At 39.0% G+C, this 144,179-nt stretch overlaps 1 protein-coding gene across 4 annotated transcripts; it reads left to right on the top strand.

The window, feature by feature from the left end:
* Positions 1 to 51,252: 51,252 nt before the first annotated feature.
* Positions 51,253 to 139,347, top strand: Tgfbr2 (transforming growth factor beta receptor 2). Of its 4 annotated transcripts, XM_004857816.3 has the most exons (9): positions 51,253 to 51,583; positions 56,902 to 56,958; positions 67,122 to 67,196; positions 89,189 to 89,357; positions 95,211 to 95,401; positions 114,159 to 114,958; positions 116,559 to 116,700; positions 133,565 to 133,692; positions 136,780 to 139,347. In XM_004857816.3, exons 1-9 carry the CDS (start codon positions 51,490 to 51,492, stop codon positions 136,957 to 136,959), a joined length of 1,836 nt encoding a protein of 611 aa, XP_004857873.1. In that variant the 5' UTR covers positions 51,253 to 51,489; the 3' UTR covers positions 136,960 to 139,347. The 4 variants fall into 4 exon arrangements, with proteins under 4 accessions (XP_004857873.1, XP_004857874.1, XP_004857876.1 ...); XM_004857817.4 differs by lacking the exon at positions 56,902 to 56,958; XM_004857818.4 differs by lacking the exon at positions 67,122 to 67,196 and having other exon boundaries at positions 51,273 to 51,583.
* Positions 139,348 to 144,179: the final 4,832 nt, after the last annotated feature.

The following is a 144,179-nucleotide window of genomic DNA, read 5'->3' as shown; positions in this document are numbered from 1 at the left end:
GCTATGAACATGGGCACACATATATCACTGTGGTATGATTCTTTTAATTCTTTGGGGAAGATCCCCAGCAGTGGAATAGCGGGGTCAAATGGGACTTCCAGTCCTAGTTGTTTGAGGTATCTCCATACTGATTTCCACAGTGCTTGCACCAGTCTACACTCCCACCAGCGGTGGAGCAGGGTTCCTCTTTCCCCACAGCCACGCCAGCATTTGTTATTGGTGATGGGATGTTGGCTACATCATGGGTGTAACCTTGTGAGAGAGGGAGAGGCCTGCAGAGATAACTGATGAAAAGCCATCTGAAAAAAATACTCCAGGAAACTGGCTGTAGAAGTGCTAAAGTCCTGATGTGGGATTCTAGAGAATACTTCATAGCATCTACTACACTAGGCTGCAATTTTAGGAAATGTGCACAACATCCAAAAGAGAAAATTAATAATCTTAATGAATTGTTTTAAATTCTTTCTTAAACATGGCTGGGTATAAATAATCAACTGTATTCCAGTTATTAACAAGTAGCAGGCATTTGACAAATTGGGCATTATCAGTGAACAGCAGACAAGTAGCCCCTGTGCACTTTTTTCCAGAGCTCTGTGTGAAGTAATTCAGTAATTGCAAGCAACAAGTTGGACAAAATCCTAATTGGGTAGAATTTCAACTTTTAACACCAAGAACTGGTCTAACAACAGTTTGTGATTTGGTATATCAGTAGACATAAAAGAAAATAATAAGCTCTGTGTATTTCCAAAGAATTATGGGGGAAGGAATTCAGAAAATGCCCCTCAATTTTATCTTTTCTCTGCCCTTAATCATGCTTGCTTATGCATACTCAGGCATGAGAATAATATAAAGGTTACAGAACGCCAAGGTTTGATTTAAATCTTTCTGGCCCTTTGGACATTTACACAGAGCAAATTCCTTCTTTTTACCCAGTTGAAATTTATGTGGTAGACTTTGCAATGGGATAAGGAAATTCCTAATAAATGTTGTTATAATTATTTCACTTTGAGAAGGTAAAGGTCAAACTGAAAATATTTAGAAGCTTGAAGTTATTACATTATAGATGATTTTGCATTTCTTAGTAGGTACTAACTATAAAAGTATATTAGAATTAGTGCTAGAATATTTCCTAGAACTATATACAGTATCTGAGTGAGCCAGGAATGAGCTCATACTCCTAATAGCTTAGGAGTGAATGAGTAAATCATACCCCTTCCACCTCCCTACTCTGTTTTCTGAAATAATCCTAGGAAAGATGGAAATGGCACAGGCTCTATTTCTGATAACAGACATGGAAAGAAATATAGAGCCTGGAGAAATCTTTGGGGCTGTTAGAATTAGCTATCTAAGCAACAGGAGAGGAAAGTAACACAGAAGTCAAGTGGGTATGGCAGGAAGTTAGGATGGGGAAGGCCACTGTGACCATAATTTCTACTAGCTGCATCCAACAGGGAAGATGTTGTTACATGAAAGTCAGGGGTAGAATGACCAGGACTTGTATGCTTTGCTAAGGAGTTGGGACTTTATCCTCAGAACAGTCACTGGCTCTTTGAGTTGTTCTGTGGATAGAAATTTGTTGAGTGGAAGAAAAAAAACACAAAACAAGAATATCATAAACAAGATAGAACTGTGTACATGTGTCCTGTATTGTTTTTTGATTTTTAAGAGATCAGGTGGAGGCCACCTAAATAAAAACCATTTGTACTCAGTCTCAGTCTGTTAAGGCAAAATTTAAGATTCACCTATGAATCCTTCCTTGCTGTGTCTTCATTCCATAAATGTAGTCTTTACTTCAAGATCCAGGATGGATATTCAAAATCCAGGCATCATGTCTCCATCCCAGGCATTAGGACAGGAGAGAGAAAAGAAAGCTGTGCATACTTCAAGAACATTTCCTTACAATAGCTCAGTCACATGACTGCCTTGGATGCCTGTAAGTCTAGAAAGGGTGCTATTTATTTCAAGTGGGCATGTAATTAAAAGATAGTTTTAGCAGTCTTTCAACCAGCTATTGGAGATGATAAAAAGCTAAATCTAATTTTAAACAAGTAAGGGTTGGGTACATGAGGATGTGGCTCAGTTTAAAGGGCCTAGGTGCAATCCTTAGTACCACAAAACAACACCAAGAACAACAACAACAAAAACAACAAAAAGTATATCTTACAGGAATGGATCAACAAGTTCTTACAATAGAAAGAATCAAGAAATATCCTGGGTTTCTGGTCTTCATAAAAGAATATGGGGGCTTCAGGGACTAACATAAGGAAACTGGTTTGTAGGAAAGACAGGGAATTCATCTTTAAGACAATTAAGCTAAGATATTTGTGGAACAACCAAATGGAAAATATATTTTTTCTTGTTTAATGTATTTGTCTGAATTACTTCTCTTGTTGCTGAGGTAAAATACCCAACACCCAAAGTTAAAGGAGGAAAGGTTGATTGTAGCTCACAATTTGTAGAGGTTTCAGTTCACAGTTGACTGGCTATGAGGTCGGGTGGCACGGCCGAGCAGCTTTGCAAAGCAGGCAGGCAAAAGGTAGCAAGCAACAAGGGACAAGCAATGAACCTTTTTCTGTCCCTTATATCTTATCCAGGCTACCCATCCTTAGGGAAGGCAGCACTCACACCCTTAATCCTGCCATTGTAGCCTTGATTCATTCCAGCATCACATACCTTGGATCCAGCTATTTCCAAAAACCTCCACCTATGATTACATGAGATTTGGGGGGGACTTCTAGGTACAAGCCATAACATTATTCTGTATTATTTAGTTACAAATTGATACTCCATGGATGGAACATCATATAACCACAAGCTAAGCAGAGTTATTGCAACATGAAGAGCTCATCTTTATATATTTTCATTTTTAAAATTTTAATTTATTAATACATTTGTATAGTACATGATGTTTACATTCATTGTGGGGAGTTGATACATGTGTATCACAAATCTTTATTCATTTTTTATCCCCTTTCCCTTCTTCTCTCCACCCCTCCACTCATCTTTTGATCCCCTTCATTTTTTTCACATGCTTGCAGTACATAATGTTTGCATTCGAAATGAAAAAGATATTTAAACAGCTGTATTTAAATTTGAGGACCCTAGGAGATAAATTCCATTGTGATCCAGATTTGAGTTGTCTGTTAGTAGTCCATGAGATAACTTCAGCCCTACTTTTTCCTTACCTTTTTTATTTTTTTTTTGGCTCTCTTTTCTTATTATACCCTAAATGAGACTTGGGGTATGTCTGGTGATGAAAATATCCCAGAAGTTCTGGCTATATCAGACTCTATGTAGGCAGGTGTAACTCCACTTCACCCAACTGGGGAAGAACTGGGATGGAAACAAGGAACATAGTAAATCTAGAACAAGTGGGATAAGAATTCCACTATGGAGAGCCTGCACTGAGAATGTTCTACAAGTCACAACACAAGGAGAAATTATGTGAGAGAAGAGCTGACCAGACAGGCCCACATTATTATGGACATGAATGAACATATGGGTGCCAGATGCAATTCAGGCATGCCGCACCAGTATTCTTGCTATCCTGACATGTAGGCAATGGATGAAATACTGTCTTGTCCATTCCCTTACCCAGAGCCTCAGCAGCTACTAACTTTTTTTAAAAAAGAGAGCTTCCTCAAATTGCATTCTTAACTGAGGTATGGCTTTTTAAGAAGGTAGTCAGTGTCCTAAATCCAAGTAGTAGCACAGTCCTGATTTCTCCACAACCGGTGTTCCTACATGCAGCATTGAGGCTATGCTCAGATCTCCAAGTAGAATAAGACAAGGAGCACTTTCAAGCTCCTAAAGATGTGGTGCTAGGGACTTGTGCAACAGTAGATCCTTATTGTCAAGATGGTTGGAAAAGGGGTTTTTAATTTTCTCTACTTTACTAGCAGCAACCCTCAATAGTGGAAGCATGTCTGTATACAGCCATCAGTTATGTCTGAGGATTAATTTAGATCAAACTTGGCAGCCTGAAGTCCAAACAGCCAAATCAAACATTGACTAGCTTCTGTAAACAAAGTTTCCTTGAAACACAGCCACAAGTATTCACTTAATATTATCTCTGGCTGCTTCAATGCTGAAACAGCAGAGCTGAGTAACTGTGACAAAGACTGCATAAACTAGCTGAGCATGGTGGCACATAATTTCATTACACTGAGAGGCTGAATCAGGAGGATTGCAAGTTGAAGTGCAGTTTGGACAACATAGTGACTAAGTGAGATATTACCTTAAAATTATCCCAAAAACTTTTTTTTTTAAAGCAGCTTTATTTTGGGGGAAGGTGAACCAGGGATCAAACTCAAGACCTTGTGCTTGCGAGGCAGGCACCAGAACCACTGAGCTAAATCCCTGGCCCTTATCTTAGAATTAAATAAAAAATAAAAATAATTTTTGAAGGGCTGAGGATATAGTTCAGTGGGAAGACCCCTGTATTCAATCTTCAGTATACTCCCCCCACACATGCATTTAAAGAAAAGACTGCATGCCTGAAAAATCTAAAATATTTACTATTTGATTAGTTAGGGAAAGTTTGCCAACTCTTAATTTAAGTAGTATTTATAAAACACTTAACGGTACCTAGAAGGTGGTAAGTAATAATAAGTTATACATGTTTTTATTTTTATTTTTGGAGTCAAATCTTAATTGCTAATATCCTTGTTATTGACAATTAGTTTTATAGATTTTAGACACTTTGGGAGAACAATCCATCCTTGCTAATTTACATGTTAGCAATAGTTAAAATTTTCACATCTCTCCTTTTTACTTAAAGGCGTAGATTTTTTATGTGTGGAGATCACATTTAATTCAACCATATGGAAATTATTTTAACTTAAAAGCTTTAAAAGGCAACAGATGATTTCATTTCTTATATATGCATTATTATGAGAGCAAAAAATGTCTTGGTTTAGGATGACAGAACAAGTGAATTTAAAAGGTTTTAAAAAATCACTAATACTGGGCATAAAAGGGGAAGTAAAAGTGAGATTCAATTAAGGTATAATATTAATAGTTGTCACATATGAAAATTAAGAATGTGCTAAAATCACACACAGACTCATGGATCATAGGACCCATTACCCATTCACTTTAAGCACATGATAAAAGATTTCAACATTAAATCCTGTGATATGGTAATACACTAAATGTTAACACAAATGATGGTCAGAGTTAAGTGGATAGAAATTTCTCCTAGAGTAAATAGAAAATGTCAATTTAATGCATTTAATCAAATAAATGGGAATCTAATACTGCATATGATTTAAGAATAGTTGGACTGAGTTGATGTCTCAGAAAGAAATATCAAAAAGTGACTTGTTAAATAAAAGACAGGAATAGCACAACACTATTTCCAAGAGACTTCAGTGTTGAGCTCAGGTACTGATGGGAAAGGAAACAACTAATTTGGTGAAGTACAATTGCATTGTACTTGATCCTTAGCCTCTTCAGGTACTAGAAATGTTCTTGTCCTAGAAAGACTTAGACTTCTACCAAGATAAAATTGAAGCAGTCCTAGATTGTTCTCAATGTTAACCAGCTCCTCTTTTGGACATATTTACCTTCTCATAAAATCCTTCTCTTTCCCTACCATGCCAATGTTGTAATTAGGAAAACATTCTATGTCTGCAACTATCCTATGTGCAGTCCCTTGCTTCATATGGCTACATAGAACACAAAATATGACTGATAGAAATATTTAGTTTTCTTTCATTTTGATTAATTTAAATTGAAATTCCCATAAATAGTTAGTATCTACCATAGTGTGGCAGGAGATTAGGGCATGGCAAACTGGCTTAGCAAGTGGGCATGACCTGTCAATCCAAGAAACCTTCAATTCTTCTTAGGAGAACTCAAGCAAGTTTTTGATAGAATGGCCAAGATCTGACATTAGCCTGAGGAGTAAAGGATTCAAAAGTCAGCTGCCATTAAGCTCTTGAGCACTGTAAATTTCTTCAGGGCTTCATTCTCACTCTGTAGTATATATATCTTTTCCTACCTCTAATTGACCTGCATTCCCTCTGCATTATATATTTCTTTTCCTACGCTGAATAAATGTATAACCATCATACCTTTTTCATTTGTCTTGACCAATTCTTTGTTCAGGACATCAAGAACCCAGAAAGCATCTCTCGAAGATGTCCATAGCACCCCAGAACTCCGATAACAATAGATTCTAAATTGTACAGGTTTTATATATATATTATCTTTAGAGCTACAAAAAATGCTATTTTTTCTGTAAATGATATTGACTATTGTTTGAAAATGGTCCCTGACTATATAGACAATCATGTTTTACACTGTACAGTCTGTACCTTTCACTAGTCTCACATAATTCAAAGTATACTTATCCTTTGTCCCATTTCTGAAACTCTTTTCTTCAAGTCACTCATCACTTAAATTAACTGTGTAAAAGGTGAGCAATAAGAGCAGAAAGTGCCAAGAGACTCCACCTACACATCCCCAACTTTTTTGCTCACTAACTCAGAGATAAACATAGCATGTTTATAATAAAAATAAATCTATGCATGTAGTAAAAAGGGAAGTATATAGGAAATTTCTGTATCTTCCTCTAAATTTTGTTTCTAACCTAAACTTGATCTTTAGAAAGAAAATTGTCTTGTAAAAATCAATCAATAAATAAAAACTAAACAAATAAATCAGATTAAGATTGAAAAAGTTCATTTAGAAATTCTCATATTTATAAGAATAAATATATCCCACGTAATCCCAATTTTATTCATGCATGTGTACAATCTCTAGGTAGCCAAATTTTTTCATGCAATGAATGTTAAATTTTATAAAAGTACAGAGTATCAGGACAAAACTGACTTCCTAACCAAAAATCTTTCTAAAAAGCCTTGTGGTAATACAATAAAAAGTTGTGTCGTCTCCATCTGTGACTAAAGTAAGAATATTGCTCAAAACTGAGTTCCAAAAAAACATCTTTTTATTAAGCTTAATGACTTATAAATGAGAAAATTACTTTCTTTTTCTCTGACTTTCAGTTCTCCTGAGCCACTGTGACTTAGAACTGAGCAGGGACATGCTGCAGCTATCACCACGCAATTGTAAGTAGGAAATGATTTTGTCTTTAAAAGACTTAAATAATAGAACATGGCATTGATCTTCATGTAGTCATCATGTTTATGCTTTAGAGGGATTGACACATGTAAACAAGTAATTGTTGATATTTAGACCATATTCTCCTACTTATTAGTTGCATCACTATTTTGCTTCAAAGTTGCTCTGACATGAAACCGACTCAATTTGATAGTAGAAAGAGACTTCTGCAGCCACTAAATCTAATCCTTTGTTGCTAGTTTTTTGCTGTCCTGTTTAATTTACATTGTCTATATTCTAATTCCTTTCAACTGTGTATACTTAAAATGTTTAAATAAAATTCTTAAGGTAATGGAATTTGATACGTACTTATGAAAGTGACATTTTAAATCCTGTTTAGTATTCCGGGGTCACCAAAAGTGATAATAAAGGTAAGTTTTGATAAACAAAATTAACATAGAAATAAGCTTTGATAAAAGTTAATCTTAACAAGAGCTCACTCTCACAAACTATTTGGGGTGACATAATAAAAGATGAAAATACAGTTAATCTTCCTTTTTAATTGACAACAAAAGAAAGATGGAAAAGTTACACAGAAAGAGAGAACTAGAAAACAATTATGTCAAAAAAGTAAGGGGCACATAATTTTACAAAATGTACCAACTTTCTTTATTTGTAATACCAGAATTGCCTAGTCTCACTGGTAGTTGCCACAGATACTGTCCATGGCACTCTCTTCCTCATTCTGAGAAACTCATTCTGAAATCCATTTTAGAGCCATGAACTCAAGAAAAAGAGGAACCTGTGCCTTCCACATAGACCTGGGCACTAAAGTACTTTTCTCTCATATGAGTTGGGCCATCAGCAGTACAGGTGAGATTTATAAGTCAGATACACTTTTATGATGTATATATGCAGTCATGAGCCAAAAAGGGAGTTTCTAATAGTGAGACAGGAAAAAGACTTGAATGTGGACCAAACTGTACACCATCAAAATTTATTTGTGGAGGCCTTAGCCTGCAGTATTTCAGAATGAGACTCTGTGTGGAGATAAGGCATTGAAAGAGTAATTAAAGTAAGATGAGGTCATCTGGATGGACCCTAGTCTAACATGCCTGCTGTTCTTATAAAAAGAAACGGCAATGACATGGACACGCAGAATGCAAAGACCATATGAAGATGCCAAAGGACAGCCCTCTAAACCAAAAGGAGAGGCATTATAGGCAATAACCCTATCAACACTCTGATCTCAGACTTCAGTATGCAGAGTAGTGAGAAAATAAATTTCACCTCCTTCAGCCACTCAGTGTATGACATTTTTGGTTATGGCAGCCCTGATAAACTTATATGGCCACTTTCCCAAAATCTTTAAATCTAATTGTTTCTTAGATCGAATTATATATAAAAGAGTGATTAAAATGTGCCCTTGTGATTATAAAAAGAAGAACTATCAACCCACGAGATGACCTCTGTAAGACTTTTTTGGCAAGACTTTCTTACTACGGTTTTAAACACAAGATCTTCCCCAAGTTAGATCTGAGGCTGCCTGCTCACTTTTGTAATTACAAAATGCTTAGTGCATGGAACTGCTAAGTAATTAATAACATATGGTGAGCAGCAGAAAAAGAATGAACTAAAAGCTATCTTCCCATGCTATTGTTCTCACACCCCCTTACCAGCTGGTTTCTAGCAGAAGAACCATTCTGAAAAGTAGAGACCAAGGAGCTCTTTAAAATGTGAGCTCTCTGAAACAATCACCCTCTCTTCCCAGCACTTGGGTCTTTGTCCAGTGACAGGAACACCACAAGGGCCCTGAAGGAACAGAACAATGACCTATTTATTCTGATATCCTGTCTCCTACTGAGGCTTACACCAGGTTCTTTTGAGAAAGGGCTAAACATTACAAAAGGACCCTATTGTTTGCCACTTGTTGGCCTATGGAGTTGGGGGACTCTGGAGTGGTGGGAAGGGTGGTTTTCTTCCTGAAACATATGGGATGTGTAAACAATATTCAACCATTTGTCCTTTTAATTTGGATGTCTGGTAACCTTTGTTAGCAGGAGTTCGCAACTGCAGAAAGTGCGCTGGGAATAGTGACAGCACCCACACCACTGTGCATTTTATTGTCTCAGTTGCCCTTGATTTTTCTGAACTTTGCCCTCGCTCGTCAAGGTGGTCATGTTGTCACATTTTCTGAGCTCTTCATTTCAATCTTGGTTGAAACTTACATTCAATCTCCTACTCCTGTATATGGAATACTAATATTTTCTAGAAACCATGCTGATTGCATCCACAAAGGATTTATGCTAACTTTAGCTGGAATATCAGCATACTTATTATTATTCTTTTGTCTCTCCTTGAAATCATTTTTCACATAATAATAAAGAACACCACAAATAACAACAACAAAAAAACCTAACAAAAATTATTATTTCCATTCTGGAATGCTGTGGAAATGTCAAGTGCATCCTTCCATGTCCTACTAATTGTATTATTTTGTTAGATATCAAATGATTATCCAATGAATTATTAGCTTGTCAGATATAGTATTTTATATCTATTCATGGGGCTTCAAAATGCTCTAACAATTTTAATTTCATAACTAAGCAGCTATTGGGGGGGCTCCAGATATATCACCCCAAAATATGACCACAGAAGACCAGAACATAACACCTTCAAATATTCCCATTTGGCATTAGAATTATTTTGAGTTGGTTATTTTAAATAACTGCAGACACAGAAGTAGATCTAAAAATTAATCCCTTTCTAAGAAAAAAAATCACATCTATGGAGGAAATCTCCATTTTTAAGGGCATTTCTCTGCACAGGAGAAGGGCAACTAAATCTTTAGAGATCCTTAAACAATGGATATTGATCTAAATGAACATTAAAAACCTTAACTTTGTTGCAAGTGAATTTTCTGCCCATGTCATCTTTCCCCATACCCTTCTTTCTTTGTTTCAGAAAATGATGGCCTGAAGTTTATCTTTGAGATCTAGAGATTTACTTATTTCTCTAGGTTTTCTCTCATGTATACATGAGGTACGTGTGATATGAGGTGCATGTTAATGTTAATCTGTCTGTTGTTATAGATATTCCAAGTTAAAAATTATGAAAGTTAGAAAAAATTCTCCCCTCTATAAAATGTCATGGATGTGTAGAAAGTTTTTGTTATGTCAGCAAATGATGCCTCTTTAAAAGTTTCTAGAACATGGCTTTGACTTACATAACACTGTAAAATCTTTATGACACAGTCTCACATATCTGGGTCCCTGGCTCTATCTGTGGTTTGGAGCACAGTGATATGATGCCTTCAAACTGTACAACTTGAAAGCTTTTATATAGTAACAGTTCTAAGATGGCTAGAAACTCATACCTTTCCAAAGCTGTTTTCACAGAAAAGAATGTCCTGACTGAAGTAACCATGAGACTCAGACTGGGAGCGCTCCGTTAGAAGTCCTACAAGCCTGGAGCACATTGAAAATCTTCTTGAGTAACCCAAGGAGAAGAAACTAGAAAAACCTATCTAGGGTGAAGTCCCCAGAGACCATCCCATTACTTTTGAGCATTCACTTATTATGGCCGATCTTCTGTTGTCTAGTTCTGTAAATTTGTTTTAAAAACATATTTTATATTATTTTCATTTTATAAGAATACTTTTATTAAAATTTCTACATGCATTGATGAAAACATAAAATACAAAATCTCTCCTTAAAACCTGAGTCTTATAGTAACCACATAGGGAAAAAGATAATTGTATCACATGGATAAACAAGAAAAGGCACCAGAAAATGAATCCTATTTAATTCACCCATGCTGTAATTAATGTATAATCCTGGTACCAAGGAGGCTTTGTAGAACTGTAGAGCAGATTTTCCACTTAGTGATATACTATTGTAAAATAACGAATATTCATGATATACTACTTTCTGTTCTCTTTCTTTATTGGAAAATGAGAATATGTCATCTCAGGACAACCAATATAGAACTTAAGAACATAATCTGCTACAAAGGTTTTTATTACAAGTTGTTATGTCCTGTGTCTAGATGTGCCCCCAAAGCCTCATCGGTTCATAGGTGGAGCTTTTTGGAGGTGGCTGGATCTAGGGTATGTGATGCTAGGATTAGGATTTGATGGTAGAATTAAGGGTCAATGTTAGGGTTAAGGGTGCCCCACCCTAGGTGTGAGTGGTATGCGCCCTAAGGGCAGGTACCCTGGATGGAATATAAGGAATGGAAAGAGAGCTAATGCTATAGCTTCCTGTTGCTCCCTCTGTTACTGTGGCTAGACCTCAGCTGTCTCCTGCTTGCTCTGTGATCCCCCTGTGCCATGCCATCCTGCCTTGGAGCCAGCTAATTATGGACTGAAACCTCTACTGTGAGCCAAATAAACCTTTCCTCGTTTAATTTTAGGAGCTGAGTAAGTATTTTGTCTCAGCAATGAGAAAAGTAACTAAGACACATGCATTGGAAAAACTTTCCTTGAAAGAGGCAGATAGTAATCAGGGTCAGAACTAGAGTAAGCCAAGCAAAGCCTTCTGAGAATTTAAGGAAGCTGTTACTGTTAGAGTTATGCAAGAGCTCTGGAGAAAGGACCTTCTTAAATTTTGCATGCTAAGCATTTTTTTTTTTCCCTAAGCATCTTAGTCACCTCATCCTAATCTAACCATGAGTGAATACTTTAGGTTTTACAAACCATACAGTCTCTTATAACCCCTCACCTCTGCCATTTCAGCACCAAAGCAGCCAGAGACAATACAGATGAATGGGTATGTAAACCCATGTGCCAACAAAAGTTTTTTTTATAGAAACAGGCAGATTCAGCACAAAGGCTATAATTTCCTGACCTAATATTTTGGAATATTTAAAATGAACATAGATATTTCAGTATTTGATTCCTACACAGCATTTCATTAGTAGTTTTGTTATGCCAGCAAATGATGTCTTTTTTAAAAGTTTCTACACTAGCTGGGAGTGATGGCACATTCCTGTAACCCCAGCATTTGAGAGGCTGAGGCAGGAGGATACTGGTGAGTTTGAGGACAGCCTGAGCTAAATAGTGAGTTCAAGGCCAGTCCAGGTTACGTATCCTGTCTCAAAAAAAAAAAAAAGTTTCTAGAACACTACTTGGACTTAAATAACACTGAAAACACAGTTCCAGAATTGGGATTTTAAATATTACTGATTCCTTACATAAATTATCCATATATTTTCACACCTTTAATTTTTTTTTACTCATCCACTTCCTTATCTGCTTGTCAAAAATCCCATTCTTTAAAAGCTAAATTTAAAAATCTCTTCCTCTATGAAATTATCTCTTCTTGTCTCATCTCCTCAAGTGTATGGACCCTCTGATCATATAGTCTTTGGTTTGAAATTGCGTACCTAAGTGCCTCAAACTGTCTTAGGTTATAATTAATGAAACATGTGCCTATATACTTACTCACTAGCCTATCCAGACAAGGCCATCTTGAACTCACCTATTTTTCTCAATAATAAAGTATACTGCATTCTTGATGGTCTTTAAATATGTATTACAATAAAATAAGTTGATATTTTTGGCACTGATTTGTTCTTCACGTTTTACAAGGTGTCACTTAAAAAAAAAAATCTCACTCACACCATGGCATGCCAAAAAGCAGTGCCCTGAAGCCATATGGGAAGTATGTGCGGCAGACTCTTGGCTTGAGACCATGGTCACAGCCCACACTTTGTATTTTAACAAGCTGATATACCACCCACTGGTTAATAATTATACTCTAATTTTCTGATGCTATAGAACTCATAATAAGAAATTCTAAGTGTTCAGGCCTGCTACTATCTTTTATTAGAAAAAGATTAATCTTAGACTGTTCCTCAAAGTTATTTAACCACATGCTATGAGGTCTGGAATTTTCTTCATAGAAATCTACTGAGCAGGGTCAGTGGGATCACTCATGAAGCTAGAGCAGTCATGAGCAACGATGATTTTACTTCAGTGCTAAGTACATAATTCCCTCTAGTTTTGTGTGTGTTTGAAATTTTCCAATAAAAAGTTAATTATAGCGGTTCACCTATTTTGAATTCTGCCTTTGCACTTAATAAATATATTTTTTGGAGGCCAACCCATAAGGTGATCTATAGATAGACAGACAGATGGGTGATAGATAGATAGACAGATGAAACTCATCTCACAAGACTCATTTTTCTGACTTTCATTTATCTTGCATCCACTGATCAGAGGTTATGCTCCTTTTTCTCATTGTCCAAGAAAAGCCAAAAATAGATAGTAAGGACTAAAGGGAGTGAAAAAAGGTGTATCAGTTTAACACCAATTACAGTTTATTGATTGTGTTGTATAGACCACATCTCTGACGTGCTATTTATTAATATATTTAGTACGCTTTGTATATCAGCCAATTAAATAGATTCTATTTATTACACTATTTTGGAGAAGAGTTGATGTAACTTGACCAAGGACACACGATTTACAAATGGGAAAGCTGGAATTAGAACCCATGTGTCCGATTATTGTAGAGCCCCTCCTCGTCAGCACTGTGCCATGTAACATAAAAGAAAGCATTTGGCAGAATTTAACAACTTTACCAAAATAAATCCGAGTCCCTATCCTCCACTGCCTGATGGTACTTCCCAGCTTCTGATCACTCCGTAGACTATGGCTTTTACACTTCTGCAACTTCCTCAGTGGACCGCTTCTTATCAATGGGTTTGATCCCTTCGTTGTTTTTGTTTTTGTTTTTTTTGGTTCTGGGGATCAAACTCAGGATCTTGCGCTCGCTAGGAGGCAGGCAGCGGAACCACTGAGCTAAATCCTTGGCCCGGCCCTGATCCCTTCTGTACTAGTCAGTTCTGCTGCAATAACAAAAACTCTAAAATCTTATTGGCTTACAACAACAGAGGTTTGATTCCTTGCTTGTGTTATGTTTCAGCTGTGGATTCACTGAGCCAGGTTGTAAATCTGCTCCGCATATTTTCTCATTCATCCGCTAGAGTGGTGGGGAAGCTGCACGGCCCAAGAGAAGAGCAAGAGCTCTCCCGGAAACTTGCACGCTTCTTAAAGTTTCTGTAAGAAACTTAATTTCAAAACTTATCACATGGTTAAGGGTTGATGAGGCAGTCAGTGAGGTGTTTGCTTTGCTCCCAGGAAGTGCAATAAGATACATGGGAAAAATCAGGAAATCATTCTCCTATGATTAAAAAGTAGAGTATTCATGAAAAGTGATTTAATCTACAGCTTTCTTTTCTTTCTTTCCAATATCCATCTAGTCCTGTCAGTATTTGTTCCACTAATATTCTTAGGTCACTAGGTAGTGACTTAACATATAGCTAGATTCTGTCCTAATCCATCCACTCCCTGGTTTAAAGTTTTCCTTGAATGAACCAAAGAAGAGCTTTCACAAGTTTTAAGTCAGACTTTCTTATCTTAGAGTAAATGCAGCTTCTTTTTCTTTAATTAAGTTTGTTGGTACATTTTAGATATAGATAATGATCACATTCATCATAGGCAATTTGTACCTGTACATGATATATCTTGATTCTTTTTCTTTTCCCATTCCCCTCCCTTCCCTTCAACCCCCTTCCCCTCCTTATTTACAAAAGCTTTGTTTGCATTTTTTTCTTCTTTTCTCATTTTTTTCTTTTCCTTTCCTTTCCTCCCCACTTCTCCTCACTAGTTCATGTTCCCATTTGAACATTTTCTTCCTGTTTCACAATGGCTATATACATTTTTTTCCTTATTTACACTTTCAGTTTCTCATACCAGAGAAGCAATGAGATATTTAAACGTGTGTGCGTGATTTAACTTCTTATTAACTTATTTAACTTCTTGTCCATTCTTGCAACAAGATCAAGGTTTCCTAGGGTGTCATGCAGGGCATGGTAATCAGGATGGTAAAATGAAAGCCTGCTGGTACCCAGACCTCTGGTAACCAAGGTTACATTTAGAACAAAGGAGAAGGATTATTCAGGATTTCATGGAAAATAAGATTATTAGCCCTGCTACAAGACCCTAAACATATCTCCTTATATCTCTGATAAAATAGCTTAATGAGAACCACCACTTATGGGTATAATGAAATAGAGTGTTGGGTGCTTTGTCTCAGCAACAAGAGAAAAGTAACTAAGGCACCAGCATACTAGGGCATCTTCATTTCCAAAAAGTCTGAGGTCAATATCTTTACTATTTTTTAAGTTTTATTGATAAATCATTACAGAGTTATAAGAAGTTGCAAAAATTATACCAGAAATGTCCTGTGTAGCTTTTATGCTGTGTCCTTCAAATGTAACATTTTACATAACTATAGTACATAAACAAAATTAAGACATGTGCATTGACAGATTGCAATTAGCTAGACTAAACCACATACTCTATTAAGATCTCACCAGAGTTTTATGCACTAAATTTTCAGATTTTTCACCTATGTGTATAGGTCAGTGACATTTCAGCACCTCCATAGAGTCATATAACTATAGCTGCAGTCAAGACATAGAACAATTCCATTGCCACAAAGAAACTCCAGGAGACGGGTCTTTTAAACTACATACATTGCCTCCCTGAACAAAATCAAGGATCCTGCTAGGAAGGAAGAAGGGGAAATGGATTTGGGGTAGGCAACAAATAGTACCTGCCACAAAGAGCAGCTATTTTTAGGAGATGGAGTTTTCCATGATCTTAGAGCCCTGAATAGGTTCTGTCTACCCCCATCCTTCCTACTGACATATATACTCCTTTTTTTCCTTTAGAAATCTCTCAAACAAATGCCATACAATTTGATTTATCTCATGCTGCAAGGTTGTAATGATCCTATTGAGACATGGAACGTGTGATTTTAAGAAACAGCAAATACATGTCTGAGTTCAATACCACTAAACCAAGAGACCAATGAAAGAACAAAGAGTTTTTGTTGTTTTTGTTCTACTGAGAATAATTCCTTGACACAGGACCAAAAGGCAACAAGTAGAGGGAAATGGAAAATCCAGAGGGTCGCTAATTTTATCATATTTGGACAGTTTGGGGGGCAAGAATGACCTCTTAACCAGAGAGAGGTACAACCATTATTTGCAGTTCAACTCCAGAATAGCCTAAGTAATATCCAGCAGTTTACTTACTATGGGACCTAAGGAACATTCCATCTTGCTGTCTAACAAATTTCTTAAGGTGTCTGTAAAGAGGAAAAATGGAGATGAAAGTACATATAGAGAGTATTCATAGTGGAAAAAGTCTATCTTCCAGAAAGTACAAATATATTTTTAAAATAGGATTATTTATTAAGTGTGTTTTGTTTAAATGTGTTTGCTCTTCAAAACAAGGGTAAGTTTGATCTGATTTGATTTGTACTCCTAATGAGGTAGGATACAAGAAATAAAGATAGGTAGAAAGGGGATAAGGAAAATTGTGATTTTTAAAATTGTACTTTTCAGGAAAACTTCCAAACAAAAAAGCTACTTGGGCCTTTTTTTTTCTTCCCTGAAATCCACTCAAAAATATTTCTAGGGATCTTAAGTACACAATAATCTTGGGACTGTGCTTTTTACCAGTATTTTATGCTTCATTCCACAGAAAGAAGGCATAGTAACTCAGCTTCAAACACATGTAGCTGGTTTGCATTCTAACGTAGCGCACTAGATGAGTCACCTAACAGAAAGTAGGAACACATATCCTTCACCTTTTAATTTTGGCCTAACGAACTTCTCTGTATCTCTTACTGACACCCTTGAAAATTCCTTTTCAGTGACAGAAGTCAGTGAAACTACAACTTATTCCCTAGGTAGGGTGAGCTGTGGTTTCCCCATCTCTGCTTTGAGAAATCTGCTTAGACTCTTTCTGATGAAACCTACAACTGTTAAATATTGTTGAATCTACTGCAAGCACTGCTGAGATAATCAGCAACATGGTGTTCAGACTCTGGGGAAATAACCCTAGCCCAAGTAATAGAACAACCCAAGGGAAACCAGTTTATTCTCTCTGATCACATCCTTTTAAAATGGTGCCTATTCTATAGTTTTTGAGGTAGTCTTCAACATGGTGGGGGTGAAGATGGACAGTATAGGACAACAGCATAAGCACTGTAGAAATAAAGGTTAACCCACCCAATACTAGATTGACCTGTCAGTGGTCAAACTACAAGATAGTAAGTAAAAGTAACCAACATGCAGAGGATACAATGGTTATGAACCAGCTCCCCACCCAGCGATGGAAACATCCTTCTACTCTTTCCCCAACTCCTGTAGCACCTACCCTTCATAGCTAAGGGTGACGCACTTTTTAAATATTCATTTGCCTTCATATTAGAGGCCAGTTTCTAACCCCAAAAGATGCTACAGACCAGAGAAGGCTGTGAGGTTAAGACTTCAAGTTTCAGGTGCTAGACAATTAAAATACATAAGCAAAGCAGATCAATGTAGATAAGGAGTAGGGATTTTGGATGAGTATTCTGGATGCCCTATGCAAACATATTCAATTCATAATAAAACAAAACAAACCACAATAACATGCTTTCTGGGTAGCCAGAAGAGCAAATTTAACCTGAGATTTCCCACTATAAGAATATCAGCAGACAAAAGACCAATAGACACCGGTTACATTTTTCTAAATCTCTCCACTTTTCCTTCATTAGCTGAAATCTAATTTTCCACTTACAGGTATTTTTGTAATGGGCTCAATCTTAATATCCTATTATTGACTTTTTAACACAAGTTATTCTCTGTTCAGTTGAACTATGTGACCTGAATGTCAGCACATTGATTAGTCTTGCAATTTAGATTCTGAGCTGAGACCACTGGCATCATCAGTTTACATAGATAATAGATGCCTAATCCAAAAATTGTCAAGTTCTAAGATTTTAAATTTTCTTTATTTCTAATTCACAGAAGAGAAAGTAGAGGTAGCTGATTGTTAAAAAAAAAGAAATCCTGCATCTGTTTCATAGTACAAAATAGGTTTTATTGATACAAATAAAGTATGAAATGATTAATAGCTCAATATATTCCATTCTCAAAAGTTCCTAAATATAATATTTTCTAAAAGTTATTTACTTATTTGTTTTGGTACTGGGGATCAAACTCAGGACCTTGCGGCAGGTACCGGAATCACTAAGCTAAATCCCCTGCCCTAAAAGTTATCTTTGAATGAAGTGTGTACTTACACGGAATAATTTCATCCAACAGTACTATGTGGCTGGAGAAGGAATATGTTCATGTATAATGATGTAGTGGCTCCTGTCATAGGCTAGGCCAGGAGAGTATGTGAGATGCGATGCATTAAAAATCATCGCCAATTCTTCTTTCTCTTCCCACTGGAAGGTGGAGTCCAATTCCATTCATCTTGAATCTATACTGACATCTGTGTTTTGCTTGAATAATACACTGCAGCTAAAGGTATATGCTGGAATTTCTAAGGCTGAGTAGGTGTCAAAATCCTTGCAGCTTCTGCCCAATTATGTTGAAAACACTCTCTAGGAAACTGGAGCCACTATGCAAGGAGGCTGAGTGTACCAATGCTGCCTGGATGCACAGGTTACATGCAGGCACTTCACTGTTCAGCCCCAACTGAGCCCAGATCTCCAGGGGACAAGTATGCAATATAGCTTTCTTGGAACCTCCACACCAGACCAGCCACTTGCTGAGTACCACAGAGTGGCCATAGTCAATGCTTTAAGCCCCAGGAACTGTCCATAGGAAAGCTTCCTAAATCCTTGTCCTATATAATAGTCAAACATAATAAAATGCCAGTATGTTTGGAGCTCATTTTTATGAAGACTTGATCACTAGAAATCTGAATGATTTATACTATGGTTTAGTTCTAAGCTCATGGTAGAACTAGTTCTAAACAGGAGAACAGCAAGCACATATCACACACTGTGTGCTGTACCCAGCACTGTTCTAGAGGACACATGTGTTTCACACAAAGTCCTTATCGGCTAGGTACACTATTGCTACTATCCCTTTGAGGAAACTGGCATGGCAAGGTTACGTATCGTGTCCATGGTCACTCAGATAAGAGGCAGCAATGCTAGAATTCAAAGCCAAGCAACCTGTCTTCAGAGTCTGGGTTCTTAAGACTTAATATCATATCATTTTAGAAAGTTAGAGTCCACTTATTCAAGCTAAGGAAAGATTATCCTGGCATACTCAATTTTTTAGGTGCCATGTTCAGGCTATTTGCTTTCCTCTGCTTCACTCTGGAGTGTGTCAAAAAACTTCACGAAGACCAGACACCCTGTGTGAGGCCGCAGACAGATGTGCAGGGTGCCACACTGCATACAAAGCCTGGCTACATTATTGAATACATTATTTCTAAGGATCCTGGGGAGGAGGAAATCTTTATTGACATTTGAATTGAGAAAAGTTATAATTGTTCTGAACAATTGGTTTACTTGGAATAATTACTACTACTTGGCTTAAAAACAAATGTATGGCCATACTTCTCAGCATTTCAACATATGCATTTTTCTGTTTTCCTTTACCCACCTTCTCTTGCTTTTTCATTTGATTTTTTTCCCAAATACCTTTTGTGTAGTATGTCTTTAATTTATGAATAGTGGTAAATTTTTCTAAACATATTTTGGAGTCAAGTAATGTATTATGACAAGTAGCATAATAAAATGGTATCCAGCAGGATAGTTCTGAGTACTTGTGCAGATTTCAGAATTTACCTTTGGATATTCTCATCTTGAATCTGAAGCAGAAATGTATGTGCATGCATGCGCATGCATGTGTGTGTGTGTGTGTGTGTGTGTGTGTATACTAACTACATTATAAGTCACCCCATTAAAAATGAGTTCAGTATTTACACATGTGTGTCCTATTTATTTCACTTAAGAGTATGGCCTCAATATGCATCCATTTAGCTATAAATGTCCCTAGTTTCTCATTCTTTATGGCTAAGTAGTACTCCATTTTATAAAAAAAAAAACCACATCTTCAATTAAAATGAATAATTGATAACTTGAAATAGGAAGAAAAGGTCCAAAGGGGTAGGGGAAGTGAGAAGGGAAGGAGAAAGGAAAGAAGGAAAAGAAAAAATTATGAGGAAAGAAAAAAATGGAAACAAAGTCTATGTAAATAGGGAAGGGTGGGGGGGTGAAGGGCGCAGAGGTAATGGGGAAAAAATACGAACCAAGATACATCATGTACAGGTACAAGCACCCAATGATAAATGTAAACATATTTTATACCTAAAATATACCAATAAAAGAATATAAGCAAAAAAAAAGTGAGTTCAGGTCTAGAATACTACTTTTTTAAATTCCTGGGAAATATTCCACTAAGAGAGGATGACCCAATGAACTCAGTGAAGAAAGGAAAAAATTAATCAATCGAATTAGGTACTCAATTAGAATCCGTTTTCAGGTTCTAGAGATGTAGCTCAGTGATAGAGCACTTGCCAGGCATGTGTGAGTTCCTGGGTTCAATCCCCATGCTACAAATAAATAAAAAAACAATAAAAAGACTGCTTTCAGGTAAAATAAACAAAAATATTAACCTACGGAGACGTAAGATTCAAGGACATTAATTTCTGTGTAACAGGATGACAGGAAACGCAGAGGCTGAAGCTTCAGTACTGCATCAGGACAGGGTGCTGAGTGCCGCCTCTGCTGTGCTTTTGGTCTTGGCCCAAGGATGGAAAAGTAGTTTCTGCCATTTCTGATATTACTTCCTCAGATGACTGCTCCAAAGGCAAAAAGCAGTCGCAGCTAATATGGCAAGAAAACTCTCTCGTACTGCCTTTCTGCTTTTATCACAGAGAAAAATTTCTGCTTAGGCAGATTCTAGAAGGCTGCCTCGTATATGTCTTTGTTCAAAACTGGGTAGCAAGTCCATGGTTGGCTGCAAAGGAAGCAAAGAAAGTCAGCATTGGCTTTTTCATCCTTTATAGGTGAAACCAAGAAAGCAGAAATGGGAATGGAAGGGTTCATAGGCAGACAAATACTGCTTCCCACCAAAAGAATTCAATATAAAATCAAGAAAAGTGTTTAATAGTGTGTGTGGCCTGGACAATAACCTAGCAGGACAGCAGAAGACTTGGACAGCTGGTTAGACTGCCCTAGGGCAGACCTGTTAAATATTAGTGACAAGAAATCATGTTTCAGGCCAGGGATTTAGCTCAGTGGTGCTTCCGCCTGCCTTGCAAGCGCAAGGTCCTGAGTTTAACCCCCATACCCTCCGTCCCAGGAGAAAAAAAAAGAAATCAAGTCTCTCAAAATATTACTGGGATTCTCTTAAGAATGTTCATATTAGATTTCTAATTCCTCCTAAGAAGACACATAAGTCTGATTATCTGGGTTTAAAGGAGAGAAGTATATTGTGGTCAGCAGTCCTGAGGATGCTTCCTAGGTTCTCTCCTGAAGTTCAAGACAGGGGATCTTTAGAGTGATCACTTGCCTGTCAGAGCAGCTCTGTTTTTATTCTCATTCTATGCTGAGTTGAAGAAGCATTTAACTGCCAGCAAAATGTCTTATAAACAAGCCTTTTTTAGCTCTGCAATGCAGGGTTTCCTAAAGTGTGATCTCCTAAGATCCCCTGAAACCCAGTTTCCTAGATCCTATTCTAGATCCAGAAATTAGATATTCTGATTTTCAGATTTGCAGAAAGTCTTAAATTTCTGCATTTTAAAGCAAGTTCTAAAGTTAAAAGATTCCTAATAAACTATTCTGCCCTAAAAAGATACCAATTTCAAAAATTAGGGGTTTGAGCAAATCAAGATCTAAGAAATGCTTAGCCCCGGTCATCTTAATGATAATTTTATTTCTTCTTCTTCCCTAAATCCTTATGTCTAATATTTGCCCCTAATATTCTCACACAGATTCTGAAATTGCATTCTTGGTTTTGCTTGGCACTTGTCTATGTATGCAAAGAAAAAGGTGAACTATTCCTTGAAAGTGTTATATATAAATCACTTTTTGGTCTCTGCCAAGAAAGTTTTATTCCTTTCATCAATGAGGCAATATTTTACAATAATTGTTTTAAGTGCCTGACACACATCCCACAATCAGGAACTAACTAAAAACTGGCAAGCACGGAAGAATTCAAGTACTTTGCAAATGGTTGAAATTCAGGTATTCGTTTATTAGATCACAGCACTCCGAGACAGATTGAATTTCAAGCATGGAGACCTTGGCCATTGTTCTTGTGATTACAAAGCACCCAGAGTCATTCTTCTGCACTAACAATTACCCTCTCCATTAATGCAATTGTTCCTAGAAATTAAACAGAAGAATCCTATGTAAACCTTTATCACATTACTAGAGAATAAACTGTAGATTAATTAAATGCTCTTGCATTAGTTTCTATATGGTATTGATTTTCAATTCAGACTTAATGCGTATCCTCTCACACACAGTAAAAAGCCTGTGTATAATATCGGTTTTAATCCTCTTCAGAAAGGCTTCATTTATAATTCAGTGTGTTGCGCTTCTACTTTAATTGTTCTTAGCAAACAATGCAAATGCATATGTTTTGCTTTAAAAATTCCCTTAATGACATGAAGTATTGGGAATGAGATAATTCTCACATTCTGACTTTCAATATGTTTATATAATTTCTCTAGAAATGGCATTATATATGAACAAGTCCCCTGTCCTGTTGCAATGGGAAGGTGGAACAATAGAATGAGAGCATGGATTTCTGTCCCAGAGGAAAGTCCACCAGGACCCAATGCAATAATGAAGAGTGGAGGTTTTAATTAATGACTAAAATGAGTAATGATTGTGTTCCAGAGCCCTAGACTTTACCTAATGCTAGTTCCTTGCTTCCCTTTCCTCCCTCTTAATTCCAATCACTCTTCATCTCTTGTTAAGATTTAAAAGTCCTTCCTAGGGTGCCCTTAAAGTAGTACTTTGTGTATTTTAGAAAAATAAGTAAGGGAAGAAGAACTACAATGGGCAGGGAGTTTCATCACATTGTGACAACAAAAACAGGTTAACTGATTGTCTTAGTTACTCTCCTCTTCATTGGGACAAAATACCCTTCTCCATGATTTAAAGGAGAGGAGTTTTATTTTGGCTCCCTAATTCCTTGCACAGTCAAGAAATGTGGCATGGTGGAAAGACCTGGGCAGAGGAGGAAATCTGCTCACATCGTGGCAGCCAGGAAGTTGAGAAAGGCAAGAAGAACCAGGAAACTGGGAGGGAGATCCATCCTTCCAGGTCATACCCAGGGTGACTACTGTTCCCACTATGCCCCACCTCCTCACATCACATTCAGCTATAGTACCCCATGATTCAATCACTCTTCAAAAACCCTACCTGTGAGTACATGACGCGTTGGAGGAACAGCTAGATATAAACCATAATGCTGATCGAGCCAAATGAACTAGAAGCATTAATGCACCAAAAAAAGTATATAAAAGGCATACAGTAATTTTAATCTTACCTAAACTAGAAAATAAAAAGAAGGCTCATTATTCTGTATTTCTATCTGTTCAGTTTGGAATTTGTATTTCTTTCATTGCCATTTCTATTTGTATTTATATTATCACAGCAAAAGCCATTTAATTCCAAATAGATCTCAAAGTCATGATGTAGAATGGAGTCTATTGATAAAAGATAATCCTCCTTTTCTCCTAGCCTGGTGTATGAGAACTGAGTGGATAAAGAAGATTTTGACCAAACTAACAAAAGTTTATGAAAGGCCAATCTGTGAGCTTGGCATCAGAAAAGAAACTATTTTTGGATGCCCCTTCTAAGGAAGAGTTGAGCTTCCTCTTTCCTAGTGGGAGAGAATTACTAAAGAAACCCAAAGATAAGAAAGTTAATGATATTTGGAAACTATAAATTGGCCTATAGATACATGTCGTTTGGCACATTTAACTCTGAAATTCATTCCCATTATATTCAAAACCACAAAATCTAACATAAAAGAACCCAAGAAAGTTGATCTTTCTGGAGAAATTAAAGTATCTAACATTACTAAGCCAGCACATGACACTGACTGGTAGGAGCAGAGCAAATCCTATCTGTTTTGATGCTCTGGTTTTCAGTCTCTGGTTTTCCTTTACCCTCTTCACACATAGTTAATACCTGCCTGGCATTTGTAGGCAACTGAGATAGTAATTAAGTTTTTGGTCTCCTCACATTAATATTTTTGTTTCTTTCATCTGAAAGCATATTTATTTACTTACTTACCTTACTTACTTACTTACTTGCAATACTGGAATTGAATTCAGGCCCTCACACATGTCAGGCAAAAGCTCTACCACTGAGCTATATCTCTAGTTGCACACTTACACTTCCAGATAAGGAGAGTGGATATAAAAAATAAAGACGTTGACTGAAGTTTCCATTTCAGACCCGGAGGGAGCTGATTGCTTAGAGAGAAATGAACAGAAGATGGTGAGTCAAACCCCTGTTGCTAAGGTCAGTGATATTCCAGCCACAAGTGAATGAAAATCTCAGAGGGCAGGATGTGTGGACAGACTTCCCTACGCAAATATACTGACAGTTTTTCCCAATAAATGTAGAGTCTTCTAGCAGGAATTTAAGGTTTACTATAACAATGATCATCAACATGATTAACCTTCACAGAAGGGCAAGACCAAATTCCCAGTGTCTGATTAGGCATTATTTAGCTCTACCATTTAACTCAAATTTTCCAAGAATAGTAGCATATTAGGGATGGGCTCCTATGTGGATGGGGTGCAAGTGGAGTCAATAAGGCAGAGATAATGCCTGTAGAAATTTTTAATATAGGTTCAATTCCCAATGCTACAAAAGCAAACAAACAAAAAAGAAATTTTTTTGCCGGGGGGAGGTACACGGGATTGAACTCGGGACCTTGCGCTTGCGAGGCAACGGAACCGCTGAGCTAAAGCCCTGGCCCTAAAATCAGTCTACTTTTATTAACACTGTGGGCTAGCAAATCTAAATAACATAATTCAGAGATAGTTTTCTCTAAAAGCAAAAATATACTATCAGTTTAAGTTCTAAACAATACACGTGCGTCAGTCCGTTTTGTGCTGCTGTAACTGAAGAGTATAGGATGAACAATGTATATCGAACAGAAATTTGACTCAAATTCCTCACAGCTAGGACATTCATGATTGAGTGGCTGGGATCTGGACCGGGCCTTCTTGCTGACCTCCCATGATAGAGGGGCAGAGAGAGAAAGAGAAAGTCGAAAGAGGCTGACATCCTTCTTTTACAGCTAATCCACTTCCATGACAATGAACCACAGTTGCAGTCATGGCATTAACCTGTTCACTCCATTGTCCTGCTTCACCCCCTCTCATGGGACCCTACCTCCCGTCCCTGTGGCAATGGAAATAAAGGTTCCAAAGGGTGCTTTCTGGAGGGGCACATTCAAGCCATACCAATATATAAGCAACAAATTAGAAAATTTTATTATTTCTATTTGATTATGTTATCTCTATGAAATTTGAGAAGATTCTCAGTTATATGAGTTGACCCAAAACTCCTAGGCTCAGCTCTTAAATTCTCTCTGAGAAGAAGTCTGTAACAGTCTGAAATCCTCTGAGCTTGTTTCAAGATGAATTCCTGTTCCCGACCCCTGCTGTACTACATATACCTGTGATTAAACAGTAGCTTCAAAGTAAACAATAACCCAATGACGGCACAGTGGTTGAAAAGACAAGAAGCAGAACTGGCATGACCTGAATTCTGTATTCCACAGTATTTTAATTTCTGTTTACAATTCTTCAACTCCAGAGACATTCAAAGCCTCTAGAATCAGTCACCCTATCTTGAAGAAACAAAGATACAGGCAGTTGTATTTTCTTAGGATTATCACAAAATGGAATTTTTATGATCTTTGCCAAATGACCCTTATGTTTAAGACTTTTCATGATTCAATCTGTATGTGTTGCTTTGTGTGAAAGTAATTTTTTGGAATTAAAAGTAATACAGTATATTCTTTGATCAAGTGAATGAAATACTTATCTAGAAATGTGAGAAAATTAATTTTTATGAATTCATCAATAAATTGACACAAATTAGGCCTCAAAAACAAACTACTGTTTTTATCCATTGCTATGATTTGATTGATCAGTATAACAGTATATACATTCCTTTTTGTTAAAATAATACTGTGACATAATTTAAAAGGATTAACCCAATACTGTATTCTATTTTTCTTTTCTAGTCATTTGGATTATTATTCTTTTTACTTCAAGCTTATTACTAAAAATAATTTTATTTTATTAAGAAGAGTGGTGTTAAGGTAAGATCAGCTCTGAGTGTCAATTACAATAGATCATTCACATTATAAAATACTACCTTCACCCCCCATTACTTTCCTATGACTTATCAGATACAAGAAGTGAGGCTTTGCTTTTGTTTTTGTTTTCAATTTTGTAGTGCTGGAAACTGAATCCAGGGCCTAGTACATGTTAGCCAAGCTCTCTACCACCAAGCTATAATCCCAGCCTGAGGCAGCAGATTTTCAACTGCTTTGCACCTGGACTGAACCTTTGCCAGCTTATTATATACACTAGTATTCTCTGCCTTATGAAGTTTTCCCAGAGGCTGCACTCCTGAAGAGTTAGGAAGCAAGTCTCTCCTGAGTTGATCCTACAGCATTTTCTCCAGGAACAACTATCTCATAAATAAATATTTAGATGAATCTCTCCCCCAAGAGGCATAAGCTCCTAAAATATGGAGAATATGTATTAACTAATTAATTTCTACTACATTTTCAGTACTCAATAAATTCCACTGAGTGGGTGGATGAATGCAAATGAAGATGGTTTTGTCATTCTATGAACAATACTTCATGAACATGTGAAGATTACTTTCTACTAAATTACATAGGTACATTTGAAAGGGATTTTTTTTTTCTTTAAAACTGGATCCCACCTTGTAATAGCTAGTTGGGTATTTGGCCCCCATAGTCCAGTCACATGCCCCAATCACATTCCAAAATCTCCACCTATGAGCCCATGAGGGTCTTGTGGGACATTAGATGAAAATTATAACAGGATACCACTTCAATTTAAATTTGTGTGATTATTTAGCTAACTTTTTTCTAACTCTATCCACTTTGAAAAAACTTAAATATATTCTTTACCTCTGTTGTAAGAAATATTACTCATGAATGTTTGGGTTTTATATACTTGTTACATTAGTTTTCTAATGCACACTAAATAACCACATAAATATTGAATCATCACCTGCCCATTCAAGTATGTCTAAAATCACCTGTTTAAACCACGGGAAACATCAGCACAGTAGAACAAACAGACTTTGGAGTAAGATGGATTGGTGTTGAGACCAGAACTTTGCTGTCCAAAAGGTAATTTACCCTCTTAAATGTCAATGTTTCAGCTGGTGCACAACTCAGTACTTGGGAGCCTGAGTCAGGAGGATCACAATTTTCAGTTCCACTTGGGCAATTTAGTAAGACTCTGTCTCAAAATAAAAAGTAAACAGGGCTGGAGGTGTATCTCAATGCAAATGCCCTGGGTTCAATCCCCTGTACTGAAAAATATAAGTCAATATATCATATAAATATGGAGATAAGAAGACTGATCTGAGATAATTTTTGTGAACATTAAATGGAAAACATATCTAAATCACCTGCATTATTTAGATGTTCAAAAAATTATAGCTACTAAAATGAAATCGACGTTTCACCAGTCAGTTCCTACCTCCATTTCTCAATCTAAAAACCTGTTGGCCACTCACAGAAACAACATGGCCCCATTTTATCCAAAAGAAACATTGCTCGTAGTAATTGCAGGAATGAAAGTAAATATGGACAATACAGGGTGGGAATGGGAGGCAAATGGAGACCTCTCTAGGCACTGCCTTGCTCAGTTATCTTCCACCCAGGAAACCATAAATGAGCTCTCTGGGCCTCAGGCTATGGATTTGATAAACTGAGGGAGTACATTATTTTTCCATTCAAAGTACACTATCCCTTCGCTTTGGTGTTTTCTCTCTCTTTTCTTTTTCTTGTTTTTTTTAATAAGTGTATATGTAGAGAAAAGTTCTCTGTAAAAGTGAAAAGAGCTTTCTACTGGGATTTCAGGAAAGGGTTTTTCAAGTTCAAACAGATTTTAACTTAAGGTCTCTTAACCCTTCTATTGAACCATTAACCCATCCCCTTATGAGGATGTGCTAATCTTCCTGCCTTCTTTCACCCAGGTGGCTCTGACTTGCATTTATTTATTCTTCTCTTGTTGGGAGATTTACACTTCCAGAGAGAAAGTAGGTTAAAAACAAGAACAGAAATCAATACCTGAATGTGAGCAGTCAACATGAATTTTATTTTACACTTTTTTCAGAGAGAAAAGTACATAGAGTTTTGATTATATAGTGGAAGCTTCCTAAGCATTTAATTAAGATGTCTGAGGCAGATAATAACAAATGTGAGGAGCTCTTCAGATGATCATCGGAAGACACCCTTGAGACAAACTTGTACCATAGCACCAACATGTTTCTCCTTCTGCCTCTTCATCCTATAGATTCAGCAGACTGACTATGCTTGTGTCTCAGAGGTCTGCCCCACTGTGGTTGGAAGAACATATCTTCTGCTTCAAGACAGACCTGAGTTCAAATTGTGGGTGTATTATGTCTGTAGTAGAACTAAAAATTATTTAAATTCACTGATTCTCAGTTTTCCTCTGTAAAAATTGAGACTGCAGGATTTTATGGAAATGGTCTGAGAAACTCATCTATTTATTATTACATAACAAACCATTCCAGAACTAGATGTAACCAAGTCTGTGTTACTAAGATTGTGGATTTTCTGTACCAGGAGTTCAGGCAACACAGCCAGTATGGCTCAGCTGTACCTCATCACACCTGGAACCTCACTGAGGAAGACTTAAATGGTCAGTGCTGACTTGAATGGCCGGAATTGTCTGGAGATCTCTTCACTTTCATGGCTAGAACCTGAGCTGGAATGACTCAATCGATTGGAGGATCACTGAAATTGCTCCTAATTTAGTCGAATAGTCTCTTTATATGATTTTTCTTCCCAGTCTCTCCATTATGGTGACCCCAACGTGGTCAGACTTCTTATACAGCAACTCACTATTCCCACAGTGGATGATGTTGCAACCAAGGCAGGGTTGAATGGCCTTTTCTATCCCAGCTGTAGAAATCACTTGGTATCATTTTCACAGTGCATTTCACTACAGGTCAGTGAATGCTCCAATGCTCTCAGGCTCCTGGAATAATTCTAAACTTTAGAAAAATTACAGATCAGAGTGGCCCAAATCAGTTCCCTGCTGTAAAATACTGTAATAAATTAATTTTTAAAATATATGAATATATCCTTCCTGAGACACTCAGCTACCACTAACTCATGTCACAATACCCTCCTTTAAACAGGAGAAATCTTTCTCCTTATTTTGGAAATAAAGAAAGTGAAATTAAGGGAAGTTAAATCTATTTCCCAAGTTCATCATAGAGGTGGTGCCGCTGGAAGCAAAATCCAGGGTTTCCAATTGATAATTCAATCTGCTTCACACTGGAGGGTGACTGAGGAAACTGTATATAAGTACACGGTTTCTTATATTAGGGAGATAAGGTAACCATTCACTCCAGCACATCATGGTGGAAGCACATAGCATAGCAATATTGTTCGCCTCTTGACCAGAAACCAAAAAGGTGAAGGAAGAGCCTTCTAGAAGGTCCAGCAATCCCCTACAAAAACACACTGCCAATGACCTAAAATGTCCCACTGGCCTTACCTCATAACGTTTCCACTATCTCCTAATAGTGCTGCCCTGAGGACCAAGTCTGTAACACTTGGCCATTTGGGGGCATTTAAGAAACAGGCATCCTAAAGCTTTTTTTCCCAGTACCAGGGATTAAACTCAGGACCTTGCACTTGCAAGGCAGCCATGACACCACTGAGCTAAATCCCTGGCTCCTAAAGCTTTTTTTTTTTTTTTGGTACCAGGTATCGAACTCGGGTCCTTGCGCTTGCACAACAGGTGGCGAAACCACTGAACTAAATCCCCAGCCCTCCTAAAGCTTTTTTAATAAAGTAAAATTTCTTGGCCACCACTGTAGTGTCATTTCCTATCACTCCCCTTCTTTCCTTTTGGTCCACCATTCCTTTTGAAGACTTACTAAACCATTAATTCTTTATCCAAGATCAAAGCCAAGTGGAAGAATCAGAGAGATAAAAGCAGACAAAAGTAGATAGGCAGCTATAAAGTCATTAAGCTACAGCCTGTGAGAAAAACCAAGTAGCCATATTGTTGCTTGATGGTTAAGTTTTGATTATGAAAGATTATAAAACTCTCTGAAGAGTGGAACCAAGTCTTTAAAAGGACAAATAAAAGAGGCCATCTGTGTGACAGTATTGTGATACTATTTTCAGGAGTAGTCCTATGGATATTGAACTCACTTTTGACAAAAAAGTCAAAGAATGATTTTTTTTCACTTTCATAGTCATTATTCCTCCTAGAATTTCATATATCACATATGAAGTCCAGCTTTTCAACCAGAATATTTCAGTTACATCTCCACTTCTTTATATCCAATAAAAACCTAAATTCCCCCAGACTGAATTTAAGGCTTCTTGAACTTTTTATAAAACTTTAAGAAAAAAATCTCTCAGAGGTTCATTTATCTATTTCTTAAACAAATACAATACCAAGACCTTAAAAATTTAAACTTCTGCCTTCAGAAAGAAAATAGAAACCTCATAATGTCACACATATATGTATGTGTACAAATAAATCACTTCACAAAATATTTTGATTCTATGTTAAGAAATTTAAGCTCCAGTGGTTATGTTTCCACAATACATAAAAGGGTCATGATCTCAGATTCCCAACTTCAGCTGCAAAGAAACACTGGTATCTTTGCTCTTTAATATGAAGAGTTTATATTTATGCTCACTCATGATTTCAGTGATACCAAAAGTAGAAATTACTGTACATAGTCAAAATGACTATATTCTTTTAATGTATATTGGAGTCTATGTTTACCATGTTGGTACTGTGATCCTTTATTTGGAATAGACTTTAGTTTAAAAGGCAATTAAGATTATGTCAGGAGGACACTCTTTTAAGCAGCAGAAATCCCAGACTGGTTGATAAAATAAGGGAATATGTTAACACACACCATGGAAACCCCAGTACCAAGATGGCCTTTAAGTTAGATCCAAAAGTCCAAAATGTCAGAAGGTCTCATTTTCCTGTAATTTTTTCAATTTTTTCCTTTTTTGTGCTTTTCTTCACCCGTAGGTGGGGTTCTCTCATATAAGGAAGATAGGAAGATGGTACCAAGATTTACAGGGCTCTGTACACTCTTTTTCACTTCTAGGTAGAGGAAATTACTTTTACCCCAACTGTCAATGAAAAATCAAAAGTTTCACATTAATTATATTAGCTTTTGTCATATTATCACCTGGTGATGTTTGCTCTCAGTATCACCTCCTCATGGCTGCTAGAGGGCTTCTGGGGCCCCAGCCATCTCTTCACATGGCCAGCTCCATAAACTCAAAAAGAAAAAGTATGCATCTCTTATTAAGAGTACCAAGATTCTGTCCTAAGCCATACCCACCACCATCACCACCAGCCAACTTCCTCTTGTTGGGCTAGAATTGAATCATAGGCCAATGCCTTAATCTGTAGCTGACAAAACTAGTGAAATGGAATGATGAGCCCAGACTGACGAACATTTATCCTCCTGCAAGGAAGCTGCCTCCACCCCACCAGAACATGTGGATATACAAAGAAAAAACACTTAAACAAAACCTAGAAGAAAATGTAGAAGGAAAAAGTTATGTGGGGCTAGAGGTAGAGGCAATCATGAATCAGACAGATTTGGGAAGGCCACCCAAATGCCTACTAATCCATCCTAACAGTTAGTGTATGAAAGTGACTTAGCACAGTATATAGTAAATGCAAGAGCTCAATAATGGTTATTAATATTATCTTAAAAATAACTGGTATAATAAGGAAAGTTTTCCACAAAAATAAGTCACTTTGAGGATTGAAGACAGAGGTAATATGAAATTATTTAGGCAAGAAAGGACAAAGGAAGGAAAGAAGCCAGCAATTGTGAGGATGAGGATGGTGGAAAATAAAGGAGATGCTAAGTACTTGATTTCCAGTGGAGTAGGGGTATAGAAAAGAAGTCTAGAAAAACTTTGAGCTTCCTGACATAATCTGAGTCATATCTATTAATGTTGATGTTTGTTAATACAGGAATGCAAGAGGAGTGTCATGTTGGGTTACAGACACAGAGGTTCAGGGATGGGCAGGATGACTCCGAGGTATCTGCAGAAGATCCTAGTGCAGATTTAGCTGTAGTACAAACTGCTCCCAAGTATTTAGCATTATGCCATTCATTTAGTCGACAAAGATTTATTATACTCTTATGGTATGAAACTTAATCACTTCTGAGCATTCTCATATAATCTTCTCAACTCTGCTTTGGGATAGTAACTCAGTGACTTCCAGCCATGGCTTTTGAGACCTATTTTGAAATCTGCTCACTGGTGAATCACTAATAGTTAATTACATCATTGGCAGCAACATTCTCAAACACAAAAGCCACATTGTGTGTGTTAACTCAGGAGTATTTGTATCTATCTCTCATTATAATTAGGATCAGCCCTGCATACTCATTAACTGTTTCTCTTTCCCTGTACACTCAAAACCTAATAATCAAGACTGATGAAATACTAGCTTCAAATATATGTAAATATATATATACATATGCACTCATATATATGCATTTACACAGGTGTAATTTAATATTTATCAGCTAGAAAGCATTTTCACAGGCATAGCACAATGATAGATATGCTTTTTTGGGTTTTTTTTTTTTTCTTTTTTTTTTCTTTGGTGCTGGGGATTGAACTCGGGTCCTTGCGCTTTTGAAGCAGGAATCCCTGGCCGTAGATATGATTTTTTAATTAAACTTTTACTTTGAGACACTTTAAATTCATATATAGTTATAAGAAACAAGGCAGAAAGATTCCATGTAGCCCAAACCTAGTTCTCTCTCAATGGTTCCTGCAAAACTGTAGGGCAGTATTATCACAAAGATAATGACATTGAGACAGTCAAGATCAAGATATAAACATTTTTTTTTTTACCATATCCCCTCAGGTTGCCTCTTTATGGGAAAACTCACTCCTTACTGCCTCAGCTCCTCTTTAAGCTCTGGCAACCACTAATATGTTCTTTTTGTATTTTTGCCATTTTAAGAGCATTGTATAAATAGAAGCAAAAAGCAGGTAACTTTCTACAGTCACCTTTTTTGTTCATTTTTTTGAACTATGTACAACTATTATTTTATTTATTTATGGTACTGCTGATTGAACTCAGGACCTTGTGCTTGCGAGGCAGGTGGCAGCACCACTGAGCTAAATCCCCAGCCCTACAGTCAGCTTTTTTGCTTGGCATATTTCTCTGAATATTTATCTTAGTTGTTGCATACATCAGTAGTTCATTCCTTTGTATTGCTGAATATTATCCCAATGGCATACACATGTGTTCACAGATTGCTTAACTACTCACTATCTTGAAAGACATATATGTTATTTCCAGTTTGGAGCTATTACAGATAAATTTACCATGAAATTTGTCTTTTTTTCAGGAATATATATCTTCACTTTTTCTAGATACATGCCCAGGAATAACATTATTGAGCTGTATCTTATTTTTAGGTTCAGTTATTTAAGAAACTGTCAAACTGTTTTCCAGGACTCTGATGGCTTGAACATTAGATATATTGTTTTTCTCACAGGTCCTTGAGACTGTGCTTACTTATAATGTTCATATGGCTTTATTAGTGGCTTCACACACTCATTATAGTCTACTGATGCTATTATTTTATTAGTTTGAGTAACATATAGAAATATCACCTCTCCTTTTATCTTTTACCCTCTTCCATGTACAATTGTCTTAAATATTTCTTCTCTATATAGTTGAAGTGGCACCAGTGTTATAAAATGAAACATGATTTAGAAAGCTCAAAAAAAAAGAAATGTATTTTTTACTTACAGTTTTACTTTTTCCCTTATATTTTGTCCCTTCCTGAAGTCTACACTAGCTTCTTGTTTTATTCCCCTTATGTTTAAAGAATATCTTTTTCAATTAAAAAAATTTTATTAGGGTTAAGTCTACAGACACCATATTCTCTTAATTTTATCTGATCTGAAAATTCTTCATTCCTCTTTCTTTCCTGAAAGACGATTTTATTAAATTCAATATTATGATCACAGTTTTTCCTTTCAGTACTTGAAAATATTGTGCCACTTTCTTCTGAACTCCATGGTTTCTTCTTTTTTTGTATATCTTTTTACTGGTACATTTTAGGTGTACAATATAATGACATTCATCATTGGAGATATGCACCTTTACATACTCTCTTGGTTCTTATTTCTTCCCCTTCCCCTGCCCTCCCTTCAACCCTTCCATCCCTCCCCATTTACAAAGACTTTGTTTCCATTTTTTCATTTTCTCATATTAATTCCATTCCCTTCTTTCCTTTCCCCTACCCCTCCCACTTCCCCCTCCCCTTTGCCCCTTTTCTTCCTATTTCACATTATCTATTATACCTTTTAGTCCTTATTTACACTTTCAGTTTCTCACACCAGAGAAACTATTCGGTATTTGCATGTGTGTCCTGTTTATTTCACTTAAGAGTATCACCTCAATGTGCATCCATTTAGCAATAAATGTCTCTAATTTCTTGTTTTCGATGGCTGAGTAATACTCCATTTTATATTAAAAAAAAAAACACATTTTCTTGATCCAGTCTCCAGTTGATGGGCATTTGGGCTGTTTCCAAGTTTTAGCTACTACAAACTGTGCTGCTATGAACATAAGTGCACATATATCACTGTGGTATGATTCTTTTAATTCTTTGGGGAGGGAAGATAGCCAGCAGGGGAATAGCTGGGTCAAATGGGACTTCCAGTCTTAGTTCTTTGAGGTATCTCCATACTGATTTCCACAGTGGTTACACCAGTCTACACTCCACCAGCAGTGGATCAGTGTTCCTCTTTCCCTACAGTCCTACCAGCATTTGTTGTTGGTTTATTTCATGATGTCAGCCATTCTTTCTGGAGCGAGGTGGAATCTCAGCTTTGTTTTCATTTGCATCTCTTGAATGACTAGTGATGTTGAACATTTTTTCATATGTGTATTTGCCATGTCTACTTCTTTGTGTGAGAAATATCTGTTCATTTCAGATGCCCATTTTTGGATTGGGTCTTTAAATTTGGGAGGTCTGATTTGTATAAGTTCTTTATACATTCAAGATAGTAGACCTTTGCCTGAGGGACTGCTGGTGAAAATTTTTTCCCACATTGTGGGGTGTCTCTTCACACTGCTGGTGGTTTTTCTTGTTGTGCAGAAGCTTTTAAGTAAAAAGAGATCCCACTTGTAGATTGTTTGTGCTAGTTCACGGGCAATGAGGTTTTGTTCATAAAGTCTTTTCCTACCCCAATGTCTTGAAGAGTTCTACCTAACCTCTATTCCAGCTGGTTCAGCGTTTCTGTTTTTATATTTAGATCTTTAATCCATTTTGTTTATAGTTTAGTGCATGGTGAGAGATATAAGTCTAATTTTAGTCTTTGGCAAGTTGAAACCCAATTTTTTCCAGCACAATTTATTAAAGAGGCTATCTTTCCTCCAGCAAGGATATTTGGCTCCTTTGTCAAAGATGAGGTGGCTGAGTGTGTCTGGAGTTGTGTTGGCATCTTCTAATCTGTTCCCCTGTTCTTCATATCTGTTTCTTTGCCAGTACCATGCTGTTTTTTTATCACAGTAGCTTTGTAGTATAGTTTCAATTTGGGGGTTGTAATACCTCTTGCCATGTCTCTGTTACCTAGAATTGCTTTTCTTATTCTGGGTCTCTTCTTCTTCCAAATGAATTTTTGGATTATTTTCTCAAGGTCTACGAAGTATGCTGCTGGGATTTCAATTGAGATTGCATTGAATCTATACAGCAATTTTGGAAGTATGGCCATTTTCACTATGTTGATCTTTGCTACCTAGGAGCACAGGATGTTTTTCCATTTTTTGATATCCCCTTCAATATCTTTTTTGAAAGGGCTATAGTTTTCAGAGAAGAGGACTTTGATTTCTTTTGTTAGGTTGATTTCTAGGTATTTCAGTTTTTTACATGCTATTGTGAAAGGAATTGTTTGCTCTATTTCTCTCTTAGTGACTCTGTTGTTCGTGTAAAGGAAAGGTATTGATTTTTATAATGAACTTGTATCCAACTAGTTTACTGAATTTGGTTATTAAGTCTAGAAGACTTTTGGTGGAGTTCTTGGGGTCTTCTACATAGAGTATCATGTCATCTGCAAATAATGACAATTGGACTTCATTTCCTATCTTTATTCCTTTTATTTCTTTCTTTTGTCTAATTGCTGTGGCTAATGTTTCCAGAACTATATTGAACAGGAGTGGTGATAGTGGACATCCTTTTCTTGTTCCTGATTTTAGTGTGAAGGATGTCAGGTTTGGACCATTTAGTATGATATTGGCTGTTGGTTTTTCATAGATGGCTTTTATCAGATTGAGGTAGAGACTGTCTATTCCGATTTTTTGTAGGATTTTTTATCATAAATGCATGTTGGATTTTGTCAAATGCTTTTTCTGCATCCATTGAGATGATCATATGGTTTTTGTCCCTGGCTCTATTGATATGGTGTATTACATTGATTGATTTGAGTATATTGAACCATCCCTGCATCCTTGGGATGAATCCCACTTGGTTAGGGCATATGATCTTCTTGATGATCTTCTGCATTCTGTTTGCCATTATCTTATTAAGGATTTTTGCATCTATGTTCATTAGTGAGATTGGCCTATAGTTCTCTTTTTTGGTTGGGTCTTTCTCTGCTTTGGGGATCAAGGTGATTTTTGTTTCCAGGAATGATTTTGGGAATATTGCTTCCCTTTCAATTTAGTGGAAGAGTTTAATACCGTAGTGGCAGTAGTTCCTCTCTAAATGTCTTATAGAATTTAGCGGTGAAGCCATCAGGACCTGGGCTTTTCTTGGTTGGTAAGTTTTTAATTACATTTTCAATTTCTTTATTGATATTGGGTTGTTTAGAATTTTTAGGTCTTCTTCATTCAACTTTCGTAATTCATATATATCTAGGGATCTGTCCACTTCTTCTGTGTTTTCCATCTTATTGGGGTATAAGTTCTGGAAGTAGGTATTAATGATTCTCTGAATTTTTGCTGGGGCTGTTGTAATTTCACCTTTTTCATTCTTAATTGCATGGATTTGGGCCTTTTCTTTCCTTTTTCTGATAAGTTTGGCTAAGGGTTTGTCAATTTTGTCGATTCTTTCGAAGAACCAACTCTTGGCTTCATTGGTTTTTTGTATTGTTTTCTTAGTCTCCATTACATTGATTTCTGCCCTGATCTTTAAAATTTCCTCCCTTGTATGAGCTTTGGATTTGTCCTGCTCTTCTCTTTCTAGAAGATTGAGGTTCAGCATCAGGTTGTTTAATTGGGCATGTTCTATTTTCCTAATATGATTATTCACTGCTATGAATTTCCCTTGTAAGACTGCTTTCATTGTGTCCCATAGATTCCGATATGTTGTATTGTCATTGTCATTTAATTGAAGGAACTGTGTGATTTCTTCTTTAATTTCCTCTGTGACCCATTGGTTATTCAGAAGTGTGTTGTTCAATTTCCATGTGTTTATGATGTTTTTGAGGTTTCTTTTGCTGTTGATCTCCAATTTCATCACACTGTGGTCTGATAATATACAGGAGATAACTTTAATTTCTTTGCACTTACCTAAATATGTTCTGTGAGTGAGTATGTGGTCTATTTTGGCAAATGACCCATGTGGAGCCAAAAAGTGTGTGTATTCTGATTTTGTGGGGTGAAACACTCTGTAAACATCTGTTAGGTTCATATCTTCAATAGTTTGATTGAGCTCTAGTATTTCATTGCTTGTTTTTTGTCTAGTTGATCTAACTATTTGTGACAATGGGTTTTTGAGGTCCCCCACTACTATTGTATTAGTGCTTATATGGTTTTTTATGTCCATTAGTATTTGTTTTATATAGTTGGGTGCACTTGTGTTTGGTGCATAGATATTGTTATCTCTTCCTCTTGGATTGTTCCCTTTACAAGGATATAGTGTCCTTCTTTGTCTCTCTTAATCAGTGTGAGTTTGAAATCCACTTGGTCTACAAAGAGGATAGCTACTCATGCTTTTTTTCAGGTTCCCGTCACATGGAGTATTGTTTTCCACCCTTTAACTTTCAGTCTATGAGTTTCTTTTTGAATTAAGTGTGTTTCTTTTATGCAACATATTGTTGGATCTTGCTTCTTGACCCATTCTTCCAGTCTATTTCTTTTGATTGGTGAGTTGAGACAATTAACATTGATGGTTTTAACTGATATGTATTGAGTTATCATTGCCATGACTTTTTCTTTTTGTTTGATAATCCCTCTTTGCTTTTCATTTCTTGTCCTGCCCAGCAGATTCATTCTGCTGGGTTTCCTGGGGTTGTGATCCTCGTTGTCTTTTCCTAGGATTTTGTCTAAAATTTTTTGGAGTGGTGGTTTGGTATTCATGAAGTTCCTAAGGTGCTCTTTGTCATGAAAGTATCTTATTTCACCATCAATTTTGAAAGATAGTTTTGCAGGGTACATCAATCTGGGTTGGAGGCTGTTTTCCTTTAGGGCTTGAAACACATCACTCCAAGCTCTTCTTGCCTTGAGCATTTGCACTGAGAAGTCTGCTGTGATTCTGATGGGCTTCCCTTTGTATGTGATTTGTTTCTCTAAACTCCATAGTTTCCAAAGAAAATCTGTTGTTTTTCTTTTTCCTTCTATAGCTAAGGTGTTTCAATTATTTTCTTTATTTTTTATTGTCAGAATTTTACTTATATTGTGCCTTGACCTTAGTGTCTTTCATTTTATCCTCCTTAGGCTATTTTTAGCTTCTTGAACTTATAAATTTATGTCTTTTTTTTTTTCTGGTGCTGGGGATCGAACTTAGGACCTTGTGCTTGCAAGGCATGTGCAGTGCCACTGAGCTAAATCCGTGACCCAAATTTATGACTTTTAGCAAATACGGGGGCAGAGTTTAGCCTTTCTTTCTTTCTTTCTTTCTTTCTTTCTTTCTTTCTTTCTTATCAGTACAGATTTATAGTACATAATGACTATATTCATAGTAGGGAGTTGGTACATGTAAACATTGACATAACTCACTTCCATTCCTTTTTCCTGCCTTTTCTCCCCCCACCCTCTACCCCACACCCAACCTCATCCCCACCGTCTCTTGGTCCCCTTCTCTTTTGCAAAAAGCCATTGGTTTCTCAAACAAATTTTTTATGCCTTTCTATTCTTCCAGGATTCTGATGACCAGGATGTTAGATATATCGTAGTCTGTAAAATTAAGCCCTAAGGCTTTAATTTTTTCTATTTTCTTTCTGCCACCCATTAACTAATTTCTCTTTTTCTATCTTTTATTTCACCAATTCTGTCTCTGTTCTTTCCAGTATGATGTTGATTCTACCCATCAAACTTTTCATTATAGTTATGTTTACTTTACTTTATTTGTCTTACCTATTGGTGTTCATAAGTTGCGGCTTCTATCGTTTCATGTCTGGAATATGTGAAGTGAAAAAGAAACTAAAGACATCACCATCAAGTGATGAGTCTGGGCCTGGAGGTCTCAACCTGGCCTGGAGGTCTCAAGCTGGCCTGTCTTTATCTTTCTACCTTCCACAGTCATCTTATGTTTTTTCTTATATATGATAGCTGGGAATTTTAGTCAGACTTATCATAAGGAATAAAGAAAAGTGTATCTTTGCCATCTTCCTGTGAATAGAATGGCATGATCATAATTTTAATTTTAAACTTAAATTATGCTAAAAAGTAGTTGGATTAATTGCTCATGGTCACTGAGATGGAAGGTAGAAGTCAGCAATGGGGTTAGGAAAAAGTATCTCAGCATGACACAGCCTATGTTTGGTTCCCAGGCCTGACACTCACTCTAAATATTTTTAACTTCTTTTTTTGACCACAGACCACTTTGAAAATCTGATAAAAGTTGCAATTCTCTCTTTTGAAAACTTACATGTATAAATTCATAAACATTTTTCACATCTGAATAATTACATAAATTATAGGTTAAGATTTCCTGTTTTAGAAACAACATACTCTGGTCTTTGTGTAAGGAAGAGAGAAGCCACATTTATAAGCATAGAGCAGAAAATCACATTCAGAAAGGCCATTTGCTGATTCAAGAGAGGATCTCAGCATCAAGGGGCTGTGAGGCCATGCACGAGCAGAGAACAATCATAAGAGAATCTTGGGAGTGTCTAAGCAGTGGTTAGAATACTATTATCCCTATCATCCCACAGTACTTAACTACTGACCTTCAACTCACACAGAGATGGCTCTCCTTGAGAGACAGCTCCACTAACCTATTTGTGTGAAGCCACTCCTTGCTAATTGATAATCACCACACTGGATGTGCTATGGCACACTCACAGTATCCCCAGAGTATCCCTGGGATACTCTGTCTACAGAGTACTTCTGGGCCAGGAGTGAATGACAGTGTTTGGTCTTTCAGAATGGACTCCAGTATGGCACTGTACCCTGAGGGAGCAATAGAGGTGAAAGCTTCCTTAGAGTTAGAAACATGTAAGGCAGCAGAAAGAGAGATTCAGAGGCCATGATGAAGAGAGGAAAGAATAGTCAAGTAACTGAATTATATTTTGGTTTTACTATCTTTGTAGCCTTGGGAAAGCCACCAACGTCTTGAGTATCAATTTCCCCTATAAGGTAATGATCTCTATCTCAATAATGACACTTACATAACTAATCTTTTCTATTATGTAGTTTTTAAAAAGAATAAATCAAGGCATGTATGTGGAGACTCCATGAAACACTACATCAATATTATTTTTTAGGTCTAACTAGAGATTGTACACTTCATCCAGAAGTAGAATTTGTGTACAGAATTATTATTTTTGTAATATTTTGTGATATTTATGTAAAGGATCCAATATGAAAATATAGTAAAACCATGATCTAGTTTTCTCTTTTCTTTTATGTTCCCCATAAATGAAATAAATGTTTTATTGGAGCAGATGGCTGAAATGAAAAGAAATACAGTATAATAAAAGATATCTATAAAATCAGTCAAATAAAACATTAAGTATAGAGCCAAAATGCCCTAATGTTTTCATTGTCTTTCAGGACATTGTTTTATACACAGAGGCAAAAATGACAAGAACAAATTCAAAGGAAGCCTCTGAAAAATTTCTTCTGGAATCCTAAAGAATTGGTAGCATTGTTAGAGTTTAGGTGAGGAATGACTAAGTGAGGTACAGATGGTTTAATTTTATTATGACTTGAAGATAAGTATTTACCATGGCAATTCTAAACAAGAACCTGTGAGTTTATTGTCAGCTGCAAGAGGGAGGCAACTTTTTGAAATGCTGGAAGGCTCAAGTGACACATGCTTTTTCAATGATTCATCAGGTTAATAATTAGTATCCTCCTGAGAATTGTGCAAATAATTTTGCAACAGCACATATCATGCTGTGCATTCTTCACCCCTGATAAACTACAACACAAGTATTTCGTTACAAATACTTTTCACAATCGTTCTTAGCAATTAACCTAAAGTTTCTGCCTTTAGAGCACTGCTGTGAACTGACCAAAGTTCATTTGCCATTGATAAATATTTGGTTAAGTTTGGTAGGTGGGAGAAATAAAAATGGATGAGAATTCAAAGTCAGATCACAGCCTTGCAACCAACTAGAAAAGTGAAAGTTGCAGATTAAATTCTTTCACAATGTTTGTTAGCAAACCAGCAGCAACTCCTTCTATAAATAAAGACTTTGCTTTTGGTCATTTCACATACCCTGAGTGTATTTTACGGAAATGGTCACTCTAAGAAAACGTGAAAACCTTCTAGCAATAGATACAGCCTGATATCCATGTCAGAATATTTCCAGAAATGGCTGGACTCAGACCAGGTACTTAGGTCTAGGACTACACTCCAAAGGATATGGGATCTTGGACCCCATTCATGCCACCAGGGCAGCCATGCTTGTGTAATCCTTTAAGCCAAGTTATGGGTCTTGAGCTCCAATCATTTCACAATGAAAATTCATTTCTGATCTCCATTATGCTAATGAACAAACCATCTGACATAGACTGAGGATAAAAATGACTGAAGCATGGCAGGAGCTGCCTAAGGTGGTAGCCTTTAGATAAGCGTTTTTCAAAGCTACAACTCTTCAAGTATTTATCTTTGACTAGGGTACAAAAAGTTTACCTGAAAAATCTTAAGTATTCATTGTATCAAATTAGTACACATACAATTTATATGTTCTAAGATGTGCAATACCATGGATTTGAATTATACATTAAATGTGGCTCTAAATGAAAATTAGTATACTACATTACATCCAAATATAAATAAACAAATAACTCTTAAAATGGTTACTAACATCATTTATCTGACATCAACTAAATAAGTCTACCTTAAGATATATTAAGTCAAAGAACATGTATTGCTAACTGGCTGTGTACAGTTATGAAATGAACAATTAAAACAATTTGTTATAATTAAAGTAATAACATGTTTAATTAGATATCTATCTTTCAGGGTTTCTGATATAGTTTGGCTAATAACTACTATTAAACTCAATGATTATAACACTTGGAAAGCAATGGTCAAAGAATAATGAAGTCCAGCATGTCCAAAGAAGTGAATATGAAATTAGATAAAAAAAGATTTAAAACTGTTTTGTTGTAATTTTGCTTTTAAAAAGAGTCAAGAATTAGCAATGAAAGTTTTGACAGGATGAAGTTGACTAACATAACTTTTTTTTTGGTACTGGGGATTGAACTTGGACCTTGTGCTTGTGAGGCAGAGGGCAGAATCACTGAGCTAAATCCCTGGCCCTGACTAATGTAATGTTTAAGGATATAAATTCTCTCTCTGAAAGTAAAATGTACAGTCATTTGTTTGTAATATTCTTACTTCTAGGAAGCTTGTCAATATTTTAAGAGCAAATTTGAGTTGGTTGTGGTAGGGCATGCCTATAATTCCAGTACTCTGAGAGGCTAAGGCAAGAGTGTGAAAAACTGTGGAGGAATGAGACCACAGGAACAGGCTAGTGAAAGGCACAGACTTTATTCACCTGGATGCAGGCTGAGAGCAACAAAGCCATCAGTACTGAACTAAAAAAGGCAAGGCGCTTTCTTTACAGGGGATTGAGAAGGGGTCTGTGTCTGCCACCTCTTTGTGGTCCAGTTTCCCCAGCTATAAAATGTGTATGCTAATGCTACCTACCTCAGAAGGTTGTTGTTGAGACTAAAGATATTTATTGATAAAATACTACTAACACTGTGCTGCACATAGTAGTAAATATGGAGAATCCATGTTGGTTTCTGTTGCTTCCACTATTTTCTATTGGAAAAAGCAAGCTAGCCTAGATTTGAGAAGAGAGAACATTTTTCAAAAAACAGGCTCCATCCCACTTCTCTGCATAAAGGCCAACATGTGAGTGCAGAGAAGAAAGGGAGAGATGATGACAATTTTTAAAAAGAATCCACCACACTTAAAGAGTGACCACATTATATTGATTCAGTGCCTCTCTCTGTAACACTTTTGACCTTCTTCGATTTCTTGAAAAGTTATTGGAGGACAATCAATCTTCCACTACCTAGAAAGGGGGGTGGCAAGGGCAAAAGAGAAAAAAGAAAAGAGAGACTTGCATAATTTCAGAGTACAGGGAAGGCCAGGAGGTCAGTGCCTCAGAGTGGGCGAAGACAAAGACTCTCTGAGCTAGCTATCATTTATTGGGTTCTCACAATAACTGAAGGGAGCATCAGGTGACTAAGGGAGTGGCTGTAATCCTAGGACAATGCGGAGCTGAGGAAGATCTTAAGGTTCTTCTGTTGAGGAGGACCCTATGGAGAGTATCAGTGGTGGGTGGGATGAGTTAAATTTGACAAGGAATTGGTCCCTCCTCAGGTGAAACCTTTTTCTTTCTGTATTACTACTCTGGTCCCATAGAACCAGGATGTCTTCAACTGATGCCATCTTTCCTTGACCAGAAGTAAAACAGAGTTATGTTTCTGCATGCCTTAGCCAGTTCTTGGGCAAGGTGACTTTGAGGCTTAATTGTACTTTAGTTATGAAATGATTTTCCCCAAAATTTATGTAGAATTGCTCTCGACAAAGAGTGACTTCAGTTTTCCAACTGTTTTATCCCCCTCCAACTATGTTTAAAGGTAGGTGACAGAAGGAAAAGTGATTCTTTTCAAGGACTTCTTATTGGATAGGAAAAAAGCTTTTCCCACAAGCCCTATCAGACTTCTCCTTGCATTTCTCTTTGGCCAGAACTGAATCAAAAATTTGCTAGACAAGATGAGATTTTGCTTACAATGCAGCTGTATCCAAGCCAGGCCTGGTAGCAAATACCTATAGTTCCAGTTACTTGGGAGGCTGAGGCAGCAGAATCCCTTGAGGCCAGTGGGAGCAACAGAGAAAGAACTCATACCTGCATCCTCCAAAAGAAAAGAATGATAAAAGAAGAAAAGAGAAAGAAAGGCAGAAATTAAAGGAGGAAGGAAAGATGTATGCATGTGTATCCCAAGTCCTAAATACCTAAGTGAAATTGGATTTCTAAAAGCAAGGTAGGAGAATAATAAATTTTAGGTGAAGAAGGAATGGTTCCTGGCCATATTCTGCAATATTTTTATATAACTAAATTTACAGGTGACACAAAAAGTTTAGAGGCTGCCACCTTTTTATATCCAGCCCCTAAGATAAATCCTATGATAGTTTTGCCTATGAAGACCTTCATGATCTTCCTGCCACCACACTTGGTTAGCATCACTTCTGCACAACTCCTCACTCTTCATACCCTTTGTGTCTCTTAACTATTACCTGTACAATTCTGGATGACAAGCCACCTGAGAAGGGCGTGATTTGAACTTCTCTAATTTGTTCTTATACATGTATGGATTGGCAGATTCTCACTATGTTGTGTAGGCTTGAGAGTGGTTTATGGAGGCCAGGCTTTGATTCTGCGGGAGGTTGGGTTCGTATCTGTTCCGTGTGTCTCTCATCCTCCTTGGACTAGAGGGCTAACAAAGCCCATTCTACTCAGTGTCCTGGTAGACCTACAGAGGCAAGCCCATCCAGGCAGACATAGGATAAACCTTCACTAGCTTCATCCACATTAAACCTTGTTGGCCACAGTGACAAGGCCAGAGCTAAGGTTAGAAGACAAAGGTGTACCCTTTGCCTTTGCCTCTGCTTCTAGTGGAAGGAACTACATAGGGACAAAAGCATGGATTCAGGGAGTCAATAATTCAATCTAAAAATCCCTTCAGATCTATACTCAGGGGACTGAAATTTTTGCATTTCCTTAACCTCTTCAGGCTCGCAACTCTTCTTGCTTGCATATGGCTGACCTCTTTATCTATACCATCGTCCACACACCTTCCCATACGCATCCTTCAGGCCTCAGCTCAAAAGATGCTTTTTCTTTAGGACTTCTCATGCTCTTAGGCTTTGATAGTGGTTTCATATCTGCTCTGTGTTACCCTGAGCATATCATAGCATATGACGGCATTAGTAACAGCATATTTGTTAATATTATTCATTTATTTATCTATGTCTCATGTTAGGTTATAGGGCAGCCTAATCCCCTTCAAGTCCAGTTAGGGTTACATCTTCTGATTCTTTATTTCTTCAGCATTTAACACAGTCTTTCGGTCATGGCAGAAAATCAGATATTGCATGATTGAATAAGTGGATGAAAAGCAGCTTGAAATTCTATCCTAATTCTATCCTGAATTTAACAGGAAGCCAATGAAGAATTTTAAATGTGATTGTTATGTTTGTATTTTATATGGGAAACATTGAGATAGCAGTAAAGGATGTAGGAGAAAAGATGAGACTAGGGTCAGGAAGATGAAGAAATTGAAGTAATCCTATATTAGATAATAAGAGATAGAACTAAGACATCAGGGATGGGGATGAGAACAGAATAGATGCAAGAGATACTTAGAAAGTAAATAGAAACTAATGTGTGATGGAGTCTTGAGAACAAGTACCTACTCTTAGCTCATGTTTATGTTTCTGGCTTGAGTTATGAGTTGGAGATAGAAATCCCTCCTTCCTTCCTTTCTTCCTTCCTTCTTAATCCTCCTCCTCCTATCATCTTCCTCATTTCCTTTCTCTTCCCCTTCTCCTCCTCCTCCTTCTTCTTTTCTCTCTCTCTCTCTCTCTCTCTCTCTCTCTCTCTCTCTCTCTCTCTCTCTCTCTCTCTCTCTCTCTCTCTCTCCCCCCTCTGTGGTACTGGGGATCGAACCCATACACTAAGCTATGTCCCCTTCCCTTTTTAAATTTTTAAATTTTGAGAAAGACTGTAGCTAATTTAACCAAGCTGGGCTAGAATTTGTGATCCTCCTGCCTTAGTCTCCCAGAGTGCTGGGGTTGCAGGCATATACCACCACACCTAAGCTACAAATTATTTTTTGATATGGAGAAAGAATAAAGGTGATGTACATTTTGGGGTATTTTAGAATAATGGCCATGTGATGCTGGAATAATATCTGTGAAGACAGTGAAGTAGGCCACTGAATTAATTGCAGCTTTGGTGAGAAATCAAAAATTGATATTTAGATTTGCAAATTAGCATATATCTTAACTGAAACCATAAAGATAAGTATTTTCCCCAGGAAGAGTTAGAGGAGGGTCAGAGGAGAAAATCAGTGTATATCAGCATTTGATCAATAAGTGGAGGAAAATAGAGCTGTGATGGGATTGTGAAGGAGCAGTTGGACAGCACTTGGGTCTATTTATCTGCTAGGACTGCTAAATTCCTAGCCATGTGCCCTGTGCCCATGTCTCCACATGGCCATGTCTCTGTGTGTGCATCCCTGATGCCTCTGCATTCTGTAAGTTCACCAGTCATGTGGATCAAGGGTTTCATTTAACCTTAATTACATTTATAAAACCCAATCTCCAAATATAGTCATCTTGGGGATTAGGGCTTTGACATAGGAATTTTGGGAGAATGCAATACAATCCTTAACATGGGGATACAGTAGCAACATGAAGTCAAAGAGGAGGGAATGATGAAGGGGAGAGATGAGCAAACCAGTATTTAAAGCAGCGGAGAAGTCAGGTAAGCTCTGGACTGGAAAGTGCCCACAGGCTGTGCCAGGTGAAGACAGGGTATGAACCAAGCAAAAGAAATTTCCAAACAGAGAGGTGCCTGCAGCTGGCTGATGAATGCATAAGAGATGAGGAACTACCAACAGCAACAGGCAGCTTTGCTCACTCCAGAATCACCCAAAACACTATAATTACAAGAGAAGTTTAGAGGGGGAAGACATTCCCTCTACCCTCTGAGAATTTAATAACTGAGTCTATAAAATGAACTGACAAAGGGGAGATTAATGGGAAAAAATGTAAACAAATTTACTATGTACATCACAGAAAAATGAATCTCAAAGACCCAGTGATCAGTGATTTAGGAGTTCAAATACACTTTCTATGGGAACAGGAGGAGGAGGATGTAGATCATCCAGAGGAGGTAAATGATTTTGGGACAGATAAGCAGACAAAGTGTGTCTCGCTGTGGTTTCTACTTCTAGTCTGTTCTCCTGTGATGAGTTGACGTTGATGAAACTCTCAAGGAGGCCCCTGGTGATAAGTGGGATGGTTTAGGTGGATTAGGGCAGTTCAGAAAAAGCCCCTCCTTTCATTTGCTGTTCTCCAAGGACCTTCAAGTCAAAGTAATCAGTATAACAAGCTGCATATTTTAGAGTGGCATTTCTCCAGTGCCTCTATGGGTCAGATCAACCATTTGATCAGTTTTTTCCAGAGAGCAGGCTCTGGAGTCAGGTAGGGCTAAATTCAGACCTGGGCTCTGCCTTACTCTGTGACCTTTGCCAAATAATCTTCCTAATCTTTAAATTCTTGCTGTATAAGGGAAGGTTAGAATATTACCTATAAGGACATGCTCCAAAATGCTAACAAAAATCATCTTTGGGTAATGGATTAAGAATTACTTTTGTAATTAAAAAATATGCTTTTTCTCAAAAAGAATTTATTGTTTTCTGACAACACGTGGCATAATGACAGATTCTATCAATATCTGTGAAGAAACAAAAACAAAGGAATAGAGTAAGAGAATGGACGCTCAGTTTCACCTCTATTCGAGATAACCCTGGTTGAGTACTTCTTATCTGTAGGGCAAAGAGTGGTAATCAAAGGTGAACAAAGGGTATTGTGTGATTTCAAGGACTTTACAATTTGTGATATAAAATTTAAAACATAAATAAATCACTAAAACATAGCGCATGTTAGATTGGAACAAATATTTAAAAATCGGTTAAACACTCTCATTGGGTCCTCTGGTTACATGTGGCTGGAGAAATCACAAATGTTTCCAGGAGAAGCTAGCACCTTGGGTGACCCATAAAGGTGGGCATCACTCGGGAATTAACCTTTGTCTCAGTGCTTACTGATTTGCTTCACAACAGAGGGAAAATTAACCCAGAGATAAGAGCAGAGAAGGCAGAATGATTGACGCAGGAGGAGTGGAATCTCCCTGTCAACTGCTTTAGCTGCCACTAACCTCAACAGCTGCATGTCAAAAGGGCAGGACAGTACGATGATTTTCTTCCTTCAGCACAACTGAGAAACATAGGTTTAAATCATCCACACTTTACTTCACTTCAGTTGTGTACCTGTGTGCCGAGTTTCTAAAGCCAGAAAGAGAAGACTCAAGTTGTTTAACTTTGGTTCACGTTTATTTTTATTGTTTTTCAATTTGGTAAGGGCTTAGAAATTGCCTTTCTCATCTTAAAACTCTGAGTGAGGCTTTTATTTTGTTTCCATTTACAAATTGCATATTCAGATTTCTGCATATATTTAACTGCCTATAAGAAAACACAGAAAATCATAGCAAGCCAAATATAAATGAGGTGTAAAAACAATGTCTTCATTACGAGTTTCAGACTTCTCTTCAATAAAAAACCCAAAAGGATGACTATATTGACAAAATCCTCAGAGTGTTAAACTGCAAAATATAGTAAATGAGTTCACATCTCTAATTTCATTTTTTACAAAACTGGGGATTAAACACTGGGCCTTTGCCCTGAGCTGTATCCTCATCCCTTTAAAATAGTTTTCTTTTGGGCCTGGGATTTAACTCAGGGCCAGGGATTTACCTCAGTGGCGTAGTGCCTTCTTTGAAAGTGCAAGGTTCTGAGTTTGATCTCTGGTACTGGGGGGGGGGGGAAGGTTTCTTTTTAAATGTTTGAGATAGAGTCTCACAAAGGCACTAAATTAGTTGTCTAGGTTGGTCTCTTGGACTTGCAATCCTCCTGCCTGACATTCCCAGAGTGCTGGGATTACAGGTGTGGACGACGATGCCAAGCTCATTACAATGATTTCTGAAAGACTAGCTCGCACTTGGCAATGCTCAATTCAGACTCTCCTCAACTTCACAGACAACTGAGGACGAAATCAGAAATGTTAAAAGTAAACAAAATTAAAATCATATTAGTAGTATGTAATGTAAAACCACCAAGTAAACATTTGCCATGGTATCAAGTAGTTCAAATCCAGCTTCTAATAATACAAAGCATGTCTTTTCAATAGCTGTAATCTTTGGAATTGATTGGGAACATACTTCAGTGCTTTTTGAGGAGCAAGAAATTTTTTTTACGCTCTACAGAGGAACTTGAACAAACTTAGTGGGGAAAAAGAAGAAACCCACATACTTCTCCATTCTTAGGAAAAGGAAGTAGTGGTGACATCACCCTCCCCTGAAATCTAACATGTTTATATCTTGAATCTTAAGTACCATAATGCCTTCTGCAGAGTTATGAAGTAACTATGACAGATGAACACATTTTTGTCTTAATATTTATTACCTCATCTGTTCACTTAGTCAACAAATGTTTATTAAGCACTGATGAGATGTCTGGTACTGAGAATATAATAGTAAGTAGAGGAAACTATATAGTGCCTACTTTCAAGAACTCTGGAGTTGAGTGGGGGATAGGAATAGAAATTAAAGAATGATCCAAATAATTATAAAATTGCTGCTGTAATAAGTGATACAAAATTCCACATGGAGCCATGGGAATTATAATGAAAGATCTACTCAAGGAGCTCAGGGAAAGCTTCCTCCCTCCCTCCCTCCCTCCCTCCCTTCCTTCCTTCTTTGCCTGCATACTGGGGATAGAGCTAAGGACCTTCACACAGAGCTTCATCCCCAGTCTTTTTTGTATTTTTTATTTTGAGACAGGGTCTCACTAAGTTGTCCAACCTGGGTTTGAACTTAAAATCCTTGTGCCTCCCTCTCTCTTAGTGCTGGGATTACGGGTATGTCCACTATGCCCAGTGCAAGAATTTGATTGCTATCTTTGCTTCATCTCACAAGCAGTGGGATGCCATCAAATTATTGATGATGTTGGAATTGCCAGATTTGCAATTGAATTTAGCTCAGCTTTAGTTTGAGGAACTGAATGAAAGAGTCTAGAAAGGCCTTGAGGGTGCCTGGTTGGGAGATTTTGCTGGGGTGTGGTGGGGCACGCCTGCAATCCCAGCTCTGGGGAGACTAAGGCAGAATTTTAACAAGATTCCCACCTGATCAATATGCACATTAAAGTCAGAGGAAAGCCTCTGAGCTTTGACCTACACTAAGAACATTTTACAATGTGCCCGTGTATGCATATGCACGTAACGGAAACTAAAGTTCAGTGAAGCAATGCATGCAGTTAGTGTATTAGAAAAAAATCTTGTTTACCACTCACTAAGTAGATCTCAGGGTCCACTCCTGGGTCTCGACTGGTGGTTTGAAAACCCAATTCTAAAGCACCCAGAAACAGTCCAAAGAGGGCTGGGGGTGTGGTGGAGCAGATTCTCCTTGAGGTGCAATGGAAAGTGTAGAAAGTTTCTACTCTGTTACTTTGGGAAACGCGCGCACTTAGTCACTCCTGACTAAATACTTGGAGCAAGAAACTCCAGAGTGGTGTGGGAGGGCGGTGAGGGGCAGCTGAAAGTTTGCCAAGGCGCTCTGAAGGGTTGGTCTGGGGACGTGATTGGCAGCTAGGAGAGGGGGGAGGACTGGAAGCCCAAGAGAGGGAGAAGGCTCTGCGGCGGCGGGAGGTCCTGCCCAGCTGTTGGCGAGGAGTTTCCTGCCCCCCCCCCCCCGGCACCCGGGTAAAGTTGAGTGAGTCACTCGCGCGCCCCAGCCGACGACACTCCCGCGCGCACACGCCTGGGGCAGGAGCCGGCCTCCTGCGCAGCTCCCCTCGGCCGCTGGGGGCCTCCGCCGGCCTCCAGGTCCCCTCCTCGCCGGCCCGCGCGTCACATCTGGCCGCACATCTGCCCGCCCCTCCCAGCGCGGGGTCCCGAGTGGGCGCGGCGCGGAGGCTCAGCCAGGGGTCTGGGAAGGCGCTGCCTCGGGCTCGGTCTATGAGGAGCACCGGGGTCTGCCATGGGTCGGCGGCTGCTCCGGGGCCTGTGGCCGCTGCACATCGTCCTGTGGACGCGCATCGCCAGCACGATCCCACCGCAAGTTCAGAAGTCGGGTGAGTGGCTCCCGGCAGGGCTCGGTCAGGCGCCGGGGTGTCCCGGGCTCCCCACCCCTTGGCCGCCTTGACAGTCCGTCCGGGACCCGGCGCTCGGGCGGAAGCGGGACGGTTCTCCCTCGGGCCCCGGCAGCCTGACTCCTGTGGCCGCGGGCATGTGAGTTTTTCTTGAAAAACCGAAGGGAAGTTCAGCTGCAAAGGGGCGCGGGGCACGTTCGTCCCCTTTGTGCGAGCAGGAAAGGCGTTGTGTTGGCCGAGATCGAGGCGAGCCCTCACCCCCGGAAAGGGAAGTTTGAGAAGTTGGTTATCCGAAAGAGGCCGTGGAGAGGCAGCCCCGGGCGGCAGCGTTCACCTGGGGCCGCTGCGGCCCGGGCGACGTCTGAGCCCACCGGCCCTTCCCGGGTCACCCTCTCCAGTGACCCAGTCCTTAGCTCCTAAAATGACCCTTCCTTCCCCAGGCCGGCTTCTTGGCCCGAAGTTATTGCACACAAGTTTCAAGAAAAGAAGCGATTTCCAAAGGAAAGTGGTCAGGGTTGGCCTACGGGCTGGGCAGGAGTGCGGGTGGTCATTGGCCAGGTAGAAGACCGAGGCTCCTTTACCTAGCGCCAGGTAGGTACTAGGCCCAGGAGATGCTGCCAGCTGCCACACAGTCCTGCCCTCAGGGAGTTGATGTTTTGCCCCAGTTACCTCTGATGAGGACTGGATGGTAACAGTGTACATCACCTACCTCCTGATCCCTGTCACAGATTTTAGTGGGGGAATAAGTAGAAATTGGATTCTTAACGACTTATATAGGAAGGGCAGAATCCCTGAGACCTGGCAGGTTGGAAAATTCGCAGCTGTGAGCCACACAACTGAATATCTGCAGCTATGGCCTGGGGCTGGGCACTTGGTCAAGTTGTGTGGCTTGTCTGGGGCCAAGTTTCCTCATCTGTAAAACAGCATGGTTCGAATTGGACAGTATTACATCACCTAAATATTTCATATCTCACACCCCACTTGTGGGGGTGAGGGATTTGGCTATGCCCTGTGTAGATTTTGAATGAAGTGTAGAGGATTTGACATTCCACATCACACCGAGGCACACAAGGGGTTCAGGTGGGTTTACCTTTGGGTTTATCTAGAAGAAATATGCATGCGGGCTAAGTGGTAAATTTCAGGTTATTTGAAGGAGACTGAAAACTTTTTAAAACTTTGGATTATACTGAAAGTGACATGGAGATGAAATTTTTTAATGGAATGAGGAAGAGGCACTACTGCAAGCAAAAAATCCTCGCACAAATTTGAGTTTCCAGTTTAATAAAATCTCAGTGTTTTCTTCTTAGCTGTTTTCTTACATTGCAGTACTAGAATGTTCAACTGTCTCTAATTATACTCCAGACTCTTTAAAACTGACTTATATCTTGCTAATAAATATTACACTTGGCACCCTTAATTTTCTGTGTACATAAAACTTTTGTTTCAGATCATTAAAGGAAGAAATTAGCAGGTCTTTATTTGGTTAAATTTTGTTTACAAGGATAAGATTTATGATTTGCAAATTCCAGACTCAATAGTTCATGAGTCAGTTTCATTTCATCTATATACACACTTTTAAACAATTAGTTTAAAAGCCTGGTGGTCTTTATTTGGGTTTTAGAAAATTAACAGATTTCATATTTTTATGGGGAATTGAAGTTTTAAAATGGTTGAACTAAGGATCATTTTGAATTTGCATTTATTAGTTTAGAATTAAGTTTTCAAAGATGTTAAAGGTAAAATAACTATAATGAAGATGAAAACCCTAATTCTGCTGTATTTAAATTTTCCATATAAATAAATAGTTTCAGGCTTTTCCTAACATAATTGGTAAACTGAAAATATTTTTCAAAATACCTTAATGTAAGATAATATACCAGGAAATGAGATTGTTTACAATTTCCTATTTGGTTATTTAAAAAAAACCAAAAAACCTTCAGGTTGGTAGCTTTACAGACAAATGAAGGATTTCAGTTTAAGAACACATTTCAATAAGAAATATATTTTAAACTTATTTATTTATTTATTTATTTATTTATTTGGTATAGTCACTCATCCTAAATTATCAAAAATAAGAAATGACTCTTTGTGAGAAGCTTGGTCTGAATAGTTCAGATGTGAAAAATACTATTTTTTACTTTTCAGATACCTAAAAAGAGATCCTTGTTGATAATAGGGTTGCAGGGATTAAACCTTTCCTAAAATCACCTTAACAGCGTGCTTACCTTGCCAGGGTCAAATACTAGAAATCATTAGACCCAGAATCTGATCTTTGGTCTACTTGTTTCCCCCATCCTCATCCCCAAAAGCATATTTTCAGCTCTAGGTCACTTCCTTTAATATCTTATTTTTAAAAAGTTATGGTTTATACAAAGTACTGACCACATTTTGAATTAATTATGTTCTCTTTTGACTTAAGCTTCTATGGTGATGACTCATTATTGTCTGGTATATTCAACAAAATTGTTACATATGTATTATTTCAGTTTACCATTCTTCAGTTATCAGTAGGACTTTTCATATTTTTCTTTTAGTTTTTAACTCTATTTTTCTAATCAATAATGGCACCTTTTGATGCCTTTGTAAAAAGTGGTCATTTTGTATTCTAATTTCTCAATAATACCTATTAAGTATCTCCTTCTTACAGGCAGGATTCTGAGACCTGGAGATACTATTCCCAGGGAATAAGACAGACCTGGTCTGTGCCCCATTGGCACATGGAAGTGTGTTATATGCAAGGGAAAAAAAGATATATATTTTAAATCTGTATACTTGGAAAAATTATTGAATTTTTTTTTATGTTTAGACTTCTGAATGTATTTTTTACCCTGATTTGTTCTTACTTTTCTGCCTGCCTTGTTACAGACCAACAATAGGGCCACCTTCATTCTACAGCCATCATGACCCACCTATTGTTTTCTTTGGGAATTAGTTGAAGGCAGAATGTAAGAAATACACTTTGAAATCGGGCCTTCATGGGTTCCAAACCCACCTATCATTTACTGGCTATGTAGCCTGTTGCAGTTACTCTACTTTTTATTCTTCAGTGCTCACATCTGTAAAATGGGGAGTATGGAGCCATGATGAAGGTTTAATATTGCTTTCAGATGCTTAACATAGTGTGTGCAACCTAGTGAGTGCTTGATAAATACCAGCTTCGATTATTAAGAATCTCTTAATCAGGCCTAACAAGGGCTGCAAAGAGCTGGTTCCCATCTGACTCTTCAGTCTATACTCCAAGGTCTACACTTCCTCAGTCCACTCACAGGACCATGCATAAGGACACTGTGAGCAGTTTAAGCAGCTGTGTCTTTGTTCAAATTGTTACCTCTGTCATGAACTCTTGCTACCTGACTCATTCTCCCTCATCTTTTAAGACTTATGTTATCTTTTAAAGAAACCTGCTTTGAATGCCCAAAGTTGAGCTAAGTGTCCCCTCCTGTGTACAGTTCTCTCTCTTAGCTTAGGACAATAGCAAGCTGAAATTGTATCTTTGTGGGGCTCCTTTCCCCCTGAGACTTTTTAGTCTCTCAAAGGCCAAAAGGGATCTAACTCAGTGCTCTATCTCCAGCAACTCTCCTGTGCTAGTGCTAGCAAACACAGAGTTGAGCCTCTACTACTGGATAGTGCAATGTAGGTGGAGCATTTCACAGCCAGGAAGTCACTGTTTATTGGGTGTTTGGTCTAAGTGGCAAAATCTTTGCTTTCAGTTGGGTTAGTTTTAGCTCTGTTCAATTTGAACAACAATTTGGCTGTTTTTATACTACATAATTTGTGCTAGCATTCTGATAAAATAATAGAGAAAGATATTTGAACTTCTGACAAACATGATGAAAACCTGCTAGAAGTTTTTATCTAACCCTTTTAGCTATAAATTTTAAACTACTTTAAGATGTTCAAAGCCATTATAAAACCTTTGCAAAGATTTCATCAACAAAATTATCCAGTAAATACTGAATTCTCTTGTTTTCTAGAAGATTGTCAAAAGGAGACTTTCATTAAAAATGTAGCTCTGAACCTAAATTATGTTTTTTTATGAGACTTTTGTATTTTGGTTTATAAGCAGTGAGGCAGAGTTGGTCTAAAGGAAATGTGGTCTTGTAGCAGCCTCTACCTGCTGTAGAGCAGCTTGGATATTATTTAGGTCCGATGCAAACCACCAAAACACTGTAAAATAAGATACAAAGAACATACTTCCTAGCTACAACACAGAATTATTCAGTCAAGTTACACATAAAAGCATAGCTCTACCACCTTGTTAGCTTCTGCCCTCCACGTCCTTATGTGCAGTTTCAGCAGATTTAAATTATGATTTTCAGAAAAATGTCTAAGCAGACATGTGTTAACAGCAAAAATTCTTACCTCTTATTTTACGCTCCCCCCTTTCCTTGTAATACTTTGCTCTCCAGGTACTTGTTGCTTCTGACTAAACCAAGATAATGATGATTATATCTCTTTGTGTGGTGTGTCAGAGGGTTTGGAGTGCTACACCAGCAAAAGGGCTCATCTCAAGAAGTTAGGGGGAATGGAGAACTAACGTTTGAGAACTTGGTTTCAGTCAGCCATTTGACATTACCTATTTAATGTAATCTAAAAACAAAGCCTAGACTAAAAGATAAGTTTTATTATCTTTATTTTATAAATAGAAAGAATGAGCCTATTCAAGGTCACCTGGGAGTTGCCTGTGTGTGGTGTGTTGTGTGTGTGTGTGTGTGTGTGTGTGTGTGTGTAGTGAAACCAGGGAGGGGTAAAGAGATACCATATTTGAAAAAAGGGAAGCCTACAATCTAATATCAGTTTAGCACTCCTGATTAAAGGATTTGCTCTGCTTGTGTGATCTGCCTCTTCCTGACTGACTTTATACCACAGAACATCAAGATAAGGTAGAGTTGCTTAGCCAAGAAGGCATCCTGGTGGTGGGAACCATTGTGACCTCAGCTTTGACCACTGATAGAGGTAGGACAGGCATCATTTTCAGAGATGTGTGTTATAAACTTCAAGCATATGGACCATCAGTTGTGCACAGTGCTCAACAACTGCTGAGAGGGCAGGAAGGACAGATTTTATCCAGCATAATGAAGAGGGAGATAATTTGACTTTCGAGATTCTACAAATTTGAAGACTTGTAGATAGTAAAGCTTTTCCTCCTCTCCTAGGATTGCTTCTGCCTTTTACTGGCTGCCATCAGCTTTGTATATTTTCACACACAACATGGGGCAGCTTTCCCTTTGGGGATAGTCACCTTGTGACCTCCTGCTTAGGCTTTTAAAGGTTCCTTAGCATTTTTGTTTTGTTTCTAGGGTCAGAGCGACAAATCATCAGAAGGGATTTAGCTGCAGAGCAAGTGCCTATGACTGGTAAGATTAAGACTGGGAAAGCTCAAGACATGCAGCTTTTTCCTTTTTGCTTTTTCTCGTTGTTTTCTGATGGCATTTTCTTCTCCACATATTTTTGGCCTACAGTTGAGTATAAAAGGGTTTGGGCAGAAGAAGGCTCTGTCCTGTGCTTTAGAGGGTACTCTGCTCTTCTTTTTCTGTGCTGAGGCCCATGGCCATGAGGTGGGGACAGTTCTGGGCCCCTTCTAGTTCCTGTCTTTCCCTTTTTATAGATCCTGTTTTGGGTACCCCAGACTCCCTACTGAAGCCTCCTTTTGCAGTCTACAAGGACTTTTGAGTCTATTTTCCTCTAAGCCTTAGTGGCCACTAGTTGTAGACTTTCCTCCTGAGGGGTGTGTGTGTGTGTGTGTGTGCACATTTGAGAGAAAGTGAAAAGGGGCAAGGGAGAGAGAGAAAGACAGACACAGAGGAAGAGAATGGTGTTGGTTGTCCAGATGTGTTCATCTCACAGTGCCCCTCTTGGTTCAGAATGGAGTAGCCATGGAGAGGGGAAGGTGAAGAATCTGCCAGGTCCCTGTCCCCACTCCGTTTCTGAGGAGGGAACATTGTGTGTCATGTGTATCATATCGGAACAGTTGGGGGCTTCAGCTTGATCTTTCAAAAGGTTGGGAAGACACATTCTTCAGATAGGGTAAAAAAGTAAAACCTATTTTATTGAGCAGTTGTGTTTGTTAGCTTATTTGTAACTTTAAATATTTTGACATGTGGTATGTGGTCCGTATTCGTACTCTTTGTCTTTCATTGTTAGGGTGGATTTAGCATCAACAACTTACCTTTGCAAAAGTGTTGGGTAAAATTAGTTTTCGTTACTTGTAGCATGTTTTCCCTGGAGTAGAGAACATGCTTGTTAATGGAAAAGCTAAGAGTTTGTTCATAATCCCAGTACTGTATTTTCTTTGAAAAGTTCAGGTTTTCATAGTTTGTGTTTTCTTGAAGGGAACTGTAGCACTATCCATTTCACTTGTTTTCTTGAAGTTTCACTTGTACATATTTTAGACTTTTCAGTGCTTTAGTTTCATTTCTGCTGTATCGTGAGGCCACTAGAGCAAGGCGAAGCTTACTTAATGTTTTTGCTACTTGTAAATATTTTACTTGGGCAATCCAAGGCATTCTTATACCTCTCACTAAAGGAAACAGGAATATTAGGACAGTTTAGATCAGTAAAAAGCCTTCTCAAGCTATAAAAGTTATAGGATGTTCAAAGCTATGCATTTAAAGAATTATGGATTTGGCTGAACAAAACAGATGAATTTGGAGGAAAGGAAGGAGTTGGGTACATATTTTCAGCATTTACCACAGCAGCTTTTTATCTATTAAAGTTGTAAATTACAAAGGATTGATCAACTTGGGGAGGTAACTCACTGCTGCCTTGTGGATGACTGTGCCTCTTCCAAAATTCAGCAGACCCCTTCTACATAGAGAAAGGAAATTGCCCTTATGTCCCTTGTAGTTTTTCACTCAAGAGCCTTCATGGAAAAATATCCCAGTAATAGTAGTAGTTATTGCTTACAGAGCTCTTACAATTGCCTGGATCTTGCTGAACATTTTAACTTTCAAAAAAACTTTACAAGGTAGATTTTGTACAGGTCTGTATAAGTCCTGCAGAGATTAAGATATTTGCCTAAGGCTGTCCAGTTGGTGAATGATTTTGCTGGGATTGAAACCACAATGGTTTAGTTTAGGGATCTAAACCTTGAATTGTTATTCCATACTGAGACCAGGCTGCTTGAGTTGACATAAACCCCTTGTCCATTATAGTAGGTTATTGGAAGACTCTAGGGGTTAAGACAAATAATGGTAATAGTCAACCTTTTTCTAGTACTTTAGCATTTTAATATATTATCTTATTTAATTTTCTTAGTGAAATAAAATAATGTTTGGTTCATATACCAGGTAGTGAAACATGCCTGACGTGACCTCAAGGGAAAAATAAAGAATGTGCATCAAGTGATGCAACAGTGATGTTATCAGGGAGTTCCAGTATCCAGTGTCAAGTAAAACAGGCACTTTATTTGGAGAGGTGGGGGAAGTTCTATAAGGTAGAACCTATAAGTCCTATAGTCCTATAAGATAGGACAGGCCCAGGTAGACTTAATATGAAGTGTTTGGGACTTAACCATTGAGATTCCTCTGTGGTAGAGGCCAGACTGGAGGTCCTGGGAGAGACCTGGCATTGTGATGGACAGTTGTCACAAGTCTGTCAATATTTAAGAAACTATGCAATGCCCTGAATCGTATAACTTATGTATATATAAACAAACTTGATAGAAGTTTCCCAAATTTGAAGGTACAGTAATCCAAAAGATTTGTAAGACATTATCTATAGTGAGTTAAGAGCTAGAAAGAAAAATTTGCAAAATAGTCAAGAATAAATTCCAAATTCTGATCAGTAGTTCTAGAGAAAAACTGAATTATTCTTTTATTCTCTCAATAGATAATATTGCCAAAGCATTGAGCAGATCAAAAAGTATGTGTATAAAAATGAAGGAAAATATTTCAGAGGTGTTTCAAGTAGCTAATTGATAAAAATACTTGTTTTCTGTTAAACTTTTTGTGGTATGTGTAGCTTTTGTAGTTTGTATGAGGCTGGATCCATTGTAAATAAATACTCACTTTCATACCCACATTGCTATTTTAATTTTTTTTTTCAAAGACTGCTCCTGAGATTTGTAAGCTTCACCTTCCACAAGATGTAAACCTGTATGTAAAGGGTGTGTTTGTGTGTTGCCCTAGAAAATAAATTTTACAGTACCTCCTCTTCCTTCCCCCACTGAGGGGACTGAAATTGGCATTGTTATGTTACCAAACCAAAACTTTATTTTCCCTGGGTTAGGTAAACCCTTCATCATTTTCCTAATTTAGACCCCAGTGCCAAGTAGAAAAGTAGTTGCAGATATGTAATTATCACAAAACCTTGATCTTGAAAGAGGTAACCCGGAGCTGACCCTTAGTTTAAGATCACAAAGGGTCTGCCTAGGAGACAGGCACCCTGTTTCCCTTGACATAAGAACTAATGTGAAAATAATCAGCCTTGGAAACGAGAGATCAGAAATGTCAGCCCCAGTCAGCTTAACCTTGCTTTACCTGCCTTACTTAGTAGCCACCAAACAAGAGAATAGTGAGGGCATTTTTGATCTCTAGTTTTCAAGGCTGATTATTTTTGGATTAGGTCTTATTTTTGTGAAATGTGGCAGTAGGGAGTGAAACACGTGGCTCCAGGAATCAAGTTGTAAACTGAACCAGGTTAAGTTATAGTCCCCCAGGGGGACCTCATCTTCCTTCTATGCACACAAGGGTTGGACGAGATGCAAACATCCAGTTCTTTAGTTACTAGAGGAATTGTTAAAGTGGACTTAGAAAGCATTTACATATTCTTAGCTAATCAAAATAGAAAACTATAAATGTTGTAAGCGGTCGAAATTGCCAAATGCCACAAACATGTACTTAAGAGGTTTTTGGAGGTAACTATTACAAAAATAAAAGTAAAAAAGGAAAGAAACTATACTTATTTCAAAAATGTCCAACTGCAGGTGTCTCAGTATACATCCTGACTAAATAGCATGTTTACTTCGGGTGGAATTCGCTCCTACTGGCTAAAGAAAAGTCTTGCTTGGTTTGGGTGATAATATCATTTTTCTTTGGTTAATTATGGTATTTTCATTCTCCTCTTCCTCTGTATCAGTAAAAATGTCTGTACAGGTTTTTCTTAAGAAAGAAAATTTTGAAATTCCCTGCCATGTCCAGAAGTGAAACCCAAAGGAGCTTGCATGTTTTTTGAGAAAAGAAAGGAAACTTGTCTGGATATAATTAGTGTTCTGCTGCCTTTCAAAGATATCTCCATCACTTTTCTGAAAATATTCTCAGCAAAGACAGAATTTGCTACAGACTGCCAATCTTCAGGGTGCTGTTTTAGGAATGGGAGGAGTTGCTGAGGCCCATAATTGCATTTCCGTAGTTGACAAATACTTGTTAGCACAAAATAGGAATTTTTTAACTGTTGTTTTGTGTGACACTTTTGTTACTGCATATGACATCTATGTTTTAGTCTCATCTATCATACTGGGGTTGTGTGGGAGGACCATATGGTGTAATTTGTCCTCCGAAAGTGTGAAAGGGGTAAAATAATTGATTCTGATGTATTTTGAATTCAATATGTTGGTATTATTATTTTTAAAATAATACTGAAGATTGAATCCAGAGCCTTTACACTGAGTTCCATCTCCAGTCTTTTAATTTATCTTTTGTATTTTGGGACAGGGTCTCATTAAGTCCTTAACTTTCCAAGGTTGGGCTTGAACTTTATGCTCCTGCCTCATTCTCCCAGAGGGCTGGAATTATAGGCTTGTTCCATCATGTCTGGCTCTGAATCTCTTAAGCTACATTGTTCTAAAATAATTTTTAGCAATCTTGACCCAACGTGGGTACTCTGACTTTTATTTCTGTAATTTTATCATTAGAATAAATGTCTATTATCATAATTTGTGTCACCTTTCTTATTACATGGAGTTTTAATCTAATGAAAGAAGTCAGCAGTCTTTTCCTTTGCTGTTGTCTTGGGTTTTCCAGTTATGTGACCTGATTTGTTCTACTTTCTTACTCCTTCAATAGTGTCATTCTGGCATTGAGGCCCAAATCTTACTGTCTAACCCTGAAGGCAGTGGTTTTCTGTCACCTCCTGATAGCACCAAATGAAGGCATCCTAATAACTTGCTGTTCTTTTTTTTTTTTTTTGTACCAGGGATCGAATTAGGGACCTTGCGCTTGAGAGGCAGGCGCTGGAACCCCTGAGCTAAATCCCCAGACCAAACTTGCTGTTCTTAATGATCCATTAGCATCAATGTCACTGAGAATTTTGTGGAAATGCAATCTTGAGTCCTTCCCAGGGCCACTGCCTTGGAATCTGCGTTATATCAAAATCCCAGGTGATTCTGCACCATTTATAGTTTGAGAAGCCCTGCTCTAACATTGCTTGAGCACTTTCCAAAGAGGAGGCAGATTATCTGCCATGATTTTAGTGAAACTCATCAGATATGGTTTCTGTCAGTGAGGAAGAGGAGGATTCAAGGGTGAGTTGCATGTAGTTTTATGCGAGTCTTTTGACTTCTCCTATGGGAGGTGACAAGGCCTCTTATAACTGTTGTGCCCAAGGCATTAAGGGTAGCAGAAGACAGGGTGGACTGGTAGCTTGTCAGTTAACTGAGTTGGTTTAAATCAGTTTATTTTCCAAATCTTCCTTCATGGCTCTTTCACCCACTTCATATTTGCCCCTTGAACATGACTGGTAGACCCCAAGGATCTGTTTCTCTGCTGAACTTAAGTATTAATCATGTTTACCTCATTAGGTTTTTAATCACAGACTGCCTTGACACATGTAGGCCTTAATTCATTCTGGAGCTATTGTACTGTGACAGAGCATTCTGCTCTATATGAACTATGTGCCCGGTAAAGGAATTAATGACAGGTTTTCCAGGAAGTGGTTCTACTCTTCCACATTTTTGTAAGTTCTCTTTTGTCTTGAGAAACTTATTTGACTGAAATTCAGGAAAGACTCACTAAATTTTTTTTGTTTCTCAACATTTATTTACAATTTCTCTGAGAGGGGCAGTATAGGCATTTCCATCGGTTGGCTTCTTATTTTACTCAACAGAGAGCAGTTTTTGTGCCTTGACTGCTTTTTGTTTTGTTTGTATTTTTTAGATAGGTTCTCTGTATACATTCCAGGCTGGCCTTGAACGTGCTCTGTAGCACAGGCTGGTCTCAAACTTCTGCCTTACAGAGGTGTGCCACCTTACCCTGGTTTGTGCCTTGATTAGTTTTATGTTCTGGAAATATGTGTCCTTATCAATTACTAATGCCCTTAAGTAACATGGTGGCCACTACTCTGACAACTTGTTTCTGATTTTTCTGGGTAATTTAGTTTCTGAATTTTTTAAAAAACTTTGATAACTGAACTGTACTTTGTAAGGAAAAAAGGTGAGAAAGAACAACCAGAAAAATTTCCATTGCAATCCATATCTGTTGCTTCCTCTTGTATAAAGTCCCAACTTATTCACCAGAATAACTTTTACATCTTAATTCTAAGAATCAGATTTTATTTATGATAGAAACCTAGTTACATGAAATGCATAACCATTTGTTTTCAGTTTTGCTCTTGAATTATGTTTCTGCAGTGTCAGCCTGAAATCTTATTTTCTGTCACCTCTAAGGATTTCTTGATTAGTTTCTGGCCATGGACATCTCTCACCAGTGTGTATGCGTTGCCAGCCGTTAAATCTCCTCCCAAGCCCAGACATCATTTTGAACAGGTGGCCCTGCTAGCATGACTTTCTTGGAGCCTCTCCACGAATCCTAGGTGATCACATGGGCCTCTTCCTCACTGAGGACAGAGGCTGCCTCAGTGTCCCTGGCTCTTAAGATAGTACAGTGCCTTGCACATTGGACACAGGACTAGCTTGGTTATTTGCATAGATGAGGTCAAGTCTCTTCCTGTTTCCCATTCTGCCCTATTTGCAGGCTTCATGCCCTTGTTCCACTTAAGCAAAGCTTTCTCACACATCCATTTTCCTTTCCAATTTCCTAGCTTGTGACTGTTCTTCATCCACTCCCCCGAATTTTCTCATTCTAGACCTGCCCTATGTAATAGCTCCATCCTTTGAAATAATGCCTAGCCTGAATGTTACTTCTACTGATCTGCCTTTGTTAGCCTTTATCATCTCACTTTGATTCCCTTTCTTTCCCCTGCCCATAGCCTCCCTAACAGGCTCACTCATATGCTTCTGTGGCCTTGCTCACCAACCTACCTATTGGTGGTTATATATATGCATTTTGCCTTGTTTCTTAGAATGACAACTCTTTGAGGGAGAAACTTTTGTCTCATTCTGTCCTGGTATTTAGCACACATCCCCAGTAAATGTATTTGTTTATGTGCTGTGTTTGTTGTTGTTTGGAATTTGTTGCTTTTAAAGGCAAGGAAAACTGCTTGCAGATCTATGTCTGGGGATAGAGTTTTTCATAGATATTGTTTTATTTTTGTCGTTTTGTAGACTTCTTACCTTATCCCTGCTAAGGGCGAGTGTCAGTTGCTTTGTTGCTTATAGCTTCATGCAATAGTGGCAGAACCATAGGTTTTGGGGACATCTTTGTGTAAATTGCTCTTTACAGTGCAGGTTTGCTATCTGCAGTCTTTAGTTTCCGTGCCTTTGGGAGCGCCTCAGTATGTGGGTGTTAAGAGGTGTTGTTTTTCCACACACCACAGGTTGCTTTTGATTCATTTCTTCTCTTATGTGTGAATCTTTTGCAAAGGGCCCAAGTTATCTGAGCAACAGAGGCCAGAAAACGTCGTAAAATCGTCATAAAATAAATCATACCATCTGACTCAGCACAGTTATTTGCCACTGCCTCTGACGAGCCTCAGGTTCTCTACCATCATTGGGATCCTCACTGGCATTGCTGCAGAAGCCTGGCTGCAGCTGTCTGGAGGCTGCGGAGTGGGCCTGATGGAGGGGAGTTCAGTGTCCCATACTGCAAAGGTGGCCATGGCTCTGCTTTTTGGAAAGTGCTATTAAAGTGACACATGCTAAGGGAGTAAATATGGAGCCTTCTCTAGAAGGACATTTAATAGGAGCAAGTCTCCAAGAAAGGCCTTGAAGGCCTTCAGCCTTCTCCACCATGGTCTTCACGGGTTTCCCCACAAAGCCACCCCAGTTGAGGCATCAGGATGGTGTGCTCCTGCCAGCCCAGCCTGCACACAGGTCCCCACCTCTCTTGCAGCTGGATCATTCCCCTGGGAAGCGCCTACTCCATGGGAATGCTGGAGCTGCCACTGACTTCTAACATTATTCCAGTGTGCACTAGCAGTGCCCCAGGTGTCTTCCAAAGGGGGAAGAGAAGAAATACAAATTTTAATATTCTTCGATCTTAACAGTCTGTGGCACTTCTTGGAAATGGTTGAAACAAAATACTTCTAATTTGACATGGTATTGAGTGCTTTTTAAAACTGCCGAAAACATTTATCTTCCAGTTTCAATGATGTTGTTCCTGAGGACATTTGTGCCAGTCATTTATTAAGCACTTTACAAAGCATTTCCACAAACTGAGTGTTGCCTGTTACCAGTTTATTAATGAAATGACTGGAGCGTCTTTGGAGTATCAGGAAGGAGTCCAGTTCAGCGTTAACTTCCTGAATAACTGTGGTCCCTAAGATTAACTTTAACCCTTTATTATCCAAGCTTATTGGCTTTGCCACTTCTAAGGTGTAATATCTTTTATATAAAAACAACTTTTTAAGCATTGTAATCATCTCCATTCATATAAGGCAGTTTTGCTGAAAGTATGGAGTACATGTCTTTAATCTGTTGAGAAGGTTCTGTTCTACTTCTAGTCTCCTGATAGCTTTTACCATGAACAGCTGTGGAATTTAGTTCGATACTTTTTCTCCAACTACTGACAGGATCATATGGCTTTTTCCTTTCCTCTGTTAAAATGATGACTTTTGGGGATGGATCTTCCAATGCTGAACCAACACTGCCATCCCTATAATAAAACCACTTTCTACATGCTGCCAGATCTGACTTCTAATAGTTTGTTTTGTTAAACAAATTTCTATCTATGTTCATACTTTTTTCTTCTATTGCCTTTATCTGGTTTTAGGATTAGCACAATGTTGATTTCCTAAAATGAGGGGAGAAGTGTTCCTTTTTTTTCCTGCTTTAAATTTTTGATATAATTTATCAGTTAAAATGTAGATGAGCCTGTTGTTGTCATATAGGTAGGTTTTCAAGCTAGGAATATACTTTCTTTAATAGGTGCTATTCAAATTTTATATTTCCTCCAGAGTTAGTTTTATTAATTTGTCTTACAAGATATTTTTAGAAGTTGTCAAATTTATTTCAAAACAGATTTTTGTGATATGCTTCCTATATCCTTTTAAATTCTGTAAAATCTGTGGAAATGTCTCCTAGATCTTGATATTGTAATTTAAAAATGTATAATTGATATTGTGTAATAGGAAGTAAGGTTCTAAAGGAGCAGGGGAAGTGGGAAGGGTAGGAGAAAGGAAAGAAGGGAAAAGAAAAACCATGAGAAAAGGAAAAAAATGGAAACAAAGCCGTTGCAAATAGGGAAGGGTGGAGTGGGTGAAGGGAGGGCAGGGGAAGGGAAAAAATATAAGAAATGGTACAAGATCCCAATGATGTATGTAACTGTATTTCATACCTAAAATGTACCAATAAACTTAATGAGGAAAAAACAAAGCAAAACTTTCTAGATAGATGTCTATGTAAGTCATGTTGTGCAGTCATGGCAATTGAAACAATTTTGTTCTTCTCTGTATCTTTTTCATCTTTAAGAAGTTCTGGGAAAGGAAATGAAAAACAATACTGGACCTCTGATACAATGTACTGTTTGATTATGATCAGTACTTTAATAGAATTTATCTTTGAGTCTTTATCTTAAAGAGACCTGAAAAGCTTGGGAAAGTTTAATTGATCCAGGGTCACCTTTCTTAAATTCTCTTTCCATGTTACCCAGTGTAACCATGGGGCTGTGGTTGGCTTTTATGTTTTCTGAATGGAAGCATCTTGAAGTTATAAGAGAAGAAGGGATCACAGTGGGCAGATGATGATTTCATGGGTTGAAAGTAGCTGTCTAAACCTATTTCCTGAAGTTGTGTGCACTGTATCAGAGGTGACCAGGATACAGTAGAAGATCTTTCGTTTTAGTGAATCTTTGTGCTCTAGGCCTTCTTTAGTACATACATCCTGGAAACATATAAAACATCTTTCATTGTTAAAGTAGCTCTAAAATGAATATTAAAGCAAAAGATCACGAAAATAGTTATTTGCCTACGTATTCGGGCAGATAAAAACTAATGCCAAAAAAACGGAAAAGAGAAGTGATTTGAGTAATTTTACTATCATTGAGACTGTGTAAGAGCATCAGGTGGGAGGAGAATGTGTATTCTGACAACTTCGAAGAAAACATTGACTATATCTAGTTATAATAATCTTTTACGAATCTATTACATGGATAGAGTGCTTTATTATTTGCAAAACAGTTTCATTTGTATATCGTATTTAATCTTGGAAACAACCTTCTGAGACGGATATAATTATGCCATTTTACAGATATGGAAGTGGAGGCCCGGAAAGATGAAACCATCTTCTTAAGCTGTAATAGGACCATTCATTCACTGAACCTGTGTAATGTATCTTGAATTATTTTTTTAATCACTTTACTATTTGTGATCATTTATTCCCTTGTTGCTTAATTTATAAGTAAATCTAGGACAAAAATTAACAGTTCCACTGTTTTTTCATATTTTTGTAGTAAATTGTAGAAGAGACGATGGAAGGGCTGATATCAGATGCCTTGAAAATTGGAAACCATATTAAGACGAGACGATTTCCACATTCAAGTCCTGCTTCTTTGAGAGTTTTGAACACCAGTCTTACTGGAGTTCAAATTATGTAATGAGTCATTTTTATCTTCCTCTTTTCTTGTGGGGATAGCTTCTCTCTTTTTTTAAAACCATGCGGTCTGCCTTCATGGCCATTGTCAGTAGACAAATGTTGCCATTTATAAAAGCTATGCTGGTTGCTAGATCTCATGGTTTTGCCCTTCCTCAAGGTCAAAGTACCCAACATAGTCAGGAGTGTGGGCATCTGTACATAGGAAGAGCACTGCTTCACCACGTAGATACAGAGATCATGAATTATCTTTGGATTCCTTTCCCACAACTTTGAGACTGTCTGAATAGAGATGCAGAGAACAACAACATTGTTTTTGTAGCACAAGTAACATAGGCATCTAATATTCAGTCCGATTACTTTTGCATTAAAGAATACCTTGAGGAATAGAGCCTACCTTGATGATTGACATTTTCAGTTTTGTTTTTTTTTTGACTGACATTTTCAAAGGACATGATACAAAGAATGACTTTGATTGGCAGAAACTGTATTCATTGTGCCTGCAGAACAAAATAAGTTTTACTCTTGCTTTCTTACAGCTTATTCTATATAAATGTTATTTTTTCCATACTATCAAAAGAGAACTTCATCATATCTGATGTAAGTTTATTAAAGTATGGTTAAGGGATGCATTGAATCATTAGCACCCACACTATGATATGGACTGTTTCTTTTCTTTTCTACCCTTATTCATCAGGGTGATTTTTCTATAGATTTTGTTAGGCTTGAGAATCATTGTGATTTTTTCTCAGTGGAGAAGATGAGCTTTATTAAGTAATGACTGAATTAATGAATTTACATTATAATTAGAAATTTTTTTCTCAAATTTCATAGATGTCAGTGTAACTTCTTTGAAGGGGTGTGACAAGTCTTTTGGAATAAAACCTTTTATATATTTTTTCAAAACCAGTAATTTTTTCCATAGTGATTTCTATTAAGGCGGATATCATTGTATCAAGAAAATCCTCAAATTTTAAAATTTTCAGAATGTTTTTGATCCTCATTTCAGATCTAGGATATAGATAGTGTTCAATATGTACTTGTTTCATGGAATAAAAATACCACAGAGTAAGAAAAGAAATTAAATTGCAGGGTTACAATGACTTAAAATTTGACTTGTTTGTATTGCCTACGTAGTGTTGTGATATTTTCAAGGGAAAACTGATCCGTAACTCTTACCCCAGACTTAAAGAACTATTTGTTTTCTTCACTTCTTTGCTGCATTATTAAAAGGGAGATATGCTTTCTCACCTTGGTCACCTTAACTCACCTTTCACACTGCTTTATGGGTCAAAATACTTTAGAAATTCAGCTTTTTTAAGGTACCTGGTGCTCAGATCTTTCAAACAGGTCTTCTTTTAAACCTCTTGTCTCCTGGGCAATTGGTGAAGGATTTCCACTCTTTAAAAAATAGGAACTTGTAAAACTCATACTTAAGAATTAGTCCAAAAATTACCTTCCAGGAAGAATTTATACAGTGATAATTAAGTGCCTGGGACCAGTAATGTTTATGATTCCTGTCTCATCCCCAGAATGTTATGAGAATTTGAATCACTGAAGAAAATTCTTTAGGTTGGACATGACTATACTCACACACATTTCTAAGAAGGTTAGAGTACAAGGCAGTTTGTATTGTGCTAGCAGCCAGCTCAAGGCAAAGCTGAAAAGCCTCACCTGTAGGCAGGCAGTCTGTCTCTGCCCTTCTCTAACTGCTATGCTTTTTTCACAATGAATTTTCCACTCCATGTTGAGTGTGTTCTTTCCTGAATTGTACTTATTTTTCAACCCTCACTGCCCATTAAAATCATCTGAGAAGTTTTGAAACAATCCCAATGTCTAAGCCAAACCTCTAGAAGCTCTGACTCATTGCCCTGGGAAAGGCCGCAGCATCATAATTGTCTTAAAAGATCCTCTGATGGTTCCGATGTAGAAGCCAGGTTGAGAAACACTCATCTAGCTTAACCTAAGTAGGTTACAAATAAAGAATTTGACCAGGAGGTCAAGGCATTGTCTTGATATTCCACAGCAGAGAAAAATCATTTACTGGATTTGAAACCTCCCATCTACTGACATAAAATCCAGAGTAGCAAAATTGAACGAAATGTTAGAATAGAGCTATGAGAAAATCAAAATTCTTTTACTTTTTGAAACTTATCTTCAAAATGAGATAAATACAGGTAAATCAAAAAGATACCTTGGTTAAAAACCAACATCAAAGAAAAAAAGGCAGAGCAGTGTGGACTGGGTTGAAAGTGAGTACTGAGGATGATTTTCTAAAGGAGAAAACAGTTGACCTGGGTCTGAAAAGACTGGATATAATTTCAGGGCAGTATCACTGTCACTTCTTGGCTCCAGGGTCATTTTTTACTTGTTTCAAGGAAAAATAGGGGAAGGGAAGCAGGGAAGTGCATGCTTAGGGATATATGACCCCAGCCACACAAGGGCAGACTTCTAGCTGCACAGGCCATGGCCTAGTGGGCACTGAGTATGCAAGCTACTTTGGATCACTCTTCTTGGGCACTGGATATTCTCAGAATCTTCCCCTATCACTTAGACCTCACAGCTGGTATCAAGGGCAAACATCTTCTTGGGGCAGGGCAGGCCACCTTGGGGATGTATCTCCTTGGTGTTATAGGCCACTTGGGAGATGTAGTGAGGATGTGGGAATGCTAGGGGTGGGTATGGCTTCTGATAAGAGGAATATGGATCTTACATGCCTGGCCATACTGATAAAGTTTAATCTTGAGTCACTGGCAAATTTTAAGTAGAGGAATAATGGAATAAAATTATTGTAAGTCCAGGAGTTTGTAACATGAAGATAGAGAATCCTGCTGTAGTCAGGGGAGTAGATTTAATAGAGAACACATAATTTACAGGATTATTTTATAATATTCACCCAAAAAGTCAAATGCAGAGGAGTGCAAGAGATCCGTCCATACACTAGAGACCTGTCCATACACTGAGGGCCTGATCCCACGGCAGTGTCCTCCATGAGTCCAGCCAAAGGCCTAGAGCCCACGGCAATGTCTCATACAAGTCCATTTGGAGGATCTGCACCTGGAAGGCCCAAAGTCCAGTGGTGGGAGCTAGAAAGTTTGTACTGGTAGGGTGAAGGACCTGTGCCACCAGCCTGAAAAGTCTACACTGGAACCAGGAAGCAATGCTCAAGGTGAAGACAAGAGCTCCCCTGACGAGAACAGCAGCCATCCCTGGCAATAGCAAGGACCGGAGCACCTTTGAGGAACTAATATCAGGAACTCATGCCAAGCATCTGCAAGAAAATCAACAGCATACAATCTTCCCCTCCACTTCTCTTTTTATGCTTTTGGCAACCATTCTCAGGTGGGTCTTCCATGCCCAGAATCAGGCTGACTCAGCTCAGCTGGGTGTTCCACATTGACCATCAGTTAATCCACCACAAATCCCTTCTTTACCCACTATGTCTCTGCAGTTAGCAGAACCCAAGGAATCCTGTCACAGTCCCCACATTCATGAAGTTTCCCCCTGGACTCCCTTATTTCTGATTCCATACTGGGGCTAGCATTTTTCATCAGCATTTCATGATGTTCTTAAAATACTAGTTCTTTCATTGCACTTGAGAAGATCTATGGACAAACTCTTAAAAGCCCCAGAACTTTCAATATCTCTCAAAGTATCCTTAGGTTCATTCCAGAACCCACTCCACCCATAATACCCTGTAGACGCCTCTGGACCGAGGTGAAGAAAAAAACAAATCCAGGAAACAAAGTCATCATTTCTAGAGAATGCCTAACTGGGCCTCCGCATAGACACTTTCCTGGCGTGTCCCACTTCAGATATCACAAAGATAGGCAGATAGACAACTTATTTGGCATGCTGAAGAATCTCAAGTTTCCACTGGGTGGCCTTGAGTGAATACACTTTATTACCTCTAGTGTCATTTTGATGGGCTTGAGACATGTGAGTATAGGGGTAATTGGAAAACATGTAAACCACAGCAAGGAGTTCACCAGAGAAGCTTGCCAACAGAGCAAAAACGTTTTCCTTCATAACCCCAATGATAAAGTTAGGATAAAAGATGTAGTCATCGAAGAGTGCAGTGCTGTTCATGGAAACTTTCTTCAATAATGAACATATCTTGTATCTGTACTGTCCAGTGTGGTAACCATTAGTCCCATGTAGCTTGAAATGTGACATGTGTAACTAAGGAACTGAATTTTATATGGTATCTTGGTTAGCTTAAATACCCACTTATGGCTCCTGGCTACCAAAGTGGACAGGACAGTTATTGAGTATCTTTAAAATTCTCATTATTCTCAAGTCCTGAAGAAGCACAGGCAGGTCATTTTTCAGCTTTTATAGTCAAAGAACAGATTAAATTGTGTGTATCTCCCCATGACTGTACTCTGGAATTACAGACTGTTTCAGTCCTTGAAGCCTGGTAGTCTAATGTTAATGGAATTACGTTTTTAGCGATACACTCTAATTATAATACTCGACTATAGGAGGATCCAGCCCGAACTCTTCTGTCACTTGGTGTTTGCCTTTCACCTTAAATGGGTAGTAAAAATCCACCTTGTCAGAGGAAAGGAATGCTTCAGGTCTGCATGGAAGGTGTGGTGGGGATTTTAAACAGTTCCACCTCCTCCTCATGGGAACCCTGGGGAAAGGGCAGTTAGAGTGACAGGTAGGTGCAGTGAGCAGCCTTGCTCTGGAGGAATGGATGCTTTTAACTGGGCTTGGCTTTCATCAGCATAGCCCAGCAGAAGGGCTTTCCCTGAGGGCATCGGATTTTCCCCTGTAAATAAGTTCTCTCCATCATTGGTCACCTCTCTGCTATGTTCTCCTAGAAACTCACATTTCCTTATTTGGCATGCTGCTGCTTAAACCCTGGAGAAGTCTTGGGGAGAAAAAGCCAGTGTTTTTTCAAAAATATTAATTTCCTTGCTTTACGCTTCTGTCAGCTTTGACTGGAAACTTAATCTGTTGCCTCAGCTCTGCATTATATTTTAGTCATTGAAATGGGGCTTAATACGAATTACTTGATACCTCAGGAGTCAGGCAAGCCTTTTTTTTTTTTTTAAATGGCCTTTTATCTTAGGCCCAGGGATTTGCATTCTGAGAGGCTATGCCAGCTGACTGGGGCCCTTGCAGGTTTCAACTTGTTGCAAACCTAGTTTGGTCCGTTTCTTCCACTTCTGAGACCTTCTGCTGCTGCCAGTCAGGGTAACAGGTCTGCTGTGGAACTCTAGTCCTTGTCCTTAATTGTCTTCTGTTCCTCCCTCAGCAGTGTTGCTACATCCAGCCAACCATTTAGTGCAAGACACTTTCTCTTAAGGATTTGGGGTTAGACTTTAATGACAAATAAATGGATCCAGGCTAATAGCACAACACTTCTTGGTAGGAGCTCTCCCCCCCTTTCCCCCCCCCCTTTTTTTTGCGGTACCAGGGATTGAACTCAGGACCTTGGGCTTGGCAGGCAGGTACAGTGCCACTGAACTACATTCCTGGCCCCCTCCTCGCTCTTTTTTATTCATTTTTGATGATTGAATCCAGAGCCTTTGCACTAAGTTACATCTCCAGCACTTTTGAAAAACATTTTTTAATTATTTTGAAACAAGTTCTTGCTAAATAACTGAGTTGTCCAGGTTGATCTCAAAGTTGTGATCTTCCTGCCTCAGCTTCCCAGAGTTCTGGGATTATAGGTGTATGCCACCGTGGTGGGCTAGGATGACTTTCCTAGCTCTGCCCTCCCATGTTCCTTGAGGTCTTTATTTTCATATAGCTCTGCAAGCTGAGGATTCAAGGCCTGTTAGATTTCTTTAGATCGGTATTCTTATACAATTTTCTATGATGATGAAAATATTCTCTATATTCTTGACCACATGTGACAGTAAAATGGCTAGTGCAACTTGGAAGAAAATATGTGATATTAACAATTTAAATTGAAATGTGAAAGGCCATGTGCGTTCATGATGGTTAGGTGGCCCTGGACTACGCCCTTGATTTCAAGACAGTGTGTCTCAGAAGAGTCATTTCTCTTGGGGCTCTGTGGCCCCCCATCTTCATGAACCAGCTCCTCCCAGGAAAGAAACTCTCTTTGACTTCTAAACTGTTTCTTTTTATTGCTAATTTTGTGATTAATCCTTAAGCTTTTTATCTTTTTAAAACTATTTACATCCTGATACTGGGGTTCAATATGTTTTTCCCCTGTTGTTCTGTTTTCTCTGTGAGCACATCATTATTCCTTGCCCAGCAACTGCAAATATGTATTAATTTTTTGTAAATAAAAATTTGTCCAAAGAGTAGAAAGTGTTTCCTGGACCCAAGGATAAGATATGGAACTTGATTTCATAGAACTTAGGGAGATAGAAAGGTATCAAATATTTACTGAGTGCCAGGCAAGGTACCATGCCATCCAGGGTTCAAATTAGGAGAGTACAGCAGTGAACTAAACTGTTTGTCTACTGAAGCGCACACACAGGATTTAACTAGTATGTCTGAGGATAAGTACAGGCTGAGGAGCAGAGAGTGTTCGTACCTATGTGTTTGTAATTTATTAGAGGGCAGTCAATCCTCTGACTGCCTAGAGAGGGGAACGGCAAGGGCTAAAGAAAGAAAGACAGTAGAGACTTCCGTACTTTCATAGTACGTGGGGAACCGAGAGGTCAGTGCCTCAGAATGTGCAAAGACACAGACACTCCGAGCTCGCCAGTATTTATTGGGTAAACACAACAATTGGAGGGAGTATCGGGTGACCTAGGGGGTGGTGGTAATCCTATGTTGAGGAGGATCTTAGGTTGATGAGGATAGTGAAATGAACAAACCATCCTTATGATTGTAGGTGAAACGAGATAGCAGGCCTTCCCCCAGGGGAAACCTTTCTCTTTTTGTATTACTACTCAGTTCTCAAAGAACCTGGATGTCTTCAGGTGATATACTTTTGCTCTTGAGTGTCATAGTATCACTTCACGGGACCATTGAGGCCTCAACTTGTGACTGGAGGCAAAACTGAGCTACGTTTCCACATGCCAAAGCCGGCTGGTGGGCAAGGTGACATTGGGCCTTAGACAGCTATAGTCCGACATTAATTATGAAATGATTTTTCCCAAAATTATGTAGAATGGCTCCCAACAGTAATTGTAGGAAGGGTTTTCAAGAAATATTCTTTGATAATTTATTCTGAAGCAGCGATTAAAGTCAAGTCGGAGGAGGAGGAAGGCAGATTTCTGGGGTGAGAACATTGTGGTTGGAGGAAACAGGAAGTGCAATGCCCTAGCAAGAGCATGTGCTTGCCCTCTCTTCCCTTTCTCTTGCCCACTCACCCATGATTCTCATCTTTGCTTCTTTTTGTTAGTTATATTTATAGGTGCACATTTTTACATTGAACTTCTCAAGAACTGGGATCAGTCTCTTGTCTCACTGGTGTTGGTGAAAAGATTAAAGACTCTAAAATACCTTCTCAGTCACTGCTAGTCAGGCTGCATTTTACACGTTTAGGTTCTCCAGTGTGAGGTAGGTAATAAGAACATTTGAGTGGGAGATAAACTGAAGATGCCAAAGTTAGGTCCATACTAGAGCTTATATTAAAAATTCTTAAGTAGAGAACAGTGTAGTCAAAGACACCTCAATGTTGAATTTATTTATTCTTCCCTTAACCATGGCACAAATGTTATTTCAGTATACAAATGTGGCTGTCCCGCGTAGATGGAAGTAGTCAACATTGTGTTCTAATCCTATGTTAGGCAAATGCACCCCAAAGATGTACATGGTTCTCATTTTCCATCTTAAAGCCACTGCAATGTATTTTGACTCTTCCTCAGCCCAGTGACAAACATCATTTTGTAAATTCAGTTCTTTCTTCTCAGCGGCTGTAATGGTTTGAATGTGTCTCACCACATTCACATTGAAACTTAATCTCCATTGTGGGAGTACAAGGGGGGGAGCTTTTGGGAACTAAGACATGAGGAGATCAGTCCCTTGTAATCAGGATTGAAGTTAACTAACTTAGGCTCTTTTATTCTACTTTCCTCCATGTGAGGACACAGTGTTTGCCCCCTCAGAGAACACAGAAACAAGGTGCCAACTTGAAAGCCAAGGACATGTCTCTCACCAGACACTGAAGCTGTCAGTACCTTGATCTTGAACTTTTCAGCCTCCAGAATTATTAGAAATAAAACTCTGTTCTTTATACATTGCCCAGCTTCAGTCCTTTTACTATAGGAGCACACACGGACTAGACACCAACTTTAGTGGGGTTGTTTGGACTGAAGGGAGTTGAGTTTCCACTCGTTAGAGGGCAACGTCATAACAACTCGCACTTCTTAACTCATGAGAGACCTTCATGCAGTTTACAGCAAATAACATTAAGGTCATAAGAGCAATGAATAATGCCCTAGAAAGGCAAAAATCAGCCTCACACTTTCTCACCCAACAGCAGTTTCAGAAAACAAGTAAAATTGCACAGTTTAAGGGCAGACTCTCAGATTTCATTTCGCATTTCCTGCCCTTTGTTCTCCTTTCATGAAGCCTTAACAATGCGTGAAACTTGTTTCTTTTTTATTTCATTTCCTCTGCTTGAAAAACATGAAGGGACAGAAGGCGGAGGTTTAAGTGTGGATCTGCACGTGCCTGTGCCTTTTCTCTCTCTTGTGCAAATTAGTCTTTGTAGTTTGGCTGTTACTTATCAAGGAAAAGTGTCCCCAAGTTTCTTTAGATTGCTATCTTAATAATACACCAAAATTACACTAGGAGTAGTTTCCACTTTCAGTTCCTTAAAACCGACTGTATTTCTTTTCCTTAATTTGCATTTGGGGGAAATCAACTTTGAATAGGTGGCACAGTGGAAAAAGCTTCACTTTAAATTTTGACTTTTAATTCAACCAATATTTACCATTGCTGTGTATCAGCCTCTGGGCTGAAGGTGCCCATTATGGAACAAGTTATAGGATACTCCCTGCCTCATGTGGCCTATTTAAAGCCTGTTGTTTGTGAACTTCAGCAAGTTACTTGAACACTTTTTTCTTCTGTGAAATGGTAATCAGACTCAGCTTCATAAACATCAAATGGAGTCAGGATATTGATCATGCAATAGAATATTTTTATACAATCATTCCTGTTTTTATTTTTACTTATTAATCACCCAAGCTGAGCCTAGAGAGCACATTCAAAGTAAATATTAATAGACACTTCTAATGCTGAGGATTATTGTTTTAAATTCTTACAGTAAATGTCTTTGCTATAAATCAGTTTCCTGCACATCCTCCATAAAATTAGAGGAAATGCCTACAATGTCCATATGGAAAGTGGTCTTTTGTCACTTGACATAATTTTCCTTCCTTCTGACCTCGTGATAGGCAAATGACACTATAAGTTTATTCTTGCAATTTTGTTCAGCTGCAGTGGCCAGTTCTAAGTTTGTATATGAGAATTGGGCATGGGTGGAGTACTTAAACAGCATTAAGAAGGTACAAAGGGTAGTTTCTCAATTAGCAGGGAAAACAAAGAACAAAATACAAATCACATGATCTTGAAAACATTCTTCTTATAAGTTGAAATATAGCAAGTCATTCAGTTTAACCAGGGCTTACATCTAAGCTGGACATATTTGAACTATGTAGCTTTCTTGGCTTCCTAAGGTTGCTTCATGAATATTTTTCAAAATACAAAAAAACCTTAAAGATCATCATGTTCAGCCCATCTATATGTAAGGTCAAAATATAGTCACACAGAGTGGTTGATGGAATAATCGCTCAAGAACACGAAGCCAACTCGTGGTTAGTCCAGCAGTTCTCTACAACAGCCTGCTGATTCCAGCATAGGAAATTCTCCAGGGGAAATTGTATAGCAATATTATGGAATTTATTTTCGCATGAAGAAGTGATCTCAAGGAGAAGAGATTAAGGAATATTGTTTTCCAGATAGCTGGATGGCATAGAACACTTCTTAACTAGATACTTAAATATTTAATAAAAGTGTTGCTGATACTGTATTCTTTTCCAATTCTCACATGGGCTATGAATCAAAGCACACTGATTTTATTTCCTTAAGAAAGCCAACTATAATTTTACTTCAATATTTTAGAATTCCCCAACTTTAAGGCGCCTCCTCGCCTTCCCATCTCTGCATGCTAAACTTGCTGCTTTTATTAGGATGTTGCCAAATGACACAGTAAGTGTCTCAAAGCCAAAGCAGATCAGCTCTTGCCTGATAAATATGCAAGAATCAGCAAAGGATTTGAAAATTGAATATGATTCTTAAGTTACTGCCTGTTTGCCAGACCTAAAGTGATTATGAACAATATTTTTAAAAAAAGATTATTTGATTCTAGAAGGGTTACTTAACAATCCTAAGCACTCTTGGGAACTTTATTGTAATAATGATTGATTCCATTTTGTCTTTTTGAAAGCTTTGGAGCACAGCAGTAACAGAAAATTATTATACTTCAACTTGTCTATTTCCTCAAATTTCCTGAAAGGTTTTTTTGAAGTCATCAAGCTGCTACATTCTATTGATGAGTAAGAATAGACTTGCCATGTTCTTAATTATCTTGTCATTCCTTTCCTGTAATTTTCTTTGGTGGGAGAGAGCATTATGTGGAACACTTTTTGAACAAGAGTGCTGAGTGGTGCTCTGAGGATTTCCACATGTTCTTCCAGTGTGTTTGCTTTTCATCTTGACCCTACAAGGCACCATTTCATAGATCACAAAATAGAGGTTCCAAGAAGCTGTAGATTTCCCATGGTCGACAGCAAATACATGGCAGATTCTGAATTTCCACACACATCTGTGACCTCAAAATGCCTGCTGTCCTTATTATATATGTCTCCTAAAAGTACTTTCAAAAGATCAAATCTTTCCCCAAAAACCATTCCCTGTGCTCCCTACACTCCCTTTTCAGGTCCTCCTTGCCAAGACCCAATGCCATTGCCTTTACTGGAATGAGTATAAAGCTACCCTCTTGAGATGGTATAAAAGGGGTATCTAATTTATGGTTGAGAATCAGGAAAGTTGAGAACTTCCTGGCACTGCTGGCTTTGTTTCTCATTAGCTCCCTCTCATTGCCCTTGAATAAGCTATTTCACCTCTTTGACCTGTAATCTCCCCAAGAATAAAATGATGATAACAAAATTACATGGTTGTTGTCCTAAGTAAAATAAGCATCACAATATTTAGTATTAGACTAAACATTTGGTTTGTATTCAGTAAATTGTGGCAATGATAATTATTATCCTCATTAGTACACAGATCTGATTTCTAAAGTAGAGAGCTCCTTTCCTTGACCTAAAATGGGATTATCCACGCTCATTAGGGTTCGTTGAAAATATCTGTATTAGAGAGTTAAATCATGACTTTACTTTCCATGTAAATCTCTATGTTAGAAGAGAGAATTAAATAGGCAGGGTGAATAATCATTAATTATAAAAACTCAGATAGCAGCAGGGGCCTGGCAAAGGGAGCAGGTAACATGAGGGAGTAGCAGGGATGAGGCAAACTGGAGATACAGGCACCATCTCAGGGAACTGTTGTCAAATCTTTTAGATTTTAAGTGGAGTTGAAAATCTGGGTTTTCATGAGAACCATTTTTAACTCTAACACTTTAAATAGAAGAGTATAAGCCAAAGGAACGTGACTGTGGGCTGTTTCCAGCTTAGGTGCCCACCTTTGGCAGCCTCTGCTTCAGCTGCTTGCAGCCCTGTCTGTTTTCAAGTTATTTGATTCCTAGAAATAAGTGTCTCGGGCCTCCATGTGTCACTTGTAAAAGGGACACCTTCCCCCAGTACAGTAGTATTTCTGCCTCTTTCCTGCAGAAAAATATGAGAGTCATCTGCTTTGACTAATACTTTTATGTTTTTCATAAAATTATAATTGAAAAACCTTTCAGGCCCCAGGACATTACAAGACATTTTAGAAGGGAAAGGAGAGCCTCTGCAGAGAAATTAATGACTGAAAATCTCGATCTCACAGGAAATTGATATTCAGACCAAATTTATACTTACCCGAAGTAAATGGCTTGTCTCAGGTGCTTAATTTTCTGATTCTCTAATAGTCAATACTTTTTAGTACATCTATTTTTATCAGACTTTGTATTAGTTTTTCCATTTTCCATTAAGTTTCGTCAGTGGTTTGAAATAAAGAATTGTTGGAATCCTAAATGAATCTCTTAATTAAAAGAACATCTTCATTTAGACCTTTTCCATTTCCAAAGCTCCTTTGATAAAAATTATCTTTGTGTATGTTCTTTTATTCTCTACAAATATGTAAACATCTTGAGAAAAAGACCTCCTTTTAGAATGTTCTTTCCACCAGCATTAAATATGAAGGTCCTCACAGAGTAGATAAATTACATACTTGTTAATGGTGGCTAACTTTGCTAGTAAGTAACAAATTGTGTTAGCTGAATTGGAGTGCTATAAAACTTCATAAAGTGAGTTATCATTATCTTGCCTCTGTAAGATGGTGTCAGTTACCAATGTTTTTACTGTCACCAAGAGAATTATTTAATCGTTTTTATTTTCAATAATTTCTGAGTTGTTTACCCTGTTGCTGTATGCATCATCTGAGTTATATTAAGCGAGAGAGGGTTTTTTTTTCTCAGTTGCTATCACTTTGCATGAAGTACAAAGTTATTATTTTGAATGTCCATGAAGCAGTGCCATAGTACATGTAGTACACTCTTTTCACTTGCTAGTCTGTTCCATTTGGATGGATGTTAATTTTTTCAACTTCTTCTTTTCTGTAGCCCCAACCATTATATTTTAAATTTTGGCTCATCTCAAAATCCCAACATTTAGGATTTGCCAAACAAATGCACTGTTAAAATCAGTCTTATCAATAAAAATCTAAAATTGCCAAGTATTGATAATGGTATATGCTGCAAACTGTTCACCTCTCCTCTAATTTCAGAATTATATTTTTTATCCACATGACTCCTATTAAAGATGAAGGATTGCGATTAAGAGAGCTACTAGCTTTTTTAATATGGTAAAGTGCTGGAATTCTGAAATACTGCCTTGGCAGTAATAAGTCTTTCCATCTGCAAGAGTCATTCTGAATGTTTAGGTTTTGTCTCCTGTTATATGACCTGATTCTGGGACGTACAGCCCCAACCCCGCTAAAAGAGGGGAGCGACAAAGTTGAAAAGAAAGCCAAATTCAGCAAGTGTTGGAAGAACACAAACTGTACCTCATTCCTAAGTGATCCAAGAAATTCAGGCATAAGTAGGAACCCACTGCATATTTAGAATTTATTTAGAATTATAATCTGGGGTGGGAGTGTTAAATGGGGAAGGATGCAATTGAAATTCCAGCTCAGTTATTTTATATTTATCACTAAAGAAAGCAAGTACTTACCCATTCAGCTACAGCTTGTTTTATTCTATAGATGGTTTCTTTAAAATTTCCTTGTAAATTGTATTTTAAAATATAGTTTAAAGAGACAGTGTTTCAATTTAAGCACATCATTGGATTAATTTGTTGGAAACATGGGCAGTCATTCCTTAATCTTTTAAATTATTTGCTTAGTGAATACAAATTTATGTTTAAGTACTTTTAAAAAGTAATCTTAGCTAACTACTTAACTCATGGGCTAAAGTTTACTGATACCCAAATTCCCTCAGTTGAACAAGTCCTGCTGGGGAAATCACACACATACACACTCTCACTCTCTCTCTCTCTCTCTCTCTCTCTCCCCAACTCTCCCATTCATTCATAATTACCTAGATAATACTGAAATTAGGCAGGGGTTATATTAACATGGTCTATAAAGTATCAAGATTCAGTGATTATTTATCACCCCTTGACTTTCACAGCCTTTGACAGTGCTTGATGCTTTGAAGCAGATGTCAAGTGTACACAGATCATTTTTGCGATAGAATACTGTGTGGACCAAGTCTGGGATTCCATTCTTGGCTGTCGTGCTGCTTCTGGGATGTTTTTCCTGTTTCCTCAATTCACTTTGTCTCTTATAAATCTAATCTTGGCCAAGCCAATTCTATTAACAGTGAACAAACCCAAAATAACTGTGTGCCTCGGCCTTTCCATCTATAAATGAAGGCTGTGTGTTTGTGGACTGTTCCTCTGTCTGCAGAAATCTGGTTAGATGCTTGTTCTCCTCATCTTACCCAGTGGCTTCCAGTTCAAGCTCTGTTTTCAGCCTTACAGAATGTTCTGTTCCTTCCTTGGCTCTCAGACTTCCCATTCTTCCAGTCTACACTCCTCCAGCAAACTGTATATTCCCACATCTATGCTCTCTTCATTTCTGAACTCAAATTTGCAATTTAGAGACAAGGTTGTGCTTCTCATTGGGTTCCATTTGTTAATTTTTCATCTCAAACTAGAATATAAGCCACAGAACAATGGGGTCAGTCTGGTGTTTAAGTCTTCTGTTCTGTAGAGAATATCAGCTACTTGATGGATCCTAATTGTTGATCAGGTGGTAAGGCAATTTTAATGTGGGAAACAATATATCTTTTCTGACTAGGTTTCTCACTAGAAGGATTTCCCTGTTTTTTTGAATGAAAATTGATGTGTTGAGGCCCCTTGTCTGTTTATTTCCTGTGCACACTATGATCTTTCTATCAGCTGAGGGATGGTATCTCTAGTTCTGATTCTGGTGCCTCAGAGACATGTGGGACTGTCACTTGGCTCAAAGGAACAAGAAAAGGCGGAAGTGAGTGAGTCATGGAAATGATTGCCACGAGAGAAGTTGCCTTGAGGTGAGAAACTCAGCCAGCTGGATAAAAATCCAGATAGGAAGCTGGAACACAAATACTCCAAATGCACTTCCATTTACTCCTCTAATACACTACTGTGTCTCTGCATTGCCCAAAAATTTATTGCAGGCTTGAGAACAAGGGAGCTGGTTAATGTCCACAAAAAGCTGCCCCTGTGAAGAAAGGCAAGTGATGAAGGGTGGAGAGCAGATCTCTAGATGTCCAGCCTTGGTCTACACTTTGCTTTTTTTCTTGAATACCATAGCCTAGGCATCAACCAAAGATGGAGCTTCCTCCTGCTTTCTCACCTTTCCTTTGTTCAGATGCATCCTAATTTATCAGTCCTCTGTTGATGAACAGCTCAGTTGTTTGCAAGTCACCTACCATTATGAATAACATTGCAGTGAATTTATCAATGAATAGCATACATTTTTAGAAGTGAAACTGCCAGGTGAAAGGCTATTTCTACTTGTAGTTTTGATAGATGCCATTAACATATAATCCTGAGAAGTTATAGCAGTTCACACCCCATGTTTATGAGACTGTCTCACACATTGACCAATTCATTGTGTTACCAAATTTGTTGATCTTTTCCCATATGGATCAGATGAGATGCACTATGCATTCTTTGCCTACATTTCTCTTGTGAACAATGGAATTGAATTTTTTTGGTGTGTGTGTGGTACTGGAGGTTGACCCCAGGTCTCAATCACTCTGCTATATCCTCCATCTTGTTTTAAATTTTATTTAAGACATGGTCTTGGTAAGTCACTGAAGTTGCTCAGGTCGGACTGGAACTTCCAGTGCTCCTGCCTCAGCCTCCCAGAGTGCTGGGATAACAGGCATAGGATACGATGGCCTGGTTGAAATGCTTTGGTTTTAAAATGATTATACTCCAGTGACATGGACAGAAACTAGGATTTAAGACCACATCTTTCTTTTCACAACAATCTAGAGGGATTTGGCATTTATTCACAGTGAGCATTGATTCTTCTGGTATTTGTTGAGTACTTATTACTGTATTACAAATCAGGAATCATAAGGCATTACCATTCCAAAGAGACATTAGAATATTATGTCATCTTTGGGAGTTTTTAACAGTATTTTTACTATAAAAACAATCTCATGAGAATCTCATGAGTGGCCTCGAGGCCACTGGTATCTGTTTCCTTTCTGCTCACCCCATCATCTCTCTCTGAGCTAAGTGACGTTTCCCCAGTACTAACCCTTCTACTGCATGGGACTGTCATTGGAAAGAAAGCCCCACTCCTCTTGTGTCAAGATACTTATACTTCCACAGGGAATTAGGCTTCAAACACATTTTTTTCAAACTAAAAAGAAAGTACTGTAGTGTATTAGAAGTTTCAGTGTACAATAGATGCTCAGGGCAGGGGAACATTCCTATCTGTGACTTAGGAGGTATTTCTCTTTTTTTGTTGCTTGGTTGTAGTTACTGGCCAAACCATTTAATTGGTTTGAATATGTCTTTCTTTAAAGACGAGCCACGAGGGAGTCCTCCCAGATAGCTTGACTTGCTTCTTTGTGCTGGGTGGGAGGACTTGTGTGACAGACCAATGGACTTGTCCCACCTGGTCTCAAAGGCCATGGGTGTTTGGTGCCAGGAGCACAGACTATAGCGGCTGTCTACCAGATGGTTTCTTCAGTGTCTGACTTTGAAGTGCCAAATGCAATTAAAAGCCTTCTTTCAGAGAACAAGCCTTTCAGTTGTGAGCCCATATGGTGATCAGTGCCTCTGGGCCTCTGATCATTTAAAGAGGCCAGGCTCAAGAGAAAAGCAGATGGAAAGAACTGTAAGATGAGAAATGCCCACAAAAAGGTGAGAAATAGGTATTTAATTTTTCTCGTTCCTAAATCAATGTAGAAAGGGAAAGAATGGCCAGCCAAAAATTGTATTCTTCAGAGTGTTCAGGTTCAGGGTTCAGGGACCAGTGACAGCACCTGTGAACAGACTTACACTTTCTGGCTGGGATGGGCAGTGTTAGGTGTACTTGGCTAGGCTTAGTACCTACTTCTTCACTCAGGCAAGAATCTGGGTGTTTCTGTGTGGGTATTTTGCAGAGGTGATTAATAGCTACAATCAGTTGACTTTAAATAGAGGTGGTTATCCTCTGTGATGTGAAGGGCTCTCACGTAGTCAGTTGGATTCTGTAAGAACAAAAGCTGAGACTTCCTGGAAAATTCAGCCTTAAACTGCAGCATCAATTCCTGCCTGCATTTCCAACCTTCTAGCCTACCCTATAAATTCAATTTGCTGACCCCCACAATTGTGTGAGCCAATACACTACCTCCCACCTGGAGGTTAAAAATATTCCCAGGGGATGTGTGCACATTAGTATTTGAGAAGCAAAGCTTTAAGGCATAGTGAGTTCTATTTGCTAGTGCCATGGACTATTCTTTGATATACTACATTTAACTGGGTCAAATTCAGTGGCCCTATGAAATACATAGCACTAAGCAAAACATCCATAGGTGTTTATGAAATAAATACATTCTTAAATTCCCCCCAAACATGTCAGAAAAACAATGATACATAGAAGCATGAGTTCAAAGTTACATGATTGTATTCCTGCCAAAGTGTTTTGGATTATTTGTGAAATCTTGAAAATTTTATCTTACTGCTCAGTTAATAGGAGACACCATTTCAAAATCATATTCAAAGTTCCCAATATGTGTCTGGAATAAGGCTAAACCTTATTAGGTTGCTCATCTCTGACCCTCAAAGACAACAATACTATTCCAGAAATAGACCCAGCTAAGCACTTAATTCATATTCTCCAGACCTTACAGTAGGTAGTGAGCTTGGGGAAAATGTGAGATGAAATGAGGAAGGCAGTGTGACCAGTTCTTGACATTACTCATGGGCTTGTTTGTCGAGAAGTGAAATATGATGGACCCTGTGATACTGTCATGTGCTGAGAGAAGCTGCTAGGTTCACTTCCTTTAGCAGATGACTTTCTAGGTGAGAGATGCCATATCTTTGAGGAACTATGGATAATTAGTTTGCCTCTTATGGGTAAAACACTCCCTAAGGAAAATCAGCTGCGTGCAGAGGATCTATAGTAATTTAAACTCACCACCTTAATAGAACATTTTGCATTTAGGTTAGGGTTTGCTAAAGTCCTTTAGGTGGGTTTTGTTGAGTTGTTTAGAATAATGTCACTGTTCATAGCCATTCACATTTTTCTGTTTCCTAGCCTTTCCATTCTTCTGGCTTTCAAATTTTGCATATTAACTATTAGAAGATGTTTTCTGTCATAAGGCCATGACTGGTACCATCTCTTCTTGTGGATTTGAAGACGGAGATGCACTGTTGCATACAGTGAATGACCACCTCCTTCACATTGCCACCTCCTGAACCTTCCACCCCACCCTGATTAGCACTGTGTCTGCTTAATATCTCATCAAGGACTCCTTAGAACTCTGAGATAGGCCTGGGGTTCTTTAATTGGGGCTTACCAGCCTTCACGGAATCTGTGAACTCTCTAAAATGGTGAGCAAAATTTATATGTATTTCTTTCCTTCTCATTGCAGAGTGATTTGATTTTATTAAAATTAGGTGATCCCAACCAAGGTTGAGAGTAGCTCTGCCCTCTGAACTTAACTGACAGTCCCACCATACAAAGAGCCCAAAGGCCTCTATTGTGGAGAAGAAAGAGAACATTGGCTTCATGCTACGGCTAGAAATCTGTATGCCTTCAGGGACTGGCCAGAATTGTTAAGGTGGGGAGCCACCTGGGATGAACTAATAGAAGTCACTTGTTGGTGAATTGTGGTGAACATCTCTTGCATAAAGAAAAGAAAAAATGCTGGTCTCCTGGTAGCTTTTACTGCATCAAGGATTACAGGAGTTGTCATTGCCTGAATGCTTATGAGATGAGCTCTAACTTAGGCACATTTTCTCGTACACACGCAGTGCTCAGTGGGTGTCATTTTCCTTTGCACACTCATATGCTTATGTATCCAAGAACAGGGTACAGGTGGATCTGTCTTCTTCCCAAAGTTCAACAAAGAAGTTTTCTTTGGGCCTCTCATAAGGGTGCCTGCCTTGTACATCTGCTCTGTATACCTGCTCATCTCCAGAGCCACATTTGCAGATAGCAACCCGAGTGGCTTTGGAGCCCCACAAATTGATGTCCCTTCCTTTCTTTCTTTCCTTTCCCTTTCTTTTTTGATGATCCTTTTTGTCTCTTGCTTGTCGATTCTGTTTTTAGGCATTCCACTTAAACCACTTACACTTGTCAACATATCCATAGCAGGCACTGCCACAGTTTCATCTGTTTTTATTTCTACCTTATCACGCCTCACTCCCATCATTTCTCTCACTTTTCTAGGCATTTGCTAGAAAAGGATTGGCTAGCGCAGAAAAGGATCTCTTTCCACCAAGGTGTAAATAAGCTAAGCGCATCTCTTTAGGGGTGTGTTTTTCACAGGGAATTTCTTTTAGCTTTATGGTGAAGCTGTTTTCTTACCATCATATAGATTATGAGCTGGAGGGGAAAGTGCTGTTCTTTTCTCCAACCTATTTTTTGGTCAAGGTCTTCAACCTTGGGTGCACTTTAGAGCCACATGGACAGCTTCTAAAATTCCTAATGCTCAGGCTATGCTTGAGGAAAATTAAATCAGAATACCTCAATGGGACCCAGCTTCATTAGTTATCTAGCTCCCCAAATGGCCGATTATACCCTGTCCTCAAAGATGTAGCCACTAATCTAAGCTGGAAGGCCAAATTTTAAGTCAAAAGGGTTTACTTTGTATTTGAAAAACATCAAACTTTCTCAATCATCAAGTAGATGTTTGTCAAAAAATAAAAAAAAACTTAAAGAAAATTCTTAAAAACCTTAAAGAAAAAAGGCAAATATAGAAAACAGTCTCACTTTTCTTTGTTTTGTTTTGATAATGTCCTATAGGGAAACTTAACAGGTTAAATAAGTTGTTTCACAAATGAATCCAAATATAACCATTGTCGAAAAAAATACGTATTCATTGTTGTGTTAGTCCCAAATTTAACATAGTGTTCAGAGAAAATTTCTGCCTGTATTTTTAGCTAACCATTGAGCTCTTGGTCTAGGAGGCATTGAGAATTTAAAATAGTTTGTTACCTAAAAATATGCTTCCTGAAATGAACTTGAGGCCTGAAAGGGATGAATGGTTTTATTTTTTCTTCTATATTTATTGTTACCACAAGAAAGCAAATCTTAAAGACATGTATGTTTATATTTTTAGAGACCCAGGAAACAGGTGCTGTGCTCAGACAACAATGAAGGTTTCAGGGCAAAGTACTGATGACAGAAATCTAAAATTTACAGGGAAGACAGTAGCACTGGAAGGGCAATGGAAACCTTCCTGTTAAGGCGGGAGCATACTTAACACATGGAGAACATAGGGGACTCTTCCCAAGGGGGTGTCTTGAGCACACAAGTAAAGATGAGTGGCAGAGAACAGCCATAGAAAGAAGCACTGAGGGCACTGAGTCTCATCCTTTCCTCTTCAAGTACCTCCCAACTTGCAGAGGGCCAGTGACTGGTCCAATGCTATGTGCAGTCTAAATGCTTAAACTTCTTAGTTTAGCATAGATTGTGTGTTAATTCATGTTGGTTGTCCAAATGCATTGTCTTCACTGGACTCTCCAAACTCTCTTTAATTAATACCATCACCAATGGAAATGGGTCCCATTGAGGAGAAAGGTGGAGAATTGATTATTGTACCTTTCTTACTGCTTCTTGGCATGCCTATATATTGCAAAAGTCATCTATCTCCAATATTGTATTGAGTGAACATGAGTGGATATTATGCTTAGAATCCTACTCCTTGTCAGTGTGTGTGTGGAGAATTCTGTATGCTCTCTCACTTGGTATAATGGGGCAAATGTGAACCTTGTAATTACACCTATGTATATTCATTTCTTTACTCATTTATTCAGTAAATATTTTTGGATACCTTCTTTATATTGGAGATACAGGATGTAAATAAGAGAGATCAAGTCTCATGGAGTTTGCATCTTTCTGGATAGAATATAAGCAATTATATGTGACCCATATAATTGGTGCAGAAGATTAGGAGTCCTGTGGTAGTCATGTGCAGGTAGTTTAAGGATAGAGAATGATCCTTAACAGAAACCAGAAAATTGACAAGGAGTCAGATAAAGGTAGAAAGTTAAAGGCCAGAGGTGAAACAAACTTGGCTTCTCGGAAAGGCCTTCAAAGGTGTCGGAGAAGAAGGAAAATTGGAATGATGATAGTGATAATGGCTAAGGACAGAAAGGGAGCTGTCTGAAAAGGTCTTTTAGGTGGAACCAACTTTCATTTTCCTTCACATGCTTCGATGTGTCTAGGAGGTTCTTGGTTAGTGTTGGTTAATCATCTCAATGCAATGGAAAGGAGTCAGAAGCCATAGAAACAGGCAACTCATGCAGAAGACCTTAGTATTTGTTCTGTCTATCAGGCATGGGTAGCAAGACCGTGGCAAACTCTTGTGCCTCTGGGAAGAGTTTCCCTGTGAGGTAGCCTACTCCCTTTTGCTTTTCACAACTCTGCTTGGCTGTGACTTCTGTCTGTCAATTTGGGCAATGACTTTTCTCTGGTTCCCACACCATCTGTGCCTCCCTCCAGGTTTCAGGTTACCCTGCCCTGGGTGGTTTCTACATTTATTCACTCAGCCAAACCATAATCTCCACAAGGGTATTTATTTTGTGCTCACAGTACCCAGCACTGTGCAGGGGATCAGTCTGTTTTTTATTGAATTATAAGGTGTTTTTATAGAAAGAATGTTTTATGATAGTCATGGACAAAAGCAAAAAGCTGCTGCCCCTCCACCATCACTTCTGTACAGTGGCTTTGTTACAGATTGCTTACCTGAGGGAATTCTAATCTGAAGTGAAGGAATTATTTTGCCTTTCTCCACATTCACTCTCAGAACATCAGGTTCATTTGAAATTGGATAACATCTTCTGGAATTCATTGGCATGCTGCCTAGCTGTTGTGTAATTATTTACTCTATCTTTCTCTCCTGCCAGTTAATAATGACATGATGGCCACCGAAACGAATGGTGCAGTCAAGTTTTCACAACTCTGCAAATTTTGTGATGTGAGATCTTCCACCTGTGACAACCAGAAATCCTGCATGAGCAACTGCAGCATCACATCCATCTGTGAGAAGTCACATGAAGTCTGTGTGGCCGTATGGTAAGGGACCCTTCTAAGGAGAGTTTTTTTCTTTTTTGATTTATAAGTAATGTATGCTTGGTTCATGTGTCTCCAACCTCTAAGCCGGTGATGGCCAACATTTTAGAGCATTCAGTAACAAACAGCTGGCTGAGGCATGTGTACCATATAGACATCTATCCCATTTTCTTTTCATTTAGATTATCTATCTCTCATCCAATTATTAAATGTGATTTCTAGAGACATTCTGTGCTTTTTGTTTGTGTCTTTGTATGATGACTTTTATGTTCAAAATTAATCTGGAAATCCTTCCTTGTATCAAGAAGTGTGATTTCCCTTCTTGGTCACTTAGCACCTCCTCAGTACCTCATAGTGACACCAGGAGCTGTCTTCTTCTGAGACAATCTCAATTCTGCTTGATGGAAAGAGAGGTGGTAAAAGGTTGGCTATTGGTAAACCAAAACTGCAAAAATAAGAAAGTTACTAGAAAAGTAAGAAAAACAACCCATTACTTAGAAGCCCTGGTTGTGCCAGTTGTCATTGAGCTACAAATGCCGTCTTTCTTGTGGCTACTTATTTCTCTTGGATCAGATTCTCTGCTCTTCCTTCTTCTTTCTAAAATTCCCTCTAACTCACCTCCCTCCCACATATAAACATCTCAAATAGTACTTTATACATACACTGTGGGCACTTACGAATCATTTTGTTAATTCATGGTTGTGGATCAAGAGCACGAACAAGAGATAAATAACTTTGATTATTAAGAATCCTAGTTTTATGAAGTGTAAAGTCATTAATGGGATTTAACATTTTGTGGATTTATTCAGATGTTTTGAATGTATCAGCTATATATTAAGTAGCTTATGTGTCTCCTGGCTGATTCACAAATAAGAATGTAAACCCAAATATCTCTTCCCCTCTTTTGGGAAATGAACCTTTAAGACTTTCTCTAGACCACAGATTTGCCTTGTTGATAGATTTGGACACCCTGTAGATTTCCATACACATTGGAGGGCAGACAGGTTACTTAAAAACTAAAGAAATGCTAACACCAAAGACCTGTGACAGTAGCTCAATATATCTGCTAACTTCGTGCATGTCCAGCTCTGGATAATGCTTTTGAAAAAGGGATTTTTGACCATGTATTCTGGGGAGAGGAACACATGTGAATGGAGCTTTTAAAAGCATGATGTCTGAGGCATGGCTGAAGCAGTCAGACACAGTCCAACCAAGAGAGGGTGTGGGTTCTGTTGAGGAAAACTGAAAGGCTACTGGGGGAAAATATAATACATTCATTCTCCTGAAGTGGGAAGGGTGAAGGGAAGACCCATAACATTTAGACCAAATAGATCTGAGTACAACATAGGTTTAAACGGTTTCACAAACATAGTTTTCTGAACATAGTTTCCCAAACATAGTTTCCCAACACCGGGCCAGACTTCCTTCTCTGAAGTCAAATTAATTCCAGAGAAGCTGAATGACTTGAAGAGGGAAGAATGAGACCGAGACTCCATGCCCTCAGTGCTTCCTTCTATGGCTCTGTGCTCTGCCGCTCATCTTTACTTGGGTACCCACTGTGGGGAGAGAGCCTACTTTTTCCCCTGACCGGCAAATCAAGTCTAAGCAAATGAATGTGACTCTAATTTCTCTGGGATAAAGGCTTTGATTGTTTCAAAAATGGTGAGCACGCTGGGGAGAGGAAGGTCACCCCCCACCTCTCTCTCTCTCTCCTTGGTGTTAAACTATTGAGGGAAAATACAGTGAACACTATTTGTTACATAAGTTTTTATTTTATTAGTATGTATTTGCAATTCCTGCCATTTACAGTCATCTTGGGGAGTGGTTACGTTTACATATTACAGTTTGTTTCTTTTTTTTTAATCCCTTTCCTCTTCCCTCTCCCTCCCCCTTCCAATTCCTCTGTCCCCTTTTTCATACTTGTGGATATTATTTGCCTTAGCTCATGTTCTGGCATATAGGGTTTGCATTCACTGGGGTTATTAGGTTCCTGTTCATGGCATATCTTTATTCCTTTCATTTCCCCTTCCCTCCTCCTCTTTGTTCCCTTGAACCACTTCCCTATTGCAAAAGATTCATCCCCTTGTCCCTTTCTATGCATCGTCGCTCAGATGAGAGATACCATATGGTATTTAAGCTTGTGTGTCTGGTTTATTTCACTCAACATAATATTTTCCAGGTGTACCCATTTTCCTACAAATGTCTCAAATGTGTCATTCTTTCTAGCTAAGTAGTATTCCATTATACATAAATACCACATTTTCTTTACCCAGTCATGTGTTAATGGGTATGTAGGCAGTTTCCAAGATTTAGCTGTTATGAATTGTGCTGTTATAAACATTGCCATGCATGTATCCCTGTAGTAGGATGACAAGCTCTTTGGGGAGGATACTTAGCAGGGGGTAGCTGGGTCATATGGAATTTCTAATTTAAATGAACACCATTTTTAACCTGGCTTAACCATGGGAAATACTCCTGTGGAGTGCAAGAGTTGATAATGAGAGAGGAAAGTGTGGTGGATTCCTCCACACAGCTGCCTGATCCCTCTTTAGGATGAAGGTGCTTGCTTCCTGAAGGTGGTGGTTGCTGAGCACCAGCCCTGAGTCCCTCCAAGGATATCCCCTCCACAGACAGCAGCTGCCTCCCCTATGTTCCATCCTCCTCATGAGAAACAAGCATCCCATATCTGGCAGATGCAGTGGAACAAATTGCTGGCCAGTTTACCTCAATTTGGAACAACTCTCAAGAGTTATTCCAGCTTCAGATCTTCTAAGAGATCAACTGAGGCCTCTATTACAACCTGTTTTGCAGTTCATTTTGTTCCTTTCTGCAGTACTGCTTTCTGTAGTCCCTTACAAGAACATCTCTAAGTACCTTCTGCACAGAAAACTTACAGCCTTAATATCTGCTTCCAGGAATCCCAAACTAGACAGCAGGTTGTTTATAAAATAGCCAAATATGGAAACAGAGGATCTACCATGAAGTGGGTTCCATTGCTTTTATTGGTTTTAGGGATGTATTCATTCACATTCATTCCTTGGCTAACATCAGATGTATACCCATTCCATGTAAAATGGTTAAGCTTTTCCTAAGGATGGAAATATCTTTGGAGCCAAATTTAATTTCCTTGCAATAGATACTGGCAAACTGTTTGGTAGCTCAGTGAAACATTGCAGGACAAAAAAAGGAGTCTATATATATATGCCATTGTATCTTCTTTTCCTGTGCTATACACTGTGCAGAGATGTTTTGCCTGCTTAGTTCTGCCTGCTAAGAAATTGTTATTTCTTACTGTTTCACTTACACATGTAAGTGGAGAAATCAATTAAAGATGTTTTCCAGACTTAAGTATCATAATAGTTTTCTCTCTGCAATTTTAGTTCTAAGCAGCTAGAAGATGGAAAGTAAAAGTCTCTGAAAAGCTTCCCAGTGGCTAGAGAACAGCTTTATTTCATGGCTTACAATTCATTCATTGGCTTCTGCTTCTCAAGGATAAATTTCCATGATTTTCTCTGGAAGTAAATTATCTCGACAAAAACCTAACACATAGATGCACACACACAAAACTGTCCCATGGCTAAAGGCTTTGGAAAGACTGCCTAAGAGCTTTGTGGTTAAGGATAGGTAGGTTGTTTGTTTTTTCTTTTTAATTATTTTATTGGTACATTTTAGGTATACAATATGTTTACATTTATCATTGGGTGCTTGTACCTGTACATGATGTATCTTGGTTCTTATTTTTTCCCCCATTACCTGTGCTCCCTTCACCCCCTCCACCCTTCCCTATTTACATAGATTTCGTTTCCATTCTTTTCTTTTCTCATAATTTTTCCTTTCCCTTTAAATAGGCACAATGGAGAACTACTCCACTATAAAAAAGGATAAACTTGAGTCATTTGTAGGAAAATGGATACACCTTGAGACCATAACGTCAAGTGAAATGAGTTAGGCACATAACCTTAACTTTCTCTTATATGAGAAACCCAATGTATAAATAAATTAAAGAGCAAAATGAAAGATAGATAATAGGAAATAGAAGCCAGGAGTGGTAGAGCATACCTGTAATCCCAGCACTGGGGAGGCTGAATCAGTAGGATTGCCATGAGTTCAAGGCCAGTCTGAGTTACATACTCAGTTCGAGGCCAGTCAGAGCTACATTGCAAGACCCATTTACCTTGCAATCATGGGAGCGCGTACTTAGATTTCTTTAGTTCTGAGATAGCCGCCCCAGAGGCAGGTTTCTGACGGTCGCTCCTCCCTAGCAGGAAGCATCTGCTCACTTAGTGAGGCATTGCTCTGTTCATGTCCACAGGGGCAATAGTCTTCCTCATGGGCACAGGTGCTGGTCCTGGAGTGCTTCTGGGCTGCACGGGTATAATCAACACCAGCTCCATTCCTGGTCCAGCTGCTCTACCCCTCACTCTCCTGCTTTGATTACTGCCTTGTTCACTAACTAGCCTTTAGTATCCTTGCATTAAACACAAAGAAAATGGTGCTCTCCAAATCTGCTCTTTCTCAGTGGGGAAAGGCACTACTTGTTTCTAGGTGAAAGCTATTCCTTAGCTGCTTCTTGCTTTTAGCTTGCCTTCCATTTTCCTTGCTGTGAGGACTGAGTTTGTGTATGTGTGTGTGAGTGCACTTGTGTATGACTGAGCGTGCACCTGTGTGTGTGGCTGCACGTGCGTACTCATATACATGCACTGCGAATCCTTCTCTCACAGAAGATTACACTTGCAAAGGTGACTGGACCCATCACATCATTAAAGGCCTAATTTCAGCTTCCCCACACTTTTTCCAGTTACACAAACCACCATTTAAGATGTTAGTCATTTTGTATCTGAATAGGGCTGAGATGGGAGGGAGAATGTCAGACCAACCTTCGTGGTGGACGGAATCATTTCAGGTGGAATGTTCATGAGAGAAGCAGAGGCAAGTGTTAGTGAGGCCACAACCTTTTCCAAGAATGCTGAAGTTTTATTTTGGCTTTTTCAGTTATAATAATGGGTATCTATCATGTCATTTTACACTTGATCTTAGCCAAAAGGCCGAGAAGCAATTTTATCATGTCATTTTTAAGTGTCATCTGCATGTAGAGTCAAGTAAGAACTTCCTAGGGCCCAAGGAAAGTGCCATGTGAGATATTGGCTGAGCCCTTAGCTGAATTAGACCCAAAATATGTGATCCAGAGGGATACTAAATGTAGAATTAGTTCATGACAGCATGAACTATTTTGCTGATCTATGAATGAAGAACATCCTGCAATTCTTCCCCATATGTTTTGTTTTTCCTTTTCTGTTGCTTCCTGTGATTTGAGAAATTACATTTTTATCTGGGATGTTCCTTCTCATTTTGTTTGCAGAACCAGCTGCTGACATGGACTGTGTCCCTCAGACATATGTGGGCCAGCAAACAAAACAGGGGCTCTGCCACTGCTACAAGGTGTCCTGTTTTAAAACAATTAGCTGGAGAGGACCTCGATGTACAAAATAAACCAAGGATGTCATGTGAGCCTTGCAGTACATCTGGGTGGAAGGGTTAAAATGAGCCTTAGAACACAGGCATCTTCTGTTTTCCCATTTCTCCTCTTTAAGAATTCAAGTAGATTTCATGTGTGTAAAATTCTCTGGCAGGACAACCCCACAGAAAACTGTCATATTTATAATCATAAATTGATTCTTGGAGTGAGCAAAGAAAAAACAGAAATGAATATAGAAAGTACAGGAAATTATGGAACAGAAACCACCTGCCATTATTAGGAACAACTTCATGACCAGATCACTTTTCTATCCAGATTCCATATTTTATCCATTTTTCGTTTCTCACTCTTTCTTCTCCTCATTGAACTCTATACCCTAGGCGGAAGAATGACGAGAACATAACACTAGAGACGGTTTGCCATGACCCTGAGCTCCCCTACCATGGATTTATTCTGGAAGATGCTACTTCGTTGAAGTGCATTATGAAGGAAAAAAAAGTGCTTGGCGAGACTTTCTTTATGTGCTCCTGTAGTGCTGATGAATGCAACGACCACATCATCTTCTCAGAAGGTGAGTTTTCTTCTCTTGGAAGCTGGAGGCTGAGTTCCTCTGTATCAGTCTCTGGTGCCCCTCATCGGTGGCCCCCTGGAGGTCCCTTCCTCCTATGGCTGATGCTGCAGAGTGAGTCAGTGAGGAGCCGATTCACCTCCCAGGAAAAGGTGGTCAGGAAGTAGCAGGGTGGGCACATGTCCTTATCAAATCTGGTTCACCAGGGTCCCCGTTATTATTTACCCTTAGCAGAAAGTTTCTTCCCCACTGGAGCAGTGATTCTCAAAGTGTCGTCCCTCGATCTGGAGCAGCAGGAGGAGCACCTAGGTAAACCCAGGCTCTGAGGCCTCACCCCGAACTACTGAGTCAGACACTCTGGGAGTGGAGGCTGGCAAACAATATTTTAGAGAAAAATTGAGAACCCTGCTGTAAGGATTTGAAGGGGACTGTTTGATCCTGGAGGGGAATTTTTTTTAATTAACTGAAGTTGTTTAATATGTATAATCCTGAGATTTGAAAGGGTACTTGTCTTTGGGCCCATTTGAGAAAATTGAAATGCAGCTGGAAAATAATGACCCAAAGTTTACTTAAGAGTCCAGGCGGAGACTAGATAGTAATCTTCATTTTCGATGTCCAACATTAACTCAACTTGAAAAGAAAACATACACTGTTCCTTCAATTTTAAAAATAATGATTCAGTTGTTTTTAATTACAAATGTAATAGATACATTTATAAAAATTTTAAAAATCCAACAATGTATGAAAGTTAACAGTGAAAGTACAGTACGTTTTTCTTCTCTTCTCAGTCCCAACCCAATAGATAATCTATATCAACAGTTTGTTAGATGCACACACTTCTATCATTCACTGTATTGTTTCCCCTCCTCCTTTTCTTCACTCCCTCTTTCTCTGCTTCCCTCTTTCCCTCCCCTTATCCATCCATTCATCTTTCTTCCCATCCTTCCATCTGTTTGTCTATCCGTCCATCCCATCCTTCCATCTTCAGTGCAAATATTTGCTCATACTAAAATGTTATTTTACATTTTGTCAACCAAACACTTTCACATCTGCTTCTAGACATCACAGTACATATAGATATGTGACATGTCTTTTAATTGCTGTCTAGAGTTCTCTGTGTGTTACCTTTTGTTACTGATCTAACCATTTCCCTGTTGACAGATATTTTAGGTGTCTCCAGTTTGCCGCCTAATGTTGCATTGAATATCTTTGAGGGAAAAAATCTTGTGTATTTGTGCCAATATTTCTCTAAGATACATTGCTGGGAGTGAAATTTGTGAATCAAAATTATGCATGTTTTAAATATGAATAACCACTGCCAAATTTTTCTTCTTCCAAAGGAGACATCTGAGTGTATAGATTTGTGTGTACCCTCTCTGCCTGGACATTTTGATTTTGCCAACATGACAGTAAAATATATTACTCTCTTGGTTTCAGTAAGGTAGATTCAGAGTAGAGAAAGGTTTGTTTAGACTGAAATAAGTTTAATTCAATAAAAACCTTTTGAAACATACATGTCATGTCTCCATACTACGTAGCTGGTGAATAACATGGTTTCATGTTTGGTGTGGTGCTCGGCTGCTCTTCTTTCTGAGTGTCCTTCACCTATTGTGGTCTTCCCTCTTGCTGCCCAGCTCCACGGCTATACCACTGTCTTGGCATTGAAAAAGTGTGCACATCTTGTCAACACAACACTGCCTACAAGCTCTCCTCCTCCCTATTTTCTCATGTTATAACACCCTGTTTCTCTAATATTCCTTATGTGATTTGAGTTATGAGCGAAGATAAAAATAGATGGAAATCAGACTAAAGTATGATAGTCCTTGATGTCCTAGTTTAACATATCAACTTTCCTCAAGTGGTTTACCTTTATAGAGAAGGCCTGGGCTAAGCCTAATGGAAAATTCAGGCAAGTTTACTGCCATCTGGACAACTTTTCTCTGTCTCTGCATACTGGCATGTCCACGGTGGAAGAGTATATTTCATTCAGAATAACAAAATAAATGGCCTAAAAGATGGATTTATATTTTACAATAATCCCTTCAGATAGCAGTGATTTCACTTCTCAGTGTATTTCAACTCAGATGAGAATCATAGATATTCACTCATATTTTCTCTCTTATTCATTATAAGACTAATCTTTCTTTCCCTGTGAAGTGTAATAATCAGCATGGAAGCCATTGCTCATTGTACAGCTCAGGATGGGTGATTTCAAGCTCTTCTAAAACGGTCCAGGGTTCAATGGAGGGTGGAGGTGGGAGTGGGGTGCTTGCTTTTTGAACATCTCTCTTTGTGTGGCTGTATTGTTTTCCACTAAAACCAGCAGCTATCAAAGGACAGCTATGTATATGCTCATCCATTTTTTCTTAAGTATGAAAGGAGAAAAAGCTGCATCCCAAGTCTTTTCTTGTAAAATGTCGGTTCTTATTTTCAGTACTCCTATTAATGACAGCTGCTAAGAGAGGGAAGCATAGGGTTACTATGTACTTGGGTTCCCTTGGCGCAGTCTCTTTTCACTCAAGGCAACCCTAGTGGGGAAGAGCATTGGTGTCTCCATTTATGGATGAGAAAAGCTGAATGTTTTGTCCAGGATCAAACAGCTAGTGGGTGGTAGCACTGGGATTTAGCATGGGCCATGTGTGGCACTAAAACCTGTGCCACTTTTCTTTCTTCCTCTATTTCCTCTCCTCTCCTCTTCCTACCTCTCCTTCCCTCTTCCCTCCTCTCCCTTCCTTCATCTCATTTTAATTCTTTCTCTCTTTCTTTTGATATGTCTTTCTAGACAGATAGTTTGTGCATATGATAAAAAATTCAAACACTATGATATAGGTGCTGTGAAAAGTACATTCTTCCAGTTTCTCCCCTAGTCACCCTGTTCCTCTGGGACCATTGTTAATTGATCATCCATTCCTCCAGAGAGATTTTTCTGCATAGAATTATGGATAAAGCCTGAATGTGGCAAAGTGTATTTTGAGATGTTTTTAAAAGCCAGATTCATTGATATATAGTTTACATAAAGTTCAGTCTTTTAGAAAGTACCATTGCTGAATTGTGGTAAATGTATGTAACTGTGTAACTCCTAGAAGAACACGAGACAGAACATTTCTGTGACAGTGCAATAAATTCCCACGTGCCCTCTCTACTTTGGGATTTTTATGTTACTTTTTAAATAGTTTCTTTTCTTCCTGTATTTTGTGACTTCCAATTAAAATACTTAAGCAAAGCTATGACATTCATCCTCTAAAGAATGGGGATTGGAGGTGCACCCCTGTCTCTGATGACAAGATATTGTGGTATTCCTGTGTCTCTAGATACCTCAGTCTGATCTATAGAGAGGACTGAGCAACTTTCCTACAACTTCAGTAGAAGTGGTAGGTTATGGAAAGGTCTTGGTCACTTTCTTGAATTTGAAATCATTGTTCTAGAATAAAAGAGATAAAGAGGCCTTGCTGGTTTTCTCTTTGAGCTGCTCCCTGCCTGGCTAGTCCGTGCTCCCTAAGGTGGCCAAGGCACAGTAAGGAGGAGTAGAGGAATCATTAGAACAAGGCCAGGGTCCATTCTTCAAACTTTCCTCTGACACTCATGTCTCCCTTCCTATCTCTGATGAGTCCCTTTTGCAAAAGACTTTAGAGTCTAACCCTGTGCTCAACAAAGTAGAACAATCAAATTAGAAGACAGCATATTTGGATCAGTCATTAGTGATGGTCTGGTGACAGCTGTCAGTCAGACAAGACCCAGTAAGCATCAGGCTTGCAGCCCAGTGTAGGATGTGGAAGAGGAAGGAATCCTGAGCAAACAGCTGCCCTGTTTACTCACTCACACCTTAGCCACTGGGCAAAGACACCATGTGGATGTTAATCCCTCACTAAACCTTTCACAAACATAATCATTGTTTCATTCACTCCATAATCGTTTTCTAATGCAGTGAAAACCTCTAATTTGCAGAACACTGGATTTTTGCTGTTTTAGGTATGAGAGAAACAGTTGACTGCAGTGGTCAAGAATAAGAACTAGAGATAGGTCTTCTGGATTTGAGGCCTACTCTGCTGCTTCTCAGCTCTGCCACCTTGCGGCAGTAAAATGACCTCAACCCCCTTGTCTGTAAAATGGAAATGTAAAGGGGGAAGTGCTGTTGTGAGGATTGAATAGATTAATATATAGAAAGTTCTTAGCTGGGTGCATAGCTCACTGGTATCACTCTTGCCTAGCACTCTTGAGGTCCAGGGTTCAAGCCCAAGCACTACTATAAAAGAAAGTTCACAGGTCACCATCACTGTCTGTTAGCAGGTGGTCTCACCTGAGCTTCAGATAAAGAGCTTGTGACACTTGAGTGCTTTGCTGAGGCAGGAATCCTACCAGGCTTGTTGTTTGACATTGTTCTTTAGCTGAGCTGTGGCCATGCCCTGCAAGGAGAGCTTTGAGACTCTTGAGGTCCCACATCCCAAGTATAGTCAAAGGGTTTGCTCTGCTGTAATCACTGCCTCATCTAATTTCGCTGTTTACTGCGCATGCCTTCAGAGGCAAGAGGAGCATGCCCGAGTCTCGGATCTGGAATCAAAGCTAACTACATTCCTGACACTGTTGGATAATATTACAAATTAGGCACTTGTTCCTGTTTTGACTCAGAATCACAGCAGGAAGCAGCTAAATAAAACTGGAACCACTTACAAGCGCCTTTCAGATTACTGATTAGAGTCATCTCGATTGTGTACTTCTCAAAGCTTTCATTCTCCTGTCTTTTTTGGCAGAAAGCTTGCCCTGGACCATGCTGTCTTCTCTTTGAATGGCCAGTGCACTGTTGACCAGCTAGCTCTGATAATAGCACCTCCAGGTGGCTATGGGGATTCTAGGAAATGATGTTTAGGAGTGTATGGCACCACTGCCAGCGCAAAGTGGATGTCATCTTTCTTGCTCATTCTTCCCTGAGTGAAAAGAACACCACACCTACCCTGAATGGCACCCTTGTAACACAGAGTGGCTGCAGAGCTGGTTAGAAGTGCACAACCTTGGGGCCCTTTGGGTCATTTGGCCTCAGCGTCTGCATTGTAGTAAGGGCCTCGCTGATTTGTTTGCACACTGAAGTATGAGAAGCACCAGTGTGGACTTGCCCAGGTAGGATGGAAGGAGACATGAGGATCTTGTTAACATCATTCTACAAGCTCACTGAGCTAATCCTGGAGAGCAGTAAGGAGGAGTAAACCTGGACTTAAATATGGTCCTTTGGAAATGAGCTAAATATCCTTTACTCAGCCTGTTCATGTAACAGGACTCTGCAGTGATGTGTGAGTCTCTTTTATATACTCTGCAAATATTGTTATAATGAAGATCTGGATGTAGAAGTGATGGAGCACTTTTCCATAAACATTTTTCTTTTTTAAATACACTTTTTTGTTTTAATCAATACAGAGTAATTCGATTTATAGGGTACAGTGTGACATTTCAAAACATATACAATGTGTAGTGATCAGACCAGGATAATTGGCATATCTTTTCCCATAGACATTTATCATATCTTTGTGTTGGAAACATTAAAAATCCTCACTACTAGTTGTTTTGAAGCATTCAACTAATTGCCTCAACCACATTTATCCAGCTGTGCTATAGAACATTGGAAGCTACTCCTCATATCCAGTAGCACCCCTATATCAGTTAATCATCCTTTCTCCATCTCCCCTCTCCCACGTCTTTCCCAGCCTGTGGTAATCACTGTTCTGTTCTCTACTGTTATGAAATCAACTCTTTAGCTTCCACATGAGCAAGAGTATGTAATTTCTTTTTGCCTGAGTTAATTATATTTAAGATGACATCCTCCAGATCCATCCATGTTGCTTAATTTCATTATTTGTGGTTGAATAATATTCCATTATTAATATATATCACATTTTATTTATCCATTCGTCCATCAGTGAACACTCTAGCTCATTCCGTATCTTGGCTATTGTGAATAGCACCTCAACGAACAAATGACTCCAGATTTCTCAGACATATTGAGTTCTTTTCCTTTGAATATCTGAAGGATCTCTATACTGTTTCTTGCTTGTCTGTTTGTTTTGAGACGTGCTGAGGATTGAACCTAAGGCTTCCAGCACATTAGTCAAGCACTTTTACCACTGAGCTCCATCCTCAGTCCCATGGCATTCTTCATAATGGCTGTTACATTCCTGTGAACAGTATCTGAAAGTTTCCCTTCTCCCCATCCCTGCTAGCTTTTTGTTAATATTTGCCTTTTTTGATAATAGCCATTCTAACTGGGGTGAGATGTTATCTCACTGTGGTTTTGATTTGTATTTACTTGATGACTAGTAATATTGAGTATTTTTTCCATATTCAGTAGGCATTTTTTGTTTCCATAATCATTCATGTGAGGCATATAGGGAAGAGAAGTTGCATTGGACCCAAATTCTAGACTTCAGCAGATTGGTTTGGAGGCTAGGGTCCCACCCCATCCTAACCGAAGTGCTGGGAAAGTGGTAGTTGGCCCATGGCCTAGACTGTGGGAGTTCGTAGAACCACAGAAGTGTACTGGCTGCCCTGGAAGGGAGCCCACTGGGGATGTGCTTACCTGTACTAACCACTTTCAGGTGTGCTGTCTTGTTTCTTAGAGTCATGATGTTTTTATTCTGAAGTGAAGCTAGCTCATCCAAACTTTTCATTTTAATGAAAACAGTAGCATAGATTTTTTTTTCCTAACATCTCACAGCTAATTACCTGCCTTCAGCCACAGGAGAACCATAGGAGTATCTGAGAACCTGTCCATTCTTCAGGGAATACCCTTCCCTTTCCACATTTCCATGGCAGGTGTGTGCCTTCTTATCCCTGTCATGCCTACGGGACCTTACCCCCCTAGATCCAAGACCTCATGTTGTACCTCTTGCCAAGGACTTGTTGAATGGTGAGAGTGGGATAGACCTGTGCATAGATATCTAGGGGGAATGAGATTTACAAATGATGGCCAGTGGGCTGCTCATCATTTGGGAGGACAACATAGGACAGGTTCAAGAGCATGATTCTGTGGGATCAAATCCCATACTATTCATTTATAACCTGGCTGTCCTTGGGTGAACTGCTTCACTTCAGTTTCCCATCTGAAAAAGGAGGGGAGGGCTATGGATATGATGAGTGCTTTAAATGGGGTTATTGCGAGGATAAATGGATATACTTACATAGAGGTGTACAACAAATCTGGCACAGAGCATGCGCTCAATCCACTTGGGCTATAAAAAGTTACTATAGTTCCACTAGTTGCAAATGTCTTATCTCTGGTTCTCACCAGATGAGCGAAGAGCTTTGTTCTATTGTCGTGTATTTTCCTCCTTCCAGAAATTTTCCCGCTGGCATTGTATTTAGTTGCCATCCATCATAACCAGTCCCATGACACAGAGAGAAATGTTCACCGTAGAGGATGTTGTTCAGGATGCTGTTCACTACATTGTATTGTTATCTCCATGTGGAAGCCAGGAGAAATTCCTTTCAGCTCTTTCCCTTGGAAAGGTTGTTCATGAGGGTCCTTCATGAATACCTGTTTGTTTTTCATCTTAAGGACACTTTGAAGCCTGTAGAGCAATAATCAGCAAACTCTTTGATAAAAACCAAGGTAATAACTATTTTCATCTCTGCAGGTATAGATTTTCTGTTGAAGCTGCTTAACTCTGCTGTTGAAGTAGCCACAGGCAGTATGTAAACAATTAGATGGGCTGTGTTTCAATAAACCTCATTTCATAAATCAAATCTGAGATCAACCCCTTGATGGAGATGATCATGTTTTCTGCATTGCTGCCTTCAACAGTATCTACTAGGAAAGGTTAGGGTCAAACCTAAGTCCTGTTTCTAGCAAGTATGTATTTTGTATACCAATATCTGCTTTCTCTACTGTTTTACCCAATTTTCCCACATTTATATACTGCTTGTCATTTCAGCTCCAATTTTCACCTTGTCTTCTTTTATTGTGTCTATTTGAGGGCTGCATGAGGATAAAATTATGTATAATTTCATCAATTATATCTAGCTAGCTTAGAAACCAGGGCTCTAGAAGCTACTTTTGACTCAAGTTCAACCTGAGGGTAAAATAGAGAAGACATTGCATTATTGACCTGCAAGATACATGTGGGCTGTAGCATTTAGCATAGTGACTCATGCCCTCTAACCTGAGATGCTGAGAGGAGGGAAGAGAAGAGGACTCCTAGTAGCCACAAAGTTTCGTTCTTTTCTCTCTCATTGTTGGAGATACTTTTAAAAATGAAAAAAGCTCCTTTGGTTTGCAAGCCTCACTTTGGCAGGAAGACAAATGATTTTTTTTTTTACAGTATCAGACATGAGGTTTCCTGTCTATGTTTAACTTGCTAGCAGAACATCTCAGCCAGCTGGTTCTCTCTGGAACCATTGCGCCTTTAATGATGCTGCCTCACGCCATGCAACAAGCCCACTCTGCATGGATCACATACCTTGAGCACTCTACTGGCTCCCATTGCTCTCTGAGTAAGGGAGGACTTAGAAATGTTCCCATGTTTCTCCCAAATCTCATTTTGTGTTTGTTTAGCTTCACCACCAGGGAGCTGGCTTCTTGAGGGGAAAGTCTTAATTCTTGCATATGAAAATGAGAAAAATAAATGGCTCTTAAGCATCTCTGAGGGATTCTGAGTGTGCAGCCTTTGAATCCCTTTTCAGAATAGCTGCTCGCCAGCTGTGGATTTTTGTTTTGAGAGAAACAAACCAGATTTACTCTCTGGTCTAAATGCAGAAGGAAAAAAATAGGTGTGGAAATAATGGTTGAGAAGAGCTGTGAGACGAGGAAGAAAATTATGGATCAAAGTCACTAGTCTACTCCCCAGGAAGAGAAATCAGTTATTTGAGGTGATGACTCAGAACTGAAGGAACTTTTGGGTGGAAACAGACTTTGGTTAGAAAGCATACTCTGAATCCCTCAATATAGGCCATGTCTGGCTGAGGAAATAATAAAGATTGTGCATGCCAGAGGGGATTCTGACTCAGTCAAGCGAGGCTTAGAATGTGTTTGAAGTGACTTAGAGTAAAGAAACTCGCTCTTGTAGATGTTTTTCCTAAGCAGCAAAGTAAACAAAGATGTACTAAGACCAGATGTGGTTGCTGGCTGCAAATTTGTATACTCTACAACTTCATTCTGATATGAATCACTGCCGAGTGGAATTCACTATGGAGAAACTGTCTTGAATTCATCCACTAGATAGGAATGACCAGTAAGACAATTGGACCACTATGGCTGGCCTTGCAGCATGTCAGTAACATCTCCCCACCATGGCCTCGTGTGTTCCATAAATGCCACACTCACAGGTATGGTGAAATGGGTCGATTACGACTCCTTTCGCTACTTTACAAAAGTCCCACTGTCCCACTAAGGAAAAAGCTCATGGTACCGGCTCACCACTGTGAAACTTTCATTTCTTCCCAGGCTAAACTTCAGACTGTGCTTGAACATCTGATTGACTTAAGTTTAGAAATTCTCTTCTGATCTTAAATCACCCCTGTATGTTTCTAATTATGTAAAATATCAATTTTAGTATCAATAATTGTGCCTAATTATAAGTTAATGTTAACTTTTAAAGAAATAATTCCTATTTGTTTTTCTACTTTAAAAAGTGTATATATATATTATAATATTTTTGTTCATATATATATTTATATATATATATATACACTCACGCACGCACACACACACACACTCCTACCTTTTGTTACTCAATGGGGAATTTAGTTGGTCCCAGTGTCAAGAAAGTTATGTGAAATTTGGTCATTAAAATTCCTTCCATTTTTCAGGCCTCATCCTATTTGAAATACCCCCGTCTCCTGCCAGAGTGATGTAGTCATTCCCAGCCTTTCCTGTACAGTGAAACACCTGAGGAGCTTTAAAAACCACTCATTAACTGGGACTTACTCCTGCAGTTTCTGACTTAATTAGTCTAGGATCTGGTATCACAATTTTTTTAATTCCCCAAGATATTCCAGGATGCAGCCAACATTGAGAACCACTGGACTGAAGTCAGTTTATTCTGCAAATTTTTAAAATATTTTAACATGTAACTTGAAAAACAATTGTAACATTGTAGAGAGTGACAGTCACCACAGGAAGAAGCCAAAATTCAGTCTTCAAAGATTGGAGGAAAAAAATGAAAAAAATGAAGCACCTATGCTATATGTTATCCGGTTCCTGAGAAGTAACAGAATTCTTTCTTTTTTTTAGTTCCGGGAATCAAACTTGGGTCCTTGTGCCTGTGCAGCAGGCTGTGAAATCACTGAGCTAAATCCCCGGCCCTAGTAACAGAATTCATTAAAAGAAACTATTATTTTGTTTTCAACAACTTATAAGCAGTTACTTCAAAACAAGGCCAAGGACTTCATTGACGACAGGCACCTGCAGTTTTAGAACTGATTAAATTGTACATTAAGGGAAAACACATTTAAACCTTAGACTGTGACTGAAATGTTGGAGGGTTAGGTTTGGTGCCACTGCCTTGACAAGGACAAAGCAGGGACTCGGGAGGCTGTGAAAATAGTTTTAAGAGGTGAAGGTATTTCGGTGGGCAGGAACCGTAGAAAACTGCTTCACATAGAAGTGAGAGTGTGGTGTAGTGATGGGTATACACAGTGTAAAACATTAACATGCTTGCTAAAGGGCCAGAGATAGTGTTCTCATTAGAAAAGGTACTAAATTAACTTAAGAAATGTATCCTTGCTTTCAGGTTTCCTGAGCACTTAAGGGGCCCCTAGATAGGCAGCCAGAAGAATTAAAGAATCGGAGCAGGTTTGGAATACTAACAAATCTCAGGTTTAGTAGACAGAAGACTAACACAAAGAAAAAAACAAAAAAGACCCATTGCAAAGAACGTATATATTGGACCCAAGGCTCTGTCTGAGCAAGGACAGACGTATCATTATTTCTTGGTCAAAGCCCAACCTCTTGCAGGCTCTGTCAATGTTGCTTTCCCTCCTAAAGTCAGCAAAAGAAAGCATCAGGAATCTGCATCTGAAAAAAAAAAATGTGAAGGATGGAAAGCACAGTGGAAGGGGTACCTCACTCATCCAAGACAGAACTAGGATCTTAGTTGCCTGAAAGGGCCAGTTTCCTGAAATTTAACAGGCAGATGCAAAATCAGACAGGAAGGTTCAGGATCAATTAGAGGAGTACTGATCAAAAAGCTGGCACAGTTCTGTTCATGTGTGAAAGAGCCAGCAGTGTAGAGGTGAGCTAAAGTTACTCTGCCTTCAGGGTGCTCTAGCTGAAAGAATCAAACCAGAATAACAGAAAGAGCAAAGCATCAGTTGTCTTAAACTGGACTCATTGGGAGAAGAGATGAGAGACCCGAATCATTTTGTTGTCTTTTGCTTTGAAGAAAACTACAAGAACTACTAAGTAGAAGTATAGAAAGGCCACATTTGACTTAATGTAAAGAATAAGTTTTTTAAAAAATCCTAATGTTCAGACTATTTCCCAAAAAAGAATAAAGGGATAGGGTCATTCCTCAATCATCCACCTGTTAATTGACTAGAACATTCCCATGGACTGTTTTCTTATTGTTAGGAAGTGAATACAGTTGCACCAGCACTTGGCAAACAATTCCACTAAGCAATTTCTTTGCATAAGGGAAGCATCTTTATGGCAGAGGAGCAAGGAACTTACTTTTTTTTTGCTAAAACAGTACTTCTGAAACTTTAATGTGTAAATGAGACACCTAGGGAACTTTAAGATGCAGATCCCGATTCAGCTAGTTTAGGACGGGGCTGAGATTCTTCTCCATGTCCCATAAGATCACAGGCAATGCTGATGTGTTAGTCTGGGGACCATGCTCTGAATAACAATGTTCCAAAAATGCTGCACCATGCCAGAAAAACATTTGAAGATGTAGATGATGATGGCAAGATCTGTGAATGCTACAGTTGCAGAGCATATAGTATAAACATAGTGTCATGGCTGGTGTTTCTCTCAGTCCGTGTACTTCCATAGACATTGGACACATACATGTATACATATAAATATATACATCACAGTCAGTATTCATATTCCCCAAAGCCGTGGACCTATTGTTAACCAAATTCAGAATTCAATCAAGGGCTACACATTAAATTTGATTATGTTACCATGTCAGATTTTATTTTTTATGACACTGAGTTTGAACAGTCCAGACCATTTATTTTTATAGCGGCACTTTATGGATTATCTGATGGCTCCTACTTGATTATATTGTGATTAAATATTTTTGTAGAGATCTTAGTGATGCTTTTATTGAAAGAAGATTTGTAATTCTGCAGAAACAAATTCTGCACGTATATTCAGTCATGTTACTACTAAGAAACTGCAGAGGTTGGGTATGGTGCTGCACACCTGTAATCTCAGTTTCTTGGGAGGCTGAGATAGGAGAATCGTAAGTTCGAAGCCAATGTTGGCAACTCAGTGAGACCCTATCTCAAAATAAAATAAAAAAGGCTGTGAATGTAACTCAGTTCCTAGCATCAGTCCTCAGTACCATAACCACCAAAAAGAAAAAAATCCAAAACCAAAACCAAAAAACCCCCAAAACTCTAGGTATATACTTGAATGATAAAACCATTTTAAAAACTCAAGAAAATTCTAACTCTAACAGTCAGGAATAGTAGTTACTTTTGGAAGAAGAAAGGAGGGAGGTGTCTGTGACTGATTTGGGGTATGAGAAAAGACATTAAGGGCTGGCAAAGTGATACATTTTTACTTGACCACTGGTTACAAGAGTGGTTGTCTTATAATAATTCAGTAAGTTAGACATTTTTATGTGCTTTTCAGTATTTGCTTTTTATTTTGGAGTGACAAAATGTTTACAAGAGAGAAATCAGCATAATAATTTATGGTGGCCATGTCTTGCTTCTGAATTAAGTTTATTTTTGATGCCCCTGAGAGAAAAGAGAGGAGAGAACTCAGTTTGTTTTTGTTTGTTATTTCTAAGGATCTGCTAGGAACTTCATATATGTAATTTCATTTACTACTCAGAGCCTTCCTTCCATGTATTAGTTTCATTTTAGGGGAGAGATATTAAGAGGGTGATTTATTCATGGGCAGCACCTAGGTAGGTAGGAGAAACCCTTTTTCCCCAGGTCTGCATAGCTCCAAAATTTGTGTTCTTCCCACACCACCAAGCTATCTTCTAGCAGTGGGGCTATTGCTTGGACCATTTAATAACTCTAAAAATATCCAATCACAGTGTCCCACACAAAGAAGATGGATTTAGTTGTGAATAAGGGACCATTTGTAAATGTCAGAGTCTTATAAATAAATATTTTTTCAAAGACAAATGTTAAATTCCTCTTTTTATTTTTGGTATCCCAAAGATAAATGTTAGTATGCCATTAAGAAAATACAAACTGACAGAAAATCTCAAGGGGAAATCTCATGGTATATTCTCCTCTGGAGTGAAAAGTAAACAAGCTGTCTTCTAACTTGAGCATGCTAGCACGTACACACACACACGCACGCGCACACGCACACACACACACGGGGGTGGGGGGAGAAAACAGTGAAAAGAGTTTGCTTCTGGACTCTTTTAAATCCCTTGCTATGCTCAAATTGAATACTAGTTTCTAGGAATAACTGTTGAAATTCCCTAATAATTTTAAATAAAACACTTAGTTAAAAAAAAAACATAAAGTCAGTATGTTTTTTTTTTAAAAAAAGCCTGAGATCAGTTAATGAAATGCATCTTAATAAAAACCAAATTAGCATAGATAAATTTGAGAAATGAGCTCCTACTTTAAGATTTGAAGTAGTTTGGCAATACTTCCACTGAATAAAGGTGTTTTGGGGAAAATTTACTAAGATACTAATAATCTGAGTAATAGAAGGGGACACAGATGATAACATTCTGTGTATCTCGTTGCAGTGATATACTAATGAACATGGCATAACATCTAAATAGGTTCTTGTCAAGTTATTGGTGACACTCTAATCTCAAAGATGTTCATATATCAGCATATACCAGCATGTACCAGCTCATATACCAAATACTTGTGTTTATTATTTTTAAGAGAATTCCAGCGAGACAGAATCCACCATTGCTCATATGGCAAACACACACCACAGCAAACCAGGTTGATCTGCTCTGGCACCAAATATCAACTTCTCAGAAGAACTGTTGAATCTCAAGATCTTTGCTCTGGGAAAGCCTGGCAGAGAGGCCAGAGCTCCTATGCCTTCACTTTGCCCAGCGAGCTTTGCTTTTTTTAATGTATGCACCATGGACTTCTTGAAATCTGATGTTGCCTGTAGGCCTCTTCTCAGAATAAAGTTTTCAAATGAATACAATGTAACACTCAGTATTTGGGGAGAAAAACAGTTATACTGAAATGTCATGATCAAATATTTTTAAAAATGAATCTATGATACAGTAATATGTTTATATAGTGATAATTTGAGGTTTACAACATATCTGAAAAGATGAAATGTCTGAGTTTACGAATATAAGACATCTGCCAAGATGTCTGTAACAAACATAAGACGGAGTGAAAATATTTCAACTGGGGACAAAGTCATAGGTACAGCTAATCCTAGGAAATATTATTCAGAGGTTTCATTAAAGGTTGGAGGAAATGAGAAGTGTGATTTTTTGCTAAGTTAAATTCACAAAACTGAATCCTATTCATGGAGCTCAGGCTTAAGAACTTCTGATTTATTTTTTTTAGTATAGAACCTCATTTTTTATGAACAATAGAGAAAGTCCATCCAGACCTATACCTACCTTGATGTTCTGTAATAAGAAACTATTCAGGGAAGCTTCCAGTAGTTCAACATTTTGTCTCAAGATCCCCATGTGCTAGGGCCTAGGATAAACCCTGAAGGGGGAAAAAGATTCTTTCCCATGCAGGGAGAAGACCCGTATTTGCAAGGGCACTACTCAGTGGTGGTTCTAGTTGAGAACCAAGGAGAATAGTCTGCACATCCAGCAGATGCCCCCTCATGCATTATCCAAGAATTACCTCTGTCACTGAACAGATGGCTATGAAAGCAGTTAGTTCAGCCTCCTGGAAAGAAAACCACTTAATCAAACTGAGAGGTTATATAAAGTCATTCTTAATTGGCTTTCACCAATGTGAAGTTTATAGATTATGGCATGAGCTTCAGAGCTTGTTGCAGATATCAGCTTTGCTATTACCTGTGTTGATGATCTGGGGAAATCACTTAAACTGTTTGAACTTTAGCTTCCCTATCTGTAAAATGGGGTATATAACAATAGTAGTTTCTACCTCACATAGTATTTCTGCCAATTAATTATAAATATTGTATAAAACACTTAGCTCACAGCCAGCTACCTAATCCTCGGAAATGTTATTTAGAGGTTTATTTAAAGATTGGAGGAATTGAGAGGTCTATGAGTGTGTAATTGGGGGTTGAAAAGAAGGACTTCCCATTGGTCTCTTGGTGAAGGAGATGCCAGCTTGTGCCTATGTCAACAGTGGTTAGTTTCTCTACCAGCAGTCCAAGGGTTAATACTCTCAAGAGGGTGTGGGTGTCTGCTGCTTAGAAAGAGCCGCACCCCAAGGCTTCCTTCCAGACTGGTTTGTTATTGTTAAGGTATTTTACCACCTCTTTCAAGTTTCAAGATTGACAGATGTTGTTCAATAATTCCTCTCCTTTGAATTTTGATGTGCAGATTTTCAAAAAGAAATCACAGGAAATTTGAGAAGAAAGTAAAACTTTGGTTTCTAACATTGAACTGGGGATTTCTAGAATTTTCTGTGGTCAATGCCACACATAAACTTCAGGGGCTTTCTGTTTTTTGTATTTTCCTTAGCCTGAAAAGAATAGATATTAGCAAGGAAGACCTTTTTTATATACAGCTAGAAGTGATTAAAATAAAATTATCAGTGATTAATATTTTAACAGTTTACTTGGATGTTGTAATGAATTGGAGACACAATTAATTAATGATGCAGTTAATATTAACATTTTTTGAGTTACATTTCCTTATGTATGAAAAAGAGTTTCACATTGGACCAAAGGAAAGTCTCTCCAAATTCTGGCAGTAATAGCACCTATAGCTTAAGAGTCAGCAACGTTTTCAATAGAAAGCAAGATAGTAAATGTTTTAGGATTTACAAGTCAGATAGGATTTTGGTTGCAGAAACTTTTGCGTGCATGCATGTGTGTGTGTGTGTGTGTGTGTGTAACTATTTTAAAATGAAGTAAAAAGATCTATGTTACAGGGATGTACAAAAACTGATCATGGCCCCTCGGGTGATAGTTTGCCAAACCCTGACTTAGAACACAAGAAATTTGAGGAATACCACCCCACACAAGTAACCATTCATCCAACTGATGCAACAAACATCTATTGAATTCTATACAGGGCCCTGTACCATGTGCAAGATACATCCCGGTGATCAGAGTAGTCTTGGCCATTGCTCATGTAGAGCTTACTTTATCCCAAGAAAATCAATCAGTCAGGCAATGAAACTAATTTATGATATAAAACATTTTATATAGTTACAGACATAGAGAATGGAAATAGGTGCGTACTTTAAGCAAATCCATCCACAGGATGATTCAGACAATAGAGGTGGAGTTCTGTTTCAAAGAGCTAATATTGCAGTCTACTGTTGCAGTTGAACATCATTTCATCTTTCTCTTTAGTTTTGCCCTCCCGGCTCATATTTTGTGGGACAACAGAGACAGTCCACCATTTTTTCCTTTCATATTTAGCTCCTTTCCACAGTTGCTTTGGCCCGCCTCCATTTTTACTGCCACTTTTGTCCCAGGTCCTTTCTGTCCTTTGTCTCTATCTACGCTCCCCAGAATAAGAATTTGTGTTTTCAGGTTTCAACTACCAAATTATATACCTTTTCTCATTTTTAAGTGCATTAATATGTCTCTTCCTAAAATGATGGGTTTTTTCTCTCTCCTCTTGCTGAAATTAGTTTTTAGTCCTATCCAATAGACTTAAGATCTTAGAGTGAGGCGGTGGCATTTCCATTTAGAATTACCTTAAGAACAGATACTGAATCAGATTGTGTAGTGAATCATATTATACCTACACATCAACACTGGCATTTGTTAGCTTCATTTCTGACTGCATTTCAGTAGGTGATGATAACAAACACCACTTAGGTAATCGGTTCCCTTTGAGAGATTATGGGTGTCTCCACTGCACTTGCACTGTTAGGCTGTGTTCTCATCACTTTTTCCTCAGACACTTACTATAGGTGAAGACTGTTAACTGAATTACAAATCACTTCTATGATGTGAAGTCTAGTTCAATACCACCTACCTAGCTTTTTCTCTTTTGTATTTCCCTGTGCAGAGTAATTCTAGGAGAGCTCTCCAGAGAGAGAATGTATTCTTTCTCCTGAACAGGACACTGTTTCTACCCATCATTGATTTCTCCAGTCCATCAGAGACCAACTCAAAGGCAGTCATTGCCACTGCTTTGTATGTTTCTCCGATCTTTTTTCACCTTCCACCAACACATAGATTGCAGCACACATTTAGCTCCCATTTCAGAATGCTGTATGTTGATTAGCATTTGTATACATTCCTTTATTCCTCTACTGGATACTCTTTGAAGGCAGTGTCATGCTCATAGTAGACATTCAGTAACGGTATATTAATAGATGAATCTTATGTCTGAGCATGAGGTCTGCTCATTAATGAGTAACTTCAAGGGCAAATGAATGACATGTAAAGCATTAAAATTCTCACATTTTTGCCTAATGGAATTACTAATCATATGCTTTCATTGAACTGTTACTGCCATCATTGTCTCTTGCTGACTACATGGTTTTATCCATGTTTCTTTGCTCAAGAGGAAAACAAACCAAGGCTGGGAAATGAACCAAAGTTTGATAAATAAGACACTGTGGTTATATATCTGATGCTAAGCACTCTTCTTCCTTAATCCATAGGGTCCTGCTTCAGTATTCCAAGTCAGAAAATTGACCACATTTCTCTCTTTAGCTCCTCTTACCTTTGTAGTAGTGTTTCCATTATTACTGTTAATTATTTCTGCTTTGTGAAATGACAAAGTGTATGCACAGTGAACAGAGAAGTATTGGGTGGAAATAAAGTAACAGACTTCCAAAGAGATGCTTTCCATAAATTCCTCTAACAGCCCAGATCAGACGAGTCAGGGCAGCCTGAATGCTGGTCGGAGCAGAACAAAGTTGGAGCTTGGGAAAGAGGAAAGACTATGACAGAACTGTGCCAGTATATACATTTTTAGAAGACCCCACTTATGCAAGGTTTTTGAAGGCTGAAGGATCATCCTATCTATATTGCCTGTGCCACTTGCAATGCCTTGATTTTAGTTAACATTCGGTAAATGTTTTGTATTCATTCAACAATATGAGGACCTGCTGTGTGCTAAATGCTGTTTACCTCAGGGAAGCAGTCCCAGCCAGCATAGGGCACCCTGTCTACTGGGGCTGGGGGAAGTAGGGAATGATAGATACAAATCCAATGTGAGGTCAGTGCTACTATAAGAATAAATAAAAATATAAAAATGGTATTTCACCAACTTTTCCTAGTTTTCCCTTAGGGAGTGACATTTAAGCTGCAATTTGGGGAAGGGGAGGAGGCATTGGATGACCAGAGATAGGAAAGAATGAACAGGAATATATTAGCAACTGTGGCCTGGAGAATATTCATAATGTGGCATCCTCAAAAACTAAACAGACGCTAACATGGATGGACACTTGAGGCATGGATTCACCTCTTGACCATATGTGCCTCCTGACCTAACTCCACCTCTCCTTTGTTTTGTTTTCACATCAGAATATGCTGCAAGCAGTCCTGACTTGTGGTTAGTCATATTCCAAGTGACAGGAGTCAGTCTTCTGCCGCCTCTGGGAATCGCCATAGCTGTCATCATTATTTTCTACTGCTACCGTGTTCACCGGCAGCAGAAGCTGAGCCCATCCTGGGAGAGTAGCAAGCCACGAAAGCTCATGGAGTTCAGTGAGCACTGTGCCATCATTCTGGAAGATGACCGCTCTGACATCAGCTCCACATGTGCCAATAACATCAACCACAACACGGAGCTCCTGCCCATCGAGCTGGACACACTGGTGGGCAAAGGCCGCTTCGCTGAGGTTTACAAGGCCAAGTTGAAGCAGAACACTTCAGAGCAGTTCGAGACTGTAGCAGTCAAGATCTTCCCCTATGAGGAGTATGCCTCTTGGAAGACAGAGAAAGACATCTTCTCAGACATCAACCTGAAGCATGAGAATATCCTCCAGTTTCTCACAGCTGAGGAACGGAAGACAGAGTTGGGGAAACAGTACTGGTTGATCACTGCCTTCCATGCCAAGGGCAACCTTCAGGAGTACCTCACCCGGCATGTCATCAGCTGGGAGGACCTGCGCAAGTTGGGCAGTTCCCTTGCCCGGGGCATCGCCCACCTCCATAGTGACCACACACCATGTGGGAGACCTAAAATGCCCATCGTGCACAGAGATCTCAAGAGCTCCAACATCCTCGTGAAGAATGATCTGACCTGCTGCCTCTGCGACTTTGGGCTTTCCCTGCGTCTGGACCCTACTCTGTCTGTAGATGACCTGGCCAACAGTGGGCAGGTAAGTGAGAGCTGCTGCTAGATCCTCCTGCCTTGGGCTGACAACACCCTACCTCTTGATCCATACCTCATGTCTCTTGTCTGGAGTACTTCAACACTCTGGGTACTTCTTGGCTAGGGAATCTAGCCAAAGTCGGGAGTCTACCCACAGGCATGCTCACTGTCTCCTACCTGGGTACCTTTGCTAATGGACAGTATTTCTATCCCCATCTTCAAAGCCTTCCCAACTCAGGGAAAATACTTTCATCTGAGGGTCAGTCCTCATTTCCATTTACAAATGATTTTTCTTTGCTTCAAGTGCTGTTACCATTTTATCTCTATTTTTTCCCTCTCTTATAATGGTGCTTAGTCCTCTCTGCCCTATACCACTGGTAGTTATATTTCTAGATTCCAGAAGGCAGTTTCCTTGATGTCCAAATCCAACCATGTGGTCACTCAATGCCTTGAACAATGACAGTGTCCAAGTAAATAATTATTTGTTGAGCAAATGAGCAGTTCTGCTTTTGAAACATCCTCATGGGTTAAAGTGGAAACCGTTTTGGCTAAGGTGATATTGGAAGGATATTAAAAATTCCCAAGGCATCCTTTCTAAATGATGAGCCCCATGTTTTCACACTGTGAAGTTCATCATAAGCACCGTTATTTGCTCTGGCTAGGTAGCAGCATGTGCTTCTGGGACACTCAATTACTGCTCAATCAGACCTCTGTGCCCGTGGCAGCACAGGAGTGTTAAGACAAACATGTGAAATACAAACTAATGTGCCGGGGTAATGAGTCATGCAATGACCTGTTAAAAAGAAAAATTTCTTCTGCTACATGCCAATAAGAAATGTTCATAGGAATGATAACAAATTACTTGACCTTCTGTAGGTCCTTCGGAAGGTAGGACAGTTATTGCTATTTCTTCAGGCAGTACAGGCTGCATTTCAAACACTTGAATTTGAAATGTTTCTCCTAGAAATACTTCTTCTTCTTTCCTATGGGTCCCCTGTTTGCATGCTCAGTCATAAAGATTAGCACAGGGCTAAAAGTCAAACTACAACTCCACGCATGGCACACCCATAAAAATTATAACAGGATTCACTATTGGTCTTTTACTGTGAAAATACTTTCACATGAGTTCAATTTTGTGGAGATTTATGAAATTACATTACATCTTTGACACAGTGGAATGTACCATGTGGTAAACAAAATTAAAACTCTCCTTACATTATCAAAACCGATGGTGATTATTTTCATTGTAAGCCTGGGAGTTTCAAGAACTAAAAAATGTTTAATTTGCAAAAGCAAAAATAAACATCTGAAATGTCACAGATGTTGTCTTTCAGGTTATCAGTAAGGATGTTATTGAATAGTGTGATCCCATCTATCACGGGACTGATAAGGCAGCTCTGGGCTTTGGGACTTCCTTATTTTGGCATGCTTTGTTTATAGTCTTTAAAGGTTTTTCAGGGAGAGAACATCTATTTTTAAAAATCACAGTAGACGTACCTTTTTGTGCAGTTATTATTTAAAACAGCATCGTGATCTTTTAAAAGAGCACCTGATCTTAGAGAGACCTGGAATTAAATGATAGGCCTCAATGTCTATTTTTGCTTTAGGTGGGAACTGCAAGATACATGGCCCCAGAAGTCCTGGAATCCAGGATGAACTTGGAGAATGTTGAGTCCTTCAAGCAGACCGATGTTTACTCTATGGCTTTGGTGCTCTGGGAAATGACATCTCGCTGTAATGCTGTGGGAGGTATGTATGGACCCCAGCATGGTACAGTGGTGGGACCCCCTCACAGTGGTGCAATGTGTTCTTGGCTTAAAGCACAATTGTGGAGTGACCACAAAGCAGTTACCTCTACAGTGAGAGTGAAGGGCTATACTATACAGCCACTCGAGAACTATTTACAATTATGCTTTATACCCCAGTTTTTCAAGCTGAAAATCATGTTTGGAATGTAAAGCTTTCCATCTCCTGTCATAAGCCTTTATGCAATTACTTTTCTTTGGTGCATCTCTCTGCAAATATTTTAATTTCTAGCAAGAAATAAGCTCTAATACTATAAGATTTATTTTTATTTCTCAAATTGGTAACATTCAAATAAGCATCTGGCTTTAGTTTATTTTTGTATTGTAAGATTGTTTTCAAATTACAAGGTCTGGAAAAAGGATTTGACTGTAATTTTTTTGTAGATGTGACTTTTTGTGAGGTAAAATGAGTAGAATGGCTTGATATATTAGTTTGGTTTTGAAAAATCTAGAGGAGAGTTGTTATTGAGGAATTGGAGGTTATTGAAAACCCACATTTATTAGGAGACCCACATTTTTCCTGCTTGCCCTCTGTAAATTTCAGGTGGGCTGCTGGCTGGCTCTTTTTTCCCCAGGTTTACCCACTTTACTGTTTTGAGCACTCTCCCTACACTCACTACCATGGCATCTGTGGATTCCCTCACCATCTCTTCCATGCAGGTTGCATACTGAGTCCTCTCTTTTGTCAGAAGCCATCACTACTCTTAATCAGGAGAATGTAGGAAAGGTTGGGCAACACCTAGGGTGCACAGGGCAGGGAGTCTACTGCTATAAGGAATATTGTTCCCTGATCAAGCAAGTGGTGCTAATGGCAGAAGCCCTCAATGCTGTATCCTTTCCTGACTCTTCTCTCAGCTGTTGCTATCATGGTCTTAGGTCTTACCTGAGAAATGTGTGCACCTCAGCCCGGCCCTGGCTGACTGCCAAATGAAATCAAGCTAAGCTTAATTCTATCTTTAACTCTTTGTTTTTTAAATAATTTTACAGGTTAGTTGTACTTATAGTACAGAGAGTTCTCATCTATTCTTAAACTAGCTTCCTCTAGTGTTAACATCTAACCTAAACCATAGTCTACAGCTATCAACAATGGGAAATTAGGGACCAGGGATTTAGCTCAGTGGTTCCAGCACCTGCCTTTGCAAGAGCAAGGTCACGAGTTCAATCCCCGGTACCAAAAAAAAAAAAGAGAAATTAACAGTAGTATAGCGCTTTTCATTAATTATAGACCTTATTTGAACTTCCAAGTGCCCAGTAATGTCCTTTTCTCCAATAGGATACACACTGATATGACACACATGCCTCCATTGCCTCCTTTTTACCTCACCCTATCTTGTTCTGTGACCTTGACTCTTGGGAAGAGTTCAGATCATTCGCTTTACAGACTCTCTCTCTCTCTCTCTCTCTGACTTTCCCTGATGCTTCTCATGATTCGTTTGAGATTACATATTCGGGACAACACTGACACCAACATGATCTGTTCCCTTCTCAGTGTGTCACATCAAGTGGCACAAGGTCACTGGTGTCAGCTGATAAATCTGACCGCTTGGTTAAGGCTGTGTCAGCCAGCTTGCTCCCTTGCAAGGGTACTTTTTTCAATTTATAGCTAATGTATATCTTATGGGAAAATACTGTTTCTAAGGGTATTAAATACCTAGCAAAGCCAACTTAATCTTTTCTTTTCATAGTTTTACTCATGAGTTTGAAGCTCCATCAGTAACTCTTGTTTATAACAGTTATGACTGTCATGTTTGCCTAATGGAGATTTTCTATTTTCTTATTTCTTTATTGATAGCTATTCGAAGTGAGAGCTGTCTTTTCTTTCATCATCACTTGTTATTTCTCCATTAATTATGTATTTATATCAGCTTGGAATCATGCATGTTTGTTTTATTCTGTCTGTGTCCAGTATTGTCATTATTTATTTTGTTGCTCAAATTGCCACAGCTTTGACTACTGGGTCAAACCACCCACCATTTTGCCTAAGAGAGATTCGATCAGCACCACCGCTGGCTTTGATTCTTCACCTCTTCCTGAACATGTTTAGGTGACCTTCCATGGTGGGTCCAGGTCACTTCTGTCCCTACAACCTCCTGACCTCGCAAGTATTTTCCTGGGCATAAGCTTGGAAATGACTCTCCTTATTTGGCTAACAGTGAGATTTCTGGTTTCCTGCTTGAGATTCTTCCACTAAGACACTTCAAAAAGTAACTTCGTTTTTCCTTGTGCAGTGAAATTTGTTTAACCAAGTCTCAGCCACTGAGAATATTTTCTGCTTGAAAGCTTTGACAGTTCCAAAATGAATCTTTAGACTGATATGTGTTGTGTGCTATTGTCACTGTCAGAACAAATTTACCTAGATTTTAGTGTTTCTCTGCTTTCAAACCTGTTATTCTATAAACACGAACTGGAGATTTTGTCTCTGTCTTTCCCTCTGTCAGCGCCGCCAGCTTATTAAGGCTCTGTCTGAGCTCCTGCGTTCATTGTTATCAATGACTAAAGCGTTTTCCTGTTGATATTTGCTGAGTGTGGAAGAATTTAGGCTAATAGGGAAGAACCAAGTTCACCAACTTTTACAAGTACTAAAAAGGGATACAGTATAAACAAGTTTTCCTAAGAAAGGAACCAGATTTGGTTTGTTCAACTAGTCTGAAAAAAACCTTTTATAACCTTTAGGAAAAGAACAGATGGCTTTTGGGGAAAAGGAAAGAGGCCATCCCTAGTCTCATTTTGTTTGATCTGAAGCCTGAGGTTCTGTTTCTCCCATCTTACCTCAGACTACAAAAACCAAAGCTATTTATCCTCCTGACTTTCAGTCTTATACAAAGCCCTTCTCTTTACTAAGTGTGTGATCTCACATACAGTACTTAGTTGCTTCTCTTATGTTGGTCTCTTCTTCTAAAAGCATAGAGCTAGCTTGCTTGGTTTCTTTCTTTCTTTCTTTCTTTCTTTCTTTAGTCCTGTTTCTTTTTTATCTATCTTCAAAACCTTACAGGCAGATGTTTAACTTAGTCCTAATTTCAGAGACTTTTCTTTTATGTCCAAAGAGTCCCATGGAAAGCTTATGAATGCTGAAGACAGACGTGCTCCCTCCAAGGACAAGATCTTGTCTTGTCTTTTTTCAAGCTTCTGTAGAGTCCCAAAAGGAAAGCCAGGTTTTGACCTCAAGAAGCCTATAGTCTACTAAAAACAGAATTTGATTTTCCGCTTTGCCTTTTAAAAGCTTACATATGCAGTTATGTTTCTCGCCTAAGAAAACAAACAATAAATCTCTCAACTTGTAAGATAAGAGGGAGAGACAAAAACAGTTCTTTTTAGCTTCATTCCTGTAATTGGTAATACATGTTTTACCACTCTTCGTTGGTCCTTCCATGTCTCTGTGTTGTTGCTGCTGTTGAGACAGGTCTCACTGTGCAGGTCAGGCTGGCCGTGAATGCGTCATGTAGCCCACGCAGGCCCCCAGCTCGTGCCAACCCTCTGCCTCAGCCCCTGAGTGCTAGGATTACAGGTGTGCACTGCCATACCTCGCTGGCTCTCTCATTTCAAAAACAGAAAAAGCAAGAGAGAAATGTAGAATATGCTTCCTTCGTACAGTGACTGGGACATCAGTATTTTACTCCACAACAGAGATCAACTATCATTCCATCCTTGTCACTAAATGAAGTAGGACGCTAAGCAATAGAGAATGGATGATGGTGCAGAAGGATGTGAAACCCTACCTCTGCTGCCTCTCCGTGACTTCACCCTGTCCTTACCCTTGAGGCCACCTCATCCCATGGATGTTGAGGGCCAGGTCTTGCCTGCCTCCCCAGGCTCGTCTCCACCTGTGTTCTCATTCCGTTTTCCTCATCGTGAATACCTTTGAGGACCACTGCTGGCTCTGGCCCAAGCTGTTTCCTGGGACTGCCACACTAAAGCAAACTTCCCCAAAGCAAGGTGCTGTTCTGTCACAATAGCTGGAGAAAGGCAAGGCAGTGGAAACAAAGGACTGAATGCCCAGATCAGCTAAAAGGAGTGTGCTGCTAGGGTCAAGCAGTGAGGTATAGGTGACCTCTGGAAGGAAGAGGGAGACTAGGGATGTTCTCTTGAGTACCTTCTTTCTCAGCCAGCCTGTTCTCTGCACAGGGCCACGAGGGGGAACATGAGAAAGATGCAGCACTGGAGAGGCCTGCCTCTCATTAGGGAGATAGTGCAGGCGGTGACAATAGCCCCTTCTGAACCACTGGCTGCCACTCTATTTAGCATGAAATTACACCAGGAAGCTCAAAAGAGAGGTTATAATAAGTTAAGAGCATAGTCAAAACCGAAAGGCTTCCTGGTGGAAGTAGGTTTGGTCCAATGGAGAAAGCTACAAAGGAGTAACAGCTACCATTACTTAAGCACTTGCTTCACTTATCAGCTCATTTGATCTTCCCCGAATGCTTTGAGGTCTTTTTTGTTAGTAGCTCCTTTTACAAATGGGAAAACTGACGTTTCAGAAGTAGGGCAGTTGTAGCCATGAATCAAAGCAGGCACAACATTCATATCACCCCATCCATAGCCCAGAGGCCTTAACCTTCCTGATGTGACTGAAGGAGAACATGTCAGATAAACAGAAGCTACAAGTACCATTATTGTAGTCAGAGCTACTCTGAATGCTGGCCACTGATGCCAAGGCTTTCTAGAAGGAGTGAGTGAGATAGTTACACATTTGAGAAGCTTTCAGTGAAGGCCTCACTTCTGACAGTCTGCACTGATCCATCTTCCTATCTTCTCTGGGTGAATTCTCACCAACAAAATACCAAAGCTATTAATTTCTGTATGTGTTATAGCATCAGTGCTCTAAAATTGAAGATAACTTCCTTATCCTTATTTCTCCAAAGATGTATTCATTCATTCATTCATCTACCTAAGAAATATTTACTCAGTATTTGTGTCTCAGGCACTATTCAAAATGCTGCGGAGCTAGCCATAGTGATGCATGCTTGTAATCCCAGCACTCAGGAGCCTGAGGCAGGAGAATTGCCATGAGTTTGAGGCCAGCCGGAACTATATAGCAAGAACCTGTCTCAAAAAGAAAAAAAAAAAAGAAAAGAAAGAAAAATAACAAAAAATGGGCCAGGGATTTAGCTCAGTGGTTCTACCACCTGCCTTGCAAGTGCAAGGACCTGAGTTCCATCCCCAGTACCAAAAAATGCTAAAGATGCAGCAGTTTAAAAATCATTCTGTTTCCTTAAGGAATAGGAAGTGTAGTGAGAAGGTGATAGATACTCCAGAAAGGCAGGTAAGGTGGTCTAGGGGTGAGATGGGTGAGTGTGATAATTTTCAAAAGAAAACAAAGTGGATTTAGGGGACAGATAATGATGGAAGGCATTATTTCAGACAATTTGATCATGTGAAAGACAAGCCCAGAAAACAAGTCTTCGGCTTGTTTAAAAGGGAAGGAGAAAGACAGAATAGGTGGCGGGTGTGTTCTGCTGTATAAAGGAGAAAGGCATGAGGCAGCTGTTCCCCAAGGGCAGACCAAAGGCTGGCTTTCTTTTACACGGGATCCCTGTGCTGCATGTTCAGTGTGTTTGGCGTCCCTGCAAGTGTTTATTCCATGTGTGGGAGGTGGATGAAAGAGGCCATCCAGGGTCTTCTTTTGTGAATGCAGCAGGCACAACATTCACGTCATCCCCAGCCAGGCTTGGCCCGCAAGCAAACCCTCCTCCAAATCCCAGGCCATTTAGACCATTGAATGGAAGTATTTTAAGAGGAATAACACGGCTCCAAGTAAGCTCCTTAGTGTATTGTCACATTACTGCCAGCTTGTGAGAAGGACAAAAAGGGCAAATGAGCCTAAAAAAAGAAAGGAATGGGGGAAGAAAGAGGAAAGAAAAGAAAACCAGAAAGATGATTGAGGAGAGACCAAGATTGAAACACTTCATTTCCCTGGATTTTAAGTGCGTGCCTTTTGGAAAGCAAACATTAAAAACTCAGGGGCACTGCTTTGAGGAAAACTGTCAACAGCTTGGCTGCCCTGCTAAGTTGGAGCTAAAGAGAAAACAATAGCGTGTACCCAATGCCAACGCTCAGAAGATTACCACTGTTGTCCCGAGACCTCCCCTCCAACGCACAGAAATGGGAAGAGTGAGGCAAGCTCAGTTTCTCTTAAGAGAAGCTGAGAAATTTCCTGAGAGAAATGAAAAGAAGCTGCAAGGTCTTGGCATTTTGTGGCTTTCACTGTGAAGACTGCAGAGAAAAACAGGGAGCTATGGAAGGAGATGGAAGGAAGAGAAAATCCTCCTCAAGAAATCCCGAAGAGATTTCTTAGAAAAGATGTTGGTGATGAGATGAGGTGTTGACCTTGTATTCCTGGCCGGGTAAGCAGTCTGAGAATCCCAGGTGGGACAGGGACTTGGTTTTGATTAAATAATTCTGCTGTGTAGAAATCTGGCTAGGGTTAAGCGCCCAGGCCCTGGAAAAAGAATTTGAGTATAAGTAGTTCATTTGGGAAGAGATCACAGGAAATGCCAGTAGGGAGGAAAGGAAGTGAGTGAGTCAGGAAAGGGAAGGAAGCCACCAGCAGGTATCTTGTAAGTGGCCTCGCCGGCAGGCGACTGTAGTGTAAGTGTGCAAGTAGCAGTACAGGAAGTATACCCAACATCACACTGCCTGACCCAGAGGACTCGGGGTTTCTCTTGCGGTTTTCTGCCTCTGTGGCCCAGCGCTGCTCTGGGTCAAGGTGTGAGTGCTGACTCCCCAGCACCCCAGCCTATCTGACTTGGAGGTGGTCCAGCCTGACAAGTCAGTGCAGAGGGTAGCATAGCTGTTCTGTGATGCTGTGTTTGGTAGTGACAGAGGACACCTGTGAATTTCCTCACTTTGCAGATACAGAAAGTGAGGCACAAAGTCCCTTTTAATGTACAGTTTAAAATTTTTAGATGACACATAATTGCAGATTTGTAGGGGAAGTATAATGTTTCAATACATGTATAGAATGTGTAAGGATCAGATCAAAAGGATCAGATCAGAGGATTATCTATCTCAAACATTTATCATTTTTTTGTGTTGGGAACATTTGCAATCCTCTCCACTAGCTTTTTGCAAACATGCAATTAATTGTTGACTACAGTCACAAAGTTTTGCCATCTCTTTTTCAAGTCCTCCTATCTAGTTAATGTTGAAGCCAGTACAGAAATGACCAACAGTATCTCACCTTATGGAGCATATTGTTAGCGCTTTTGTAAGCGTGTGGTAGTGGGGAAGGAGCCCAGGGCCTTCTCCCTGAGCTAAATCCCCAGTCCTTGTTAATTTTTTTATTTAGAGAGAGTACTCTCTAAGTTGCTATGTTCTCCAGGTTAGGCTGGAATTTGCATTCCTCCTGCCTCAGCCTCCCAGAGTGCTAGGATTGCAGGTGCACACCACCACCATGCTTGTGAGCACTTCTTTAACTACTAAACTCTGCATTAGTGTCTGAGCTCTTAAAGTTCTTTTCTTAAAGGCAATTCCAATTTTTAAAAATCCTTTTTGTTATAGGTTAGCCAAGTATAGCACTTTTCGTGGACCAAGGCCTCTCAACCCTTAAGCTGCTTTCTTTGCAGTTCTTCAAAAAAGAAGGCCTGAAGTTGGACATCGTTCATGCAAACACACGAAGAGGAACTCTGGAAAACACTTCAGTAACTCTACTCCCAACCATCCCTTCATCTGGTGCCCACAGTTCAAATGAGATGGTCTCTCCTGCCTCCACACCCAACTCCCACCTACTTCTCCAAGCCCAGAAAGCACAAGTGTTTGGGTTGAATGTTGGTAAATAATAAGAGTTAAAGAGAGGACTGTTTTTTGTAACCAGTAGTTTTTTGCATAGCTTGTTTAGAACTTACAAACTGTCACCACCCGGCAGATCCTATCAGGTTGCATTTCTCAAGGTCCTAGTAGAAACAGGCTCTCTGACCCAGATAGCAATGCTGTTGACTGACAGGCAGATGTGCACCAGGCCAAACGTGAAGTCATCTGGGTAAATGTTGTGCAAGAAAAAAACAGGGTTGGGAGTAGATTACTCAAAGGGAGAGAAAAGAGCAAGGAAAGAATTCTAAAAAACCATAAGAAAAACAAATATGCCTTAGCTGTTTGGGAAATATATATTATATAAATATTTCTCAAGAGCTGAAGAAAGGTTCACTTAAAACATGCACACATTTCAAATCCCCGTCTTCACTCCTAACCTGAAAGACTACTTTACTATCAAGGGATGGGAAGATGCTAGTTTGGGTCAGAGGTAGATAACCTCAGACTTTTCTATGTTAAACTTCCAGGAAGAAGATTTGGATCCTCCCAGTGTATCCCAAATAGTCTCTTTGGCAGTACTTTCCAGTCTCCCCTTGACCTCCCTTCCTTATGAAATTTCCTACCAGTCAAAGAGAGCAAGTAGATCTTGCATCCCTAGGGGCTACTAAGGAATCTCACAACTTTCCAAGACTTTCGAAAAGCGTAGAGTTATACACATCTTTTTGCTCTGTGTATGTGAGATCCAGCCAGAGGCAAGGGGGTTTAACTGTTGACTCTCATGCTTTTTGTCTTTGGCTACAGGATGACCCTGGGGTGAAGCAGTTATGGTCAGAAATCTCCAGGCTGGGCCAACTTCCAGAGAAGGGTGATGGCATAAGTCCTATGGCTCAATACATGCGGTAGCTGGGGACCATGCTGTAGGCTTCCTAAAGGAGATCTAGACAGCCACGGACCCCAACTGCTACAGCAGCCAAGAGTTGGAAATGGAGAGCACACGGACTGATACAGTGTCTAAGGAGCACTTTATATTAAATACAAATCCTATCCTATCCACTCCTCTTATAGTACACATATGTCAAGGCATAGCAATAACAGTATGATTCTATTAGATGGGATTACAAGATAAATCGGGAAGGGAACATGGAGGTTTTTCAGTACAGTCCATATATTTTATAGAAGAGGAGATAGAGTAAATCCTTACCTAGAACCAGCTCTTACTATGTCCTTTTTTTTTTTTTTTTGTATTAGGGATTGAACTCAGGACTTAGCAAAGAGCTACATCCTCAGCCCTCCTTCCTTCCCTTCCCTTCCTTTATCTTTTTCTTTTCCTTTTTCTTTCTTTTACTTTTTCTTTTCTTTTTTTCTTTTAAAAATTTTTTACAATGAATTTTATTGGTACATTTTAGGTATACAATATAATAACATGACATGCATCATTGGAAATTTTCATGTTCACATAGTCTCTCTTGGTTCTGATTTTTCCCGCTTTGCCTGCCCTACGTTCAACCCCTCCATCCCTCCCTATTTACAAAGACTTTGTTTCTATTTTTCCATTTTCTCATATTAATTCCATTCCCTTCTTTCCCCTACCCCTCCCACTTCCCCTTCCCTTTGCCCCTTTTCTTCCTATTTCACATTACCTATTATACCTTTTAGTCCTTATTTACACTTTCAGTTTCTCACACTAGAGAAACTATTTGGTATCTACACGTGTGTCCTGTTTATTTCACTTAAGAGTATCAACTCAATATGCATCCATTTAGCTATAAATTTCTCTAATTTCTCATTTTTTATGGCTGAGTAGTACTCCATTTTATTTAAAAAAAACACATTTTTTTTATCCAGTCTCCAGTTGATGGACATCTGGGCTGTTTCCAAGGTTGAGCTATCACAAATTGTGCTGCTATGAACATGGGTGCACATATATCATTGTGGTATGATTCTTTTAATTCTTTGGGGAAGATACCCAGCAGGGGAATAGCTGGGTCAAATGGGACCTCTTGTCCTAGTTCTTTGAGGTATCTCCATACTGACTTCCACAGTGGTTGCATCAGTCTCCACTCCCACCAACAATGGAGAAGGGTTCATTTCTCCCCACAACCCCGCCAGCATTTGTTATTTGTTGATTTCTTGATAGCAGCCATTCTTTCTGGGGTAAGGTGGGATCTCAGGGTTGTTTTCATCTGCATCTCTCGAATGACCAGTGATGGTGAACATTTTTTTCATATATTTGTTTGTTGCTTTTACTTCTTTGTCTGAGAAATGTCTGTTCATTTCAGATGCCCATTTTTGAATTGGGTCTTTGAATTTGGGGGGTCTGTTTTTTTTCAATTCTTTATATATTCTAGATAGTAGTCCTTTGTCTGAGGTACAGCTGCTAAAATTTTTTTCCCATATTGTACGTTGTCTGTTAGCTCTGTTGGTGGTTTCTTTTGCAGTGCAGAAGCTTTTTAATAAGATGAGATCCCAGTTGTTGATTCTTTGTGCTAGTTCCCATGCTGCTGAGATTTTGTTCATGGAGTCTTTTCCTGTGCCAATGTCTTCAAGAATTCTACCTAACTTATCTTCCAGCAAGTTTAGTGTTTCTATCTTAATATTTATATCTTTAATCCACTTCGATCTTAGTTTAGTGTGTGGTGATAGGTATGGGTCTAGTTTTAATCTTTGGTGGTTGAAATCCAGTTTATCCAACACCATTTATTAAATAGGCTATCTTTCCTCCAATGATGGTGGTTGGCTCCTTTGTCAAAGATGAGGTGGCTGAGCATGTCTGGAGTTGTTTCTGGATCTTGTAATCTATTCCACTGATCCTCAGGTCTATTCCTTTGCCAGTACCCTGTTGATTTTATCACAGTAGCTTTGTAGTATAGTTTCAAGTTGGGGATTGTGATACCCCCAGCCATGTCTCTGTTGCTTAGAATTGCTTTAGCTACTCTAGGTCTCTTCTGGTTCCAAATGAATGTTTGGATTGTTTTCTCTAGTTCTGTGAAGTATATTGTTGGAATTTCAATTGGCATTGCATTGAATCTATATAGTAGTTTTGGAAGGGTGGCCATTTTCCCTATATTGGTTCTTCCTACAGCAATTAGAAAAGAGAAAGAAATAAAAGGACTAAAGATAAGAAAAGAAGAAGTTAAACTGTCATTATTTGCTGACAATATGATACTTTACATAGAAGACCAAAAAAAGTCCACCAGAAGACTTCTAGACTTAATTGACAGGTTTAGTAGAGTAGCTGGATACAATGTCAGCACTCAAAAAACAATAGCCTTCTTGTACACAAATAACAGACTCACTGAGAGAGAAATTAGGGAAACAATTCCTTTTACAATAGCATCCAAAAAACTGAAGTATCTAGGAATCAATCTAACAAAGGAACCAAAAGACCTCTACACTGAAAACTACAGCATTCTGAAAAAAGAGATCTAAGAGGATACACGAAAATGGAAAGACATCCAGCACCATTTATTAAAGAGCCTATCTTTCGTCCAGTTAGAGTGTTTGGCTCCTTTGTTGAAGATGAGGTGGCTGAGTATGTCTGGAGTTGTTTCTGCATCTTGTAATCTGTTCCACTGGTTCTCAGGTCTTTTTTTTTGCCAGTAGCATGCTGTTTTAATCACAGTAGCTTTGTAATTGTAGTTTCAAATTGGGGGTTGTGATACTCCCTGCCCTGTCTCTGTTGCCTAGAATTGCTTTTGCTAGTCTAGGTCTCTTCTTGTTCCAACTGAATTTTTGGATTACTTCCTTGAGATCCGGGAAGTATCCTGCTAGAATTTCAGTTGGGATTGCATTCAATCTATATAGCAGTTTTGGAAGTATGGCTATTTTCACTATGTTGATTCTTCCTACCCAGGAGCAAGGGATGTCTTTCCATTTTCTATATAGTCTTCAGTCTCTCTTTTCAGACTGCTATAATTTTCAGAGAAGAGGTCTTTGATTTGTTTTGTTAGGTTGATTCCTAGGTATTTTAGTTTTTTGAATGCAACTGTGAAAGGAAATATTTGCCCTTTTTCTCTCTCAGTGAGTCTGTGGTTTGTGGAGATGAAAGCTGCTGATTTTTGTGTGTTGACCTTGTATCCAGCTACTTTACAGAATTTACTTATTAAGTCTAGATGACTTTTGGTGGAGTTCTTGGGGTCTTCTATATAGAGTATCATGTCATTTGTGAATAATGACAATTTTACTTCTTCCTTTCCTATCTATTCATTTTATTTCTTTTTCTTTTCTAACTGCTGTGGCTAATGTTTCCAAAACTATATTGACCAGGGATGGTGATAGTGGACATCCTTGTCTCATTCCTGATTTTAGTGTGAAGGATTTCAGTTTTTGACCATTTAGTATGAAATTGGCTGTTGGATTTTCATAGATAGCTTTTATCAGATTGAAGTAGAGACCGTCTCTTCCAATTTTTTGTAGAGTTTTTATCATAAATGTGCATTGGATTTTGTCAAATGCTTTTCCTGCATCTATTGAGATGATCATATCATCCTTGACTCCATTGATATAGTGTATTGCATTTAGTGATTTGTATATGTTGAACCATCCCTGCATCCCTGGCATGAATCCCACTTGATCAGAGTGTATGATCTTCCTGATGATCTTCTGCATTCTATTTGCCAGCATCTTATTAAGGATTTTTACATCTATGTTCTTTAGTGAGATTGCCCTAAGTTCTCTTTTTCGGTTTGGTCTTTCTCTGATTTGGGGATCAAGGTGATGCTTGCTTCCAGGAATGAATTTGGGAGTATTGCTTCCCTTTCAATTTCATTGAAGAGTTTCACCAGTAGTGGCAGTAGTTCTCCCTAAATGTGTTGTAGAATTCAGCAGTGAAGCCATCAGAACCCGAGATTTTCTTAGTTGGTAAGTTTTTAATTATGTTTTCAATTTCATTGATTGATATTCGGGTGTTTAGAATTTTTAGGTCTTCTTCGTTCAACTTTGGCAATTCATATGTATCTAGGAATCTGTCCATTTCTTCTGTGTTTTCCATCTTATTGGCGTACAAGTTCTCAAAGTAGGTATTCATGACCCTCTGGATTTTTGCTGGGTCCATTGTAATTTCATCGTTTTCATTGCTAATTGCATGGATTTGGGCCTCTTCTTTCCTTTTTCCGATAAGGCTGGTTAAGGGATTGTCAATTTTGTTTATTCTTTCGAAGAAATAACTCTTGGCTTCATTAATTTTTTGTATCGCTCTCTTAGTCTCCATTGCATTGATTTCTGCTCTGATCTTTATAATTTCCTCCCTTGTCTGAGCTTTGGGTTTTGCCTGCTCTTCTTTTTCTAGAAACTTGAAGTTCAGCATTAGGTTTTTTAATTGGGCTCACTCTGTTTTCTTAATATGAGTATTCACTGCTATGAACTTCCCTCCTAAGACTGCTTTTATTGTGTCCCATAGATTCTGATATGTTGTATTGTCATTGTCATTTATTTCAAGGAACTGTGTGATTTCTTCTTTAATTTCCTCTGTGACCCATTGGTTATTCAGAAGTATGTTGTTCAATTTCCATGTGTTTATGAAATTTTTGTGGTTTCTTTTGCTATTGATCTCCAATTTCATTGCACTATGGTCTTATAATATACAGGGGATAACTTTAATTCCTTTGCACTTACTAAACATGTTCTATGAGCGAGTATGCAGTGTTTTGGAGAACAACCCATGTACGGCTGAAAAGAATGTATATTCTGATTTTGTGGGGTGGAACACTCTGTAAACATCTGTTAAATTCATTTGTTCAAGAGTTTGATTGAGTTCTAGTATTTTGTTACTTATTTTTCTTCTAGTTGATCTATTTGTGACAGTGCGGTGTTTAGGAGCCCCACTAGTATTATATTAGTGCTTATTTGATTTTTCATGTCTGTTAGTATTTGTTTTTTATAGTTTAGTGTACTAGTGTTTGGTGTATATATATTTATGATTGTCATCTCTTCCTCTTGGATTGTTCCCTTTTCAAGTATGTAATGTCCTTCTTTGTCTCTCTTAGTCAGTGTTGGTTTGAAATCCACTTGATCTGCAAACAGGATACCTACTCCTGCTTTTTTTCAGGTTCCTGTCACATGGAGTATTGTTTTCCACCCTTTAACTTTCAGTCTATGAGTTTCTTTTTGAATTATGTGTGTTTCTTGTATGCAGCATATTGCTGGATCTTGCTTCTTGATGCATTCTGTCAGTCTATTTCTTTTGATTGGTGAATTGAGACCATTAACATTGATGGTTTTAACTGATACATATTGACTTATCGTTATCATGACTTTTTTTGTTGTTGGATTCTCCCCCTTTGCTGTAATTTCTTGTCATGCCTTTCATTCTGTTGGGCTTCCTGTGGTTTTGATCCTCATTGTCTTTTCCTAGGATATTGTCTAAAATTTTTTGAAGTGCTGGTTTGATTTTCTTGAAGTTCCTAAGGTGCTCTTTGTCATGAAAGTATCTTATTTCTCCATCAGTCTTGAAATATAGTTTTTCAGGGTACATCAATCTGGGTTGGAGGCTGTTTTTCTTTAGGGCTTTAGTCACTCCAAGCTCTTCTTGACTTGAGGGTTTGTGTTGAGAAGTCTGCTGTGATTCTGATGGGCTTTCCTTTGTATGTTGATTTGTTTCTTTTCTCTCACTGCTTGTAGAATTTTGTTCTTCTGTTGGGTTTCTGGAATCTTAACTATTTTATGCCTATGTGTAGATTTTTTCTTTGATTAAGGCTAGTTGGAGTCCTATATGCCCCACTTATCTGTCAAGTTCTTTTCCCCTGATTCTGAAGTTTTGTGCCATCACTTCTGTGAACATTTTTTTCATGTCATCTGCACTCTCTCCTGTTTCTTCATTGACTCTGATCAGTCTTATGTTATTCTTCTTTGCATCATCTAGTAGCTGCTGGATTGATTTCTCATAGTCCCTTACTATTTTAAAGTAATTTTTCTTTTCCTGGTCACTAATTGCAATCTTTTGTTCTATATCTGAAATTCTGTCCTCACATTGGCTCATTCTGCTGCGTAAACTTTCGATGGAGTTTTTAATCTCCTGGAAATCTGTTTGCATCTGTTTTATGGATTCCAACTGTTTCCTATGTTGGGATTCCATCATGTTCCTCAGCTCCTCTATTTTTTTATCTATATCCTCTCTAGTTTTATTAATCATGTCTTGCACTATGGGCACAATCTCTGCTGTTACCTGAGAAATTATTTCTGATTTCATTTTTTCCAGATCCTGTTTTCTTCCCAATTCTGGGATTCCAAGTGGTTGAGTATCAGATTGTCCCATCTCATTTCCCTTTGGCGTTGCTTTAGGTGATCTGAGAGTCTAGTTTTGATATTTGTTTAGGTGTGTTTGCCTTTCCATGGGGCATGCTGCTCTGCTCCTTGGTGCTGGGAGTGGTGGTACAGTGGCCCAGAAGGCTTACCTCCTCCTTGTTGTTGGGGGTGGCTCTTTTCTTTCTTTTCAGGACATTGTCTTGCTAAATTGGCCAGACTGGGCTCAAACTTGTGATCTCCCTGCTTCATCCTCCCAGAGTGCTGGGATTATAGGAATGCATACACCACCACACCCAGATCATGTAACAGCATTTATTTAAATGTTACTCAACTCATGTTTATTAACTTCAAAGATGAAGATACTGAGCAGGAAACTGAAAGACACAAAACTTATCCTGTATTTTGGGTCTCGATGCAAAGTCTGTCAGAAAATAGCAAAGGAAATGAATAAAGAAGACATAAGTACTATTCAAGTCAAAAGGCTTCACCTCAAGATCAATGTGGATAGAGGGATCAACAGCATTAAGGGCAAAAAACAGGCACAAAGTGATGGTTTGCCTTTGTCTCAATGTGCTGGGGCAAGAGGCTTCATCCCAAACCTTTCTATATTTCAAACTATAAAAAAAGAAAACATCCTTGTAGCTCTTCTACTTGGGTGAGGCCAAAGAAGATAAATATGCAAGTAAGGTTCTGGGAAAGGGGAAGAAGGAAAACAAAAGAAAAAAGAAAATCTGGCTATCCCTTTTCAAAATATCATTTTTGCCATGAAATCTTCTTCAGTTCTTAGTCTGGAAGGGTTAATTATGGACAGTTTTATTCATTAAATAATATTATTTTGAGGCTAAAAGCCAAAGTTTCTACTTACTTTGAGGAATGTGAAATTAGGCCCACTGTCCTTCTTAGCACAGTCATGATTTAGTTTTGTAGTGCTTTCTGCCTTTTCAATTGACCTATACCCTAAATTAGATTGTTTTACTACTTATTCGGATTTTTTTACTACCTCTTTAGAATGGATTGATCCATTGCTTCATTCGTTTATTCACAGATCCACTCTTGAAATAATCGTTTAACCTATCAACCCATTAATCCCTGAATAAATCAATCCATTCTTGAGGGTGGAGCCCACTTGACCTCACCATCTCTTAAAGGTGTCATTTGGTCTCATCTCTTAATATCTGACAATGATGATTAAATTTCATCAAGAGTTTTGGTGGAACCATTCAAATCATAGCATTAAGGAGCGTCATGTCAATGGAATCATACACAATCTGTTCTTTTATATCTGGCTTACTCCTTTAGTATAATGTCTTCAAGGTGCACTTAGGTTTTGGCTTATATCACAGTTTCACACCTCTGTATGGCTAACTATTCTCATAAATGTAGCACCACACCCTAGGTCAGTTTGTCAACTGTGGACCTGTGGAAGACCACATATCATTGTAATATGTACAGTTTCCCCACCTGTCAAGAACTCATCCCATCTCTTTGGGGAAAATCATTCCATCAAAACTTCCTGCAGTAAAATGTAAGCTATGTAGCCTTCTTTGTTTTGTTCTCCACTTTGTTGCCAGATAGTTAGCAGGATATCTAGTACATAGCAAGCACCCAACAATCATTTGTTGAATTCTTCCCATGATCCTACCCTAGCCATTCCTCCTTTTTATTTTAATGCACAGTTATTACCTATTTTTCCTAGAGTAATTATAGATGTGTTTTGAGTCAGTACCTCATGCAACCTAACCCAACATCACAGGGTGCCCATTTCCCCTGGCTGTACACACCATTCTCAATTGGCCTGTGTTTGCTGGCTCTCTTCACAGAGGTAAAAGATTATGAGCCTCCATTTGGTTCCAAGGTGCGGGAGCACCCTTGTGTTGAGAGCATGAAGGACAATGTGTTAAGAGACAGAGGACGACCAGAAATTCCCAGCTTCTGGCTCAACCACCAGGTAAGAAGATGACAGCTGAAGGGTGAATAAGATTCATCTAAAGTAGCCTCTTAGGTAGGAGAGAATTCTGGGATATTGGCTTAAATCTCAGGCCAGGTACCTTTGTGTCCCAGCTAGGGTTTGTTTATAAAGAAAATTGCAGTAAAATGGATGCCACTGTTGTTATAAGTTGCAACCAGCAGGTATATAACTCACTAATATCCATTTAAAGGGCAATGGGCATACCATCTAAGCCCTTTTGGGTCTAGGTTAAAATGTCATGCTTGCAGCCTCTGCTGTTCCCTCCCCATGCCTTTACACCGAAGGTCACATGTCATTCCTTCTGGATTTTAACTCATTTCCTCTGGGATTCTCCAGTTCTAGAAAGAAATCCCAGGCAACAGTGAAACAAGCAAGGTCTTCAGGCAGCTGGAAATGAGAAATGACTGTAGGGGCAAGGCAGTGCCCAAGCTGTACATACGAAGCTGTGAGGGGCCTGTGAGGGGGGATTCAGTGAAGGAAAGGCAAACCTGCCTTTATCTTTCTCTTCAAGAAATGGAAGTTCGGGTTGCTTATAGCAGAGCAGTGGTCTGGACTTCAGGGAGTCCTGTTCAAATTCATTGCTTTTCTGGGTACTTGTTGAGGGCAGTGGGCAGAGACAAAGAGGACAACAGTCTTTTGTGATTGAGGGAGCATTGGCCATATGTGCGATACACTCAAGAAAGAGCCCTTAGTGAAGAATGAGAGAGAACAGTGTCCCACTGACAAAACAATTCTTTCTACTAAGTAAAACCTTTGATTGCCTTTATTGGATGGAGTCCCTCATCTCTGAAGACTAAAGCTAAGTTGTAGGGTTTCCTAAGGGCAAGGCGAATTCAGATAAGAGGCAGAAACAACAAATCAGGCTCAAAGGCCAAGATAAATGGAGCAGGAAGCCTGGTCCAACAGAGCCCTGGCCCAGTGCCACTCAGCAGACAGACCTTAATAAAATCAGGATGAGGGTGACCCAGGCTGCAGAAGGCGGACTTTCTCGGGGATTTCAGGCCAATTATCTTTGACTCTGAAAAGGTAAGAATGTTTGCATAAATTCTGGAATCAGAAGGTGCTAGACTGGTTTGCTCCTTTTGAACTCTGTTGCTTCCTCTGCTGCACAGTTCTTGTAATGAAACCATTATTTATGATGATAAAATTCTGGAAAGAATTTGCATAATACATTTTTTCTCTTAATGAGATTTGTTGCCCTATTGATTTCAAGTTAATGCTTAATATTTAATTGAATTTACTGCCTGTAATTACAGTGCCAGAATAAAATAAATGTTACTTGTATACCAACAGTAACACTTTATTCCTAACAGGGCCATCAATCAATAAAGTCAATTAGGTAAATTATGCAATTAATTCAACTTCAAGAACTCATGGGGTGGAGAGGAACACAGAGCAGCTCCTAGGTGTGTTGGGAAAGTTGTCGGTATTGAAAGGCAAGAACTAGTTCTCCAGGGCAGTGTGAGGATATACCCATGACACGCTGGCCACCTGTGTGAGAGATCACCATAGGCAGTGTTGATGCCCCAAGTGGACAGAGCTCACTTTATTTCCATCTACCAGAGTATATATTTAGCTCCTGCTTGCTTTATTTTCAGAAAGGATTTAAAACGGTGACAAAAATATCAGTAATGCAAAATAAAAATTAAGCCAATGAGAGAAAACTCTTGCCACCTTCCTATCCTTGGGCTCACTGGATTGGGGTCTTTGAGGGGTAGGGTGAACCCCATGAGATGGCTTATAGGCAAGCACATGTGACATACAAAGACAGCTGTGTCACAGTGACCAATGTTGTTGGAAAGGAATAGGCATCATAGGTGTCATCCTTGCTAGCTCTTCAGAGCTGCTACTGAATCATTCCATGGAGCATGCAGCATCAGATGGGGTCTGAAGAAGTTCCCTTAAAGAAGAGATGAGGACTCAGACTTAGCCAGGACAGGTTCTTGACATAAGGTCACAGAAAAGCATACCAGGGTGTGTCATTAAGATGAATAGGGAAATGTGTTAGGCAGAGTAAGAAAGTAAGAGAAAATTGGCTAAGAGACTTCAGCTTGAGGAGCTGAAGGGGGCAAAACTCTGATGGAGAAGATGAGATTGGCTCATCAAGATAGGAAGGCAGAGCTTTTCTGGAGCAGCTGGGGTGGGCTAGGATCTGGTCGATCATTATCTCAGTTCTGCTTTTGCAAGATGCCTGGAGAAGTCCTCATAGCCTAAGGGGGCAATCTGTTCTCCATGGGATTAGAATTTCTCTTTGAGGTGGTCTTCATTTTGCCAAGCCCATCAATCCATGATGACCAAAGTGACTGAAACTTGAGTGAAATGACTGGAGGCTTCTAGGTGTGCACTGAATTGAGCATCCTTGTAAATTTCTTATGTTGGTGTCCTCAGTCTTGAAGGGGGATGAGATAGGATATGTAAATTTAGGGCTAATCAACTTTATATTGCCAGCTTTTAGACAGACACTCCCTCTATGATTAACATGCCGATATGCAGAACTAAGCAAGGATCTAACTCCGAGTTTTAAGGGAATACAGGAGACAGATACAAAATAAATGTCAACCTTTATGCTGCATTTAGTTACCAACTGGGCATCTGGAGGCCCAAGTGAAGTTTCAGCAAAAGTATTGTTTGAGTCCTTGACGACATCAGAAGAAAACACAAATCAAACTTTTAATGAGTAACAAGTTAAGGATCCGAGTTCACCTGCTTTTTTTTTTTGGTCTCCATGGTATTCTCTTGATGGTCTCCCACAGAGTTCATAAAATGAAACAAGATCTGTTCCTGTTCCTGTACACTGGTCCAGGTTGGAGTATTCAGCTCTGGAAAAGGCAAAAGTAAGAAGGTAGTAAAAGGCTGAGAGAAAGCGGCTGAGCAAGGCTGAATAGGCTGAGCACAAGCAATTTTTCAGGCAGAGAAAACTGTGTGGTACTGTAATGGCAGATACATGTCATTACACATTTGCTGAAACCTAGCAGATACACAACACGAAGGATGCACCCTAATCTAATGTGTGGACTTTGATCAATAATGACCAATGGTGCCCTTTGGACTTCTCTCCCACTGCAGGGCATCCAGATGGTGTGTGAGACACTGACAGAGTGCTGGGACCACGACCCAGAGGCGCGTCTCACGGCCCAATGTGTGGCGGAACGCTTTAGCGAGCTGGAGCACCTGGACAGACTCTCCCGGAGGAGCTGCTCGGAGGAGAAGATTCCCGAAGATGGCTCGCTGAACACTACCAAATAGCTCTTCGGGGAAGGTGAGGCCCAGTCCAAAGAGGCCACCCCTCTCACCAAAGAACAGAGGGAGCAAGAAGCTGCCCCTGAACTGATGCTTCCTGGAAAACCAAGGCTCACTTCCTCCCTATAAGCTGTGTGATGAGCAGAAACAGCAGCAGCAGGGAGAGGTGACAGAAAGCATTCTATGCCTTTGACTTTGTCATGGGATAAGCTGTGTTAGCACTTCCTCAGGAAATGAGATTGATTTTTACAGTAGCCAATAACATTTGCACTTTATTAATGCCTGTATATAAATATAAAATAGCTATGTTTTATATATATATATCTATATATGTCTATATCTATATCTATAACTATATCTATATCTATAGCCATACTCTGAAAAGAGACAAAGAAAAAAGATCAAATATTCCCAGGAAAATTGGTTTTATTGGAGAGCTCCAGAACCTGGCAGAGAAGGCAAGGATTCATGACAGCATTAGCACTTGACAATCACACATGCGATGATTCTCTGTCCATTTTATGGGGGAGAACTTTGCATTAGGAGAGTGGATCCCCATCTCAGAGCCATGCTGCACTAGCTTTTGCAATAGTAATTCCTTTCAGGATAGTTCTTTTCTGGCCATGGAGCTAAGTATAATCGCACTGTTTGGGGACCGGTATTCCTGAGGTTCCTGTGTGCCTTTGTTCCTCTTGGACTTTTTGCTTCACCTCCAAGCCCTGCATCTGACTTGTGAACCTCTTTCCTCAACCAAGTTCACAAACTCAGCCCCAACTAATAGTTAAAATGCTTTAAATCTCATCTTTTCTTTTCACAGGCAGTGGAAAAATCAGAAAGACACATTTCCCCACCCATCATGGAATTGCCACACAGTCTACTAATAAGATTGTTCTTTTAAATTTTCTCACTTTGCCAATGTTACTATTGTCCACACCAGGCCTTCATCCTTTTCTAAAATGGAATGAACTCCCCAACTGGTGGGGCTCATTGTATTTAAATGTTTTGTCACACTTGACCCGAGTCTACAGTTTCTATGCAAACACTAACATGATGCATCTTTCTTACCTCCCGAATGCACATTCTGCCCTGGTGGAAAGGATTTAAACTATACAATCCTGTCACTATCAAGACTGTGTCCTCCAGACTTTCTGAACAAATGTTTTGCTTGATTAACACAGTGTTTAAAAGAGTTGAGCCACTTTTTAAATATTTGGAGATTTTGCAGAAAAATCTGGATCCCACATAAGGATAGCAAATGGTTTCCAGGTCTCTCCAGGCCACATTGCTTACAAAGTGAAGGCAGACTGTCTTCAAAAGCTGCTGCACTTCTCTCTGTAAACATTTGTGCTTCCCATGCCTGTCACCACCCCTTACTAAGGGCCCGTGTAAAAAACATGCATTCAAGGGTTCATTCTATGGCAGTGTAATAGGATTTTAACTATCTTATCTGGTGTTAAAATTTGAAATTCACCTTCTGTTGGATTACAGGGGACTTCCTGTATATTCACCTCATTAACCAAGTCTCTTTTGCTTATATGCTAAGAATTTTCCCCTCTGTCTTAGGGATGAAAAGTCTTAACTCCAAGAAGCTTTCTTCCTGGTTACAGATCTCTGTATTATGTCACCCTTCCCAGCCTTTGCAGAAATTACTCTTGTGGACTTGGATGTAGGACATCGAAGTCCCATTTGCAGTTAGGAAATCTGGGTCCATGTGGACAAGAGCAAAAGATGAGCTTTAATACTCCATAGGAAACTTGTTAACACACAAACAAGTGTTAATGCTGCAAGCATCAATCTTTTCAAAAAAATGTTTTTGAAGCTACTTATTTCCCACCAAATAGGAATATGAGAGAAGGATTGGCAGGAGCCATATAAGGTCTGTTTGCAATGTGGAAGGTCTTATCTCATTTAGGTTTTAGGACATATGCTGAACAGGGGACGGAATTTCTAGGCACCCTTCTAAGTGTGGTTGGGGAGAAAGTGAAGGGTTGTTTTCCTGCAGTGCCACAGAAGCACCCAGAAATTCCACTTGCACCTTAGGACTTGCTGATGCCATCCCAATAGCTGTTGCTCATTGACCTCTAGTGGTGAACTGCTAGAATACTGCTCCATCGATGGGATAGTCCATGATTTAAGAGGCTTCTCATTTCCTGGTCATCGTCAGCAGAAACTGGAATGTAATGTCAGGTGATAACTGTGGGTTGTTTTGTTTATGTTTTTTTCTTATTCAAGAAAAAAGACCAAGGAATAACATTCTGTAGTTCCTAAAAATACTGACTTATGTTCACTACTATGCACAAAGGAAAAGTTTTATTCTTTTACGGAACACTTCAGCTGGACTCATGTATTAAAATAGGAATGTGAAAAATAAATACTCTTTTTATACCAAAAAATCGTAAGCACTTCTTTTCATTCTATACATTGTTTGTCTTTTATATAATTAAAATGTTTATTAGACTGAATAAAGCAAAAGTGCTCAGGTGAACTTCCTGCTTCCTGTTCATGTTCCTACTAGTTAGGCCCATTTGCCTCACTTGATGATTTTGCAAGTTATGCAGAGAGTGTCAGTGGACAAATCCTTTCCAGCGTTACCATATTTATTATCTCTTCCCATGAACTCCTCCAAAAGCTTACTAATATGAGATGAAGCAGTAGCTATTGGAGCAGAGATACACTTACTCTTTAGTTTTGTGCCCTGCTTTTTATCCCTCGGTGTGCTGGCATGACCTCTTTCCTGTTCCCAAGAGCTATCTTTATCCACATGGCTCTTGCTTCCAGGGCTTGCCACAGTGAAGACTGCTTCAAAGAATTTGCACCTCCATATATTCTTTTTTTTCTTCACTCTAGCAGACCCTCAGCTGTCTTTGTGACTGTGCTCATATGATGTATTTTGTCCCTGTTTCGTTCTTCTCAGTACTGCATCCCATACGTGCTTTTAATGGATTTATCTCAATGGAAGATGAATATGCCTTAGAAAGTTGACTACAGATCATTGCTTTAAGGGTTTCTTGTGACAAAATAGATGATATTTTCTGACTGAACTTGGAAATACCTGTTTTGGAAGCTGAGGGATTTGTGGTTTCTTCTGAGTTATCAACTGGGTTCCAAACAAGTTGTTTCTTTTTTTTTTTGCTACCGGGGATCAAACTCGGGTCCTTGCACTTGCAGGGCAGGTGGTAAAACCACTGAGCTAAGTCACCAGCCCTAAAGAGATAAGTTTCTAAATAAGGTACATTGTGGTTTTCACCCTCAGAATGGCTGACATTTTGTGATGAATAATTCTTGTTGGGAAGAGAGTTTGTGCTGTGCATTATCAGATATTTGGCAGTATCCTTGACCTCTACCCACTAGATGCCAGTATCACCCACCTCCAACTGTGACAAGCAAAAATGTCTCCACATACTGCCAAATGTCCCCTAGGGAACAAAGACCCTCTTAGCTGAAAATCACTGAGCTCTGTGAGTGTTAGTTATAGTTCTATTTTAAATAGTAGCAATGTAGCAGTGACAGGTTTTACTGGTTACATGCTCTTCTCCATTACCATTCATGTAATCTGGTGAGATTGCTTACCCTCCCATACCTCCATGCATTATGGATAGAAGTAGATTTTACAAGACTCTTCAGTTACGTACAAGACATAGTCTTGTGGTGAGCAATATACACGAGGCTTTGTAGTTGTGTCTTGAACTTGGAAAACCTTCAGAGCATATTGGTCAATACTAAGTTGATTTAATATCAAGAACTGCTTTTGCAAAGAGACAGATTTTTAGGTAAATCCTAGAGAATAGTAATAACAGAGGAAAACAGACATATTCTGCAGGCCTATAGGACAGGGAAGTAAGTATCTTGTATGGGTGTTGATAATCCAAGCAGTGAATGAGAATGCTCATTCACTGAGTACCTACTGTGTTATTAGATTTCACCTGCCATTATCTCCATGAGACAGATATGCCCATTTCACAGGTGATGAATTAGATTCTCAGAGAGCTCAAATAAGAAGCTCAGGTTTCACAAGGTAAATTCTGGGTATGAAGCCAAGTTGTTCTGGAACTGGAATTTAGAACAACTGAAATGCTTGGTTCTTTTTTCTGCTTCATGTTGTCTCCTGAAGAAACTGGCCTGCCCAGCAGGACAAAGAGCCTACTCAGTCCCTGAGGAAATGCCCCACTGCTCCTTCTGTACCACATGATTCTTGTTCTCATCTCTCTTCCCTATGGTTCTGTTTGCTCCATGAAAGCCAGAAGCTGCTATTTTGTCTCCATTGCTCAGTTTGCTGTCCATTCACCTGATAGGTATAAAATGCTTGCTGAGTGAATGATTGGGAAATGAGTGAATGTGTATTAACAGTGTTTCCCAATATGGAAAATGGGTAGTGGTATCTAAGATGTGCCAACCTTTAAAAATATTTTAGCAGATCTGCTTTTATTCTAATATATATTAGAGAAAAATTACATTAACACATTAAGCCAGGACTTTCACAAATATTGATTGAAATATGACCAAGTAAAAAATTGAATTGATTTTAAAAACACATTAAGTAAATAATGGCATTTATTTATGGCAATTACAGAGAGATATGAATATGAATGCTTGATATCAGGGAGCTCTACCCAAGGAAGCAAATTCATATCAATTGTTAATGTTTCTTCAGCACTCAGTAAGTGCCAGGCATTATTCTCTGCTTTGCTTGCTTTAATTCTTACTACCAAATTATGAAGCAGTCTTCCATATTCTAGATGAGGAAACTGAGACAGAGAGCCAGCTCTTGCTAAGGGTCCCATAGTTTGTGATTTTTAGCACCAGGGTTTGAACTGGAACAGTTGAGTAGCTGAGCTCAAACTCCTAGCCAGCACTGGAGTTGAAATTGGAGTTAGAGGGCAACATCTTGTTGACCAGAGAGATCAAGGGTCTGATTCACAGTCTAAAATATGGAGGAAGAAGATACAGTTCATACTGAAGTGGGGGACGCCATCCAGACTCCAGGGAGAGAAAGTCATTCCTCAAACACACAAGGACTCTGGACTCAAACCCAAGAGCTTTAGCCAAAACAGGAGCCAAGGTTTTCTAACTCTCCTTCCAGGCTCTGTTCTGCAGGGGTTATTTAAGTTCTTGCTACTGCAAGGTTAGGCGCATTCCCAGCTGTCAATAAGCTGCCAAATGCCCTCAGCAAGATCTCAGTCTTGTACCAGTCAGCACCTTTTGAATGGAAGTCTCCCTTTGTGCCCAGGAGTTGATATTTTGTGATAGCTTCATCTTAAGCTCTCTATGCAAATAACATGCTAATAGTCCAGTCCCGAGGGAAATCCTTTCCCTGGGTGACAGACAGGAAACTTTTCATTTAAACAAGTGTGTCTGTTCCTTTTCACTAAAGCCTCCACATTGGCATCTGCTCATTTTGTTCACTTTCCTTCTGAAATAGGCTGCCTAATAGTTGCTTATCACATTTCTAATTAGTTTCTTTTTTTTTACATGAATAATGATAGCTCCACACTCTGTGGGCTTGGGGCCATGTCTTTCAGGCCTAGTTTGCAAACTGTGCTGATAAAGACAAGATTGTGAACTTGCCCATATTACATGGCCTGCCAATCAGTCTCACACAGTGTAATTTAATTCTAATATGCCTCCTGATCTCCAGTGCATTTAAAAATAACTTGTTAATAGTCTTCCTATTCTAATTAAGCTAAAATTGAACACTCTGCAATGCCTTGCTCTCTTGTGCATTTTTTCCCTTTACACAGACACACTGTTGAGGCTTAAAAGTCATTTCTGTTCATCTGAACATCTGTTCCCCAAACTTATGCACCCAGTGGAAACCACAGAATAAGATAATTGCAGCCATGGTATTTTACAATCATCAAAATATTAATAATAATCTCAAAATTCATAGCAAATGATCAAAATTGGAACCCTCTGGGGTTCCTCTCTAGGCATGTGGCCACTAACTGAGTGACTGGTGTTAAGGGTTTTTATTTTTTGATTTCTAAATGTGTGATGTTGGTAGGACCTCATTGGGAAAGTTGTAGGAATCAAATAAGATACTATTTTAAAAGTGGTAGAACAGAGACTGGTATACATAAGCATTAGCTGCTGCTGTTGTTATTATTATTACTGTTATACATTCCTTAAAGGAAAGCTGTGTTGATGTGATATTTTAGGGATATATTGTTCCCAAAATCTTTGAGTGAAATAGACTCCTGGGGAAGACGTATCCTGTGTGGCCTGTAACTGTGTGCAGAGCACCATTATCCATGAGGGGGCTGCTTAAACCAGTCATCGGAATGGCTGCAGAGGTGAATACAGGGGCTTGTAAGACAAGAAATCTTAGGTTTAAGTCTACCTCACCACTGCTCTCTTCTTCTGTGACTTTGGTCCCTTGCTCTTTTGCATCTGGGAATTATCCCTGCCTTGCCTATATTAGAAAGCTGAAGGTAAAAATGAAATAATAAATAAAACACTTCGAAAACTTGCTAAAATATCATCAATGTAAACTCTAAATTTTTCTGGAATATTAGACCCTAATTCATTAGCATTGTGATAGGCATTTTGAAATATATTAATGGCTATGCCAATCATATTAGCAGCTTTACAAGGTAGGTATTTTTTCTCTGTTTTACAGTTAAGGAAATTGAAATAAATATCTTATCCAAGTTTGTGCCATTTGAACCCATGTCTTTCTCAATACAAAACTGTTCACTCCTCCACACTCTTTTTTCCCATACTTATTCCCTTCATCCAACATGAATAAGTGCTATACAAACCAGCATACTGTCAACATCTGCTGGCATCTCAAAAGCAAAATAAATGTGCTGCTCAGTCTCTTTTCCAGCATCCAGCCCAGAGTGAAGCACATAATAGCCTTCTAATAAATTTTATTGCAAGAAGAAATGAAGAGCCTTGGTGTTTAGAAGTCCATGATCCAGCTGAGGAGACAGATGGATAAAAGCATATCAGCAAGATGTCCCAATGAGCAATGTCTCTTGGAATAAAATACCCAGTGACTAAAAATTTCTGGATTTTACAAAGAAGCTCCTCGTGTGAGCCTGGCTGCTGGGGCCAATAACCCTCCTGTAGTGAGGGAGGACACTGTCTTGGATATCTTAGTGCTCTCTCATAGAGGAAATGGGAGGAGGACATTTACTGGCTTTGTATCTGTATTCAAGGGGCTTAATATGAGTCCATTGGATTAGGACATAGTTTATCATGTAATAGGCCTAGAGAGCACAGTG

The sequence above is a fragment of the Heterocephalus glaber genome, unplaced genomic scaffold (genome assembly GCF_053883595.1).
Source record: "Heterocephalus glaber isolate CG9 unplaced genomic scaffold, H.glaber_assembly_v1.0 deba00001472, whole genome shotgun sequence".
Classification (NCBI taxonomy): Eukaryota; Metazoa; Chordata; class Mammalia; order Rodentia; family Bathyergidae; genus Heterocephalus; species Heterocephalus glaber.
This window is presented reverse-complemented; position numbering and strand designations above follow the sequence as displayed.

Coding starts and splice junctions, on each gene's coding strand:
- Tgfbr2 (XM_004857816.3), top strand. CDS start 51,490: ATGGGTCGGCGGCTGCTCCGGGGCCTGTGGCCGCTGCACATCGTCCTG. Junction 95,402..114,158: donor CCACATCATCTTCTCAGAAG/GTGAGTTTTCTT, acceptor TTTTCACATCAG/AATATGCTGCAAGCAGTCCT. Junction 114,959..116,558: donor ACCTGGCCAACAGTGGGCAG/GTAAGTGAGAGC, acceptor TTTTTGCTTTAG/GTGGGAACTGCAAGATACAT.